Source organism: Salvelinus fontinalis, chromosome 29, assembly GCF_029448725.1.
Source record: "Salvelinus fontinalis isolate EN_2023a chromosome 29, ASM2944872v1, whole genome shotgun sequence".
Taxonomy (NCBI): Eukaryota; Metazoa; Chordata; class Actinopteri; order Salmoniformes; family Salmonidae; genus Salvelinus; species Salvelinus fontinalis.
In genome coordinates this window covers 42,911,621-43,054,367 of record NC_074693.1, presented here as the reverse complement: position 1 = coordinate 43,054,367, position 142,747 = coordinate 42,911,621, and the positions used below count along the sequence as shown (strand labels likewise).

General features: G+C 42.7%; 10 protein-coding genes and 1 non-coding gene across 18 annotated transcripts in view; 4 read left to right on the top strand and 7 right to left on the bottom strand.

Annotated features, from left to right (window-relative positions):
• Positions 1–21,105, bottom strand: part of LOC129828020 (septin-6) — a 25,901-nt gene extending 4,796 nt beyond the window's left edge. For 2 of the 4 annotated variants that reach the window (XM_055889420.1, XM_055889421.1), the window contains exons 1-10: positions 20,997–21,105; positions 18,652–18,766; positions 16,527–16,722; positions 14,931–15,117; positions 12,684–12,845; positions 10,800–10,896; positions 10,007–10,175; positions 5,275–5,407; positions 4,890–5,080; positions 1,821–1,869 (exon numbers count right to left, since the gene is read on the bottom strand). In XM_055889420.1, coding sequence (XP_055745395.1) covers positions 1,866–1,869; positions 4,890–5,080; positions 5,275–5,407; positions 10,007–10,175; positions 10,800–10,896; positions 12,684–12,845; positions 14,931–15,117; positions 16,527–16,722; positions 18,652–18,766; positions 20,997–21,026 — 1,284 coding nt within the window. In that variant the 5' untranslated portion in view covers positions 21,027–21,105 and the 3' untranslated portion in view covers positions 1,821–1,865. The remainder of the gene's footprint in view (positions 1–1,820; positions 1,870–4,889; positions 5,081–5,274; positions 5,408–10,006; positions 10,176–10,799; positions 10,897–12,683; positions 12,846–14,930; positions 15,118–16,526; positions 16,723–18,651; positions 18,767–20,996) is intronic. The other 2 variants (XM_055889419.1, XM_055889418.1) reach the window with 1 other exon arrangement.
• Positions 21,106–27,720: 6,615 nt separating this feature from the next.
• pttg1 (PTTG1 regulator of sister chromatid separation, securin) lies at positions 27,721–29,336 on the top strand. Its single transcript, XM_055888002.1, has 6 exons — positions 27,721–27,854; positions 28,228–28,315; positions 28,546–28,688; positions 28,773–28,854; positions 28,943–29,104; positions 29,178–29,336. The coding sequence occupies exons 2-6, from the start codon at positions 28,231–28,233 to the stop codon at positions 29,261–29,263; spliced, it is 558 nt and encodes a 185-aa protein (XP_055743977.1). The 5' UTR covers positions 27,721–27,854; positions 28,228–28,230; the 3' UTR covers positions 29,264–29,336.
• A 5,674-nt stretch (positions 29,337–35,010) lies between these two features.
• Positions 35,011–37,723, bottom strand: LOC129828019 (60S ribosomal protein L39). Its single transcript, XM_055889417.1, has 3 exons — positions 37,615–37,723; positions 37,134–37,237; positions 35,011–35,212 (listed from the first exon to the last, which is right to left on the bottom strand). Exons 1-3 carry the CDS (start codon positions 37,615–37,617, stop codon positions 35,164–35,166), a joined length of 156 nt encoding a protein of 51 aa, XP_055745392.1. The 5' UTR covers positions 37,618–37,723; the 3' UTR covers positions 35,011–35,163.
• LOC129828039 (small nucleolar RNA SNORA69) lies at positions 36,904–37,037 on the bottom strand. Its single transcript, XR_008755242.1, has one exon. It is a non-coding gene; the product is annotated as a small nucleolar RNA SNORA69 (small nucleolar RNA).
• Positions 37,724–37,889: 166 nt separating the features above from the next.
• On the bottom strand, positions 37,890–42,571 carry LOC129828017 (regulator of nonsense transcripts 3B-like). The gene is made up of 10 exons (XM_055889415.1): positions 42,239–42,571; positions 41,810–41,916; positions 41,620–41,726; positions 40,588–40,686; positions 40,379–40,489; positions 40,200–40,243; positions 39,916–40,110; positions 39,659–39,804; positions 39,235–39,565; positions 37,890–39,049 (listed from the first exon to the last, which is right to left on the bottom strand). The coding sequence occupies exons 1-10, from the start codon at positions 42,350–42,352 to the stop codon at positions 38,951–38,953; spliced, it is 1,353 nt and encodes a 450-aa protein (XP_055745390.1). The 5' UTR covers positions 42,353–42,571; the 3' UTR covers positions 37,890–38,950.
• A 1,596-nt stretch (positions 42,572–44,167) lies between these two features.
• On the top strand, positions 44,168–44,883 carry LOC129828018 (NADH dehydrogenase [ubiquinone] 1 alpha subcomplex subunit 1-like). Its single transcript, XM_055889416.1, has 3 exons — positions 44,168–44,422; positions 44,575–44,664; positions 44,782–44,883. Exons 1-3 carry the CDS (start codon positions 44,321–44,323, stop codon positions 44,800–44,802), a joined length of 213 nt encoding a protein of 70 aa, XP_055745391.1. The 5' UTR covers positions 44,168–44,320; the 3' UTR covers positions 44,803–44,883.
• Positions 44,884–58,262: 13,379 nt separating this feature from the next.
• On the bottom strand, positions 58,263–64,821 carry LOC129828015 (NF-kappa-B-activating protein-like). Its single transcript, XM_055889411.1, has 8 exons — positions 64,287–64,821; positions 61,893–61,973; positions 61,711–61,775; positions 61,414–61,506; positions 61,280–61,319; positions 59,323–59,511; positions 58,979–59,128; positions 58,263–58,870 (listed from the first exon to the last, which is right to left on the bottom strand). Exons 1-8 carry the CDS (start codon positions 64,649–64,651, stop codon positions 58,696–58,698), a joined length of 1,158 nt encoding a protein of 385 aa, XP_055745386.1. The 5' UTR covers positions 64,652–64,821; the 3' UTR covers positions 58,263–58,695.
• Positions 64,822–65,253: 432 nt separating this feature from the next.
• Positions 65,254–78,396, top strand: LOC129828013 (transcriptional regulator Kaiso-like). 2 transcript variants are annotated; one of them, XM_055889410.1, is made up of 2 exons: positions 65,254–65,340; positions 74,448–78,396. In XM_055889410.1, exon 2 carries the CDS (start codon positions 74,450–74,452, stop codon positions 76,367–76,369), a length of 1,920 nt encoding a protein of 639 aa, XP_055745385.1. In that variant the 5' UTR covers positions 65,254–65,340; positions 74,448–74,449; the 3' UTR covers positions 76,370–78,396. The 2 variants fall into 2 exon arrangements, with proteins under 2 accessions (XP_055745385.1, XP_055745384.1); XM_055889409.1 differs by lacking the exon at positions 65,254–65,340 and adding an exon at positions 69,758–69,854.
• Positions 78,397–78,659: 263 nt separating this feature from the next.
• On the bottom strand, positions 78,660–117,333 carry LOC129828016 (transmembrane protein 255A-like). 2 transcript variants are annotated; one of them, XM_055889412.1, is made up of 9 exons: positions 116,919–117,333; positions 100,844–100,986; positions 91,337–91,399; positions 89,653–89,742; positions 87,652–87,723; positions 87,392–87,480; positions 86,551–86,713; positions 86,180–86,329; positions 78,660–85,901 (listed from the first exon to the last, which is right to left on the bottom strand). In XM_055889412.1, the coding sequence occupies exons 1-9, from the start codon at positions 116,968–116,970 to the stop codon at positions 85,740–85,742; spliced, it is 984 nt and encodes a 327-aa protein (XP_055745387.1). In that variant the 5' UTR covers positions 116,971–117,333; the 3' UTR covers positions 78,660–85,739. The 2 variants fall into 2 exon arrangements, with proteins under 2 accessions (XP_055745387.1, XP_055745388.1); XM_055889413.1 differs by lacking the exon at positions 87,652–87,723.
• A 1,793-nt stretch (positions 117,334–119,126) lies between these two features.
• On the top strand, positions 119,127–126,241 carry LOC129828012 (protein ATP1B4-like). Its single transcript, XM_055889408.1, has 9 exons — positions 119,127–119,312; positions 119,522–119,591; positions 120,310–120,535; positions 122,390–122,518; positions 122,651–122,758; positions 123,258–123,457; positions 124,268–124,324; positions 124,475–124,567; positions 124,686–126,241. Exons 2-9 carry the CDS (start codon positions 119,526–119,528, stop codon positions 124,845–124,847), a joined length of 1,041 nt encoding a protein of 346 aa, XP_055745383.1. The 5' UTR covers positions 119,127–119,312; positions 119,522–119,525; the 3' UTR covers positions 124,848–126,241.
• A 6,860-nt stretch (positions 126,242–133,101) lies between these two features.
• LOC129828011 (lysosome-associated membrane glycoprotein 2-like) overlaps positions 133,102–142,747 on the bottom strand; it is a 12,278-nt gene continuing 2,632 nt past the window's right edge. The window contains exons 2-9 of one of the 3 annotated variants that reach the window (XM_055889406.1): positions 142,482–142,597; positions 141,785–141,995; positions 141,534–141,695; positions 139,962–140,170; positions 139,649–139,768; positions 139,444–139,498; positions 139,067–139,237; positions 133,102–134,786 (exon numbers count right to left, since the gene is read on the bottom strand). In XM_055889406.1, the coding sequence (XP_055745381.1) occupies positions 134,644–134,786; positions 139,067–139,237; positions 139,444–139,498; positions 139,649–139,768; positions 139,962–140,170; positions 141,534–141,695; positions 141,785–141,995; positions 142,482–142,597 (1,187 nt within the window). In that variant the 3' untranslated portion in view covers positions 133,102–134,643. Of the gene's footprint in view, positions 135,430–135,628; positions 138,718–139,066; positions 139,238–139,443; positions 139,499–139,648; positions 139,769–139,961; positions 140,171–141,533; positions 141,696–141,784; positions 141,996–142,481; positions 142,598–142,747 lie in introns of those variants that run through there. The other 2 variants (XM_055889405.1, XM_055889407.1) reach the window with 2 other exon arrangements.

Here is a 142,747-nt window from a genome sequence, read left to right as displayed (position 1 = left end):
CCTGCTCCTATTAACTATCCAGGCCTTGTGGAAGGCTACTTACTTAATGGACTAACACAGATGTAAATGTTAACCACGGTAAATCGTCTAGTGTACATAAATGAATATAAACGTTGCTTTCTAGCAACATTTCTGTTTCCGAGATTAACTAGGGAGGGATACATGATTATTACAAACTAGATCATTTATCCTGAATTGACTGTTATAAAGTTCACAGATCCGTTCTCAAGTTGCTCCTACAGGGCCTTAGAAAAATGCAGTCTCTCTCTATGGTTGATTTGTCTGTTCATTTCACACTGCTCATTTCCTGTGAACGTTGTCCAGAATGACACGGCAACGCTGAGACAGCAGACTGTTTCTCATCACATTTAACTGAAGTCTTGGAAGATGAGCCAGCCCAGGAGCAGCAGATTACAGATGTCTTCCTTTCCCACCCTCTATGGCTGAATCTGTACAAATAGTGTAGCTCTCTTTTTTTTATAAATAAATTGAATCATCAAAGAGCTAGGCGTCAAATAACTGAAGGATCAAGAACAAATGCTATAAAAAAAATCCTGGCTGAACGGCGCACTAGTGCGATCCTGCAGTTTCTGCTGGGCTCTGAATGCTCTTTGTGTAGTGGCTAGGCAGGGAAGGGCAGGGGTGAAACACAAAAGCAGATTGTTGTGTGGTTTCAGAGGGCAAATGGGGCAGCACATCAGACAGAGGCTAATAAACTTGCTCATTTAATTTTTAAATTATTTTAGAGGCTGGCACAGGCACAGCCAACCACAGGATATGATCCACTTCTGCAGCAGTGATGTCATCTTCAGCTAAGCCGTGGGTGGATACAGACATTAATAAAATGTACGAACACAAATGTCATAGGATTCGTTACAAAGGTTTGTTGTATTGAATTAGTATCAGACCTGATTTCAAATACTGTTTTAAATATCTCAAATACATTCGAAGTAATTATTCAGATATATTTTATTTGAAAAGACAAGTTGAATATTTGAATGTACACTACATGACCATAAGTATGTGGACACCTGCTCGTTGAACATCTCATTCCACAATCATGGGCATTAATATGGAGTTGGTCCAACCTTTACTGCTATAACCCCATCGATAACCCCATCGAACACATTTGGGATGAATTGTAACGGCTACTGCGAGCCAGGCCTAATCGCCCAACATCAGTGCCCGATCTCATTAATGCTCTTGTTGCTGAATGGAAGCAAGTCCCACCAGCAATGTTCCAACATCTAGTGAAAAGCCATCCCAGAAGAGTGGAGGCTGTTATAGCAGCAAAGGTTGGACTAACTATTAAGGCCCATGATTGTGGAATGAGATGTTCAACGAGCAGCTGTCCAAATACTTTTGGTCATGTAGTGCATTTGAAAATACTCTCAAAACTATTTGGTAGACTATTTTTATTATATATTTTTTTACAAATAATTCAAATACTGAAATAAAAGTACTTGTTTAGGGCTATGTATTTTAAAATACTCAAATACACAGACAAAAGTATTTTAAATACCAAATACACATGTATTTGAACCCAGGTCTGATTAGTATAAAATGTAAACTAATATGTTTTGAAAGTAGGCCTACTGTACAGATGTTGCCTGGATTTCTAACAGCTAATAGAAGTTAAAATACTGTTACTTAAATACATTTTTAAAAGTAATTCCATTTAAGGACTTCTGTGTCCTTCTCATTTAAATTCAAATATGTGTGTTTAACTGACATTTGATTTACATTTTTTTTTTTGTATTTAAATAGATGTGCTTTTTGTCATTGGTTACCAGGGGAACAGTTGAGTGAGCAAGCCTTACCAGGACAAGATGTCTCATGCAGCATGCAGCAAGTGGGGGGAGGAGTTAACTGTAAAACAGCATGGATGCAACATAGGTGACACATGGACTCATGGGAGACATATGGTGCATTCAAGACAACTCGGAACCTCCGAGTTAAAATGTACATATTTTTGGGCCGTAGAGCATCCTATTGGTTGATTCAGATGGAAAATATCTGGGAAAGTGTGGGAAACTCGGACCTTATCTTTCTACAACAAATTTCTTTCTACAACAAGTTTCCAAGTTGGACATTTCTGAGTTTCCGAGTTCCGAGTGGTCTTAAACACGGCAACACATACACATTCTCCATGTCACATCTACACCACTCATTAAAACATGCCATGCTTATGTCCTTTGGTGACTGAATAAAACATTGTTTTGTAGCCCAAGCTATCAACAGGATCATGTTTTGAACAAGATAAGGAAATAGAGAGGCCAAGTTTGGAATCCAAAGGTTTAGCAAATGAGGAAGTACTAACTAGCATTCATAGGGCCGGTTTCTCAGACAAGCCTAAGCTAGGCTTTTTAGTCCAGGTCAATGCTTAATCTGTGTCCGGGAAACTGGCCAATAATGTTTTGATCAGTAACCCAGAAACATTAAGTGAAAGGGAGGTGGAAAAACTACAGAGTTAAGAGATAGCAGAGAGAAATGACAGAAGAACTGTAAAGAAAATAATTCAGAATAAATAAAAAAATAACCTTTCTCAGTGCAAGTGGCAGGGCTCGCATCAATTTGAATAGACAACCAGGAGTGATTACCAACATGTAGGGACCCACGACAACAACCTCTCTAACTGTCAACGCGGCCCTACCACTGTAGCCCGGATACTACAGGTAAAACAAAACGTCACAATTACTGAACCAACATTCCTATGGGATATAGACCTATACCAGCAGTCTCACTAGCCTGGGGTCAATACAATCAGATTACTGTAATACCAAATCTAATCCAGATGAATCTGGTTAACGTTGAGGGCCAGAGAAGGGTTCCGGATATTACTAGCTACAGTACTCTGTATAATAAAGGTGGATAGAAAACAATGTAAAATCCTAGTGAAGTGACAGCGATCCTAATCTCTGGTGCATGTGTGTTCATTTTGGAGGAGAAAAATAGCAGGTCCACCTCTATACCATAGTTATGAAGGCATAAGAGCAAATGCTTGCTAAACTGCTAAACTAAGCCTTAGGGAGCATCTATTCATCTATTGCTCCTCCATTTCAATGTAATCAGAGCCAGCTACGTTGGTTATCGCTAATCCATTAGACTGTGGAGAGAAACCACTCCGTGCTTGGTGACATTAATGGGACAAGCCAAAGCGGTGGTCAGGAAAAGAGTTCCTAGAAATGCATCGACATAAGGCAAATGACAGCTTTGATTAATGACTTTGTCATTTGTTTACGTGTGGTGTGTGTCGGGGCCTCTTCATATCTGAGGTGCGGCTGATGCAACAGTGTACAGTGTCGTGCACCAGTAGTGGTCCACATGCATACAACATTTATATTTTAATTTGTCCATCTTCTGTATCACCAGACGTACAGTGGCAAGAAAAAGTATGTGAACCCTTTGGAATTATCTGGATCTCTGCATACATTGGTCATCAAATTTGATCTGATCTTCATCTAAGTCACAACAATAGACAAACAGTCTGCTTAAACTAATAACACAAATGATTGTATTTTTCTTGTCTATATTGAATACATCATTTAAACATTCACAGTGTAGGTTGGGGAAAGTATGTGAACCCCTAGCCTAATGACTTCTCCAAAATCTAATTGGAGTCAGGAGTCAGCTAACCTGGATTCCAATCAATGAGATGAGATTGGAGATGTTGGTTAGAGCTGCCCTGCCTTATAAAAAACACTCACAAAATTTGAGTTTGCTATTCACAAGAAGCATTGTCTGATGTGACCCATGCCTCGAACAGAAGACCTAAGATTAAAAACTGTTGACTTGCTAGAAAGGCTATCTGTAAGGCTATCTGTCCGCCAACTGAAGCTCAACAGAAGTTGGGTGATGCAACAGGACAACGACACAAAACACAGAAGTAAATCAACAGAATGGCTTCAACAGAAGAAAATACGTCTTCTGGAGTGGTGGCCCAGTCAAGAGTCCTGACCTCAACCCGATTGAGATGCTGTGGCATGACCCCAAGAGAGCGGTTCACACCAGATATCCCAAGAATATTGCTGAACTGAAACAGTTTTGTAAAGAGGAAAGGTCCAAAATTCCTCCCGACCGTTGTGCAGGTCTGATCCGCAACTACAGAAAACGTTTGGTTGAGGTTATTGCTGCCAAAGGAGGGTCAACCATTTATTAAATCCAAGGGTTCACATACTTTTCCCACCCTGGACTGTGAATGTTTACACGGATGTTCAATGAAGACATGAAAACGTATAATTGTTTGTGTGTTATTCGTTTAAGCAGACTGCGTTTCTCTATTGTTGTGACTTTGATAACATTTTATTACCAATTTATGCAGAAATCCAGGTATTTCCAAAGGGTTCACATACTTTTTCTTGCCACTGTGCATACATGGGATAGGCAGGGACAATAATACATTTACTCATTATTTTGAGAAAAAATAATTTAGATGGCATCTATTCTAAGTGGAATTAATGACCTAGTGTTTCCCGTATTGTTGTTTGGGCGGACACCTCTCATTTTGGTTAATGAGGCCCTAAATGTTGATTTGGGGGCCTTTGCGCCCTGCCTGGAAAACGATCTAGGGGAAACACTATAGTGACAATTTATCCAGGTGTTCTTTGATCCTCCTAGATCAGGTTGTAACATCCAGACAGCTCCGGTCCAGTATACCTAAGGAATCCTCAAGGATAGCTGGGTTGTGTTCATTAGGGCACGCAACAGAAAACGTGTTAAAACGTTTCGCAATGGAACATGAAAATTAGCGTTTCTCATTTGACAGGTCCAGGTAGTCTCTCCCTGTTTCGTGATGTTATCTTCTGTTTGGGTGCCTAATGAAAACGACCCTGAACACCTATGCCTGCTGTGTGAGGAGGAGGGAGTTGAACGTGGAAGGAGATACTTACTTTTTCCTCTCCTTGTCCCTCTTGAGTGTGGTTGAGCCCCCTGCCTGCTGGGCCTGGGACTGCAGGAGCTCGGCGGCCGTCTTTTTCTGCTTGAAGCCGTTGAGCTCGTCATCCAGGGATTTCTTCTTGTCCTCCAGCTTCTTCTTCTCATCCTGGTGCAGCTTCTTGAGCCGGTCAAACTTCTCGTGCAGCTGTGTGGCGAGGGAGAAAACTCACGTCTTAGATAGAAACTCATTTAGAAGGTGTGATATCTGTAGCTTTGAGTACAAATAGAGATGTGGCACATGTAACCCTAGTTCTTGTGAGGTTGGTAGGATTGGTGATGATGTGGCAGAATTAAAGCATTTAACTGGTAATGGAAAAACCTTCCTGTACACACACGCACCTCTTTCTCGGCCTCCTTCAGTTCGGCTTCCTTTTCCTTGACTCTTTGGACGAACATCTGCCTCATCTCCTCCTCCTTCTTCTGCAGGTCGCCCATGAACTCGTTCCTCTTGGCCTCGTACGTCTCCTGCAGACTGGGGTCCAGACAGGAAGAGGAAATTCAGAAATTAAGTCATACTAATGAGTCATCTACAGTGCGTTCGGAAAGTATTCAGACCCCTTGACTTTTTCCACATTTTGTTTGGTTACAGCCTTATTCTAAAACTGATTCAAATCGATTTTCCCCTCATCAATCCACACACAATATCCCATAATGACAAACAAAAAAACGTTTTTTTTTTAGAAATGTTTGCTAATTCATAAAAAAAAAATGAAATATCACGTGTGCATAAGTATTCAGACCATTTACTCAGTACTATGTTGAAGCACCTTTGGCAGCAATTACAGCCTCGAGTCTTCTTGGGTATGACGCTACAAGTTTGACATACCTGTAATTGGAGAGTTTCTTCCATTCTTCTCTGCAGATCCTCTCAAGCTCTGTCAGGTTGGATGGGGAGTGTTGCTGCACAGCTATTTTCAGGTCTCTTCAGAGATGTTCAATCGGGTTCAAGTCCCGTCTCTGGCTGGGCCACTCAAGGACTTTCAGAGACTTGTCCTGAAGCCACTCCTGCGTTGTCTTGGCTGTGTGCTTAGGGTCGTTGTCTTGTTGGAAGGAGAACGTTTGCCCCAGTCTGAGGTCCTGAGCGCTTTGGAGCAGGTTTTCATCAAGGATTTCTCTCGACCCTGACTAGTCTCCCAGTCACTTGTGCTGAAAAACATCCCCACGGCATGATGCTGCCACCACCATGCTTCACCTTCGGGATGGTGCCACATTTCCTTGGCATTCAGGCCAAAGAGTTCAATATTTGTTTCATCATACCAGAGAATCTTGTTTCTCATGGTCTGAGAGTCTTTAGGTGCGTTTTGGCAAACTCCAAGCGGGCTGTCATGTGCCTTTTACTGAGGAGTGGCTTCCGTCTGGCCACTCTACCATAAAGGCCTAATTGGTGTAATGATGCAGAGATGGTTGTCCTTCTGGAAGGTTCTCCCATCTCCACAGAGGAACTCTGGTCAGACTGACCATCCGGTTCTTGGTCAACTTCCTGACCAAAGCCCTTCTCCCCCGATTGCTCAGTTTGGCCGGGAGGCCAGCTCTAAGAAGAGTCTCGGTGCTTCCAAACTTCTTCCATTTAAGAATGATGGAAGCCACTGTGTTCTTGGGGGACCTTCAAAGCAGCAGAAATGTTTTGGTACCCTTCCCTAGATCTGTGCCTCAACACAATCCTGTCTCGGAGCTCTACGGACAATTCCTTCGATCTCACGGCTTCGTTTTTGCTCTGACATGCTCTGTCAACTGTGGGTCCGTATATAGACAGGTGTGTGCCTTTCCAAATCATGTCCAATCAATTGAATTTACCACTCCAATCAAGTTGTAGAAACATCTCAGGGATGATCCATGGAAACAAGATGCGCGCTCAATACTCAATACTTATGTAAATAAGGTATCTGTTTTCTGTTTTTAATATATTAGCTAAAATTGATAGAAACCTGTTTTGCTTTGCCATTATGGGGGTGTGTGTGTAGATTGCTGAATAAATTGTTTTATTTCATCAATTTTGGAATAAGGCTGTAACATAACAAAATGTGGAAAAAGTCAAGGGGTCTGAATACTTTCCGAAGGCACTGTATGTTAGTACTATGTCCCTACATTCACATTACAGTGAATTACATCAGACTGTAATTGAAATCAGAATGCAAAAAGTGGTTGTGATTAACTAAGGGGGTGGTAGGAAGTGGAAAGTAGTGATTCCAAAGTTTCAACCATTGTTAAAACCCCTTTCTCTCGTGGGAATTGGCCTATATGTACAGTGAGGGGGAAAAGTATTTGATCCTCTGCTGATTTTGTACGTTTTCCCACTGACAAAGAAATGATCAGTCTATAATTTTAATGGCAGGTTTATTTGAACAGTGAGAGACAGAATAACAACAAAAAATCCAGAAAAACACATGTCAAAAATGTTATGAATTGATTTGCATTTTATTGAGGGAAATAAGTATTTGACCCCCTCTCAATCAGAAGGATTTCTGGCTGCCAGGTGTCTTTTATACAGGTAACGAGCTGAGATTAGGAGCACACTCTTAAAGGGAGTGCTCCTAATCTCAGTTTGTTACCTGTATAAAAGACACCTGTCCACAGAAGCAATCAATCAATCAGATTCCAATCTCTCCACCATGGCCAAGACCAAAGAGCTCTCCAAGGATGTCAGGGACAAGATTGTAGACTTACACAAGGCTGGAATGGGCTACAAGACCATCGCCAAGCAGCTTGGTGAGAAGGTGACAAGAGTTGGTGCGATTATTTGCAAATGGAAGAAACACAAAAGAACTGTCAATCTCCCTCTGCCTGGGGCTCCATGCAAGATCTCACCTCGTGGAGTTGCAATGATCATGAGAACGGTGAGGAATCAGCCCAGAACTACATGGGAGGATCTTGTCAATGATCTCAAGGCAGCTGGGACCATAGTCACCAAGAAAACAATTGGTAACACTACACCGTGAAGGACTGAAATCCTGCAGCGCCCGCAAGGTCCCCCTGCTCAAGAAAGCACATATACATGCCCGTCTGAAGTTTGCCAATGAACATCTGAATGATTCAGATGACAACAGATGACAAAAGTGTTGTGGTCAGATGAGAAAAAAATGGAGCTCTTTGGCATCAACTCAACTCACCGTGTTTGGAGGAGGAGGAATGCTGCCTATGAATCCAAGAACACCATCCCCACCGTCAAACATGGAGGTGGAAACATTATGCTTTGGGGGTGTTTTTCTGCTAAGGGGACAGGACAACTTCACCGCATCAAAGGGACAATGGACGGGCCATGTACCGTCAAATCTTGGGTGAGAACCTCCTTCCCTCAGCCAGGGCATTGAAAATGGGTCGTGGATGGATATTCCAGCATGACAATGACCCAAAACACACGACCAAGGCAACAAAGGAGTGGCTCAAGAAGAAGCACATTAAGGTCCTGGAGTGGCCTAGCCAGTCTCCAGACCTTAATCCCATAGAAAATCTGTGGAGGGAGCTGAAGGTTCGACTTGTCAAACGTCAGCCTCGAAACCTTAATGACTTGGAGAAGATCTGCAAAGAGGAGTGGGACAAAATCCCTCCTGAGATGTGTGCAAACCTGGTGGCCAACTACAAGAAACATCTGACCTCTGATTGCCAACAAGGGTTTTGCCACCAGGTACTAAGTCATGTTTTGCAGAGGGGTCAAATACTTATTTCCCTCATTAAAATGCAAATCAATTTATAACATTTTTGACATGCGTTTTTCTGGTTTTCTTTGTTGTTATTCTGTCTCTCACTGTTCAAATAAACCTGCCATTAAAATTATAGACTGATCATTTCTTTGTCAGTGGGCAAACTTACAAAGTCAGCAGGGGATCAAATACTTTTTTCCCTCACTGTATAGGGCTAAATTGAAATGTTTCTTACAGAAGAAATATGGAACGCATATGCATAACCATGGTGGCAATTAAAAGGGAACAGTTTGGAAATCCTGGGGAAATTATTAGACAAAAAGTGAGGACACAACAATTCACCTGTTGATTTTATGTGCATTTAACATTTACTGTACTTTTTTGCCACATTTGTTGATAACAACATCTGCAAATACTCTGGATACATTCCGTAACATGATAAGAATATTATTTGAAAATTTGGGGTAGGTGCAACATAAGACAACAAAATGACACAGGTTAGAGTGAGAGATTTAACTGGTGTTTCCAAGTGGCCACACACCTCTCAAAGCATGCACAGTTCCTAAGTAATTTCAACAATGCACTTTTATGACTCAAAGAGGGTTTTTTTTTAGCTCTCCTAGCTGTGCCGCTGAGGAACTAGAGTAAGCACACTTGTAGTTGTTTTGTTTGGAACACAGCCCTGCCCCGCCTTTACACAATTACTGTTGTTGTTTACACAGTCCAAAAAATGGTCCATTATAAATCGCAATCTGTCCATTCTGAATACGATCTTACAGTGTTAGGCTTCACAAGGCAATTCAGAGAAGCAGATGGTCATTTTGGTGCGCATGGAATGGAGTCATGAGTGCATTCCGATGCTTGTAACTACATCAGAAATAGTGATTATAAACGTTGATCCTATATATTACACAGGTTTCATGATATGGAAATGTGGAGTGCACATTTGAACTCCCGGGTGTTTGGCTTGCTTGTATGACATCAAAGCAGTATTTATTATATTCCTCAATGTCTCATCTTTCAAAATACATTGAGTCCTCTTAATTTAAAGCTTTTCCCCTCACTCAGACAACAAAACATTAGCAAAAGTCACCCAATTATCAGGAGGGATGGGGGCAACTTCCTGTCGCGTGCGTTGCTCAAGTTCAGAAAGGCAGTTTTGTCAGTCAAAACCCATACAGATCTGTGAAGTGGAGACCCTGAGCTCTGACATCATGTATAGCATGATACGGTACATCCACTGCGTTCCAATTTAGGTGCTTAATCAGTATCCAAATCTGCCATTTTCAACCCGAATACGGGTACAAGTGTAAAGAGCTACATCCGTGACAGGAAGTGTGCAGGGTGGAGAATTGTGACGCGGTCCTGGAAGGGTGTAGGGAGGAAAGAGAAAACAGGATGTAAGGAGGAAATGTGAAGGGAAACAGCCGCACCTGAAGGGTTTGCAGTCGGGGTCCGTGTCCTTGAATCCCATCTCCTCCAGCTTGCAGCGGCGGTAGAGCTCATAGTGGCGCGTGTGTGTCTGCTCCCGCAGGTCCTCCATGTTTACCCGGATCAGCATCTCCCGCAACTTCACAAAGTCACAGTGGCTCTCATTCTCCACTGCCGACGACACACACACACACACGCACACACACAGACACACACGCCCCATAGAGTGAACAGAGTAGAGTGTGGAGCACAACGTCAGAGACAGCATCGCGCCAGCACTATTGTATTTGTGTTCCATGTGAGGACAGGGCTAGGTGTAGGTCATACTACCCCCCACGTATCCACACACAGCCTAAACCGACATACGTACGAGCACAACATAGGAAACCAAATAACGAGACATTTCACGTTTATATTCCTATGGTAAGTCAGTAACTTTCTCTGATAATCGTCACAGGTTTCACAATCGACCACTTTTCAAGCATTATCGACTTGTTTGAGATAAATCAATAAATCCATAGAATCGTCAAAAATTTCGGACATGGGATTCGGTTTTTCCCCATCTAAGTGACATGACTCAAGCAACAGCTGCTGTAGGTTATACATGTATGCAAGAGTGGAGCCATGTGGTGTTAAATAGACAAACATGAATGAGATTACATAAGCAGCAGTGATGGCTTCCCTCTTGACGGTATGAATGCAGTTGTTTAGGAAGTTAGGGCGGAATGAGTGGGAGGGAAATGGTGGCGGGAGGATCCCCCGACCATTTCCTCTGTGATACGTGACCTAGCTTACCCTGCACCGTTCCCCAGGGGTACTGCCGCGCTTTCACCATCTTGTTGCCGATCTTTACCTCCTCCGTGCTGCCCACAACGGCGAACGGCAAATGGCCCTGCAGAGCCGTAGTGGAGAAAGGATTCACTCTATTACATAACTCCATTATTTATTTGTTTAGATTCTGATCAATTGGAGCATATCTCTTGACAGGCGAACCAATTGCAGAGTGAACCAATTACAAACTGAATTACACGTGACATGTCATGTTAGGCCTAAAATTGCAAATTCATATACAGTGCTGCTTGAAAGTATGTGAACCCTTCAGGGCTGGTAATTATTTTGCTATAAAATATTAAAATAAACATAAACATAAAATCCTTATCTAAACCCCAATTGTTCTTGTGGCTCTTGGGGATATTTTGGAAGGGTGTCCACTTTTAGGCCGAGTTGCTGTCATGTTAAAGGCTCTCCATTTGTAAATGATTTGCCTCACAGTGGACTGATAGAGCTCAAATCTTTTTGAGATTATTTTATAGTCTTCCCCAGACAGATGTGCTCTCACTACCCTCGTCCTGATGTCCTCGGAGATCTCCTTTCCTCTCGGCATGGTGTGCTTTGCATTCACCTGGATTGGTAACACCAAACTGACCAGGTTTCTTATCTCTATTTATCAGAGTCCCAACCAAACTCTTTCCTAACGATCTCTCCTTTGATTGATTCATTTGGTACCCAATTATTTACCCACCTGATTCTACTTACCTACGTGATTTAACCAATGCAACTTGGGGTTCACTTAGTTTTGCACCTGCACTAATTCCTTTTTTAATTGTGTTTTTCTACGACACGCATGATTTCCTCTACATTCGTAAACATAAACCTGTCACGTAAGATCAAAAAGACTGGTTCTGATTAAATGAAGATTTCAAGCTAAAAACAAAAAAAATCTGTAATTGCACAAGGGGTTCACACATACTTTCAAGCAGCACTGTACGTTCCCTACATCCACTAAGAATAGCTCATTTTCATAGACAGGGAGTGCTTCTCACTGCAGTGGTCGGGTCGGTTACCTTTCTGCCAGTGTTAGCATCGTCGTAAGAATGGAGGGCGAGAGCCTCAAGAGCTAATTGTCAAACGCAAATCAGCTGGCTTCTGCTCAGTGCTCAGTCAGAAGCATTGGCATTCTCGATTCGCTTGTCACTCGTCATTGTCCGCTCATTTAGTCCTGGCCCTGTTGTCAGAGAGATAGCTGATTGTCCTACACTGTACTGGACTGTCCCCTCCCTGTGTGGACACAGATGGTGCTCGTATCCTGCTCTAGTTCTGCATGTTGTTTTAGTGTTCTGAGAATGAACTGAATAAATGACCCAGAATTCATAATGAAAGGATTCTCACATGAGGGGTACAGATACACAACCATATCTACTCCTGTAATGATTTTGTCCACTGTATTGTACGTATATTGTTTTCTAATTATTATTATAAAAAAATATTAAAAATTAACTAGGCAAATCAGTTAAGAACAAATTCTTATTTACAATGACAGCCTAGCCCAGCCAAACCCGGACGATGTTGGACCAATTGTGCGCCGCCCTATGGGACTCCCAATCACGGCCGGATGTGCTCCAGCCTGGATTCGAACCAGGGACTGCAGTGACTCCTCTTGCACCGAGGTGCCGTGCCTAAGACCGCTGCGCCACTCGGGAGCCCAAATGTGCCTGCCCTCACAAAAATATCTTCCATGAAAACAGACAATCGAGTATCGTATCATACGATATTTCTCCCTAATCAAACCGTGTCACTCGTACTTATACTTCTCAACTATAACGAGTAAGTCTGTATTGATAAAACTTGCTGAAATGCGACTGAACTAAAATGAGTGGCGTCGGAGAAGGGTTAGCTTACGTTCATGGTGGAGTTGATCTCTGCCACCGTCTCGTCGTCGGTGGGGAACTGGTAGATCTGAACGCCATTGCTGACCAGCTCGCTGGTGATCTTGATCTTGAACTTGGTCAGTTCGCTCTTGGAGATGGCGTCTGATTTGGCGATGATGGGGATGATGTTGACCTTTCGTTTGAGGAGATTCAATTAGATTCTAAGACGTTATTAGGGCTATCCGCTGATGAGGAAACGATGTGTGCTGCATGTATACAAAAGAATCCATCAGAACACATACAAATAACGCAGATCTTGTTATACCTTACCGACTTGCATCGAGATAAAAACATACTGAATCACAATTATTTGGAAGTCACAATGACAAGGTGCAAACAAATAATGCCTATACTGTGGGATATAGATAAATAAAAGATTGGCTTTGAGGCTCATGGCAAAAGCAATTTACAACACTATACTTCCACCAGGACAAAACAACAACTGAAACTAAATTGTTTAAATTGGGTCTACTTTCCAACAGAAGCCATGAATAATTATATTTCATACAAAAACCTGTCTCAGCTCTACACATTAATGGTTGGTTTCCCAGATAAAGATGAAGCCTAGTCCTGGACTAAAAAGCCCTTTGATGGAGCTTCTCCACGGAGAATTATTTTAAGTATAGGAATAAGACGAATCTATAATAAGCACATACAGTGCATTCAGAAAGTATTCAGACCCCTTCACTTTTTCCACATTTTGTTACGTTACAGCCTTATTCTAAAATGGATTAAATAGTCCCCCCCCCCCCCTCATTTATCTACACACAATATCCAATAATGACAAAGCAAAAACTGGTTTTTAGAAATGTTTTCTAATTTATATATTTTTTTTAATTTAAAAAACTGAAATCACATTTACATGCGAGCATCTCCTATGCAGCCAGGTCATCACAGCTAGCTAGCTAAACCTCCTGAGACAAGTGGGGAACATCTGGCCAAGACAGGATATGAATAGAGCCTGAGATATGGCTCTTCCCTCCCTTCCTAATGTTTCTCTGGATGCCTAGCCGGATACGAAAACAAAAAAAAATGTAGCTTGTCTTTTTATATCTGTACACCTCTAGTCTCTACTAGCTTCAGGGATGTTTGTGCATTTTCGATTCGGGCTTATCTATGTGCATTTCTGACATAATCAGAGCTTGGAACGAAGTAGAGATATTTGGCAGTGCAGAGCAGTAAGAGCATTTACCAGAGAGAGTAGTACTAGTGAACCTCCAACGCATGCTCCATCTCGTGAAGAGCTCGCCAAACACATTGTTAATGATGAGAGCCTACTGATCCAGCTAGCTCAGAAGAAACACTTCCTCCAGCCCCCATGTTTGGTGCAAACAGAAGCAGAGCATGAAGAGAGAGGGAGGGAAGAGATACAGTATATCCAAATATCCGCTTTAATGGAGCCCACAGGACTGAAGAAGCACAAGGAGGCAGAGGGGTCTTTGTCAAACATCCACCCACCACCACTTGTTGCCCATAAACTCAAGAGACACTGCACTTCCTCCTGCACAACCAACTTTCTTTTCACTCACTTTGGCCAGACTCAAACGCCATCCAGTAGCACTAGCCCTGGGGGGAAGGCTTCACAGTCGCTAGTAGCAATGATGCTTGGCTGACGCTAAGGGCCGTGTGATGTATACACAGGGAGGCTTCTGCTCTGGATCAAAGATCACACTGTTGTGAGAGGCTGAGAGGTGGGTAGGGTACAGCTGCTCTGGCAAACACCGAGGAGCCCCTTTCTCCGAAATCCAGGAAGTCTCTATGCAAATAGGGCTTCTTGGGGTGGCATTAGGAAAACAGAGTGAGCAGTCACCGTGACGACCAAGGGCCTGCATTTCACGGCTGACCTACACCGACGCTGTCACAGGACAGGAGCGCATCTGTGAGCGTGCAAAGTGTGTGGAAGAGTTTATGAGCCACCATCATCTTGAGGCTAGGGAGCTTTCTCTTTTCCCCCCCTGCATTTTATAAAAAACTATGACAAAAATATGACTCTTCAACCGAGGTTACCATCATATTAGGGAGACTGCTTTTCACGTGACACTTCAAATCGGCAGAGTGGTAATTGAGCAGATATCTTGAGCCAACGCGACGTACAGAAAAGCCAACATTGACAGTGACACATATAGACCAACTTAGTATACTATATCTGGCCCGTGCAGGAATTGAACCCATTGATCCATTGGAATCATAGTGTAATTAGCTAGCTTTTGCAGCTCACCTTGCTGTCCAGTTTCTTCATAGTGACCAGGTCCAGGGACTTGAGGGAGTGTCCGGTGGGCGCGATGAAGTACAGGCAGGCATGGATGCGCGTGTCGTGGTAGCTGTGTAGCGTGCGCTTGATTTTCAGCTCCTCCTGCAGATAGGCCTCGAACTGGGTGTCGATAAACTCCACAATAGACTTGTAGCTGAGGAGAGAAAAACACAAGTGTCCTTAATGTGTTATAAACGCACGATAAACAGGTAATAAGGAAACTAGGTTAATGACAGCGGCGCACCATAAAGAGAAAGTCACTTACCATTGTCTGTGAAGGATTCAAGGGTAGCTGTACATTTGCCTTTTTAAAAATGTCTCACTCAAAAATGAAGACAGTTCCACCACCTTATAATATCAGAAGGTGCTGTAAAGCATCTCTTAAGTGAGAGATTCAAACCAGTTTGTTCTTTAAATCCCAGAGCGTTGTCAGTGGGAGGTAGCTAGCTCGCTAAGTGAGTACAGCTCAGCTCCCTATAAAGAACCTGCTGATCCGTCATTCAGCAGAGCTGGGTCTCATTAGCTGTGAGTCATCAGGCAGAACTTGGTGGTGGAAGATATTTGGGAGCTCACGGATCAGGGAGCAGAGGAGAGGCATCAAAAGGCATACCACCGCCAACGAAGGGGAAGATGCACCGCGGTACGAAGGAGAGATGGAACCTCTGATTAAACACAGGTATAACCCCCGCCCTCCGACACACCTCCCTCCCACCTCCACTCCCCCTCATAAGAAGCTAGCCGAATGGCCGCTCATTTAACTGGCCTTATCTTTGTGATGGATGCCGCTAACTGCTAGCCCTTAGCTCACATTCATCCATCCACCATTTGATACTGATGTGAAGCAGTGTGAACCTGGAGCACTAACCTACAAGAGGGTTCCTGTAACTAGCACAGCCTCTCCCTCGGTTCCCTAACAAGAGCAGATAGAGAGGCCTGGGACAGACTGAGGTTAGAGAGAGCTGCCTGGCCTGGCGTTCACATGACATCATCCATCCTTTCTCTCTGTGATCTCTCATGACGAGGAATGAGGATCACATGACGGGAGAGAGAGCGGAGACAATTAGATCCCATGTTGACTAGAATGTTTCCATCAGGGGAGAAAGTGAGAGTAGTTCTCCCTTTCCCACAGACAAAACACTGTATGATTTAGACCTGTAGACTCCTGGCTCAAGTCTCAGACTATTGACACTTATATTGTGTTTTCAGAAGGTATGGGAGAGGGATAATACAAGTGGAATAAGAGTGGTACCTAATGTTCTACCAGACTCCAGAGGGGGTGACCTCAAGTCCCCACTTCATAGGGGGCGTCTCAAGCATGCACAATTAATGAGTGACATTCACAAACTGCCACTGCCGTGAAAGATAACATATTCTTGGTAGTGGTATATCAACACCAGGGTCGTATTCATTCGTTTTCTTCTGTTTTGTGCCTAATGAATGGGAATCTAAACATCTAAACATCTCTTAGACACATAAAGAGGAACCTGGGGCTCTCTTACCAAAGTCGCTACACACACACACACACGTGATATATTCATGTTGATCTACGTCATCGTCTCTCACCTGTCCTCTTTGTTGATCTGGTCTCCGAAGCCCACAGTGTTGACCACGGTCAGCTTGAGGCGCACGTTGCTCTCCTGGAGCTCGTATGTATTGGACTTGAGCTGCACGCCCGGCTGGTTGTGCTGGGTGGGCTCGCCCTCGAACTTGGTGTTGAACAGGGTGTCCATAAGAGTGGACTTGCCCAGGCCCGTTTCCCCTAAAACACACACCTTCAGTTAATTCACCATCGTGTCCCTTTTTTTGTGGACTCTGTATTTTGTGTTTGTGTGAGACAGTTGTACTAAACTCATTGGGTATTTATACGCTATATTCTTCGATAATCAATGGGTATAGGCTACAGTATAGCATTATTGGAAATGACCATTAAACAGCAGGGAGCATCCCAGATTGGGGCCATTGTCAGAATAAACGTGGGCTTAAAAAGGCACATTACATACTGTGCATGAATACTGTCCGTGACAGTATTTAGTACTGTACATCCCCGTTGAAAATACTGCAGTTCTACAATCTGGACTCGGGCTGCAGAGCAGATCTCTCTATGCCACCAGAATGTTAATTATATGGACACTTCCCATTTTTTCACATCTTCATACATTTTCCGTGTGAACCCCTCTGGCTTCTCCGCTGCTTTTGGCAGGAGAGGAGCTTTTCAATTAAATCAAAAAAGATACGCCGTAGAGCAGCGCATCAACAAGCTAATCTTATGTTCACCATGGTTGATATCTGGAGCAGACCACTGTAAAAAATTAAAGAAAAAAGGGCAGCACGGATCTGAGTCACGGATATCCTGATGCGTTCCGACAAACTCATACTGTTCAAAGCTATCAGTCAAGTGAGTCAGCCGCCCTTCCTCTCCCAGTGCCAGAAAATCGTTTGGGTCAAAGGTAGTAGTAGTGCGCTATATAGGGAATAGGGTGCCATTTGGGATGCAGGCCTATTTCTGTTCATCTGACACCACATATACACATGGAGCAAGCAGAGCACTGCCAACGGTAGTAGTCTTCTATTCGCATCGCATCAGGGTTTCACTCAGTGCACACTAAATAGTAGAAGGGGGGTAGAATGGAGCAGCACAGTGCCTGTGTCTGAGAGAGAGCGTCCACCTCAGGTCTCTGTCGAGAGGTTTCCGCTGTCTCTCATCTTCCTTATAGAAACTTCTCAGGGCTGAACTAAGCTATGAGCATCTCACTTGGTCGGGGGCCCATGCTGAACCCCGTGCTAAAAGATGGGGCCCTGACATCCAAAGGTTCACATTTGAATGTGCCGGCATCTTAAAAATCTAACTTTCGTGAAGAAAAACGGCGGTCGGTATGAATCCAAATGGGGCTTTTGTTGCTCTCGATTCAGTTCTTGACGTTTTCTTTAGACCACAACCACAAGCCTCCGGATCACATTTCTGGGGCTGTAAGCTGTAGGCCTGTGCAGTTTACAACTGTTTTGCTTTCTCTGACTTTAGAGTAGGCTGTAATAATAGAGGTCCGTTCGGCTTCTAGCATTGCTTTGGAATGTTTTGATTGCCACTGATACCTTTCAAGTAATTCAGAGTGTGTAAAATGGAGAGGGAATTGTATTCTCTGTTTCCTACTTTCTACAAAATTGACCATTTGGTTTAAACATATGAATCAAAATAAGGCTAAAAGACGACAGGCCATTTCACCATAATAGATCTATATGACAACTCTATCTGTCAATGATGCCCAAATACCATTCAGCTAAGTTGTATACAACCTCAAAATGAGGCCTAGGGCATGCAAATGTAATTCTGAGATACTGTAACAGACAGACACTAATATAGGGAGTGAAATAAACATGAATGTCTGTTGTCTATTGCTTTGAAATTACTGGGGCGAAATGCGGAATTACACTTGACTGGAATCCTTTTAGGGGCTTCATTTCTACTCCCAGTCCCAGACGATAGCTTGACTGACTGAAGATGAATTAGCTACGGTAATCAGAGTCGACTGCTGACCAGTGAGAAAGCAACCAAAGTGGGTCAAAGACAGAATGAATTGGGTTCACATCTACAGTGGAAACGCCTGACATAGGCCTACATTGCGGCGGTGAAGGGCTCCCATTTTGCCTTGAGGAGAAGAAAAAAGGGAGGTTTTACGCATGACACACTCACCGACACAGAGGATGTTGAAGCAGAAGCCGTGGTTGACAGACTTGTTGACCAGCTGGTCGGGCATGCTATCAAAGCCGACATGGCCGGCTAGAGGGACGGCACGAGCACCTTCTCCCTAAAGACAAAAGAATGATTTTGAAATTAGAAACACTGAGTAAAGATGTGTAATTAATCATTAACAGCTGGGTATAATCGCAGATGCATATGAAACAGGGGTGGTATAGATAAGGCTATCGTAACTTAGGTAAACATTAGGCTGACCATAATATTATTATTTCACTTCAGTTTACACATTTCATGCAAGACCAGACTACACAGAAATATGACATTTCAAACATTCACTTCCACAACTACTGGTAGTGCAGTTTTTAAGGCACAAACAGAAGTGTTAACCATAGCTACAATCTTCTATGGTTTAAGCTACAATTTACCTTTTTTTGCCAGACACATTCCATTGTATTCTATGAAGATAACTCCTCAGCTAATTTCTCTGGTGCTCTAGCTGTGATACACTTCCTGTTTCCTGCTAACATATTTGCATACAGCACAGTCTAGACCGTTGAAACCACAATGTCCATATATGGAAAGTAAAACATCACATTGTAAGAGTTACAGACTGCACAGGTGTTGAAAACAAACCATGCACAGTAGAACGATGGCATGTTTGTGAGAGTAACAATTCTATGTTATAAATGTATCATAACAAATGACCCAACTTGATACAGGAGGACATGGATCCTCCTGTTGTAGGCCTGACCTTAAATTCATAAGGGTCTAATATGGATATGAATATGTGTGTGTGTGTATATGTGTCTGTTTTTGGTTTTACTATCCTTGTAGGGACCAGAAGTTCGCACAAGGATCGTAAAACAAGGACAATTCAGACAAGTAGGGACATTTCACCGGTCCCCACAAGGAAGAAGGTTGTATGCTTAAGGGTTAGGGTTACAATTAGGGTTTGGGTTAGAATTAAGGTTAGGGGTTAGGTTTAGGGGTTTGGTCCCCACAAGGACAGTAAAACAAATGTGTGTGTGCATGAAGGAAGTTCCATCATCACACATTCTCTGCTTCTAGAACTGCACAGGATGGTTATGTGAGCAGGAACGCAAGGAATTTAGATTATATGGAACTGCCAAGCGTGTCCTCAATAGTGACTTAACTGAAGCCACCCCACCACTAAAAGGCCTAAATGTTTTGAAAATACATTGTGGCATTGAGGCAGACTGCAAAATCCGCTCAGTTAAAATGGGAGAGGTTGAAAATAGTTCCGCAGACAGGGGTAAACAGTTGTCAATTGTATAGTTCGAATTGTGTTTAAACAGCTGAAAGGCTATTAGTTAAACAGATGGTTTTTCTTGAGTAAACAAACACTCCTCAGCTGTCCTACATGTGCAGCATTCCCAAACCCAAGGCCTACTTGGGATCAAAGACACATCTGCCTTGCACAATGACATAATGCTTGTTGTTCTCGTCCATTCATTGATACATTTCGGTTGAATTAACTGCACACAAAACGGAAAGACGATTTACGTTAGCCTACCAATCTAGCCCAAAGGCCGGCAGATGGCGATATTGATGGGCTAAACGACTCAACATCGCCATCTGCCGGCCTTCGGGCAACTACCAATCCTTCTCCCAGTGACTTTTCAAGCCTACTGACTCTCACATTCTGAAATTAATTAAACCACTTTTGATGAATCCACATTACCTTCGTTATTATTTAGGTCTATATTATATACAAATATTAATAATTCCCACTCAGTTGTACCCTATATGATTCGTTATGCACGTCAGACAACGCCCAGCAAACAAAGTAACGGGGCTGACAGGACCAGAAACAACGCGATAGGCTAACTTACTAACAGAATCGAACCCACGATAGACGGCGGATATGCATGAAATTTGAAATGTCCAGAATAAAAATATATAGTCATAATATCCTTAAATAGCATATCAATGTGAAGTATAACAGATTTAATAGCGAAATTATGAGGATATTGGATCGCAACGATAACCATAAAAGCGAACGCATGCGTGCAAATGAAGACTATCGAATGTTCCCAATAATTTGTATTTTAATAAATCATCCGGTTACGTAATGAGCGATATTTATCTAGATGCATTGTATCATTACGATAATAACATTGTAATAGAGGTAATTTGATATCGAGTTAGCCTATAAAAAACGGTGCAACAACCATGGCGAGTGGGGCTTTCCACCGACAACTATCCATGCCGTTTGAGGTAAATTCACCCAATACTTATCAAAATTAATAATTTTAGCAAGCTACAACGGTGCCCTAGCCAAAAAAAACTAGAAAATCATCCTTAATTATAGTACTCACCGCTTGCCTAGCTATTTCTGTGGCCGCCATGGTTATTTTTTTATGAAAACCCTATGTAGGAAGCTGCACTACTATTCTGCTAGCAACACTAACAATGACGTCACTTTCCTATGGTAATGATGAAACGTTCAAAATAAAAGCCCGCATTTCAAAACATTGCAAGGTGGATAACTCATTCAAAATAGATAACATTTTAATCAATGTCGATTTTTATTGTGTTTATAAGCAAATGCAAGAAGAAATGTATGGGGGGGAACGTATGTTCAGACTGAATTGTAGACAATATGGGTTTCAAGTGAGAGAAAAAAATAACTATTCTTTATGCTGATGTGAAAGTGGGGTTGGGAGTACCGAGTAGGGTCTGTAGAATCTATATATGGTGTAATTTCATGGGACACTGAACAATACGGAGTGTTGATGGCCTTTTACTACACCATTCCATATGCCACAACGCAAATCACTGTATATGAACTACATATTGGCTTATAGTGAAAAAACTTGTTTTTCACCTAAACGCATTTTTTTTAAGGGGTTGGGCAAAGGCTGTAATTGGGGTTGAGATGTACCTTTAAAAAATATATGTATATGGATAATTTGACATACTTTTATTTAAAATATTGTATTATTTATAACAGCATTTGTTAAGAAAGTTTACACCAATACTGGTATGTTGAACGCAATAGTGTAGGCTATATGTAAAGAAATACACTTTTAATAAACTAGGTCTATATCAATAAAACATCACAATAAAGTGCATAGCGTTCGATGTGCCTATTGGGGGGCCAGGAAACCAGAGATTCTTACGTGGCCCATTATATTAGGCTATTACTGGGCTATACCAACCAATAAACGAGACATAGTTTGAAGCAGTGGTGTAAAAATACTTTAAAGTACTACTTAAGTAGTGTTTTTGGGTATCTGTACTTTACTTAACTATTTATATTTTTGACAACTTTTACTTTTAATCCACTACATTCCTAAAGAAAAGGTACTTTTACTCCATACATTTTCCCTGACACTCAAAAGTACTCTTTGCATTTTGAATGCTTAGCAGGACAGGAAAATGGTCAGATTCACGCACTTACCAAGAGAACATCCCTGGTCATCCCTACTGCCTCTGATCTGGCTGACTCACTAAACATACATCCTGCATTTGTAAAGGATGTCTGAGTGTTAGAGTTTGCCCCCTGGCTATCCGTAAATTTAAAAAACAAGAAAATCGTTCCGTCTGGTTTGCTTAATATGGGAAGGAAGGAATTTGAAATTATTTATTATTCTATTTTTGATACTTAAGTATATTTAAAACCAAATACTTTTAGACTTTAACTCATGTAATATTATACTGGGTGACTTTTACTTTTACAGCCACCTCCACCTCTGTTCCTCATAACCTTGGAAGAGAAGAGCCAGCCCAGGTTAGCTTAGAATCCTACCCTCGCCGCAGGTTTTCTGTCCAAAAACATTCATTTAAAAAGCAACTGGTTCATAGGAAGGAAGTGGTTGGAATACTCTGTTACTGCAGATGCTATAATGGTTTTCTTGGTAGCCTATTGGTTTTCATACCTTATTCTATCGCTAGAGGACTCCTGATATTTCAGGAGTGATAAGTAGAATTTTTGTCTTCATCTTGTTGTTGCCTAGTACAAGTCTTTTTGCTAGCTAGGGCCATCAGAGGCTGTATTGAAGCGGGAGTGGTTCCTCCTCTCCAAGACAATCAACATTTAGTACCGGGAGGTGTGTTCTTCACCTTTGCATGGCAATTAAATTAGTATTAGTACTTCAGTCCCCCCTATTTTCTCAGTGGCAGCTGTGAGCGGCGGTCTTGTCAAAAAACTAAGACCGTCGCTGAAACAAAGAAGTTTCTGAGGGCAGTTGTTCTGCGGAGTTCTTCGACGAAAGGAAGGAGAGGAAGGCTCCATATCACTCTCTCACTTGAGTATTTTAGCTAGTTATTTTCTGATTATTTCATTTTGCTCTTTTTTTAAAATCCTTTTTCTCCCCAATTGGTAGTAGTTACTGTCTTGTCTCATCGCTGCAACTCACGTACGGACTCGGGAGAGGCGAAGGTCGAGAGCCATGCGTCCTCCGAAACGCAACCCAACCAAGCCGCACTGCTTCTTGACACAATGCACATCCAACCCGGAAGCCAGCCGCACCAATGTGTCGGAGGAAACACCGTACACCTAGCGACCAGCATGCACTGCGCCCGTCCCGCCACAGGAGTCGCTAGTGCACGATGAGACAAGGATATCCCTGCCGGCCAAACCCTCCCTAACCCGGACGGCGCTGGGCCAATTGTGCAACGCCCCATGGGCCTCCTGGTCGTGGCCGGCTGAAACAGATCCTGGGCTCGAATCCAGAATCTCTGGTGGCACAGCTAGCACTGCGATGCAGTGCCTTAGACCACTGTGCCACCCGGGAGGCCCTCATTTTGCTCTTTTGTAGCTTTGGCAACTACGTCGCGGTGGTGGCACAGGCGGAATCATTTCTCCTAAGTAGAGATTTTCTCTTTCTCCCTCTCTCACCTGTCAATCTCCTCATTTGAATTCCATGCTGTCACTGTCACTTGGCCACTCAAGCTTAACAATGTTGTCATCAATCGTCCACCAGGTGTCCTTAGAGAGTTCCACAATGAGCTTGACCCCTTGATTAGCTCATTTCCTGATGATGGTTCACCGCTCTTCATACTTGCCGACTTCAACCTCCCGACGCCTGCCTTCGATTCCTTTCTTTCCAACTCTATCTTTCCCCTCCTTGCCTCTTTTCACCTCACCCTTTACCAGTCCCCTCCCACTCACAAGGCAGGCAATACGCTTGACCTCACCTTTACTAGAGGCTGTTTGCCTACTAATCTCACTGCAACCCCCCTTCAGGTCTCTGATCACTACTTTGTTTCCTTTTCTGTGTCGCTTTCCTCCAACCCTAGCCACTCAGCCCCCATGCACCGTTGCAATCTTTGCTCTTTATCTCCCACTACTCTCTCCTCTTATATCCTATCATCTCTCCCTTCTCTCCCTAAATCCTTTTCCTTCCTGTCTTCTGATTCTGCCTCTTCGACCCAACTCTCCTACCTTTATGTATCCTATGACTTGCACTGTCCCCTTTCTTCCCGGGCCGGCTCAGCCCTCCCCTTCGGTTCTGTGGCTGAGGGACTCATTGTGAGTTTACAGAACAGGGCTGCGGGCAGTTGAGTGAAAATGGAGGAAAACTAAACTTCCGGAGAACCTATCATCCTTTCACTCCTTCCTCTCTACCTTATCTTCCTCTGTATCCACTGCTAAAGCCACTTTCTATCACTCTAACCCTAGGAAACTATTTTCCACCTTCTCCTCCCTCCTCCCTCCACCTTCAACCCCTCCTCCGTTTATGCGGATGACTTTATCTACGACTTTGAAAAGAAGGTTGACAATATCCTCATTCACTCAGCCTACTGAGTCCACTTGTCCCACTCACACGGAACTCCCTGACGCCTTGACCTCTCTCCAGATTAAATCTTGCGACTAGTGACATCCGGCCGCCCGACAATCTGCCCGCTCGACCCCATTGCCTCCTCCCTTCTCCAGATCATCTCTGGAGACCTTGTCCCGTTCCTCACTTCCCTCATTAACTCGTCCTTGACCACTGGCGTCCCCTCTGACTTCAAAATTATCCGATTCACTCCCCTCCTCAAGAAACCAACTCGATTCCTCTGACGTCAGAAACTACAGACCGGTAACCCTTCTTTCTTTTCTTTTCAAAACCCTTGAGCGTGCTGTCTCTGATCAACTCTTTTGCTATATTTCTCAGAACGATTTTCTTGACCCTAACCAGTCAGGCTTCAAGTCAGGTCACTCAACCGAGCCTGCTCTTCTCTGTGTCACGGAGGCTATCCGCGCGGCCAAAGCTAACTCTCTCTCCTCTGTTCTCATCCTCCTAGATGTATCCGCTGCCTTCAACACTGTGAACCATCAGATCCTCCTCTCCACCCTCTCATGGCTGTACACTTGGATTGCATCCTACTTGGCAGGCCGCTCCTACGAGATGACGTGGAGAGGATCTGTGTCTGCACCACGTACTGTCACTACTGCTGTCCCTGAGGGCTCGTTCCAAGCCCTCTCCTCTCTAAGCCCTCTCCAAGTCACTCTGCTCCGGTATATCCTCACATGATCTCTTCTATCATTGCGATGCGGATGACACTCAACTACTTTTCTTCTTCCCCCGTTCTGACACCCAGGTGGCGACACACATCTCTACGCGCCTGGCAGATATCTCAGCTTGAGTGTCGGCCCACCACCTCAAGCTCAACCTCGACAAGATGGAGCTCCTCTTCCTCCTTGGGAAGGCTTGCCCACTCCAAGACCTCTCCATCACGGTTGACAACTCCATGGCACCCCCCTCCCATAGTTCAAAGAACCTTGGCGTGACCCTGGACAACACCCTGCTGTTATCTGCAAACATCAAAGCAGTAACTCGCTCTTGCAAGTTCATTCTCTTCAACATCCATAGAGTACGACCCTACCATACACAGGAAGCGGCGCAGGTCCTAATCCAGGCACTTGTCATCCAGAACGCCACAGCCTGCCTGGTGTTCCACCTTTCCAAGTTCTCCCATGTCACCCCGCTCCGCCGCACACTGGCTTCCAGTGAAAGCTCGCAAGACCATGGTACTTGCCTAAGGAGCAACAAGAGGTACTGCCTCTCCCTACCTTCAGGCTTTGCTCCAACTCTAAACCCCAACCAGAGCACTCCGTTCTAACACCTCTGGTATCTTGGCCCTCCCAACCCTACCCCCGAAAAATCATAATCCTGAACACTCGCACCTGACCCCCCCCCCCCCTTACTTGCTCTGACTTTACTGATCGCTACTTTATTGAGGAAAAATGTACCACTGTGACTGAGATATGTGGTTGTCCCACTTAGTTACCTTAACTTGAAACAGTGTGAATAATGCGACAAAGATGTGCTTTTAATACAATACGTTGGCTAACACATACAAAGCAGAAATATGACTGTTTACAAATAATCTGCGGGACAACAAAAACAATTTTCATCCCAAAATGGAATTTCTGACCGCCCGCTCCCAACCGCAGCATGAAATATTCCGAATGCGCTGCAATGATCTCTGTCGGGACCCGCATTCTCTCTACTATGAGGCAACTGTTTTAGCTGATCAGTATGTCTGTGCCACCAATCAGTCATAGCGGTTAAGAAAAAATACGAGTTGACATCACCACCACTGTCATCTATTTCTTGTTACGATGGATGTAGCTATGATTATAAACGATAATCCTCATAGCCTACATGTTTCATTTCTTCGTAAAAGCACATAGATGTGTATGAAACCGCAAGCAAAAACGTTGAAACTGGTCATGTGCCTGCCTTATTGCCTTTCGAATTTTGTGTAACATCAGTCAGTAGTCTAGTCAAGGAAGCATCATGCAGATTATATTGGTACACTCCAAAGACCAATACCATCGCCAAATACCTTGAGTTGGTACCACCCAGCATATCTAGAAGGAAGTGTAGGTATTTCATACCGAACCCCTCCTTTTAGATGATGTCGAGGCTCTCTCTACATCACGATTTCAATGGTAGAGTTGAACCGCTAGGGGCAAAAAGAGGTCGATTTATTTAGTACTATAAAACCAACATACAATCACTTTTACAACGAACTGTCAAAATTAAGACTAGAATTGACGTGTTTCACTATAACTAAGCCTAAAACATCTGTTTTTCGAATATTTTTCTTCTTCTTCGTGAAAGTTACTATTTAAAGGTGGTTTCAATGCTGTGAAAAACACTTGTACTGCACTAGAGTACAAACATCGATATTCCCAAAATGTAGCATGTATTTATTTATAGTAGGACTCTTATTTTTAGAAAAAATCATCCGGGATCGTGCTGCCAGCATAATATCCCGCTGCCAAGAGAACGGTAATGGAAACTGCATAGTACAACAGACATACACGAGAGAATGTTCCTACTTGTCCTCCGATATTTTTTTTGTAAGATAATTAATTGAAATATAAACTTTTAAAAAGGGTGGGGCATATCAGTATAAACTATGTTAAACTGATGAATTAATGTTTGCTTAACTCAAAAATGCCATACATCCTAATAGGATCTCTCCCCTATTTTCCTTCATTTGAACCTTCTGGGTAGGCTGGAGCGGCTGGACCAGTAAAATGCCACAAAATACTTGTAATTTTTCTAAAATTGGTGGCATTTTCATAAAAGCCAGTAGCCATTCCACCGAATGCTAAACTTTATACTAGGAGGATTATGACATATCAAGGGGGAAACAGATGAAAAAATAGTCAAAATATTTTATATCAGTGAAAAAATTGTTATAGGCACACAGAAAAAATGTAATAGATTGTAGTAGAGGTGAATGCAAATCTACTATTGTAGTGCCCTGATCATTGTCATGAAATTGTTATATTACCAGTCTTGTTGAAACGTTTTTGAAAATGTCTGACTGTAGCCAAACCATTTTGATTGATACCCTTCGCCTGTTGTGATTGAGTTTATACCGTTATGATCATAGGCCTAAACTATAATATAGCTTCTGATCCCAATTGCTGCTATTTCTTCAGATCAAGCGTGACATAAATATTGGTCACACGTATGTATGTTTGTCTGTTTCTGTTTTCATTTGGGAGGTAACTGTTACACAAAAGCCTTATTATTATCTCAAGCAGAGAGAAGAGGCATCGCATTATTCCACTTTTACAGCTCCCCTGTGCGACTGGCTCCCCCGTGCGCACGTAAACCAATGGGATGACGAGAGGCGCAGTTTAAAAAGGAAGCCGCGAAGACGTTTCCGCTTATCCAAAACAAAACAAACGGGCAAGCCTAACGATACCGGACAAGAGAACGGTAAGCTGCACTCATATGACCACTAGCCAGCAAACGTTGAGTAATTGACACTAAGTTTGCACATTATTAGCAATGTAAATATCTTGCTATTGCTTTTGAATGACAAAAGCCATCCCTGCTAGCTAGCAGCGGGATAACGTTACAGGCCTCCCTGGAGTAAAAAGGCTGCTAACTAGTCATGCCTTCCACCAACCAAACCGAAGATGAAAGAACTTTGACGCTGTCCTCACTAACGTTACACTCGGGTTGTCATAAGCCTCAAGCGTATTTTGATTCCCTGATAGTTGATAATGACTAGCCTAGGTAGCAAATTGACTGAAATGTCTGATTAGCTAGCTAACACGATTTTACTAATTACCACTTGCCCAAACAGGAAATGGCTTCCATCATCTTCACTGAGAGAAATGCAACCCTCCATACACCTGCTCTGAAGATGCGCCAGCGGTTGCAATCTGTTCCAGGTACTCTGCCCTACTTACAATTGTCAATTATTTACCTTCGTTTACGTCTGCTTTGATAGAACTGTCTGTATGCTTCATAACCAAGGCTACATTGGGTGTTTTAACCACCATGAGAACAAATGCACTTCTGTTACCATCTGAGACAGTAAAATGTAAACGATTGTCCATGATTGTTATCAAGAGTGTATACTTTGCTCAACCTATTTACCACTTAAAATATATGCTTACAGAGAACCTCTTGAAGACCCCTGTGACTGGAAAGAACTTTCATGCTCCTTTACAGTCTGGTCGCAAGGCTTTGGGAGCAGTGAACAAGATCACATCAATACCAGCTGTAAATGGACAAGAGAAGAACAAACTCCTTGAGACACAGGTCATAAACTCACAATTTGACAAATTGTTTTTGCCAGGTGGTGTGCCTAGATCTGTATAGTAATCATGATTTTTCTCTCTTCAGGAAACAAAAGTTAAAACCCTCCCTCAGACCAAAGTAGAAGAATACCCAGATATTGAGAGGTTTATCCCCTATGACCCACTTGGTAAGTAAACTCTGGTGTTTTACCCTTTGATATCCTGCCACCTTTCTGATAACCACCCACTAACTTTTTTAATTATTTGTGGTTCTAGAGTTTGAGAACTCTGTCATCCCAGAGGATGTGGTTTGCCTGAGTCATCTTGTGCTGCCTGGACTGGTACGTCTCCCAGAAATGCAATATCTGCCTGAAGAGGACTTTGAAGTGCTTGAGACATACACATGTTTTTCTCCGTTGAAGAACCTACCTCGCTCAGGTTAGTTTCAGGATTTGGGGTTCAATTAAATAAATTGTCAGTTTGTCATTTCAGTTTCTTTTATTTTCCTCAGACAATTGTGCTACAGAATTGGATGCATTCCTTCAAACTATCAACAAGCTGACCATTGACCTGCCCCCAGAGATGGATGAATGCTGAGTCTATAGCTTTGTACCGCTTTTCACCTGTTCATCTTTTTTTTATCAATAAAGTTTGTTTATGAAATCCTGAATAGTGTTACTGATTTTTAATTTCATGTGTTGCATTGGCTGCTGCAAATCTGACACTTGCAAGATCATGCGGAAGTCTGACAAGTATTTTGGTCAACATTGCCTACCTATTCAAGGCATATCATTTAGGATATGTGTGAGCAGTACTGTCAGGAATTCTTTACCTGGTCCAAGACTTGTCTGTGCTGCTGTTTTGCTAACTATGGTCATTGATGCCCCAATGACAATGAGTTGGCAAGACTGCAGGAACAGAACTGGGGCCAGCCTAAGGGATTTCATGTAGACTACACTATTAACAGGAGTTACTGTTAGGTGTGGACTATACCAAGTACAGGATCTAGCATAACAATCTATGTAAAGCGTTGTACAAGATCTTCAGTTTCTTGGCAATTTGTCTCATGGAATAGTCTTAATTTCTCAGAACAATAATACTAATGCATTTAGAAGAAAGGTCTTCGTTTCTGGCCATGTTGAGCCTGTAATCAAACCCACAAATGCTGACGCTCCAGACACACAACTAAAGGCCAGTTTAATTGCTTTAATCAGCACAAGGTTTCAGCTGTGCAACGTAATTGCAAAAGGGTTCTCTAATGATCAATTAGCCTTTTAAAATGATAAACTTGGATTAATTAACACAATGTGCCATTGGAACACAGGTGATGGTTGTTGATAATGGGCCTCAGTACAACATCTAGATAATCCATTTAAAATCAGCTGTTTCCAGCAACAATAGTAATTTCCTACACTGTCTTTCTGCTCAATTATGTATTTCTATAAACAAATGTGCTTTTTCAAAACCAAGAATTTAAGAGACCACAAACTTTTGAATGGTAGTGTATATTGTGCATATACATGGTACTTTAATATAAAGCAGTCACAACAATACATAACCAAACACAAGCTATTTAATCCTAACCCTCAGCCCATCCCTATCACCATAGACCATCTTTTGGTTTCCATGTGCTATGTATTTTTCAATTGTGCTGTGATATACCATTTTTTAACCTTACAATCATATAGTATCCCCAGATTGTAAACTAAAGATAAACCTTTCCTATGAGTTTGTTGACCGACTATGGCTTTCCAAATCGCCCAACACTGCTATTTGTAACCTTTATTTCAATCCTGAACCTGTGACCAGAAACAAGCTACATAGGGGCAATACCAGAATAAATGATCTATTGATTGTCTCTGCAGCAAAATCTACAGAGATGAGATTGTTGTATGCCCCATATATACAGTTGAAGTCAGAAGTTTACATACACCTTAGCCAAATACATTTAAACTCAGTTTTTCACAATTCCTGACATTTAATCCTAGTAAAAATTCCCTGTCTTAGGTCAGTTAGGATCACCACTTTATTTTAAGAATGTGAAATGTCAGAATAATAGAGAGAATGATTTATTTCAGCTTTGATTTCTTTCATCACATTCCCAGTGGATCAGAAGTTTACATACACTCAATTAGTATTTGGTAGCATTGCCTTTAAATTGTTTAAATTGGGTCAAGCGTTTCAGGTAGCCTTCTACAAGCTTCCCACAATAAGTTGGGTGAATTTTGGCCCATTCCTCCTGACAGAGCTGGTGTAACTGAATCAGGTTTGTAGGCCTCTTTACTCGCACACGCTTTTTCAGTTCTGCCCACAAATTTTATATGGGATTGAGGTCAGGGGTTTGTGATGGCCACTCCAATACATGGACTTCGTTGTCCATAAGCCATTTTGCCACATCTTTGGAAGTATGCTTGGGGTCATTGTCCATTTGGAAGACCCATTTGCAACCAAGCTTTAACTTCCTGACTGATGTCTTGAGATGTTGCTTAAATATAACCACATCATTTTCCTTCCTCATGATGCCATCTATTTTGTGAAGTGCACCCGTCTCTCCTGCAGCAAAGCACCACCACAACATGATGCTGCCACCCCCGTGCTTCACGGTTGGGATGGTGTTCTTTGGCTTGCAAGCCTCCCCCTTTTTCCTCCAAACATAACGATGGTCATTATGGCCGAACAGTTCTATTTTTGTTTCATCAGACCAGAGGACATTTCTCCAAAAGGTATGATCTTTGTCCCCATGTACAGTTGCAAACTGTAGTCTGGCTTTTTTTATGGCCATTTTGGAGCAGTGTTTTCTTCCTTGCTGAGTGGCTTTTCAGGTTATGTCGATATAGGACTCGTTTTACTGTGGATATAGATACTTTTGTACCTGTTTCCAATAGCATCTTCACAATGTCCTTTGCTGTTGTTCTGGAATTGATTTGCACTTTTCGCACCAAAGACCATTCATCTCTAGGAGACAGAACGTGTCTCCTTCCTGAGCGGTATGACGGCTGCGTGGTCCCATGGTGTTTATACTTGCGACCTATTGTTTGTACAGATGAACGTGGTACCTTCAGGCATTTGGAAATTGCTCCCAGGTATGGACCAGACTTGTGGAGGTCTACAATAATTTTTCTGAGATCTTGGCAGATTTTTTTTTATTTTCCCATGATGTCAAGCAAAGGGGCACTGCGTTTGAAGGTAGGCCTTGAAATACATCCACAGGTACACCTCCAATTGACTCAAATGATGTAAATTAGCCTATCAGAAACTTTTAAAGCCATGACATAATTTTCGGGGATTTTCCACGTTGTTTAAAGGCACAGTCAATTTAGTGTATGTACACTTCTGACCCACTGGAATTGTGATACAATGAATTATAAGTGAAATCATCTATAAACAATTGTTGGAAAAATGACTTGTGTCATGCACAAAGTAGATGTCCTAACCGACTTGCCAAAACTATAGTTTGTTAACAAGAAATTTGTGGAGTGGTTGAAAAACGAGTTATAATGACTCCAACCTAAGTTTATGTAAACTTCCTACTTCAACTGTAAGTCAAGCAACGTGTATAACAGTACCATCAGTAAGACGACAGCATACAACTCTGCGACACATTTCCAACCATTACAGGGTGGATGTGCATTAGAGTTTGGATCTGAACCAACTAATAATAATGGATAAGAGACCTACCTGTACGGCTAACTATGCTTCGGCAGGAAGATCAAGGTAGCAGAGCCAGCCAGAGGTGTGTGAGACCAGCAGTAACGCATCGCAGAGGCTGTACGTGGAGCACTCGAGAGAGACTCGCTCGCCATGCGTAACACTTGAAAGACTTACTATTGAACAACTCGTCCGGTGGATTTATTGTTGTCAAGATGTTCCAATGCGTATTTAAGGGAAGTTGATGGGATGTTTGGGCTCTGGACCCCATGCAGCACGCACGGATGGTGTCTGTTGTAGATGGAAACTATGAAATAATTTGAAGGGCAACGCCGCAGAGGAGATGAAGCTTCTTAGCACTTGGGACGATGCGCACGGTAGGGTGCGTCTGCAAAATCCAAATAACAACATTGCGTGCAGTGCCACGCTAGTACCCAAGTCAGAATTAAGTGATGAGAGACGATCCAGTCTACTTTGATCGGACTCTGAGGAATGGCAGATGGCGCGGGTCATCTAAAAAGTAATTTCCCCCCATTCTTGTCTTTTGTGAACAAAAGTTAAAGGTCAGATGGCCACACAAAGGTATTTTTCCCACTCAAAATCAAGTGTCTTTATGACGAGTCACATTGATTATAGCTTGTAGACTCACGCATTTGCGCTTTTACGCACAGTATGCTAAGCCACTTAAGCAATAAGGCTGAGGGGTGTGGTATATGGCAAATATACCATGGCTAAGGGCTTTTCTTACGCAGGATGCGACACCGAGTACTAGGACACAGCCCTTAGCCGTGGTATATTGGCCATATAGCACAAACCCCCAATGCGCCTTACTGCTATTATAAACTGGTTACCAATGTAATTAGACCAGTAAAACTAAATGTCATATCCATGATATATGGTCTGATAAACCACGGTCTGCAGCTTTCAGGGCTCGAACCACCCAGTTTATAATTGGTGAATAACCAATCTGATTATGGGCAGCACAGCAGTGGAACCGTTTCTAGCACACAATTGTTTTGTTTGTTTTAGACTTGATTGTATTAAACAAATGTTATTTCATTAAATAAAACTTTTATTGAAGGCATGCACAAGTGTGCTCCTTGATCAACAGGGTTTCTACACCAAAAATGAGTTATGCAGATTTTGTATAAGCTTTCGCGAAACCCTAATTTTGACACTTTCTGCAGGTCGTGTAAGGAAATGCTACAGAACTATAGAGACGTTAGATAAGGCCCGAGGCGGTGTGGTATATGTCCAATATATTATGGCTAAGGGCTGTTGTAAATCAGGACACAAAGAGGAGCGCCTGGATACAGCCCTTAGCCATAGTATATTGTCAATACACTGGATACCATAAAATCCAGAGCTCTATTTCTACTATAAACTGGTTACCAATGTAATTAGACAACTAGTCATTAAAAAAATATGTTCTGATATACCACAGCTTTCAGGCTCGAACTAACCAGTTTGTAATTAAAAGACACAGTCATGAAAAAGGCACAATGCCTCTTCCCCCAGGAGGCGGAAAAGATTTGGAATGGGCCCTCAAAGTTCTACAGCTGCACCACTGAGAGCATCCTGACTATCGCCAATTGATATGGCACCTCCTTGGCATCCGACCGCAAGGCACTCAAGTGTAGCGCATGCGGCCCAGTACATTACTGGGGCCAAGCTGTCACAGGCAGTGTCAGAGGAAGGACCTAAAAATAGTCAGACCTCACCTACCCATGTCAGACTTTTCTCTCTACCGCACAGAAAGCAGTACTGATGCACCAAATCTGGACCCAAACTTCTACTCAAGCCACAAGACCGCTAAATAGCTACCAGAACCACCTGCACAAACTTTTGACAAATCATACACTGCTCATCTATTCTGTTTAGTCACTTTACACCCACCTAAAATGTACACAGCTACCTCAATTACCCTGTATTCCCGCAAATCGACTCAGTACCCTGAGTATCCAGCGAAGGTATCATTACTCATTGTGTATTTATTCCTTGCGTTATTTCTCTGCATTGTTAGGAAGGGCCCATAAATATTTCACCATTAGTCTTTATCGGCTTACAGATCATGCAACAAATGACATTTGATAATGCATACAAAATTAACAATTGCTCTAAAGGTGGTATGGTCATTTGATAAGATTATAAAAAAACAGACCACCAATCTTCACTTCTATCACACTTTGGTTCCTTTGGATTGAACATTAACACGTCGGCCCATTCCCAATTGGACTTTAGATTGGGCTTCCAATATAATTTCCAGGAAGTCTGAGTCACTGATCAACGCATCATTTGTCTCACTAGTGCAGAAAAGTATTGCACCATTTCCTCCCCCTCCACTCCCACTGGTGGAGCAGGGTAAGGGGACCATTCAACCCTCTCACAAGGTCATACACATCTTTTACCAGCTTACATTTAGGCTTATGCCAAGTAAAAATACTAAAGTAAATCTGAATCCTCAACTAATTACACTGACAGGGTGACTAGTTAGTAATTTTGTCAATTCCCAGTGACCCTTACTTGAGTGGGATGCCTTCCCGTAATCAAATGTAGAATGTTGCGCTGTCAACCCTGTCATTAAGTAGGCAACACCAGTATGATACATGGCTGGCAAACTTTGGGGATAAGAGACACTTACTTGCACTGGAAGCATTTCCAGAGTAAAGGACAAATTCAGTTTAGACAAACCCAACCACATCTCGCAAATCTTTTATTGTTAAACACGCGCATAACCAGAGTATTTGTACAAAAAGACTGCCGTTCAAGAAAGCGTGGCTTCCTCTCCAGGTTCTAGCAGGTGGTGGCCTTGGCAGGTGAAGATGCTGGAGATCTGAAGACCTGTATATTTACAAGCCCAGCTTTGTCCTCCTCCAGTGTCTCCTCTTGGAGTTGTACCTGGAACACAGTGAAACCAGGAATAACTTAGACTGATAATACAACACAAGCAATCTCCGTGGTGGCATTAGATTGAAATCCATTCAAGGGCCTTAGTACACCGTTTGTATTTAGGCTTGTTTAGTTGTAAACACCATATTGTTTCTTTACAATTTGTCTGAGCAGATGCATAAATCCAATTAAAGTCAATTCACAAGACCAGAGAATACTGACAAATTGCATTTGACTGGTAAAACATATCAACCAAATGCTGTTAATTCCATATGCTCAAAAGCAAAGAAATGAGGCACAGCAGGAATAAGCCCCAAAATGGCAAAAAGACATTCAAACATACTATTTGATAGGAACATCATTACCTCAGTCAGTGCGCTAGATTAACTTTTCCCACTGGCTGCACTGTTGCTACCAACTTTCAGTTGATGACACCAGCACGTGATTTGGGCACACCAATTTTGGGGCAATAAAGACTTGACCAGTGTCCCATAATGTACCTGCATTCCATGGAACCAGGCTAATAATGACTAGACATCTTTTAAAAGTAACCTTCCTTTGCAGGGCTTGACATTAAAAGGTACATTTGCCAGTGGCAACACCGGGCCAGTACCAACTGAAAGCTACTGGCGCCAAATGAAAAGAACACTGGCCTGGGAAAGCGGCCGATAATTAAAAATTCTCTTTATACTTGCGGGCAGAGCAAGTAACGTATAACAACCTACCCTCCATACACATTCTAACAATCTCTAAAAAGGGTGTTATTGCTAGTGATTTTGAACAGCCAATCTAGTTGTAAGGCCCTATTAATATATAAAAATGTATTCAGGTTTTATATTTTGGTAAATTCTGTTTATGTTCCTTTTCAAAAGTTGCAAAACTACAAAAATGTGATGCTCAAAGTCCACAACGCTTAAACCACATCAGAAGAGCACTTTTGAGGTCTGAACAAAATATTAAAGGAGAGTAGTTGCCCTCTCCAACTACCTACCTCTTGCCCATATTGTTTTTAGTAACTTTTTTGCACATCTATCACTCCAGTGTTAATTTCCTAAATTGTAATTACTTCACTACTATGGTCCATTTATTGCCTTAACTCCTTACTCCATTTGCACACACTGTATACAGATTTTCTATCGTGTTATTGACTGTTCGTTTGTTTATCCCATGTGTAACTCTGTTGTTGCACTGTTTTGCTTTATCTTGGCCAGGTCGCAGTTGTAAATGATAACGTGTTCTCAGCTGGCCCACCTGGTTAAATAAAGGTGAGATAAAAATTGTGAGCCTAGCAAGAGATCGTTGTGTTTGGCTAGTAGTGTTTTTGTACTGTACAATGTCAGCTACATGTGATGGCAGAGTTAGCGAAACAATTGTCCAGCGATTGAAACAAATCATGATATCATTCTGACAGGTAGGCTTACTTTGCAGTCAATTTAAATTGGTTAGTTTTTTGGTGGGGGGGGCTATAGAAATGTATTCAAACAGCAAGTGACTGAATTGCAGTTTACAAATAATCAACCAAGACTTTGAACCAAACTTTGTATACCTGGCCTGCATACATTGTTGCATACCCACTGCTGTTTGAATAATATATTTTAAATTGCAAATTGTGAACAAAAGTTGGAGTCGAACTGTAACTCAAGTCAAACGGTCGCAGCTTTGAGCCCTGTCAGGCAACTATGATGCTGTAGTCTTAATTGCACTGTCAATACTAAAGAGAATCCCCATCACAGGTGATGTGACAAAGTGTGAACTCCAAAGCAGAATGTTACTCTCAGCAGGATTAATGACAGCACACCCACTGATTGGAGTACTGTAATTGCAGACCTGCTTTAGATGGTCAGAGTATCCATTCAACACTAGTTAACGTTAGACCATTTTATGCGTTGTACAGGATAGCGGGATGCTAGGAATGTAGCTACACACATACCTGATCTTGTTACCAGTCTTCATTCTGATCCACTGTGGGATGGGCCTGTTCTGCTTCTGTTTCTTGGCGAGAAAGCGCTTGATCCTGAAAGTCTTGTGGGACGACTGAAATTAAGAGGATGGGGCTGTGTTAGTTAACTAGGGTAACATACATCACATGCAAACCTACATTCCCTTCATGGCATACTACACTTACGTTAGGTAAACCTGCCAACTAACTCGGTGCACTTCAGTTACAGCTAGATTACTATAGGTAATTACTAAGTCTGTTGAAGGCAGGAAGTATACTTCTGGAAGTCAAGTAAATTTGATCGACAACCCAGCCACACGCTACTAAAACGTTACTTTTTAGGAATTCAATACTGGTATTGAAGACAATATAACGGCTTTCGGTGTTGCCGTTAAAAACACTTTCTGCAAATGTAATGAACAATAAAGCATTTCACTCATGTAGACAAGGATGTTATAAGATTTTAACTTACCATTTTGTCCGCAGTCCTTACACCACAATGGCGGAGGCCGAAGAGAAAGAAGGAGGGAACGCGTTGGTGATGTAGGCAACCCCAACCAATCAAAGTGTAGCAAAGTCATGCGCTACACGCACACAGCGTCATCGAGTGGACCACTCCAGCATTGCATCAACATGACGCTTCTGTACCACTTGTAAAAAGTATTAGTGATTGGTTCTCTCAAATTATATTTACAGTAGTTTGTCATAAAAACCAATCTGGAGTGTTGAATAAATACCATACACAACTTAAAACAATATTTTCTTTATTGCGCTCATTTGTAACTCTTGTTTAGCAAGTCTACATCAATCATGAAAAATGAAGGTATATATGCTTATTCCAATTAGAATGTTGTTACCATACTGTAGCATTGTTTATGTATGAAGATGTATATGAATACGACGGAGAAGGCCACAACTTAATAGCCACCGATTAGGGGTTGCGTGCATTCTCAAGTCAAGGCATAGCTCACAGTTATGTATTCATAAATTAAATTACTTTTTAATTCCCCTGAATTGTTGAATGGATGAAATAACATAGCTTAGTATTGTTTGTTACCTTTACAGAGTATTGAGGACTTGTTGGGGAAATAGAAAACAAACTTATAAATGTAACTATAAACGTAAAATAAGTCTAATTTTTGAAAGAAGCAACAGGATATAGTCTCCTACACTGTTTCTAAATTAAATAACATATTGCATGTGATATTTTTTTTAACGTATGAACAACTAATGAGGGTGAAAGCCTATTCAATATAAGAACTGTGCTGCGCAACTGTAGCAGACTGTACCAAAACTGTAGTAAGGTCACTTTAAATTCATGTGGTCCTAGAGCGTTGGCTTTTTCTCATTTTGCCCTATTTTATCTTACCTTCATTTAACTAGGCAAGTCAGTTAAGAACAAATTCTTATTTTCAATGACGGCCAGTTAACAGTGGGTTAACTGCCTTGTTCAGGGGCAGAACGACAGATTTTTATCTTGTCAGCTCGGGGATTCGATCTTGCAACCTTTCGGTTAAAAGGCCAACGCTCTGACCACTAGGCTACCTGCCACCCCATAGCCAAACTCCTGCAAACATTAAAGCGCCGACTTTCCCTTGCTTTTCTCCATAAACAAAACTAAAAGTGGGGCACCTTCAGGCCCTGAGGGGAGACACCATCGTCACATCCCTTCCTCTGGTTGGGAGTGGGAGGACGGGATGTGGCTCTGCAGAAGCACTACTGCAGCAGCCTCTCTGGCACCAGTTTGCTTGGCTCAGAGCAGATTCCTCTCAATCGTTTAATCATTCTTTATTTGTGGTCATTTTTTTTTATCCTTCAACTCCCTTCTCTTGGTCTCGCGCCTCAGCATGAGTTTCTCCTCCTCGGTTCCTGGCACCTGGCTGGTATAGCTGAATGGCAGGCCGATCCTGATGCACAAGGGAACGAAATAAAAAAATACACAACAAAACTATTAAGGAATGCGATCAGATCAACATAGGAAATCAGGAGAAAAGGGAACAAATGTAATAGAATATCCCGATTAACTCAAGGAATTGATTGATTAGGAAAAATGCATATTTGACTATATACTAAGAAAGACTGAAGTTACTACCTTGTTTCTTAAACAATCTCTTTTAGCTTTCTCCTCCCTCAGGGTTTCTTCTGACTTTTTAGGCTTATCAGTATGGCTTGCAGAATCCCCGGCATTCTCGCCCCTTCTCTTTTCCCAGACACGATCTCTTTTCTCCCTTTTCTCTTCTTCCTCTCGCTTTCTGTAGGAGTTCTCTCCATCGTGCCTTTCCCTCCTCCTTCGTCGATCCTCGTCTAGTCGTCTGATGCGCTCCTTCTCTTTCTGCCGCCGCTCCCTCTCCTTGTCTCGTTCGCGGTTTCTGTCCCTTTCTAAGTCACGCTCTCTGAAGTCTTTGTGTCCATTTCCATCAGCTCTGAAAGACAAGAACATGTTCATGAATACAATGTAAGCCTTTATGTTAAAGAACTGTAACATCTCTAAGAGATGAATGGTGATGACCACTCACTTCCGTGATACCCTGTCCTCCCTGGTTTCGAAGTTTCGGCGTTTCGTCATATCAGGACACCCTGGAGCTCTGTCGTCTTTCATCTTGTCCTTCTCAGGTTTCTTTAACTTCTCCACATCATCTCCTCTGTCTGGTTTTCTCAAGAGCTGAACGGAGACAGAAAACAGATAAACATGAAAAGAGCAGTCTGTTATTCTTCGGGATCACCTGTATCATACAGTCAAGTAGTTTAACAGAATTTCTTCTCCTTTCCATACCTTGATTTTTGGCATCTCCTTCGCTTGGTCTTTATCATTCTCTTTACAGTCTTTATTGTCTCCTTTCTTGAACTTCTCTGCTTCTTTGCGCTTTCTCCTGTCCTCCTCCCTCCACTTCCGACGTTCCTCGTCCCTCAGGCGCTTACGTTCGAGTTCTCGTCTCCTCCTTTCCTCTTTCTTTTCCTCACGGATTCTCTGACCATCAGCAGACAAAAGCCATATGAATAGTCTATCCAGCCTCATATATCATGCAAGATATATTATTTCCTACAGAAAACACATACCTGTTTGTTCTTTAAGAAGTCCAAAAGGGGAGTCATTTTCTTAGCTGGGGGGGTAAAATCATGCCTCATCCATTACTGAAATATCTCTTTCACAGGGAACACTACTTGATTTCACATTGACACGTGTTTCAACTGGCTTTGATGTCAACCAAATGTTACCAGAAAATATGTTTACATACCTACTAGTTCCTTTGTTTTAGCCTCTATTTCCTCCAGTAGAGTCTCAGGGGTGGATGTAAACTTTTCATCGTCGCCATTATAAATCTCCAGGAATTTCTTGTAGTCAGCATCTAAAAGAACAAAGTGTCTCAGTGGGACGTTCGAGCTAGAGGATCTAAATGGTGTGCAAATGCAACCAACCATAAAATACCTCATGTAACATTTTCACCTTCATCTATTGTTCCACTTTTAGCATCCTTTTTCTTACTCCTTCTTTTGGCAATCTTTTGAAAAGGAGCAAATTCAACAATGGCTGGATACTCCTGCCCTGTTAAACAAAATAAGCCACAGCATTAACACACAAGGCAATCAGAAGCTGCTGCCTAGGCTAATATTGCGTGGTTGTTATTATTTCTAAGCTATTAGTGCTTTGAGGTCAGTTCGGTTCAATTGTTTTAAAGAATAACGATTTTCCATTTTGATAAACATTTTAAGACATTAAATGCATTTTAAAATCAATTATTTTAAATTGAAGTTCCAAAGACAAAAACAATGAACATTAAATTGTCAAAACATTGAAAATATTCCATTGTCTGTCAGGTCCACATTTGGTAGACATCAATAGAAAAGTAGGAAATAATCAAATATTTAGGTTGTGTATATTATTTAGTTTTTATTTTATGACTATTATTGTTAATTCCTTAGTCATCATCTCATCTCTGCTCAAGCAGAAGCAGCCAGCCAATCCTATTTAGCTAGGCTAGCCTGTAAGTAAGCTGCAGAGCTGTCTGACGAAATAATTTTACAAGTGCTTTAAAGTAGATTAGACGTGCATTCACAAACTGTCCGTCTCCCTCGTCGTTGTGTACATTTCTCTCTCATGCGGTCTGTGTTTATCTAACCTAACGTAGCAGGTGTAAGGATATCTGTCATTGTCTGAACCGGGGGGAAAACAGGCGCAATGGATTATGGTCATTGTATTAAATTACCGCATTTCTGCGCTGAGCTAGGTTGAATATTTGCTTGATGAAAACTACAACTCCCTTCCGCCCAGTGTCCCAAATAGTTTGACAATTTATCTCATGAATTATTTGACTTCTCTAGAGAAACGCTACGGAGGGCTCACAAAAAAAACGGAATTAAAGTAATTTAACAGGCGTCAGTCAATTAGATGTTTAATAACCATGGAAAAATTCAATGTTGGTTAATCGCTCAGCACTTATTAGATGTCAATAGTTTATTGAAATTAAACGTATCACACCTCCATTATCAACGAACACATATCCATCAAACCGGTCTCTGAAAAGTACAATATCTTCCGGAATCTTGAAGTTGATGTATGCTCTGGCGAAGACATGGGGGTACATGCTGTATAGAAGAAAAACTAAGTAAGTAACCAGGGTACCAAATATGTGATTCTGACTGACAATCGTTCATCAGACGATACGCACCTGCTGTCATTGGAGAAAAATTCTAAGTAATCCATTTCTGGAAGTGGCTGCAATTGTTCCTCCAGTTCCTCCTTGGTTATGCTTGGAGGCAGACGTCGGATAATGATCTGTGGCGCTCAAATGTTAATTTACCAAGATAATATCCAAGCCAGATAGTTAAAATAGTAAATTCAGCCTCTAAGCGTTGGTTAACGGAAACTAACGTTAGCTAGTTTAGCTGGCTATAACAGGTTCATTAACTTTAACGTTAACAGATATCTCTTCAATAGGCAACATTCAAAAGATAACTAGACAACTAAATTCAAATACAGGCTAATTGCACCTGATCTACTAGCTAGCCAGCAATACAGGAGTAGCTTGCCAGATTAAATCCGTGTAGCTAGCCATTTTGGTTTAGCTAGCCAACTACAAATGCTGTCGTAACGTTACCTTCGTCATTACTTCTTTCTTCTCCTGCTTTGGCTTCTCCGTTTTTTCAATGTTTTCGCATTTTATCTCCATCCTTTTCTCCCTCTGACGAGTATTTTCCTTGCCGTCTTTCATATGTATGCCATAAATTTTAAGCAATCTGCAGACCTGTATAAACTTTTTTTAATTGCTTGATTGCTAACTTGCTGCTAGCTAGTTCTTTCTATCGGTCAACAACAAAAACTGCTTGTTGATTGGCTGCTAGGAGACTCGGGGAGAGACGTTCTGCGACACTTGAAAGTGTGTTGCGTCAGTGATGGTGTTGGGTGGTGTCCACTAGTTACCACAGCCACAAAGTCAAAATTGGCTATACCGTAAAAATGTATGAAAAATAAGCTAATTTTAGTTGTCTTAACCTTATGCCTAACCTTAAATTATCATTGTTGTTAAAGTTAGGTTTAAAATCTAAATTTAAGAAGAGAGGTCGATAGGCAACACTGTGGTTTACTTTGGCCACAAATATTTACATATAATGTAAGACAGTGGATGCAAAGTACCAAGTAAATAACAGCAGTGTAGGTGCAAGTACACTGAACAATAATATGAACGCAACATGCAACAGTTTCATATAAAAAAAAATCAGTCAATTGAAATAAATTAATGTAGCCCTACTCTATGGATTTCACATGACTGGGAATACAGATATGCATATGTTGGTCACAGATACCTTAAAAAAGAAAAGGATGTGGATCAGAAAACCAGTCAGTATATGGTGTGACCACTATTTGCAACTATACACATTTCCTTCGCATAGAGTTGATCAGGCTGTTGGTTGAGGCCTGTAGCATGTTGTCCCACTCCTCTTCAATGGCTGTGCAAAGTTGCTGGATATTAACAGTAACAAACTGGTACATGTCGATCCAACCATCCCAAACATGCTTAATGGGTAACATGTCTGGTGAGTATGCAGGCCAAGGAAGAACTGGGACATTTTCAGATTCCAGGAATTGTGTACAGATCCTTGTGACATGGGGCCATGCATTATCATGCTGAAGCACGAGGTGATGGAGGCGGATGAATGGCATGACAATGGGCCTCAGGATCTCCTCACGATATCTCTGTGTATTCAAATTGCCGGCGATAAAATGCAATTGTGTTTGTTATCCGTAGTTTATGCCTGCCCATACCATAACCCCACCGCCACCATGGGGCACTCTGTTCACAACGTTGAAATCAACAAACCGCTCGCCCACACAACGCCATCTCCCCAGTACAGTTGAAACTGGGATTCATCCATGAAGAGCACCCTTCTCCAGCGTGCCAATGATCATCGAAGCTGAGCATTTGCCCACTGAAGTCAATTGTGACGCCGAACTGCAGTCAGGTCAAGACCCTGGTGAGGGCAATGAGCACGCAGATAAGCTTCCCTGAGGCGGCTTCTGGCAGTTTGCGCAGAAATTCTTCATTGTGCAAAACCACAGTCTCATCAGCTGTCCGGGTGGCTGATCTCAGACAATCCCGCAGGTGAAAAAGCTGGATGTGGAGATCCTAGGCTGGCATGGTTACACATGGTCTGCTGTTGTGAAGCCTGTTGGACGTACTGTCAAATTCTCAAAAACGATGTTGGAGGTGGCTTATGGTAGAGAAATGAACATTATATTCTGGCAACAGCTCTGGTGGACATTCCTGCCAATTCTACGCTCCCTCAAAACGTGACACATCTGTGGCATTGTGTTGTGTGACAAAACTGCACATTTTAGAGTAGCCTTTTATTGCCCAATAACCTTTTTGTGCATATGGAAAACCAACATTTTATATGTTGGGTTTACATTTTTGTTCAATATATGTGACTAGCTATGTAATTTATTGGAAAAGTATTATATTCTGTATGTACTGCACTGACACTTCAATGCCGTAGGATGGCGCTGTGATATAAAATCAAAAAACAGCTTCAAGTTCCGGAAATGAACGAATGACCGTGAACATTTTGGTAGCCTTTCTTAGCAGTTAGCAAAATAAACGGGCGTATTTGGCCTCCAGACACTCACGTAAAACTGTTTGACAAATAAACGTACTTGTCACTTGCTTCACCACATTGCAATTATGTGGTACGAAATTCTTCCCGGTCTTGGCGTCATGACTGCTTGTCTCATCCTTCCTGGGGTTTTCACTGCACAGATCCACAAATTGACCAACGGGGGGAAGGTGAGAGAATGTTGCTTACCCATGTTATGAATGAATGCAGTAGCTAGCTAAATATTCATTTTTAAACTGGTTGAAGTTATACCATTAACTAGTTTTGTATATTAGTAGTAAATTAGCTGCGTTAACACTTATTATCCTTAACCTTTGCTTAGGAAAAGAGAATCGCCAGGGTTCCATACCAGTGGTATCTGATGGAGAGAGACAGACGAGTGTCAGGAGTGGATTTGTATTACAAATCGAAGGTAAATAGCTAAGCGATTAATTCAAACGTCAATGCAGTAATTTAGTACTGTAACATTATTACAATTGACCAGCAGTCAGCCATTGCTTAGGCCTAACTAACTATTTCTTCTTTACAGGGACTGGAGAACATCCACTAATTCCAGATCTCACCTATGAATGGAATTCGAATCTGTCCTAATTTGTTGTACAGTAATAAAGTTCTGTATTGTCTGAATTAATCATTTTCTTTGTCTAGTTACTACTCATTATGTTGAAAACCTGACGAAAAAACAAATTGGGTTTACAGTTCAGTGTATTCAATAGGCAATTGTAACTTATCTATTACTCCTAAGGAATTACTCCTATTCACTGATATTTATAACATGTTATGTCTGTCTGAACCAATGATGTGTATATACAGTACCAGTCAAAAGTTTGGACACCTACTCATTGGACACCTACTCATCCTACTCAAGGGTTTTTATTTTTCCTATTTTCTACATTGTAAAGTGTTAAACAAATCTAAATATATTTAAGTAAGTAGCCACCCTTGATGACAGCTTCGCCTTGATGACAGCTTCGCACACTTTTGGGATTGTCATGAGGTAGTCAGCTGGAATGCTTTTCCATCAGTCTTGAAGGAGTTCCCATATATGCTGAGCACTTGTTGGCTGCTTTTCCTTCACTCTGCGGTCCAACCCATGCCATAAGGTGAATATGGAGGCCAGGTCATCTGATGCAGCACTCCATCACTCTCCTTCTTGGTCAAATAGCCCTTACACAGCCTGGAAGTGTGTTTTGGGTAATTGAAAAACAAATGACAGGCCCACTAAGTGCAAACCAGATGGGATGGCGTATCGCTGCAGAATGCTGTGGTAGCCATGCTGGTTAAGTGTGCCTTGGAATTCTAAATAAATCACTGACAGTGTCACCATCACAGAAACATCACACCTCCTCCATGCTTCACGGTGGGAACTACACATGCTGAGATCATCCGTTCAACTGCTCGGCGTCTCACAAAGACACAGCGATTGGAACCAAACATCTCAAATTTGGACTCATCAGACCAAATTACAGATTTCCACCGGTCTAATGTCCATTGCTCGTGTTTCTTGGCCCAAGCAAGTCACTTCTTATTGGTGTCTTTTAGAAGTGGTTTCTTTGCAGCAATTCGACCATGAAGTCCTGATTCACGCAGTCTCCTGATTCACGCAGTCTCCAACAGTTGATGTTGAGATTTGTCTGTTACTTGAACTCTGTGAAGCATTTATTTGGGCTGCAACCTGAGGTGCAGTTAATTGCCGATTTCTGAGGCTGGTAACTCTTATGAACTTATCCTCTGCAGCAGACTCTGGGTCTTCCTTTCCTGTGGCAGTCCTCATGAGAGCCAGTTTCATCATAGCGCTTGATGGTTTTTACGACTGCACATTTTTTACATTTTCTGGATTGACTGACCTTCATGTCTTGAAGTAATGATGGACTGTCATTTCTCTTTGCTTATTTGAGATGTTCTTGCCATAATATGGACTTGGTCTTTTACCAAATAGGGCTATATTCTGTATACTAACCCTACCTTGTCACAACACAACTGATTAGCTCAAACAGAATAAGAAGGAAAGAAATTCCACAAATGAACTTTTAAGAAGGGACACCTGTTAATTGAAATGCATTCCAGGTGACTAGCTCATGAAACTCATTGAGAGAATGCCAAGAGTGTGCAAAGCTGTCATCAAGGCAAAGGGTGGCTACTTTGAAGAATCTCAAATTTACAATATATTTAGATTTGTTTAACACTTTTTTGGTTACTACATTATTGAGACGCATCCCATTCAAAAATTATGATATCTCAAGCAGACAAATTTTGATGGGGAATTTTTTTATTATGCTAGGTAAGTAGTCATACTACCTTTTTATAAGCACAATATATTTACAGCATAAAATGTTTTTTGTCTTTTAAACATGAAAACACTCATCAATTTTGAGTTGATAAATGTATCTGCACTCAAGATGGGAAACTTTTGTGCGATGTCCAAATGTAACCTACATGTGGAGAAATTAGTAGTTTTTGGATTAGTACCCCGGGAATGATCTAACAGCGGACATAAGGAGATACCAAACGTTGGGTTACAGATGTAACCGTAGTTCTCTGCGTAGAGTAACGGATCGCTAAACGACCTATGGGAACTCGTTTTCCTTCACACAATGTGATTTGACATGCTTAATATCAAAGATGTTTACTGTCTATTACTAAACTCGAACCCTGTGGAAGTGGAGGAAAAATATGAAAGCTTGGCAACCATTACTCTACTCAGAGAACCAAGGTTACATCCATAACCCAAATTTCTCTTTTGTTTCGTAATGGTTTGCCAAACAACCTATGGGAGAGGCTGTACCAAAGGGGTTGTTCGGACAACAGAGTGGATAACTCACCATTTAACTTAATCCAGCTGACCCCCTGGGACCGCCTTGTATCCAAAAATGATAAGAGTCTGTCTGCGCTATTTTAAGGTCCTTACTACTGATTAGTGTCTGTTTCAGGTACATAGGAGTCAAATTAAGAATACTGGAAGAGATGGAGACTGGCACACTGACGAAAAAAATGTATAAACCCAAAACTGAGGCTTGAATGCAAAATAAAGATGTTTATTAAAACGTAGTGCATAAATGGCACACACCCCTGGCTTCTAGTTAATTGCATATGTCAGATGATCAAGCATGAACACGTCAGAAAATTATTGAATCAGTACATACAGTATATACAGAAGCGGACAGAGAAATATCATCAATTATTGCTTTTACATTTACCATGTGAACATTTCCTCAGGATAAATAACGCAGGATTGTAAGAGTAGTGAGCTAGAGATACTAGATGGGTGTATCTTACACCAATAAAAGGCAATATACTAGTTACAGAAAACACTTCAATACCAATTCTTCATTCATCCCTGATGGGTGGAGAGTTTTTAAACAGAACATCCACCTACATTCTGTCAGAAGAAAACGAAGTTCAAGATTACCACACCTACGTGAATTTTGTATCTGCTCTATAACACAGAAGGACATGGAGGAGATGGGGTGACCGACATCTGAGAAATTACGTGCAATAGGGGATTTAGGGTCATTTCTCCTAACAGCACTCTTGTGTATATGACGTAGGTATATGACGTTAGAAGAGCTGCATGTGAGGAACTGTTTGATAGTGTAATGCCAGTGGCAGAGCTGTTGAATACGCTCACTTTTTTTACAGGAATCCCTACACGCCACACAACTACGGCAGCAGGGTTAGAAGCCCGTCACAACATCCAGTCTTCCATCATTTCTTCCCAGAGAGACATTTAGTGTCAGTCCGAACAATGAAGTCCCTGACATTCCTGGCCCTGTCGTGTGAAAAGAGAGGAGGGTCAGAGAAAATATTTTGGCGAGAAGGATCAGCCATGAGCACATTCCAATGTTTCTAAATCTCTCCCTTGAGGTCATCACTCAAATGAGAATATGTAGTGGTACAGACACATGAATGGGTTTTCTTACTTTTATTCCTTCCGGTTGAGGTCTAATCAATGGTACACTTTCTTGCAATATGATTTTTTAATAAACAACTTTATTTTGCATTCATGCCTCAGTTTTGGATTTATTCCTTTTTTCGACAGTGCGGGTCTCCATCTCTTCCAACCTCTTTGTATCCACCACAGGATGCAACATAATATAATTAGCCAACAGGGTAGCACAGAATTTAAACTGTGTTATACTACCGTATTCACAAGCAAGCTGAAAGCTAGAAGTTACAACATGAGGCTTCAATTGGGTTCAACAGCACCAAGAGTGGAAGGCCTCTGTAAAAATTGTTGTGTAACACCAATTTGTTGGCCGTTGACCTTTTCCAGCTGGAAAAGTGGTGCTCAAGGAAATGGTGTTGCTTTAGAGAGTCGGTCCCATTAGGGTCGAGTCTCTGTGTGCTGGCGTGTAGAGGGGATGCGGCCTGCATATGGTGTGCCTCTGCCTCTTGGGCAATGCTGCACTCCACCTGTTCCAGTAGGGTTGAGAGTGTCTGTTCCTCCACTCCTGAGCAGGTGCAGCGTGAGCCTGGTTTCTTGGCATCCCAGTTGGGGCCCTGGGACAAAAGTAATGGTTTGCTGGCTGATGCAATGAGGCGCTGAAGCTCCATCTGTGTTTCTCTGTCCTCATTAGACACTTGGAGGACGTGGGCCGCTGCTGGGCCCAATGTCTGACTAGGTGATATGGGTACACCTAGGAGTGGAAACTTCTCTTTGTCAGGGAGCTTGGACTGCGCTAACCATAGGTGGCGCTGTGCAAAACAGTGTTTCCAAAGATTTCGCAACCATCTAAGCATTGCCCAGAAGTCATTGGATGAGCGGGTCTGTAACTGCAGACAGTTATTTAATGGTCTCAGCATCATCATTTGCGTAGAGGTGTTCCTGCAGCTCTTTGTGATAGAAGGCCAGAATCACTGCTGAATTGCTAAGCCTAGTGGCTGAAGCAGTGCTGCAATGTGTACTGCGCAGGAAGCAATCTGCATCCTTTGTTAGGCAACTCTTGGTCTGAACTTTGATGGAGAGAAGAATGGAAGCAAATTATTAGTCCATACGGGGGAAATGGCCAAAACCATTCTCATCTGCACCATGAACTGTATCTGACCGAGAGCATATGCTTGGCATGGCAGGAGTTCTGTCATTTGACGTGCTCCAAGTGTCTTTGAACAATGGGGTGGATGTTTCAGTCTTTTAAGAACTGAATTAATGAAACTGATGCCATGGCAATAGGTGCATGTTCCACGTTGAGGTTCCTGCATTCCCTCTCAAAGATTTCAGACAAAAATATTTTCTGGTTGACCGTCACTGCCGGGCCAGTAGTCTGTGATACCATAGCATCATCATCATCAGAGTGCTCATAGACCGTGTCATAAGAGTGGGAGGCTCTTGTGGACAGTACGTCAGTGTCATCCAATTCAACAACCACGCTCCGTTCAGAGGTAGGAGTTGGGTTTGGTACCGGCGGGGGAAGCCTGGCCAGGATGTGCTCGAGGGAAGACTCAATGGATGCCATACGACTGTCCAGTGACTTAATCGCCTTGTGCATCTCAGTGTGTCGAGATTTGTGCCCAGGCGAGAATGAGCGATGGCGTTCATTGGGCAGTGAATCACAAGGGAAGTGAGACCCGTCATTAGACCTGGACATTTGGCAGACTAATCTGACGAGAATCCGGAGGCTCCAACCCCAAAGCACACAAGTCGATATTTCAATGCTCTTGTTCTGAATTTCTGACAGTGAGTGCAAGAGCTGCTACCCTGTGCAGCCACTTGAGCATGTTCAGCTCCCAAGCAAAGAACGAAAAGTGTGTGTTCATCTGAGGTCGGGAGTTGTTTTTCACACTGTTGATATGGGTGGAATGACATCTTGTGAACAGCACTGAATTAGTGTGCAAATAACAATTTTACGTAAGAGAAGTGTGTTCTAAGAAAAAGGTACCAAAAAATTGCTTTATGTTTTGGTGTGTCTCGTGAATGCCTGGATTGCCTCGCTATCGGCTTCGGATGGTTTGAGAGAAAGGGTTGTTGTCCTGTTGGAAGGTGAACCTTCGCCCCCAGTCTGAGTCCTGACCGCTCTGGAGCAGATTTTCATCAAGGATCTCTCTATACTTCGCTCCGTTCATCTTTCCCTCGATCCTAACAAGTCTCCTAGTCCCTGGCCCTGAAAAACATCCCCACAGCATGATGCTGCCACCACCACGCTTCACCGTAGGGATGATGCCAGGTTTCTTCCTGATGTGACGCTTGGCATTCAGGCCAAAGAGTTCAATCTTGGTTTCATCATACTAGAGAATCTTGTTTCTCATGGTCTGAGAGTCCTTTAAGTGCCTGTTGGCAAACTCCAAGCGGGCTGTCATGTGCCGTTTACTGAGGAGAAGCTTCCATCTGGCCACTCTACCATAAAGGCCTAATTGGTGGAGTGCTGCAGAGATGGTTGTCCTTCTGGAAGGTTCTCCCATCTCCACAGAGGAACTCTGGAGCTCTTTCAGAGTGACCATCGGGTTCTTGGTCACCTCCCTTCTTCCATTTATGAGTGATGGAGGCCACTGTGTTATTGGGGACCTTCAATGCTGCAGACATTGTGTGTAGATTGATGAGCATTTGTTTTATTTATTCCATTTTAGAATAAGGCTGTAACGTAACAAATTGTGGAAAAAGTGAAGGAGTCTGAATACTTTCCAAATGCACTGCACTGTATGTTAGCACATTTTGTGAACAAAAATACAGTTTAAAAGTCGCACACAATGTATAAACCTACTACACCTGCAGCAGGCCAAGCCTGGGTGGGTGCAGCAGGCTGCTGGGTGTGCAGGCTTCTGTTCCTGCCCAGCACTAACACACATGATTCAATGTGTCAAACCTAATGAGTTTATTATCAAGAGTGCTATTGCTGGGATGTTACAGTCTACAGTCTGATGGCATTTGCAATGCACCCCTTGACATTGTGCAACTGAATCAGAGAATAGCTTAACTCACACGTTGTTTACATATTGTTTAGCTATATGTTCTTAATTTAAAAACGACACCAGTAGACCACAAGAGGTTGGTGGCACCTTAATTGGGAAGGACGGGGGAGGACGGGCTGGAGCTCAATCAGTGGAATGGTATCAAATACATCAAACACATGGTTTGATGCCCTTCCATTCGCTCCATTCCAGACATTATTATGAGCCGTCTTCCCCTCAGCAGCCTCCACTGCAATAGACAATGTACAGTATATACTGGATTTTGTACATGCCTTGTGATGACATAATTGTTTAGAGCAAATCCAACACTTGTAATGTAGGTAAAATGTATGGAAGCAGGTGATGGGATCCTTAGCTTAAAACATACAGAAGTTCTGAGTGGCACTTGGAGGTGCTACTGTAATAATGAACATGGTTTGCCTAAGACTACCACAACAATTACATTGTCTATGCTAAAGGTGTTTAAATTGTCAAAGAAAGAAAAGTTAGGCTATAAGAAAAAAAAAATATTCAATGGGGCTAGGCAAAGCAGAGATACTTTCCATTTCACCCATACAATTATATAGCCTATTATTAAAGTACAATATGTTTACAATATCAAACAATAGTATTTTATACGTTCCAAATTACATTTTATATATTCAAACGGTTTAAGGTGGCACTTTTGTCATGATGACAAGGTGAAGGTGCTCTCTACTCAAATGGCACAACAGAATCATTCAGATTGTCCAAACTGAGGGAAGTGTCCTTTCATATCTGGAAAATAACAAAGTAGAAGTACAAACTGATGCTGCTGCAGCATTGCTCATCTTCACAGGGGTAATCCAGTGTCTTGATATAGGTCAGCTGGTGAACCTATAGTAGTACATAAACAAATTAAAAGCACTCCTGATGTTAGAATATCACTTATTCAGGTCACCTATACCACCAGGGCACTTAAATGTTTGGTTGTGTTTAAATAATTCAGGTGTTTTAGTGTCATATAAAAATTACATCGATTGTTGGGCTGGAACAACCAATAGTCAACACAGCAGGTTGTCCATCCCATTGAGGCCTTTGGCCTATGTCCATACATTTTCCCTCCTCTTATGAATACATTTCTCAACAAATTATCATTGGGTTATTATATGAATACATGATAACCACTGGAGTTTTTTGGACAATAATGTCCTCTAGGTGGGAAACAGGAGACAAAGGGCTGTGAGACATGGGTTTGATCCTAAACACTTGAAAAGTGGGATGTATACGGAGCAACAGAAGATGAACAGCAGAGAGGCTAATGATCTTGAGGATTTGGAAAGGGCCGATAAACTGGGGGGAAAGTTCTCGGGTGGACAGCCATACCCTCTGCCCGAGACGATACCGGGGTGCCGGGGTCTGCTGGAGGTCCACTTGTCATTGACACCTGGAGGTGGTCTTGCGAAGAGCCGCCCGGGCTCTCTTCCAGGTACGACGACAGTGGCGGACAAACATCTGGTCCAAGGGTATGCCGACCTCTTCCTCTTGCTCCGGGAATAGCGGGGGCTGATAACCCAGGGAACACTCAAAGGGCGAGAGACCTGTGGCAGAGTAAGGAAGGGTGTTGCGGGAATATTCAACCAACACTAGATGCTGGCTCCAGGTGGCGGGGTTTGGCGGAGACCAGGCAGCAAAGAGTCGTCTCCAGGTCTTGGTTGGCTCACTCCGACTGTCCGTTGGACTGGGGGTGGAACCCGGAGGACAGACTGACTGACGACCCAATGAGTGTGCAGAACACCTTCCAGAACCAAGACGAGAACTAAGGACCCTGGTCGGAGACCATGTTCACTGGGAGTCCATGGATCCGGAAGACCTGCTGCACCATGAGCTGGGCCGTCTCGTTGGCAAAGGGTAGCTTGGGGAAAGGAATGAAGTGGGTGGCTTTGAAAAACCGGTCCACTACTGTCAGGATGGCGGTGTTGCCATCAGACGGGGGGAGACCTGTGAGAAAGTCCAGGGATATGTGAGACCAGGAACGGTGAGGAACAGGTAGAGGTTGAAGGAGACCAGCCGGAGCTTGCCGGGGAGTCTTGTTCTGCCCACAGATTGTGCATGCGGCGACGAATGCGAAGACGTCAGGAACCATGGTAGGCCACCAAAAGCGTTGTCGCACAAAGGCCAGGGTCCGACGGGAGCCCGGGTGGCAGGCACGCTTGGAGGAGTGGGCACACTCCAGAACCTAGGAGTGAACAGCGTCAGGAACAAACCCCCGGGGGTTTGGCTGGGAACACTGCACCTCACAAACCTGCTTCCCTATTCCCCAGCTGAGTGCCGTCGCCCGGCACGAGGTGGGAAGGATGGTCTCAGGTTTCAGGGGTGTAGCCACGAGGCTATAGCGGCGTGACAGTCCATCCGGCTTGACATTCTTGGATCCCGGTCGGTATGAGATGGAGAAGTTGAACCGTGTGAAAAGCAGGGCCCACCTAGCTTGTCTGGAGTTGAGACACTTGGCGGTGCTGAGATATTCCAGGTTCCACACAATGAACGGATGTTCCGCCCCCTCCAGCCAGTGCCTCCACTCCTCCAACTCCATCTTCACCGCGAGAAGCTTACAATTCCCCACATCGTAGTTCCTCTCTGTGGCGTTGAGGTGATGGGAGAAGAAGGCGCAGGGATGTAACTTGAGGTCCAGGACAAAACGCTGGAACAGGACAGCCCTCACTCCGACATCCGAAGCATCGGCCTCCACCACGAACTGGTGGGACGGGTCAGGATGAACTAAGATGGGAGCTGTGGTGAAATAGTGGTGAGGTTCCGGAACGCCCGCTCAGCAGCTGGGGACCACGTGAACGGAACGTAGAGAGAGGTGAGTGCAGACAGGGGGGAAGCCAGGGTGCTGTAACCCCGGATAAAGCGGTGATAGAAGTTGGCGAATCCCAGGAAACGTTGCAGTTGCACTCTGGACATAGGCTGGGGCCAATCCACCACCGCCCTCACCTTCCCGGGACCCATCTGTACACTCCCTGCAGCGATGATGTAACCCAGGAAGAGGACGGTGGAGCGATGGAATTCGCACTTCTCTGCTTTCACAAAAAGCCGGTTCTCCAGGAGGCGTTGGAGAACCTGTCGGACGTGGAGAACGTGTTCTTGGGCGGAGCGGGAGAAGACGAGAAGGTCGTCGAGGTAGACGAAGACAAACTGGTTCAACATGTCGCGTAGAACATCATTCACTAGAGCCTGGAACATAGCAGCGGCGTTCGTAAGGCCAAATGGCATGACCAGATACTCGTAGTGACCTCTGGCCGTGTTGAAGGCAGTCTTCCACTCGTCCCCTTCCCGTATCCGCACCAGGTGGTAGGCGTTCCGTAGGTCCACAAAGAAGAATGCTGCGCCGGCGGGGGAGGCAGAAGGACGGATGAATCCTGCAGATAGGGAGTCCTCAATGTAGGTCAACTTAGCCTTGGTCTCCGGACCTGACAGAGAGTACAGTCATCACCGGGGCGGAGTGGTGCCTGGGAGAAGGTCGATCCCGCAGTCATTGGGTCAGTGTGGCAGAAGCGATGTGGCCCGAGCCTTACTGAACACCTTCCAGAGGTCCTGGTACTCCGTGGGAATTGCGGAGAGATCCGGGACAACTTCCGAGCTCCCAGGAAGACGTCCCGGGGCAGGCTGCGCTGACTTCCGGCAATGAGCGTGGCAGAATGGGCTCCAGCTCATGATGGCACCAGCAGACCAGTCAATGAGGGGATTGTGTTGCTGGAGCCAAGAGAATCCCAATACCACTGGAACGTGAGGAGACTTAATAATCAGGAATTGGATCGTCTCGCTGTGATTCCCTGACACACTTATGTTGATGGGGTGGTATTGTGGGTGACCAGGCTTATAGAGCGCCCGTCCAGCACTCTAAAGTCCATGGGAATGGAGAGGGGCTGAGTAGGGATGCCCAGCTCGGATGCCAGGGTAGTGTCCAAAAAACTCATCAGCCCCAGAGTTGATGAGTACCCGGAGAGATTTCGACTGGTTCCCCCAGAGCAGGATGGCATGGAAAGGGGTGCAAGTAAGGGGAGAGTAAAAGTTCTCCGTATGGCCCACCAGCGTACACACCCCTTCTTGATGAGCCTGGGTTTTTAATGGGCAGGTAGCTACGAAATGTCCCGTAGCTCCACTATATAGGCAGCTCTAGGTGTGGAATCGGCATAAGCACTCAGCCGGAGTCAATCTAGCCCTGCCCAGGTGCATAGGATTCCGTAGGAGGCGAGTCGGCAGCCCTCTGTGATTCCCGAGAGAACTCGGGTTCACTCGCACATGTAGACTTCAGGGGTCTCCGGGATTCTTCGGAGGCGAGGTGGGAATCAAGGACGAGCAAGGGAAACTGAGCACAGATTCCCTCCTATGTTCTCGAAGCCACCCATCGATCCGGATGGTCAAGGCTATGAGGGAGTCAAGGTCCAGGGGCAGCTCCCGGGCTGCGAGCTCATCTTTGATCACCTCCGATAATCCGTGAAGGGACATGTTGAACAATGCTTCCGGGTTCCAGGCACTCTCAGCTATCCTCGAGCGGTCCGAGGGGAATGAAGAAGGCTGTAGCTCAAAAATGAGGGAGTACTGGGAGAGAAAAGCCCGGCAGGTTTCGGAATCTCCAGCGTAGTGCTCCGGAGGTGCTAAGGGGGGTTCTTGGGACACTGGGGTAGGCTGGGAGATTACGGGTGTGACCCGCTGCCTTTGGGGAATACAAAAAATTGCTCCAGCAATGTATCGAATGGCGTTCATCCAGGGTGTGGAGTCCCTCAATAAGACATTGCAGTAACTCCTCGTGTCTTCAAATGGTGGCTCCTTGCAGGGAGACAGCATTGTGGAGCTGGTCTGAGTCTGCTGGGTCAGTCATGGCCAGTTCGTACCATCAGAACTCAGGATAAGACTCAAACATTTAGAGTCACATATGTTTATTGACCCAAACAGGGGGCAGGCAAAAGACAGGTCAAAGGCAGGCAGAGGTCCGTAATCCAGGGCAGAGTCAAAAAGGTACAGAACAGCAGGCAGGCTCGGGGTCAGGACAGGCAGAGGTTCGTAAACGGGTCAGAGACAGGCAAGTACAGAACGGCAGGCAGGCTGGGGGTCAGGGCAGGTAGAATGGTCAGAACCGGGGAAACAAGGAAACAGAATTTGAGAAAGCAGGGAGACAGGAAAACACACTGGTAAGACCTGACAAGACAAGACAAGACAAACTAACAACAAACAAACAGAGAACAAAGATATAAATACACTGGGGATAATGAGGAAGATGGGCGACACCTGGAGGGGGTTGGAGACAAGCACAAAGACAGGTGAAACAGATCAGAATGTGACACGTGCTTATTAATAGTCTACTCATCACATTAGGAATAGTAGGCTTACATTAGTTTGCAAATGTGATGATGGAGGCATGCAATCCTTTGTTATAAAGGCAGTGGTGTGAAGTACTTAAGTAAAAAATACTTTAAAGAACTACTTAAGTAGTTTTTTTGAGTATCTGTACTTTACTATTTATATTTTTGACAACTTTTACTTTTACTTCACAACATTCACATGATAAGACTACAAACTACTGTACAGTTGAAGTCGGAAGTTTACATACACTTAGGTTGGAGTCATTAAAACTCATTTTTCAACCACTCCACAAATTTATTGTTAACAAACTATAGTTTTAGCACGTCGGTTAGGACATCTACTTTGTGCATGGAAAAATTACTTGTGTCAACAATTGTTTACAGACATATTATTTCACTTAACTCACTGTATCACAATTCCACTTTTTTGACCTAAAATGAGTATCGCATGCAGGTGAAATTAAGTATATGTTGTTCTCTAGAGCGCATAAAAATAACTCTGATGATTTAGGAATATGTACTTTGGATTGTGTCTATATTGATTGTGTCCCTGCTTACAAATATCTGGGCATCTGGATTGAGGAAAAGCTGTCTTTTAAAAAGCATATTCATGAGTTAAGATAATAAAAATGGGCTACTTCAATAGAAATAGGTCATGCCTCTCGCTAAATAGTAGAAAGATGATAATTCAGTCGACGTTCCTATCTGTCCTAGACTATGGCTGCCACTTCATCATAGTCAGTTTTAGTACCCATCACTGCATGCTCTACCATAAAGTTGGTTGTCCCTCTTTGAAGTCACATAGGTTGATACATCACTATGTTTTCATTCATAAAGCCCTTTTACAAAAAGTCCCGCTGTACCTATCGTTACTAAACTTTAGACATGAGTTACCACACCCGGTCTCAGGGATGGCTCACTCTGGAAATTCCTTTGGTATCGGAGTTAGGTAAATCAGCTTTTAGTTATTGCACCTTATTTGTGGAACAATGTTCAAAATGTCCTTAAATCTGATGTTATGGTGCGTCTCTAGGGCAATTCAGAGAGCTGATTGAGGACCTTACTGATGAATTTGCTTGTTTTTTATGGCAATGTTTTTCTTTCTGCTTACATTTTGTATTTATATTTTGATGTGTGTATTTTCTGTAATTCAAGGCTCATCTGTAAAAGAGACCATGGTCTCACTATGACTTCCAGAACAAATTGTTTTAAAAATTAAACATCCAATTGTTAGAGATGCCTTATGGTTTCCTTGAAATGCCATACCAACAGTGTCTTATGTACAGAAATGCACTTCTGTAGAAATATAGCAAAACAAATTTGTTTAATAGGGTAAAACAATGAACTGGTCTCCTACCACCAGACATTTGAATTTTGTTGACAAGATGAATGGCTTGGTTTGGTTTTCAGTGCTAGGCCTTTGCCAGCAGTTGGGCTGCAGCTAACGAAACAGTAGGATACTTAGACAAGAGAGGGTTGGAAGCTTGCATTTAAACAAACCCTCATTGCTATATTGACCCCAATTTCCTTCCGCTTCCTAAAGCACATCGTGCCAAAGAATTACAGTTCTTCCAGTATAGAGACTTTCTATTGACTGAAGCCAGTGCCAGTTAAATAAATGCACATCTCCCTGACATCAGCTTCTTGGCATCAAGGTTTAGAATAATAAAAGGTGAACGATATTAAGTCAAGGTAGAATAACCAATATCTAAAATGCATTTCCCAGAGACAATCAAACCAAATTTTAAACAACTAAAAATAAATAAAAAGCATAAAACCCCACTATTTTTTTATCATTTATTAATCCTGAACACGTAACTTGTGATTTTACAGGCACTTTTCCAACATTAAAAGTTACATCAATAGGTAGAAGGTTCAGGGATGGATTGGATTTATGTTGGGATGCACAATATTGTAATAGTGTACAGAGACATTTTGTATTAGGCTAAGTATAGCTTCCTGGTCCATTCTTGTGTTTGCTTTGTGACCCCAGGAAAACAAGCCCTTTCCAATATTCATTTACTGACAACTTTCTACATAAACAAAATAATCCACTGTGTCAGATGCTTAAAATATAGGCCTAATTCACAATACAAAGAAGGAAAAAAATTACATTATCAAATCATGAAACGATGGGAAACTAAACAACGAAAGATAATGTTGATAAAAAATGGTCTCCAAAGCTGAAAGTTCTGAAAGGAGAAAAACAAAGTGGTTCATTTCTCCTCTTTGCCTTTAGTTTTCCTGTACACCATTTCTCTGAAGCTGGAGAGGATTTTGCTTTCCCTCTTTCTCCTTTCCTCCTGGTTGAAAGATGCCAGGGCTCTCTTTTCATCAGCGCTGTAGATCTGGTTTTCCTTTCTCAGACGCACAGCCTCCATACGACGATGTCTGGGGGTTACAATATTGCAATGAGCGTTACAAAGCCGCCAACCAAATGTGTAAAATACGATGAAATATTTGAAATGTCAAAATGTAAACAGAAGAGTACTAATGTACCTGCTACCGCTCATCACAAAGCCAGACATCTCAAAGGTTGCGATTTCATTGCTGGTCAACCCAATTTCACCTCTTCTTGGGATACGCTTGCCTGCTTTCACGTACTCTGCCATAGCGGCACCCTCACCTGGCAGCAGTGCATGACCAAAACTAGTGGGAAAAGGTATGTAAATCATTTGGCGATTCATTGATAATAAAAATAAAGCTGCATTTTAAAAGCTGAATATAGTGTGGTAATATCCTGACAAAATGTGGAAGCAAGTTGTATTTACCAAGCGACAGGCTAAAACGGGTCAAATTCTTGAATGTAAGAAAGATCCTTCTATGTAAAAAGAGATACTCACTCGAGAGGCTTGTCGTCCTGGGACAGGTGAGTGAGTGGGGCCTCAGGGCCCACCATGTGTTCGTCGATGCAGGTCCTTTCCACCCACAGATCCCCGTTGGCGTCCTCCTCCTCCGACCCGTCGCTGCTGGAGTCGCTCGCTGACTGCTTGCGGTTCTTCTTCGCCTTCCTCTTCTTGGACTTCTTTGACCTGTGAGGAGAAGCCAAAAAACAGTTGAGGAAAACACTGCTGTGTATAGGTATGTCATGTATTCGTTATGGACGGTTGACTACAATCGTGGCCAAAAGTTTTGAGAATGACAAATATTAATTTCCACAGTTTGCTGCTTCAGTGTGTTTAGATATTTTTGTCAGATGTTACTATGCAATACTGAAGTATAATTACAAGCATTTCATAAGTGTCAAAGGCTTTTATTGACCATTACATGAAGTTGACGCAAAGAGTCAATATTTGCAGTGTTGACCCTTTTTTTTCAAGACCTCTGCAATCTACCCTGGCATGCTGTCAATTAACTTCTGGGCCACAGCCTGACTGATGGCAGCCCATTCTTGCATAATCAATGCTTGGAGTTTGTCAGAATGTGTGGGTTTTTGTTTGTCCACCCGCCTCTTGAGGATTGACCACAAGTTCTCATTGGGATTAAGGTCTGGGGAGTTTCCTGGCCATGGACCCAAAATATCGATGTTTTGTTCCCCGAGCCACTTAGTTATCACTTTTGCCTTATGGCAAGGTGCTCCATCATGCTGGAAAATGCATTGTTCGTCACCAAACTGTTCCTGGATGGTTGGGAGAAGTTGCTCTCGGAGGATGTGTTGGTACCATTCTTTATTCATGGCTGTGTTCTTAGGCAAAATTGTGAATGAGCCCAGCCCCTTGGCTGACAAGCAAAGGATGCTTTACTGTTGGCATGACACAGGACTGATGGTAGCGCTCACCTTGTCTTCTCCGGACAAGATTTTTTCCGGATGCCCCAAACAATTGGAAAGGTATTCATCAGAGAAAATGACTTTACCCCAGTCCTCAGCAGTCCAATCCCTGTACATTTTGCAGAATATCAGTCTGTCCCTGATGTTTCTTACATTCAGGCCCTACACCCAAACAAGGGCACTGCGTTCATCCACCTCTGGCCTGCTCGCCTCCCTACCTCTGAGGAAGTACAGTTCCCGCTCAGCCCAGTCAAAACTGTTCGCTGCTCTGGCACCCCAATGGTGGAACAAACTCCCTCACGACACCAGGTCAGCGGAGTCAATCACCACCTTCCGAAGACACCTGAAACCCCACCTCTTTAAGGAATACCTAGGATAGGATAAAGTAATTCTTCTAACCTCCCCCCCCCCCTTAAGAGTTAGATGCACTATTGTAAAGTGGTTGTTCCACTGGATATCATAAGGTGAATGCACCAATTTGTAAGTCGCTCTGGATAAGAGCGTCTGCTAAATGACTTAAATGTAAATGTAATGTTTTTGCTGGAGAGATGTGGCTTCTTTGCTGCACTTCTTGACACCAGGCCATCCTCCAAAAGTCTTCACCTCACCTCACAGGTAACCATGGTTGACAGAGGAAGAACAATGATTCCAAGCACCACCTTCCTTTTGAAGCTTCCAGTCTGTTATTCAAACTCAAAATCAGCATGACAGAGTGATCTCCAGCCTTGTCCTCGTCAACACTCACACCGGTGTTAACGAGAGAATCACTGACATGATGTCAGCTGGTCCTTTTGTGGCAGGGCTGAAATGCAGTGGAAATGTTTTTGGGGGATTCAGTTCATTTGAATGGCAAAGAGGGACTTTGCAATTAATTGCAATTCTTCTGATCACTCTTCATAACATTCTGGAGTATATGCAAATTGCCATCATACAAACTGAGGCAGCAGACTTCGTGAAAACTTATATTTGTGTCATTCTCAAAACTTTTGGCCACGACTATAGAGGTAGAATGTAGATATGAGTGAACTTACTTTTTGCTCTTCTTCTTTTTCTTCTTTTTCACTTCCTCGTCTGAAAGACAACTAAATTAGAGGGTGAAATAAACTTAGCTGGACAAGCAGCCTTTGTACTAGATTTTTTTTTTTTAAGGTGAAACATTCCTCACCACCAGAGTCCGACTCTGACTCGCTGTCATTGGAGTGTTTCTTGTTCTTCTTCTTTTTGGATTTCTTCTTCTTCTTTTTCTTCTTCTTATCATCTATGAATTATAGTGCACTTGTCTTGATCTCACACCAATTCAAGTGTGTAATCAGAACACACATTTGACTTACTATGTAATATAGTATGCCCAGGTTACACTTTGTTCTTGACTAGTCAATGCATGTCATTCAGTCAGATGTAGGCTAACTGAGAACAGACTTTTATAGAAGGATTATTATAAAAGCTAATTCAGCATACTCACCGGATGAGCTTGAATCTGAACTGCTGTTTTTCACATCCTCTTCAACTGGGGTATGTTCATCAGAGCTTATTGAAAAAGGACACAAAATTATCTAAATGTAGATAATTTGGTAGTTGGTGTGTATAGCCCAACCCTTTGAACTCTTGTACTTGATTAGTCAGATCAGATGCATAATTACTTACTCTGGTGCCATTACCCTTGGTGAATAGCCCCAGACTTCAGGTGATCCAAGTTCACCAATTCTCTCCCTCTCTTGTAGCCGCCTGAAATAAAATTCATATCATTAGAAATATACAAGAAATACATTAAACCTTGTGACCAATTGACTGATGACCAATTGTAGTCCTAGGCAGAGGAAGAGGTGAACCGAGAAAATGTTTCTCTGTCCACAAAAACAAGTCCACGAAGTGAGGAAATTTTGTATGGAGGCCAAATTTGGTCAACAAAAAATGTAATTGCTCATTTTCTGTGTGAGGCTTATTTAATAGAAGGTTGGTAATGGTTAGGTTGTTACGAATGTACTGATATAAGTGGACTCATGTGGCACTTCGCAACTTAACCAAAAACAACTTTATATTGGAGTTCTGCCAGTTGTCAAAGAGATAGATAGGATTCATCATGGATATAACCTGCTTTAGCATGGACATTGCCATTGAGGGCTTCCACCATTTAAAGTAGTCAACTGGGTGGGGATTGCTATGAGTTGGGTGCAATCAGCTAATGAAGAAGAAATTGCACTGCAAAGATGATTCCTCTCTCTGTATAGCCTGTTGTTCACACCATCTGCCCTCTCATTGGCTAGAACGGTCCCACCTGATCTCGCCTCCTGGGACTACGGTTCCGGATCAGGAAAAAGATGGCGGAAGTGGAGGTTGAGTTTGAGTCGAGCAAAGTTGGTAAAGACTAATATTCTGAATGGACAAATGTAGTAGCGAAAACTGGAACAAAAAGGAAATTGTTTAAAATTGGAGTGGAGGATACGTGTATGAATGATAATGAATTGCTTGTTGTTGGGATGCGTTTGTTGAGTAAGGATGCATGTGGGAAACCCGTTTGAGGTGTTAAATGGTGAAGTATGCGCTGGGAAAAGTGGAGTCTGTCAGAGTGACCAGGAGTGGTCTTATTCTGATTAATTGCAGATTGCAGTGAGCCTCAAAAGAATCAGAACAACAGAAGTTGTGTTTTGAACTTCGTAGTAGAGCACCCGTCAAAGGAGTCATCTCAAGGGTGACGACAGATGTTCAGGTTGAATACCTGAAGAGAATTCCTGGTGTGGTTGGTGCCCGGCATCTGACCCGCTGGGTGAATGGAGAAAAAGAAGAAAGTCTGTCGCTCCTGTTGTTTTTTGATAAAGAACAAATACCTACGCATGTGAAGCTTGGTTATGTAAGAGCTTTCGTCCCCAAACCATTGCAGTGTAAGAATTGTAAAGGATTTGGCCATGTTTCAAGTGTGTGCAGATGAACAGAGTATACTGAAGAAAGGTGTGTAGAATGACGACAGTGTTGCAATTGTGGTGGGGGGGGGGGGGGGGGGGGATCATGATCCCGAGTTCCCTGAAAGGGTGAAGGAGATTGAGGTGGCAAAAGTTTGAGCAGTCAATCGAATCTCGTATGCGGAGGTGCTTAAAAGTACTGCGAAAACAAGTGATGCTAGTGAAGATATGGTAGTGGACGCAACACAGCCTATGGTAAATGTTTGCTGCCAGTCAAAAGATACCCTGTGTGTTAAAAATAAAAAGAGGCGGATTTTGTAGTGTTCATTGCCACAGTTATAAACTGTACAGCACAAGTCTCAAAGAAGTCTAAGAAACTGGACATTATTGTGGCTGCTGCAGAGGTTTTGGGGATTTAAGGATTTTACATCTTCTGACTTGCAAGGGGGTACTGACTCCGGAAGACGCACCCTCCCAGGTTCCTCTTGAGCCTGTGTAGGTATCAGATCTGTTAATTTTTTTTATCAGAAAAGTTGGATTTAGTTTATTGGTTGTTTTTGTGGTTCCATTTTTTGGAATCCGGTTTCCATCCCGCACAGTAGGTGGCGGGATGCACATTAAATTGTGTGATCGCCAATATACCATAGAAAAAGATCTCGCCTACTCCCATCATTGTTAGAGCGGTCGCTCGAATAGCTTAAGCATTTCACTGTACCCAGCAATTACATCTGCGACCCTGTGCATGTGACTAATACACTCATCTAATCGAATATTTTATCAATATATTAGACAATCTTTGTCCCAGGCTAGATGCACGGGGATGTGCAAGTTCCGATAGTGGAGTCCAGGCTTAGTCCAGAGTTAACACACCTGAATCAAATGATCAAGGCTGTGATTAGTTGAGTCAGGTGTATTGGCATCTTGGGCTGGAACAAAAGCCAACAATCTGCGGCACAGGAGGTAATCTCTGATTTGGCTCATTTTAAACAGGACTTCACAAGCCCTTTAAACAATTTGCCGTTTGCTAGCTAGTGTGGGTCAAGCGTTGCATTTGCACGGATACTAGTTAGCTGTGCATACATTTCTAAACAGCTGAGACCAGGTTGTAACTAATTAACCTGTGAGCGTTAACTCAATTTACCTGGAGATGAAGGCGTCTTGTCTCTGGCGTTGAGCATCATCCCGTTCGTAGTAATCATTCCTGCCACCACCACCTCCGTATCTACCAGCGCCGCCACCGCGCTGATCGGACCAGCTGTGGTTACTGTACCTCTCTCGAGATCTAGAACGACTGCGGGGGTTTTCCGTACGAAACCTTTTGGCATTTCTCTCTCTCATTTCTCTTTCTCTCTCGGACATTCGGGGAGGTTTAAGGTCTTCTTCATATCTGGGGGTCTTGGGCATGGGCCCAAAGACTGGACTGGAGTCGCGAGATCGACTGCCGCTGCCAGATCGGCTCCGTCGTCGTCTTCTGGGGCCTCTCTGTTCTTGATCGGACAGAGGCATAGCTTTCGTTTTATGTCCACTAATACGAACAGCCTAAATTCGATATGTAGGTGAATAATAAACAAGACTAGCTACCTAATCTACTGTTTAGGCCACACAGCGTTGTTTCTGCGTGAGTTAAGAAACGGGAAATGATTGGGTCAGTGGGACTGTAAACAGGTCCCCCTTGAAACATGCAGCACAATGCTCTTTAGTTCCGCGTAGTCAGCAGACGCTCTAGCAGCTGTTGCTGTCTTAAAACATTTGAATTCCGGGCTGTATTGATTATATCAAATAATGCCGTTGAACATATCTAGTTTGAAACGTTTTGAACTGAGGCAAATGTGTAAATATCACACCAGATGCAACTGTTTTGACACAAATGTTACGACTCCTGTTGGCAATGCATGATCTAGCAGCAGGTTGTTTGTCACGAATTTGGACAGCAGCTGACATGGGACACACCCATAGCCTCCGGTCTCCCAAGATAATTCATTGTATGGGGTGTGCTCACGAAGCAGTCGTTAGAAGGATAGTTGCCACAAGGGGGACATATTACTGTTTGTAAAGCACCACAGATAAAGTTGTTTATACTGACTCTACACACCCACTCACATGCAAGCTGCTGCTACTCTGTATCTTATATCCTGTTGCCTAGTCCCCTTAGCTCTATACAAATCTACCTCCAACACTCCAGTATCCCTGCACATGTAAGTATGTTATTGGAAGGGACTTAAAAAATATTTCTTGTATATAGTATGCTTACATAATTGTGTATTTCTTATGTTTTTTTTCTAGTAATACATTGTTATTGACTATTGCATTGTTGGGTTTTGAGTTTACAAGAAAGGCATTTAACTGTACTTGTGCATGTGGCATTAACTTAAGTTTCCATTATGCACAGATTGTTTGCAAGGTGTTCGCATAGGCTACGCAGCAGAATGTTGTAGCGAATTTCGGAGGGCCCATTTGAGATTCATGTGTAAAATCACTTGGGAAGCCAGAAAAAAAGCCATATTAAAACCTAAGCGTTTTGATAATTGCGTTGTTTGCTTCATAACCTCTTATACCGCGGTCGCAAGGCATATGAATTATAGGCCTAAAGGCCGAGACAACAATTCAAACACACCTTTGTTTTATCACAAAACCGGATAGCAACATCATCAAATCACCTCTGCTTAGTCTAATACAGTGACAACTAAAAGATACCAAAAACGATTTAGTCCAATCAACGTAAGCAAATATGTTGTGGCTGTCCATCATTCTGATTTCTGAATTTGTGTGTGCAAGTAGAAAAACATGAGAGACAGTGAACAGTTTAAAACTGTAATATTTTATGTTTCACTGAGTCGTGGATGAACGACGACATGAATAACATACAGCTGGTGGGGTTTATACCGAATCGGCAGGATAGAACAGCCGTCTCTGGTAAGACAAGGGGTGGCAGTCTGTGTATATTTGTAAACAACAGCTGGTGCACGAAATCTAATAGTAAGGAAGTCTCGAGGTTTTGCTCGACTAAGGTAGAGTATCTCATGATAAGCTGTACACCACACTATTTACCAAGAGAGTTTTCATCTATATTCTTCGTAGGTGTCTATTTACCACTACAAACCAATGCTGGCACTAAGACCTCACTCAATGAGCTGTATATGGCCATAAGCAAACAGGAAAACGCTCATCCAGAGGTGGTGCTCCCAGTTGGCGGGATATTTTAATGCAGGGAAACTTAAATCAGTTTCACCTCATTTCTACCAGCATGTTAAATGTGCAACCAGAGGAAAAAAAACTCTAGACCACCTTTACTCCACACACAGAGACGTGTACATAGCTCTCCCTCATCCTCCATTTGGCAAATCTGACCATAATTCTATCCTCCTGATTCCTGCTTACAAGCAAAAACTAAAGCAGGAAGCACCAGTGACTTGGTCAATAAAGAAGTTGTCCATTGACGCAGATGCTAAGCTACAGGACTGTGTTGCTAGCACAGACTGGAACACGTTCCGTGATTCTTCCGATGGCATTGAGGAGTACACCACATCAATCATTGGCTTCATCAATAAGTGCATCGATGACGTCATCCCCACAGTGACTGTACATACATACCCCAACCAGAAGCCATGGATTACAGGCAACATCCGCACTGAGCTAAAGGGTAGAGCTGACACTTTCAAGGAGCGGGACTCTAACCCGGAAGCTTTTAAGAAATTGTGCTATGCCCTCCGATGAACCATCAAACAGGCAAAGCATCAATACAGGACTAAGATTGAATCGTACTACACCGTCTCCGATGCTCATCGGATGTGGCAGGGCTGCAAAACTATTACAAACTACAAAGGGAAGCACAGCCGCCAAGCTGCCCAGTGACACAAGCCTACCAGACGAGCTAAATTACTTCTATGCTCGCTTCGAAGCAAGCAACACTGAAGCATGCATGAGAGCATCAGCTGTTCTGGATGACTATGTGATCACGCTCTCCGTAGCCGATGTGAGCCTGACCTTTAAACAGGTCAACATTCACAAGGCCGCAGGGCCACACGGATTACCAGGACGTATACTCTGAGCATGCACTGACCAACTGGCAAGTGTCTTCACTGACATTTTCAACCTCTCCCTGACCGAATCTGTAATACCAACATATTTCAAGCAAACCAACATAGTTCCTATGCCCAAGAACACTAAGGTAACATGCCTAAATGACTACCGACCCGTAGCACTCACATCTGTATTTGTGAAGTGTTTGAAAGGCTGGTCATGTCTCACATCAACACCATTATCCCAGAAACCCAAGACCCACTCCAATTTGCATACCACCCAAAAATATCCACAAATGATGCAATCTCTACTGCACTCCACACTGCCATTTCCCACCTGGACAAAAGGAACACCTATGTGAGAATGCTATTTATTGACTACAGCTCAGTGTTGAACACCATAGTGCTCTCAAAGCTCATCACTAAGCTAAGGACCTTGGGATTAAACACCTCCCTCCGCAATTAGATCCTGGAGTTTCTGATAAGGGTAGGTAACTGCCACGCTCATCCTTAACACGGGGGGCCATCAGCGGTGCGTGCTCAGTCACCTCCTGTACCCCCTGTTCACTCATGACTGCATGGCCAGGCACGACTCCAACGCCATTAAGTTTGCAGACGACACAACAGTGGTAGGCCTGATCACCGACAACGATGAGACAGCCTATAGGGAGGAGGTCAGAGACCTGGCCATATGGTGCCAGGAGAGCAACCTCTCCGTCAACGTGATCAAGACAAAGGAGATGATTGTGGACAACAGGAAAAGGAGAACCAAGCATGTCCCCATTCTCATCGACAGGGCTGTAGTGCAGCAGGTTGAGAGCTTCAAGTTCCTTGGTGTCCACATCACCAACAAACTATCATGATCCAAACAGACCAAGACAGTTGTGAAGAGGGCACGACAAAGCCTATTCCCCTCAGGAGACTGAAAAGATTTGGCATGGGTCCTCAGATCCTCAAAAGGTTCTACAGCTGCAACATCGAGAGCATCCTGACTGGTTGCATCACTGCCTGGTATGGCAACTGCTCAGCCTCTGACCGCAAGGCACTACAGAGGGTAGTGTGTGTGGCCCAGTACGTCACTGGGGCCAAGCTTCCTGCCATCCAGGACCTCTATACCAGGTGGTGTCAGAGGAAGACCCTAAAAATTGTCAAAGACTCCAGCCACCCTAGTCATAGACTGTTCTCTCTGCTACCGCACGGCAAGCGGTACCCAACTATGGTTCCTCCTGAAAATATTCGGTGGCACAACTTTATCCAGGTCCTAATACTTATAATAATATGGTTATTATGTGCTAAAATAGCAAGGATTTCCTTCTCACTAAAGCCAATTCTAAAGTATAATTTCAAGTATAGTAATCTAAAAGGCTCTACATGGTCAATCCGACATGCATGGCCTCTGCAGAAGTCAGGATATTAAAAGCCAATTTATCCTGGATCTGAAGATTTGGACAGGGGCTTCAAGGCACTGCATGGTCAATCTGGCGTATGCATTGACTGTGCAGCATTTACTTAAGGCATCTGCAGAAGTCAGGCCATTCATACTTCTTGTGCTTCGTGGAACAGCACCGAGCTGTTGTGAAGGAAGTTGTCAAGGAAGTGAGTTTGTGTTTACACAGGACCTCCCGCCCTCAACTACCATCAACCAATCATGTCAATGTGGAGCTAGACTGAGCCCTACACATTGTTACATTTGAGAGAGGTGATGAGGTACAGAGCTCAATTTGGCTTCTGCATTGCCTCTGGAGGCTCTGCAATTGCGTCACACCATCTATATGGCGCCTCCGACCACATTTTTGGGATAAAACATAAATTGGTTCAGGCATTTCAACAGTGGCATGCACAGCAACTGGGAGCCAGGGAGACATGCACTTAACCAAATCCCCCACGTTAATCTTGAAATAAAGCTCTATTCTCAAAATGTAGACTTTATTCTCTAAATTCAGTGTTGAGTTTATTCTTGAAATATTGCTACTTTTTTTAAGTACTATTGTGCAAAAAATAAGAATCCAAGTACCACCACCCTTTGCTGTTTATTTTCTTTCTCTTCACTTGGCCCTAATACTCTTCCATACATCTAGACATGACCTCTGAGACGAGTGGAAGGAAGATGGCGGAAACAGATGTATTATTTGAAACTGTTGGCGAGTTAGTTGAAGATGAGAGCACGGAGAGTAAGAATGAATGGGTTACACCGGCGAAAAGGAAAGTCAAAGTTGTGGTGGAAATTAGGAAACCCCTAGACTCTCTTTTTTTCAGAGTGAGGGTTTTGGACCAACGTAACCTGGACGATCCTTTGGAAGTTTCGTTAAATGTCATGGGTGTGTTGGTTGAAGTGGCATCAGTGAGGGTAACAAGAAGTGGGCTTATTTTGAGTTTACAGCTGAGGCATTGCAATAAATCCTGTCAAAGGATGTTCCGTCCTCACAGGCCCCTAAGCCTGTATAGGGATGTGACTTGAATTGGAATGTGACTGAAGGAGTGGGATGTTTTTTTTATGTGCCACAATTTTTACATTTTTGATGATGTTGGTTTATCCCCTTCCTACAATGGATTTTTTTCTATAGTTTACCACCCGTGCTGTAGGTGGCGGCAGGCACCTCTAAGGACTGTTTGGGGACCGCAATAATACCATAAAAGAAGAAAATACTTCGTTTGGAAAGAACAATCAATCTTAAGGCTTGGCGCTGCAGGTAAATAACAAGTGTTACTTATAGAAGCCAACCTCGTATATTGGCCTCATCCAATAATTTTGTCATGATGGATCAGCGTTTACCAAAAACGCTGCAACCTGCCGCGAACCAGGAAGCTAACATCCCTCCCCTGCTAATATGTAGCCAACTAACGTTAAGCTAAAGCTACTGTAGATCCTTTTCATATAAGTTATCTACAATAATCAATCAATACTAAGTTCTATCTCCCCTAATATGCATGTGAGCGAATAGATTGTATAGATACTAGGCTGCCTTAAATCACATGTATGTGATTGGCATGTAAGACTCAATTGTGTAGACCGGCCTTGTGTTAGTGAATGGTGTTAGGCTAACGTTAACTAGCCAGTAAGCTACAAACAATGCAGATTCTCTTTCGCTCATTCCTACAGTAGTGCAGTGATGAGAAGTTCGGCTCATTACTGACTCTGATCGTTTTGACTCGTTAAGTTAAAAAAAACGAAACGAATCTTTCGACTCATTTCGCTAATTTGAGTCAGTAATGCCCAGAGCACGCAGGACCCCCTACAGACAAACGAACTGAAAACTCGGAAGAGTACATTCTACATGCCTCTCGTTCACTATAGGGGCCTTATTGGAGTGGTCATTTGTGACTGAGACTTATTATCATTTGTTGATTGCTAGGCATACAAATAACATGATTTCATGATAGGCCTACATTTTAAATCAAATTAATTTATAAAACCATTTTCACGCCAGCAGATGTCTCAAAGGGCTTTTACAGAAACCCAGCCTAAAACCCCAAATATATTTATATTGATATTTTCAAATACATGTAACTTAAAAGTTTTTAATATCAATACATTTTTATTTGAAAATCTTTTGGACATGTGAGCAACTTGAGGGAACCCTATTTGAGTCAGAAAATGATATTTGTATGATAGGTAAGATATACACAGTGGTGTAAAGTACTTAAGTAAAAATACTTGAAAGTACTGCTTTAGGTTTGGGGGTATTTGTACTTTACTATTTATATTTCGGTCAACTTTTACTTCTACATTCCTGAAGAAAATGATGTACTTTTTACTCCATACATTTTCCCTGACACCCAATTTTCCCTAGTACTCGTTACATTTGGACTTATTTTATTCATCTAGGCAAGTCAGTTAAGAACAAATTCTTATTTTCAATGACGGCCAAACCCGGACGATGCTGGGCCAATTGTGCGCCGCCCTATGGGACTCCCAATCACAGCCGGATGTGAATCAGCCTGCATTTGAACCAGGTACTGACGGCTCTTTCACTGAGATGCAGTGCCTTAGACCGCTGCGCCACTCGGGAGCCTAGCATGCTTGAATGCTTAGCAGGACAGGAAAATGGTTTGAATCACACACTTATCAAGAGAACAACCCTGGTCATCCCTACTGTCTCTGATCTGGCGGACTCACTGAACACATGCTTCGTTTGTAAATTATGTCTGAGTGTTGGAGTGTACCCCTGGCTATCCATAAATTTACATTTACTTTACATTTAAGTCATTTAGCAGACGCTCTTGTCCAGAGCGACTTACAAATTGGTGACATCACCTTATGACATCCAGTGGAACAGCCACTTTACAATAGTGCATCTAAATCTTTTAAGGGGGGGGGGGGTCAGAAGGATTGCTTAATCCTATCCTAGGTATTCCTTAAAGAGGTGGGGTTTCAGGTGTCTCCGGAAGGTGGTGATTGACTCCGCTGTCCTGGCGTCGTGAGGGAGTTTGTTCCACCATTGGGGTGCCAGAGCAGCGAACAGTTTTGACTGGGCTGAGCGGGAATAAAATAAAAAATAAAATGGTGCCGTCTGGTTTGCTTAATATAAGCAATTTGAAATGATTTGTACTTTTAGCAATTCCATTTACTTTTTATACTATAGTATATTTAAAACCAAATACTTGTAGACTTTTACTCAAGTAGTTTTTTACTCGGTGACTCACTTTTACTTGAGTCATTTTCTATTAAGGTACCTTTACTTTTACTCAAGTATGACAATTGGGTACTTTTTCCACCACTGGATATACAAAACCTTGCAGAGAGCCTACACTACCGTTCAAACGTTTGGGGTCACTAATAGGCTGACCACACCACGCGCGCGAGCGTTGCAAAATAAGTTTAGAAATCTATGTTATTCAATTATTGCACCCACACTGCTCGCGAGCGTCTGCGATGCCAAGGGCTAAAATAGAACTCCTTTCTATTTCAGACGCAGATCGAACTGCAAGTCCTGCCTCTCCCATCCTCATTGGTTATACCCACGTGGGTGATTGAAAGACGAACTGTGTTGCCGGTCAGTGTAGTAATACTATGAAAGTTTAGATGCCAATCACCATATAAATTCAAAGATGAAAAAGCCTGGAAGGAGGAGAGATGACTAGAAACGATTCTGTTGACCGTTTTAGCTAGCAGTGTAGTTTGCCAATTATTTTATTCACCACTCTAGCATATTGAACAGCTAGTATAATAGGTAGCTGACTCATACCTGCTTTTAAAGAGTGACTGCCCCTAAAAAGCAACTTCTCATTTTGAAAATGGCATATGTGCCATCGATATGAGTCAAACATTTATTCTAGCGTCAAAATTGACTACAAAGTGTAAATAGGAGCATTTTTGGTCATAAAGTCAGTCTCGTCCAAAACTGAGATTTGCGAGATTTTTTGAAATATTGTCACGGAATGAAGGTTACCATAACAGTTTTCCGTGGGATAGGTTTATTTTAATCCTGTCCACAGCTGGCAGCACCTAAGTAATCATACATTTGGAGCGCAGCTTCATGCAACCTGTAATGCCAATTTTGTTTGACATTCGATATCCCTATGGGGTTAGATAGGGACCATCAGTAAATTACACAATGTACATGGGACAATATTTTAAAAGGTCAGTAGCTCCAAATTTTAATGACCTAAAAACTTCCAACTATAAAATTAAATAATTCATATACAAATATTGAAAGCATTTGAGACAACTAAAATATGTGCAACATGAAAATATCGTCAGATTTCCATTTTATAATTAATTGACGGTCCCTATAATTCATTGACGGTCCCTAACTAGCCCCAGAGAAAGGCTATCCAAAGTCAAACTAACTTTGCCACGGCAAGCCAGTTGAAGCTAATTGGCTAAATAATTTGGCTAACTCTTCCCACCTGTAAACACTCAAGAGACATCCACATCAAACCACACCCCGAAACCAACTCACATTTGAATTCAGTCAAGGCCGCTAGCCTTTATTATTATTATTTAAATCAAAACCCAGATGTTTTAAGCGTAGTTATAGTGAAACACGGAAATTCTGGTCTTAATTTTGACAGTTCGTTGCAAAAGTGATATAATTCGGTATTTTAGTTGTAAATCTAGCTCTTTTTGCCGCTAGCGGTTCAACTCCGCCAATGAAATCATGATGTAGGTACGTCATCTCAAGGGAGGGTTCTGTTTGGGATGTACTGGGTGGTACCACCTCAAGGCTTACTATAAAATCAGGTGACAGGGCGCCTTATTTGGCAATGGTCTTGATAAGTGGAGTGTGCCAATATATTTTGCATCATGCTTCCTTGACAAGACAACTGACGTTACACAAAAATGTCCGTAAATCCCATTTCTGCTCATGACCAAATTCAACGTTTTTGCTTACCGTTTCATCTGTGCTTTTACAAAGAAAAAAAAATATGTCGGCTATGAGGATTATATGTTTATATTCGTACCTACATCCAAAGTAACAATAAATAGATGACAATGGTGGTCAGGTCAACTGTGTATATTTTCTCTAACGCTGTGACTGGGGGGCGCAGTCCGCTAAAACAATTGGCTTATAGTTCAATGGTTGTGAGTTCTAATTCCACATGGGGCAGATATCTTTATCCTCTCCAAATCCTTTACAGTATTCATCCAATGCCCACACACTTCTAAGTCAAAAGAGTGAAAGCTGCAATGCGAGTTGGGTTGAATTGAGCCCCTAATCTTCATTTTCAAGGTGATGATTACACTTTTCTTTCAAATGTTTTTTGTGCCCCATGGGGGCTTGCCCCACATCCCCCCAAAGTTAATATTTATGAGCAATTCCCCTCGCCCACAACTTCTCACCTGAATGCATTTTTCTTTTACATTTGAAAGGGTTGGGCAAAGGCTAAATTGGGGTTGAGAGTTACCCTTTAATGAAACAATTCTAAAATGAGGCCAAATAAGGAAGTGTAGTCGCCCATTAAAACAATGAGCTACTGCAGAGATCATTAAATGATGACGAGATGCTAATGTCTCCACCCTAACAATAGGAGTCGTTGTCCCAAAGGCAGGAAGGCGTGCGACAACCTTAGGTCCAAAATAAGCCCATAGAAACGCATTGTGCTTATTTTGGACAGATTTTGGCGAGCGTGAATCCCCTCGCTTCGCCTCTTCCTCTCTGGCTACTATGAATGCATGATTAGGTTACCCAACAAGAAGTGAAAGGCGATTTTAAATTTACTGGTAGCAGTGCAGTCAAGCAACTGTAAGACCTACTGGGGTGGAGGAAATGTTTTATATTGATACAAAGACTGTCAAGTGAATGCATTTGTTATTCATTGCTTTTGTCTTCACTCCACAGGGATGTCGGGCCTAAAGCTGATCTCTGCAAGTGACACCCGGTATTCAGGAACGGTGCTAAAGTCGATGAATAGACAGCGAAATAATGGATTGTTCTGTGATGTCACCATAATTATACAGGACCGTAAATTTAGAGCACACAAAAACATCTTGTCCGCATCAAGTACTTATTTCCACCAACTCTTCTCAGTGGCTGGACAGGTGATCGAGTTGAATTTCATCAAGGCGGAAATCTTTGAGGAAATCCTGAATTACATTTACAGTTCCAAGATTGTCCGCGTTCGCTCCGACATGCTCAATGAGCTCATCAATGCTGGGCAGGTGTTGGGCGTGAAGTTCATTGCGAATCTAGGCGTACCGCTCTCACAAGTGAAGGGTCTACCTGGCCTGTCCAAAGACACAGAAAACAATGAAGTAAGCTCCGTGGAGAAAAGCAGTACAGACTCAATGGGGATGATGATGCCCATTGTCACCGAGTCCTTTTCACTGTCTGCAGAGGAGTTCAGTCAAACTGACAAAAGTGCAAACAAGGCTCAGGACTCGGACGATGACGACATTATGTTTGTATCCAAAACGGACGCCACCAAGAAATGCAAGCCCTGCGAAATCATCGATTTGGATGGACCCAATACAGAGGAAGACTCTGTGGCAAAGCAACCGGGAGAGGTCAGACCCGCTTTGACAAAGGACCAAGAGAAAACAGTCAAAGCAGCCCCGCACCTCAACAGCTCCTCGCAGACCTTGCGAGGCCAAAGTTCTCTGATCAGACCCATGGTGTCCCCTGACACAAGCTCAAATATTCCGTCTTCACCCACTGGATTCTCCTCTTGCAGCACACCCACTACACCGGCTAGAATTGGCACTTTCGCCCCCAAACCCATCAGCACCTCCTTGCCCTCAGAAAACCACAAGATAATAGGAATCCACAAGAAGCAGGTTACACTAGCTCGACAGAGTGACTTAAAAATCAAGCTCTCGGCCGTTAAGTCCCCTGGCGGATTCATCAACGAGGCAGGCCTCAACATTCCCCAAATATCCGCAACCACAAAAAAGACGATAACACTAGATAAAGCCTCAGAGATCGACTCATTTTCTCCAGGCTGCAAGGTGTATGCCAATATTGGGGAGAACACATATGACATTGTTCCCATGAAGGACGACCCCGGGGAGGGAGATTCTAAAAACAGTAGAGGGGGAAAGAGGTCTCTGATGGCTACCCCTCTTCAGCCTTTCAACACCTCTCAACTGCCACAGGGTGCCACGATCAAGAAGACCAAAACAGAGCAGCAAGATCACTACGAGCTCATCATGGACGGGAAGACTTTCTTTGTGTGCATGGTCTGCAAGCGTCCCTACGTGTGCTTGACGAGCCTCCGGCGCCACTTCAACACCCACTCCTGGGAGAAGAAGTACCCATGCCACTACTGTGACAAGGTGTTTGCCCTGGCTGAGTATCGGACCAAACACGAGATCCACCACACAGGCGAGCGGAGGTACCAGTGCCTGCTGTGCAACGAGATGTTAATCAACTACCAGCTACTGTCGACTCACTGCAAACAAGCCCACAACCAGGACCCATCCGGGAGGAAACAAAAGGACGACACCGACAACAACTTGTACCGCCTGCTCCCTTGCAAAACAGTGCAGTTCAAGACCTACTCATATGAGACAGACGATTCAGATTCACGAGGGGTCCCTATTATCCAAGAGGATGGGAGCGTCCAGCACATTAACCCTGGAAGGGGGCACCTGGCCAACCCACTACAGTTACAGTCCACCCAGGGCAAGATGTTGAACTGGGATGACATCTTTGTGGAGCCTGAAGCACAGCCTGGATCAGGTGCCCACCGGCCAGGGAGCCACCCTATCCAACCTCCCCCAGGCTCTTCTGAGTTTGAGTTTGTCATACCAGAGACGTACTGAGCAGGGTGGCTCACCGCTCTATGATCTATGCCTTGTCAGTGGGTCCCCCTATTTGAATTTGGTGTCCTGGGTCCACGTCAAATGTTGTCTTTTTCAAATGTTCAACAGTTGTTTTAGCTAAACTGTACTGAACAAAAATATAAACATACAAAAATGTCAAATATTGTGCTGAGTTACAGTTCATATAAGGAAATCAATCAATTGAAATAAATTCATTAGGCTCTAATCTATGGATTTCACATGACTGGGCAGGGTCAGCCATGGGTGGGCCTGGGAGAACATAGGCCCACCCACTGGGGAGCCAGGACCACCAACTGGGAAGCCAGGACCAGCCAATCAGAATAAGTTTTTATTACAAACAGAAATACTCCTCAGCACCCTGTGACCACCCCCACCTCGCCCCCATTCAGATGATCTGGCAGGTGAAGAAGCTGGATGTGGAGGTCCTGGGCTGGCGTGGTTACACGTGGTCTGCAGTTGTGAGGCCGGTTGGACGTACTGCCAAATTTTGTAAAACAACATTGGTGGCGGCTTATGGTGGAAAAATGAACATTAAATTCTCTGGCAACAGCTCTGGTGGACATTTCTGCAGTCAGCATGCCAATTGCACGTTCCCTCAACTTGAGACATCTGTGGTATTGTGTTGTGACAACTTTTAAAGTGGCCTTTTATTGTCCCCAGCACAAGGTGCACCTGTGTAATGATCATGCTATTTAATCAACTTCTTGGTATGCCACACCGGTCAGGTGGATGGATTATCTTGGCAAAGGAGAAATGCTCAATAACAGGGATGTAAACAAATTTGTGCACAACATTGTAGAGAAATACGCTTTTGGTGCTTATAGACAATATCTGAGATTTTTTTATTTCATCTCATGAAACACAGGACCAACACTTTACATCTTGTGTTCATATTTTTGTTAAGTGTAGTTGTTTTTAGGAAATTCCTATGTGCTCTAGCTAGCCCATCCGGAGTGGAATGTGACTTTTGTTCTTATCAAGCTCTTGTCATTGAACTATGTATTGGCACTCATTGTATTTCTACTTACCCTTTTTAATGGTAAACATTTGTGAGTACTCTGTCTGGAGTGCTCATGCAGTTCAACAGAAGGACCCTAAATCTAGGCATACACATTTATTTATTGTTAGATCTTAATTTTTTTAATGAAATCTATTTTTTTATCGGGAGTCAAATTACCTTATGCCTTTGGGAAGATAAAATGTACAGTGGTGCTGAATGGTAACAGTTGATGTTTGTTGTTTGAACAGAGATTGGATCAGGATGCTGGATATTGATGGAATTAATGGATGTCAATCATCCCTTTGTTTTCTGAAATCCACACTTTTTAATAAAAGTTTAATTATAGACAACCACCGACTGTTTCCTCATTGCTGTTGCTATAAGATGAATCTCAACAAGGAAACAGTCAGTGGTTGTATTTGATTAACCTTTTATTAAAAAGTATGGATTTCAGAAAACAAAGGCACACAACTACAGAGGACAAACATAGGTATAAGGTAAGTATTTCATAATTTATATTGTTTTTAAAGTATTGATTCACAAAGCCTGGTCTCTGCTTTACTCCGTTGGTGGTTCATCAGAAACTTCCTTCACCATGGAGTTGAGTTTAGTCAGCTACCTCCTACTCTGTATGTATACAGTTTGCCTACATAGTGTATCATAGGAATCATGTAACTCGAAAACCATTTCTTTCTGTTATGAAATAGCACCTAGTGCAGGATTGTCCTGCAGATCATTGTTTTTTTAATGTTTCTTTTTCTTCCTTTCCCCTTGTCAGTATGTATTTGAATTGAGTTGGACTGTGGAGAGCGAACTTGACATTTTATACTGCTTCATTATGTCCTTCCCTGCCAACTTTTATGGCTAAAAGAAACCTTACACAATTAACAGTGGTGTATCTTGTACATAATTGTGACCTTTTTCATTTGAAAATGTTTCTGTTTTAAAAACGTATTTATTAGGTATAGTGCTAAACAAATGTTAATAAAGTTTTTTTTTTTTTTAAGTGTGCCTCATTTTGGCAGAATGGAAGAAACCTGTTGAATGAGACGACTACACAGCCTTTTAGTTTGAAAGAGTTTAAATCTGATAGTTTTCCTAAATCCCATAGTAATGAAGGCCCCTCCATTGGCATTTTCTCCCTGGTGGATGGTTATTCTCAAAAATGGAAAATAAAATGCACCTTGTGAGGTAGGTATTTCATTAAGGATGATGCATGTTGACTATTTAACCTATATGTTGTCTATGGAAAAGAACACCGTACAAGCATTTTACACAATTGCTTTTAATGGCGAGACAATCAATCCACTTGAGTCAGCAGAAGTCCATCTTCAGCGGTTGAGAAAGTGCTGCTCAAAACTGACTACTTTAATCGATCATCTCAAGAGGCTGCACTTTACTTTGAGGTCAATGCATTTTGTGATTAAGACAACACAAAGGGGTGTTCTTTTGGTGTACTAAAGTGTACGTGTGTAATAACCTATTATATTACACCCATAAAGAGACAGGAGAGTTCAGTGTTTAGTCCCTTTACAAAAATAAATAACATTAGGAGTGATCATTTCTTTTTCAGATTCCTATGGAGCCAGATACCTGCCAAAAGTTTGAATATACATATTGTTAGGATCGTAACAAAAGCCAAGTGTGAAACAAACGTAAACGTGACATTTTATCTGTGAACATACAAACACCATGTTACGACTACGGACTAACAGTTTAGGCTTGAACAAATCTTGGGTTGCAATTCTGACGTACAATAATACCTTAAAGAGTTTTGACAGTTTAATCTCGCCGACAAAAGAAACGTACACCAAATGGCCTGTGAGGAGTGCTATCCAAACAAGTATAACAGTATAAAAAAACAGATGTCAGGGAAACCGGGAAGAGGTATCCTGCACGTTTTCAAGTTAAAAGTCTCTATTACTCCTCAGTTGAGTTTACTTCACATTTAGGTAGCTAATGTAATGGATTTGTTTGCCAGCGCAAGTCTAGATGGCATTATGCCTCTCTTTTATTATTAATGTATCTACAGTACCAGTCAAAAGTTTGGACACTTACATTCAAGGGTTTTTGTTTATTTTTTACTTTTTTACATTGTAGAATAATAGTGAAGACATCAAAACTATGAAATAACACATATGGAATCATATAGTAACCAAAAAAGTGTTAAACAAATCAAAACATATTTTAGATTTGTCAAAGTAGGCACCCTTTGCCTTTGACAGCTTTGCACACTCTTGGCATTCTTTCAACCAGCTTCACCTGGAATGCTTTTCCAACAGTCTTGAAGGAGTTCCCACATATGGTGAGCACTTGTTGGCTGCTTTTCCTTCACTCTGCAGTCCAACCCATCTCAAACCATCTCAATTGGTTTGAGGTCGGGTGATTGTGGAGGCCAGGTCATCTGATGCAGCACTCCATCACTCTCCTTCTTGGTCAAATAGCCCTTACACAGCCTGGAGGTGTGTGTTGGGTCATTGTCCTATTGAAAAACAAATGATAGCCCCACTTAGCACTAACCAGTTGGGATGGCATATCACTGCAGAATGCTGTGATAGCCATGCTTGTTAAATGTGCCTTGAATTCTAAATAAATCAGTGTCACCAGCAAAGCACCATCACACCACCACCTCCAAGCTTCACGGTGGGAACCACACATGCGGAGATCACCCACTCTGAATCTCACAAAGACACTTCAACCATGAAGGCCTGATTCACAGTCTCCTCTGAAAAGTTGATGTTGAGATGTGTCTGTTCCTTGAACTCTGTGAAGCATTTATTTGGACTACAATTTCTGAGGCTGGTAACTAATGAATTTATCCTCTGCAGCAGAGGCAACCCTGGGTCTTCCTTTCCTGTGACAGTACTCATGAGAGCCAGTTTCATCATAACGCTTAATGGTTTTTGCGACTGCACTTGGAAGAAACTTTCAAAGTTCTTGAAATTTTACAGATTGACTGACCTTCACGTCTTTGAGCTGTTCTTGCCATAATATGAACTTGGTCTTTTACCTAACAGGGCTATCTTCTGTATACCACCCCTACCTTGTCACAACACACCTGATTGGCTCAAACGCATTAAGAAGGAAATACATTTCACAAGTTAAGTTAAGGCACACCTGTTAATTGAAATGCATTCCAGGTGACTGCCTCATGAAGCTGGTTGAGAGAATGCCAAGAGTGTGCAAAGCTGTCATCAAGGCAAAGGGTGGCTACTTTTTGAAAAATCGCAAATATAAGATATTTTGATTGGTTTAACACCTTTTTGGTTACTATATGATTCCTTGTGTTATTTCATAGTTTGTCTTCTATTCTACAATGTAGAAAATAGTAAAAATAAACAAAAATCCTTGAATGAGTAGGTGTGTCCAAACTTTTGACTGGTAATGTACTTTGAAATGAACAAGGGAGAGGTTAAATGTAGGCTAAGTCTGGTATAAGCTTATTCCCACACTTCACAATAACTGCAGCGGTCTTAGGTAGTCTCCATATAGGCTACTCCCTCCATCACAACACTGCTGCCCAGTTGAAGAGCTTGTGATCTCCATGCAGCACCACAGGCCTTCAGAAAAGCAACCCTCAGCCTCAGAAGATGCCCTTCTGGAGGCATGCAGTCAGAGTCATTATACCCCAATAAAGTGCAGAGCGTGCATGATGCGTGCAACTTGTCATTCCAACATATTTTAACATTTAATGCATCCTTCAGTTCAGTCAGTATGTCACCCATTCAGTCATTTGTCTGAGTTGCAACAAATCCATTTGTTTATTTTAATCCATGTGTATTCAAACTTATTTGGCCTATCACAATAATATGTTTAATTTAGGCCTATCCAAATTAAAAAAATAGGCTTTCAACTTGTAGGCGTTGTAATTTAGGCTGTCATTTTGGGTACTGGTGTCTTGCGGAATAATTCTAGAACTCTGTGTTTTATAACTGTTTTTATTATAGGGCTCTCCTTAAAAAGAGACCCTAGGTCACAGGCCTCTAAATATAGCCTCCAAATACATTTTTTACAAAATAGTTAAAGCACGTGCAGTGGCCGATAGGAAAGATTTCACTCAGGACAGGTTATAACCAAGAAGTAATCAATATTTAGTTTTTTCTTGTTTTGGATATGGATATATCCTCTGCGTGATGGGATTGTGCATCGCAAATGACTTTAACAAGCCTACATACCGAGTCGGATTCACTAACACAACAGTCAAAATGCCTAATATAAGGCCTACAGTCCGTGCTCCAAATACTAGAAAAAGTGTGATTCATTAGTTTACATGATCACCACAATAGCCCCACACGGCTATAAAATTAAATTATGCCATTATACACTGCTCAAAAAAATAAAGGGAACACTAAAATAACACATCCTAGATCTGAATGAATGAAACATTCTTATTAAATACTTTTTTCTTTACATAGTTGAATGTGCTGACAACAAAATCACAAAAAAATGATCAATGGAAATCAAATTTATCAACCCATGGAGGTCTGGATTTGGAGTCACACTCAAAATTAAAGTGGAAAACCACACTACAGGCTGATCCAACTTTGATGTAATGTCCTGAGGGATCTCCTCCCATACCTGGACTAAAGCATCCGCCAACTCCTGGACAGTCTGTGGTGCAACGTGGCGTTGGTGGATGGAGCGAGACATGATGTCCCAGATGTGCTCAATTGGATTCAGGTCTGGGGAACGGGCGGGCCAGTCCATAGCATCAATGCCTTCCTCTTGCAGGAACTGCTGACACACTCCAGCCACATGAGGTCTAGCATTGTCTTGCATTAGAAAGAACCCAGGGCCAACCCGCACCAGCATATGGTCTCACAAGGGGTCTGAGGATCTCATCTCGGTACCTAATGGCAGTCAGGCTACCTCTGGCGAGCACATGGAGGGCTGTGCGGCCCCCCAAAGAGATGCCACCCCACACCATGACTGACCCACCGCCAAACCGGTCATGCTGGAGGATGTTGCAGGCAGCTAAACGTTCTCCACGGCATCTCCAGACTCTGTCACGTCTGTCACATGTGGTCAGTGTGAACCTGCTTTCATCTGTGAAGAGCACAGGGCGCCAGTGGCGAATTTGCCAATCTTGGTGTTCTCTGGCAAATGCCAAACGTCCTGCACGGTGTTGGGCTGTAAGCACAATGAGCAAAGTACTAAAAAAGATCTGTAACCGAGTAAAGGGATATGTAAAGTAAAAATTTAACGTGTAAATGTTAATTCATAGTCGCAACACAAGGTTTGTACATTGGACAGATCTATTTTAACGTTTAAGTTTCATGTTTCACGCATGGTTTTTCTTACGATCCAAACAATTTACATATGGATTTTCTTACGATCCTAATGATACGCATGTTCAACCTTTTGGCAGGTATCTGGATCCATAGATTGCCCCCCAATCCACCCCACAACAAAGGCTTATTTTGTCATTATTGGCTCTGCTATAACCCTGCTCACAATCTGCGAACAACAACGTGAGATAAACCGTAATAGGGTGAACTGTGATCTATGCTTCAATACCTTCAGTTTACATTACACTACGAGATACAGTTGTGTACCTTTACATATGTCCAAGCAACGTTACAGATTCCATTTTCAAATGATGTACAGTAAATTACAGGCTATACGCTTTTAGTCCTAATGGAAATACACAAAAAGTTGAGCTTGAAAGCAATCTAACAGTGTTAATACTGGTTCAATGTGACCAAGGCGTATCAATCAGACAAACCATTCCCAAACCACGACACCAGTGTCATGCCACTTAAAGGCAATGCAAAAAATAAGGAGCAATCACGGTGCCACTTTTGACAGGAAGCCTTCATAGTATACTAAAGCAGAGCGAGAGAGAGACACACTGACTGAGGTGCGAGTCAGAGGGAGGAGACCACATTGTCCAAGGTGGCGAGCTTCTAACCTGGTCAGGATAACTGGTGCTCTGAGAGTCGACAGATATTACATTTACATTACATTTAAGTCATTTAGCAGACGCTCTTATCCAGAGCGACTTACAAATTGGTGCATTCACCTTATGATATCCAGTGGAACAACCACTTTACAATAGTGCATCTAACTCTTTTAAGGGGGGGGGGGGGGGTTAGAAGGATTACTTTATCCTATCCTAGGTATTCCTTAAAGAGGTGGGGTTTCAGGTATGGATAAGGCACATCTGTACAGTCGTGGCCAAAAGTTTTGAGAATGACACAAATATTAATTTTCACAAAGTCTGCTGCCTCAGTTTGTAGGATGGCAATTTGTATATACTCCAGAATGTTATGAAGAGTGATCAGATGAATTGCAATTAATTGCAAAGTCCCTCTTTGCCATGCAAATGAACTGAATCCCCAAAAAACATTTCCACTGCATTTCAGCCCTGTCACAAAAGGACCAGCTGACATCATGTCAGTGATTCTCTCGTTAACACAGGTGTGAGTGTTGACAAGGACAAGGCTGGAGATCACTGTCATGCTGATTGAGTTCGAATAACAGACTGGAAGCTTCAAAAGGAGGGTGGTGCTTGGAATCATTGTTCTTCCTCTGTCAGCTATGGTTACCTGCAAGGAAACACGTGCCGTCATCATTGCTTTGCACAAAAAGGGCTTCACAGGCAAGGATATTGCTGCCAGTAAGATTGCACCGAAATCAACCATTTATTGGATCATCAAGAACTTCAAGGAGAGAGGTTCAATTGTTGTGAAGAAGGCTTCAGGACGCCCAAGAAAGTCCAGCAAGCGCCAGGACTGTCTCCTAAAGTTGATTCAGCTGCGGGATCGGGGAACCACCAGTACAGAGCTTGCTCAGGAATGGCAGCAGGCAGGTGTGAGTGCATCTGCACGCACAGTGAGGGGAAGACATTTGGAGGATGGCCTGGTGTCAAGAAGGGCAGCAAAGAAGCCACTTCTCTCCAGGAAAAACATCAGGGACAGACTGATATTCTGTAAAAGGTACAGGGATTAGACTGCTGAGGACTGGGGTAAAGTAATTTTCTCTGATGAATCCCCTTTCCGATTGTTTGGGGCATCCGGAAAAAAGCTTGTCCAGAGAAGACAAGGTGAGCGCTACCATCAGTCCTGTGTCATGCCAACGGTAAAGCATCTTGAGACCATTCATGTGTGGGGTTGCTTCTCAGCCAAGGGAGTGGGCTCACTCACAATTTTGCCTAAGAACACAGCCATGAATAAAGAATGGTACCAACACATCCTCCGAGAGCAACTTCTCCCAACCATCCAGGAACAGTTTGGTGACGAACAATGCCTTTTCCAGCATGATGGAGCACCTTGCCATAAGGCAAAAGTGATAACTAAGTGGCTCGGGGAACAAAACATCAATATTTTGGGTCCATGGTCAGGAAACTCCCCCAGACCTTAATCCCATTGAGAACTTGTGGTCAATCCTCAAGAGGCGGATGGACAAACAAAAACCCACAAATTCTGACAAACTCCCAGCATTGATTATGCAAGAATGGGCTGCCATCAGTCAGGATGTGGCTCAGAAGTTTATTGACAGCATGCCAGGGCGGATTGCAGAGGTCTTGCAAAAAAGGGTCAACACTGCAAATATTGACTCTTTGCATCAACTTCATGTAATTGCCAATAAAAGCCTTTGACACTTATGAAATGCTTGTAATTATACTTCAGTATTCCATAGTAACATCTGACAAAAATATCTAAAGACACCGAAGCAGCAAACTTTGTGGAAATTAATATTTGTGTCATTCTCAAAACATTTGGCCATGACTGTAGACAGTCCTGGTATCTTGAGCGAGGTAAGCTTGTTTTCAATACACGTACAGCCGATCCCAATTTGCACCTTGGCTCTAACTCTTCGATGTTTGCAGAACTTTAAGGTGTCAACGATAGGATGTTTACATCCCCCACTACACTGTTTATACCTATCCAGACCCCTGCAAACATAGAATAGTTAGGGCCAAGGGAAAGATGTGGGGAGCGAACTGGCATCGATAGAGAGTCTGCTGAGAAAAGTGTGTAGGGCAAGCAGCATCTTGTTATATCCCCCGCTCCACCCAGGTTGGGCTGAAATGAATCCTAACAGGCTATACTTATTGGGGAATGAATGAACCTTGCAGCCCTCCTATGACAAATGGCACTGGCTTCTAGTCACATTAGTGACGCATGCTATTTTTTTCTTCCAGTAACTCCTTGTCTCTGTATACACAACAAAGCCCAGGCAGGCTTGGCTGCTTTAGAACGGTATGGAGCACCAGATGTAGCAGTAGCTCTCTTTCAAACAGGTTAATATTCAAGGCCCACCAACACCCATCAATGCAGATTGTTGTTAATGTTGTTGCCCCCCCCCTGTTCCTTCCCAGAATCAGCTACTCTCCTAGCTACTCTCCTAGGGGCTGTATGGTGGGGGCTTCTCATCGGAGGGGGAGTAAGGGGGAGAGTAGCTTGGGGGGACCAGGGTGGGCCACATGCGGCTGGCCCCTATGCGACTAGCCCCTGACTGGGAGTCATCAGACAGGCCAGAAGAGTTAGGGAACATCATGCTGGAGCCCTGAGGAGAAGGGAGGGAGAAGATGAGCCGGAGTTAAAACAGACTTGAGTTTGTACAGTACTCATCCTATGATCAGGCAGTAAGGACAGAATCTTAACTTGAAATCCACCAGTGTAACTTGAATTTGTGCATATTTACCATTGACATAAATGCGTGATCTCCTCAAAAGTTTGACTTACCCACACATTGTTCAAGTTAGTCTTCAGTCCTAATGCATTATTCCTGTTAGTTGTGGCTATGTGAGGGATAATGTATGATGGGTATTAGTAGTATATTACCTGCAGGTCGTAGGCAGTGTAGGGTGGCAGGTAGGGGGCAGTGTTGTAGTAGGAGTTGAACGAGGGGGTGCTGGAAACTGGAAACTCTAAGGGGAAAGAGGCTGCAGGAAGGGGCTCTGATTCACACGAGTCAGGGGTCAACATGGGCGTCTGTCCAAAACACAAAATATAATGAGCCATACTGATACCTGTGGTTCATGGTGTGTGCACATCACAAAGGGCAACACTAAGGGCCACATATACTGAGAATTTGCATCCGGGGGGGAATACCTGGACCTGTCTAATAATAACCACTTTTTTCTGTTGAAAAACGCTTTAAAACGTTATGCTAGGATGTGCCCTAATAAATACAACCCTGCTGCTCATCTCACCAAGTCCTTGAAACCTCCCAGCACGGCGGCGGTAATGATACCCAGGAAGAGAGCGACAATGTTGAGAATGATGACGGACCACAGCAGGTGGTAGAGGTGCACCACATCCTCGCAGCTCCCCACCTCCGTGTACTCATGGTAGCCCCCCATAAGCTCTATACGGCTGGGCCAGTGTGTGGGAGAGGTGGGTGGACGAGGTCAGGAAGGGGAAAGAGTAAAGAAATACAGAAGTAAGAACCACCTTATTGAGATGCAAGGCTAAAGAGAAATGTGTAATGCCTACGACATTCATTGTGTACTCTTGACAGGAAAATGACAGGCAAGCATAAATCAACATAGAAATGAACAGAAGTGCACCTTTGGTTGTAAAACGGATGACAGTTTCAAATCAAGTTGGAAAGGGGGAACTACTGTAGCTACAGCTACTAGAGAGAGAGAGTTGGGAAACCGGTATGAGGATTGGTCTTCATGTAGGAGTGAGGGCAGGGCATCCAATCATTGTGTATTCCAAGCAGGAAGACTTATACACAGCTACTCTTAAAATCAACCACACCAACAATAATGTTTCACAAGGGGCTAAAAGAAAGGGACCTATTTCCAAATCATGGATGTTTTCCTAAACTTTTTCAAAACATCTTTATTCGCATGTCCCAAAAGAGGGTGTTCCTGAAACATAAGCAGTGCTGACCTTAAAGCAACTAAAAAGACACTAAAACAACAAGTGTATACATTTGAGGCAAACAAGTAAATAATCAAACAAAATAGAGCTGAGTTTAGCTGCCTCTCAGGCAGAAAAATAATCCTCTGATAGGAATTTGTGAAGGAGGCTTAGCAAACTCACTTGCCACAGTTGTAGAGGTCACAGCAGTAACAGGTATTGGATTTCACACGTAAGTTACAGGTAGCCCGGGATGCTGTCTGGCAGTGAACCTAGATTTATATCAGATAGTCACTGTTATGACATGGTAACGCATATGGGTCATGCTCTATATTATGTGAAACTGATGGATTTTCAACTCTAAGGCAACATTTAAACAACTTTAAGGCAACCTTTCAACAAAATGGTGATATGAGCTCAACAGGAATTAAGTGTGCACTCACATCTTCATAATCAACAGAGGGTTTTGAATTTGCGTGGAAATCACAGCGACCGGCGTAGTAGGGTCTAAGGTCCTGGGGCGCAACACAAAGTCATCATATCCACATTTTATCCTACTGATTAGGTTTTACACATCAGTAAAGAAACAACAGCAGTAGAACCAAGACCCACTCCAATTTGCATACCGCCCAAACAGATCCACATATGATGCAATCTCTATTGCACTCCACACTGCCCTTTCCCACCTGGACAAAAGGAACACTTATGTGAGAATGCTATTCATTGACTACAGCTCAGCGTTCAACACCATAGTACCCTCAAAGCTCATCACTAAGCTAAGGATCCTGGGACTAAACACCTCCCTCTGCAACTGGATCCTGGACTTCCTGACGGGCTGCCCCCAGGTGGTGAGGGTAGGTAGCAACACATCTGCCACGCTGATATTCAACACTGGAGCTCCACAGGGGTGCGTGCTCAGTCCCCTCCTGTACTCCCTGTTCACCCACAACTGCATGGCCAGGCACGACTCCAACACCATCATTAAGTTTGCAGACGACACAACAGTGGTAGGCCTGATCACCGACAACGACGAGACAGCCTATAGGGAGGAGGTCAGAGACCTGGCCGGGTGGTGCCAGAATAACAACCTATCCCTCAACGTAACCAAGACTAAGGAGATGATTGTGGACTACAGGAAAAGGAGGACTGAGCACGCCCCAATTCTCATCGACGGGGCTGTAGTGGAGCAGGTTGAGAGCTTCAAGTTCCTCAGTGTCCACATCAACAACAAACTAGAATAGTCCAAACACACCAAGACAGTCGTGAAGAGGACACGACAAAGCCTATTCCCCCTTAGGACCCAGATTTGGCATGGGTCCTGAGATCCTCAAAAGGTTCTACAGCTGCAACATCGAGAGCATCCTGACTGGTTGCATCACTGCCTGATACGGCAATTGCTCGGCCTCTGACCGCAAGGCACTAGAGGGTAGTGCGTACATCACTGGGGCTAAGCTGCCTGCCATCCAGGACCTCTACACCAGGCGGTGTCAGAGGAAGGCCCTAAAAATTGTCAAAGACCTCAGCCACCCCAGTCATAGACTGTTCTCTCTACTACCGCATGGCAAGCGGTACCGGAGTGCCAATTCTAGGACAAAAAGGCTTCTCAACAGTTTTTACCCCCAAGCAATAAGATTCCTGAACAGGTAATCAAATGGCTACTCGGACTATTTGCATTGTGTGCCCCCCCAACCCCTCTTTTTACGCTGCCACTACTCTCTGTTTATCATATATGCATAGTCACTTTAACTATACATTCATGTAAATACTACCTCAATTGGGCCGACCAACCAGTGCTCCCGCACATTGGCTAACCGGGCAATCTGCATTGTCTCCCGCCACCTACCAACCCCTCTTTTACGCTACTGCTACCCTCTGTTCATCATATATGCATAGTCACTTTAACCATATCTACATGTACATACTACCTCAATCAGCCTGACTAACCGGTGTCTGTATGTAGCCTCGCTACTGTATATAGCCTGTCTTTTTACTGTTGTTTTATTTCTTTACTTACCTATTGTTCACTGAACACCTTTTTTGCACTATTGGTTAGAGCCTGTAAGTAAGCATGTCACTGTAAGGTCTACACCGGTTGTATTCGGCGCACGTGACAAATAGACTTGGATTTGAACAGCATCAACCACACCAGCAGAATACACTCCAACAACACAAGATACAAAGGAACTCGTATCATAATCTATACGTAAGTAACCTGTATGTAAATAATAATTTCTCATGGAAAATTGAAAAGGTACAAAACAATGATGTAATCAAGTGGCAATGGTCAGATTATATATTAATTCAATCAGTTATTGGTGGGGTTACTACGTAATAACACAAACTGTGACATTACATATGACATCATGGTATCTGTGCATCTGTCTTCTGTATGTTTTTGCTGCTTAGAACTTGGCTTACTCGCGGTGTTTGTTACCGGTACTCACAATGTGTCTTGCTGCAAACACCCCATCCACAATGGCACAGCAGAAGGCAGCCACCACTCCGAAACTGATGAACATAATGGACGCCACCAGCTGGAAGACACACAAAGAGTGACAAGAGAAACAAAGTGTTATCCACTCAGACCTTTGTCTTATTATCTTCCATAGCGAAGTCAAATCAGGGGAAATATTCTCATTCCATGAATAAATCATTGTGTTTGTTGTTCTGCATCTAATTTTTATTTTTATTTTTTATTTTACCGTTATTTTACCAGGTAAGTTGACTGAGAACACGTTCTCATTTGCAGCAACGACCTGGGGAATAGTTACAGGGGAGAGGAGGGGGATGAATGAGCCAATTGTAAATGCTAATGCTGTACATTTATTTTATATGATGTATTACCTACGACATTATGTATTGAAGTTGTAATAGGATTAATTTAATGTGGCATTGTCGCTTTTGCAGGTGCCCTATGATAGTGTGTGCATGACTACATGAGGTGAGTGTGTATATGAGTACACATGATGTAAGCCAGGTCACTGAGAATGTAGCCTGCGTGAGTATGAATGTTCCCGGCGAGGGGAGGTAGAGGGCAACAATGATAGAGTGCTCTGGCTGTCACCTTGGTGCCTGCACCACATCTGGCAAGGTACCCAGCTCTTTTCAGTCCCTTCCACTCCTCAGAGAAAGACAGCACGTATTCAATTACACACCAATTTCTACATTTTAGTCATTTAGCAGATGGTCTTATCCAGAGCGACTTACAGGAGCAGTTAGGGTTAACTGCATAGCTCGACGGCACATCGACAGATTTTGACCCGAGTAGGCTCAGGGATTTGAACCAGTGACCTTTCGGGTTACTGGCCCAATGCTCTTAACCGCTAGGCTACCTGCCACCCTGCAGCCCTCCCTGGAAAAAGAGGATAGGAGGGAAGCAGTAGCCAGTGACACAACACATTCAACAGCTACCAGCAAATGCAGGGACTTGTGTCTGAGCCAATATTCCTTCCATGGCAATATATTCCATCTATGCTTACTAAATATATTGATGTATACGTGGCAACATCAACAAAAATATTTCTAAATGTTGACATCTAAAATCATGCATACATGGTGTGGATGTGGATGGTGCAAAATAAAACATTAGTATGGTGTTGGTTTTTTGCAACAGCTCCACTGTATGAAGTAAGAGGAATGCACTAGGGTGCGTTGGATGTGTGTTGTTTACTGTTGGCTATTTGCTCCTGGTCCAGTTTTTGTGTGTTAAGGCTGACACGCTACACACTCATTCTTCATTTCGGGAGCCAGGGGGAGTAGCTACGCCCCTGGCAACACGCCACGGCTCTCATCTGCAGTTCCGTCCATACATTCCTGCGTGGACATCTGTCCCCCTCCTCTTACACGTGTTTATTCCTGGCTGCATCTCGCGAGAAGCCCTAAGATACACGTTCTGACTGCCATACTAAAAATCCCTGTGAGCCAACTGTGACATTCTGCTAGAGAAGGTAGCAGTGTTTCTGTGCCCATGCCACACGAAGACCACAATTTGGGCGTAGTCTATCAATGTCAAGTGGTTGTAGCTTGACGCATTGAATTGGGTTATTGGCGGTGTTTGTCTGCAGAGAGCTATAGAGGTGTGGCATAGAAACTAATATGGAAGCGCAGGCGTAATATAAATACACTTACCATCTGCCTCTTATTTTCTATCAAATGGGCTCCGATGATTCCGAGAAAGGAGCCTAAGCCCAGCTGAAAAAAGAGCACAATGTTGTTAGGTCACCAGTCGAACCGGACTAAATGGGAAATTCATTTGAAAGGTAATAAAGACCAACAGCTAATAGAACACAACACTTCACTTCTGTTGACTCATTCAGGATCAGGAAATGGTCCTTCTATTTAGTTCACCCAAATGACTTTTCCCCGGAAATAAATAATAATCAATCCCAATTATTGTGATAGAAAATGACCAAGTTCAAATTCTGTAGAAATGTTTCCTTGACCTAAGTGTAGCACATGTTAAATGTGGATGTGAAACTTACTCCTCAGCCTGAAGTGTCCCCGCTTGCGCCATTGAATAGCTAGATATTTGCGCGGCACTGACTGGTAAGACACTTCAGGAGGGCAGTCATGTGTACTAGCAAGGCAGAGGTCCTGAGTTCGTGCCAGGTATGGGCTGAATTGGGAGGAAGTAGTACTCGCTAAAGGCCTTTGCAGACTGTACGATTTTAGCCTAATTTATGCCATGATTTTGACTTCTCAGACCACGTTGTGGGGAAATTCTTAGGTCGTAAACAATCGTTGTACGTCTTGGCTTGTTCAGTGTGACAGGGTCTAGGTCTGATTAAGTACCAAAAAAGTTCTAGTAGCATCTGACTTTTTTGCCTTTATCGTGTAGTGTGGCTGGTGTTACGATCCCGGTGACTAACCAATAGTGTCACGACCATAGCTTGCTTTGTATGTTTCTATGTTTTGTTTGGTCAGGGTGTGATGTGGGTGGGTATTCTATGTTGTATGTCTAGGTTGTCTATTTCTGTGTTTGGCCTGGTATGGTTCCCAATCAGAGGCAGGTGTCAGTCATTGTCTCTGATTGGGAGCCATATTTAGGTAGCCTGTTTTCCTTTGGGTTTTGTGGGTGGTTGTTTCCTGTGTCTGGATTTCATTTTCGTTTTGTATTTCACGGTGTTATTTTGTATTTCTTAGTGTTCAGTTAATAAATCGAATATGGACACTTACCACGCTGCGTATTGGTCCGACATCTCTTCTCATTCCAACGACGAGCATTACAAATAGGAACAAGGCCGACACTGAGTATAGTCAGATTAATATAATAGTTCGATTTAAACTTTTCAAGAAAAAATATTTCCCTAATAATCCTGTTTACATGACATCTGAAATAGGCTACCTGATGGGATTCTGATAAATGCACAAAATGTCCAATCAAAATAAACGTTTTACCACAGCGACTATGTTATTTTGGGAAAGCCTATTTGATTCTGAGTTCAAACATATAAAGTTTGTATGTGAAAAGTATTTCTAAGATGCATTCTTTTAGTTTTTCCGAACTCACTTCACTCACGCATAAGCATAGAGTGAGACTTGCGCTGCTGGCACATGTGCAGATCAAATACACTGCTGCAGTTGACGTAGCCTACGTTGGCTGACGTAGCCTCACAAGCAAATCGCAGAATGTGTCGACAGAACACATTTGAAGCAAATCTTACAATCTGACCAGGTTGAGATCAAGATTTTCATTTGGTAACGTCGCAGTGTGACGTAGTTAATCGTAAAAGACTGAATACCGCGTAGTCTGCAAAGGCCTTAAGCAAGCAGCATGGCTTCCTTTACAGTGGTGCCGTGACCCAGATCTACAGTTGCACTCAGCTCAACACTGGGGTCGCTGTTGAGTATGTTTGAGCGGTGGATGTAGCACATGGGGATGTGAAACTTACTCCTCGGCCTAAAATGTCCCCACTTGAGCCAGCGAATAGCTAGCGTTTCACAAGGTGTGGACTGGTAAGTCGCTTCAGGAGGAGCCTCCCGGGTGGCGCAGTGGTCTAGGGCACTGCATCGCAGTGCTAACTGCGCCACCAGAGTCTCTGGGTTCGCGCCCAGGCTCTGTCGCAGCCGGCCGCGACCGGGAGGTCCGTGGGGCGACGCACAATTGGCATAGCGTCGTCCGGGGTAGGGAGGGTTTGGCCGGTAGGGATATCCTTGTCTCATCGCGCTCCAGCGACTCCTGTGGCGGGCCGGGCGCAGTGCGCGCCAGCCAAGGGGGCCAGGTACACGGTGTTTCCTCCGACACATTGGTGCGGCTGGCTTCCGGGTTGGAGGCGCGCTGTGTTAAGAAGCAGTACGGCTGGTTGGGTTGTGCTTCGGAGGACGCATGGCTTTCGACCTTTGTCTCTCCCGAGCCCGTACGGGAGTTGTAGCGATGAGACAAGGTAGTAATTACTAGCGATTGGATACCACGAAAATTGGGGAGAAAATGGGATAAAATTTAATTAAAAAATTTAAAAAAAAAGACGCTTCAGGAGGGCGGTGACATGTGCTAGCAAGGCAGAAGTCACAGTTTGCGCCAGGTATGGGCCGAATCGGGAGGAAGTGGTACTCGCTAAGCAAGCATTGTGACGTAATTTACATATGCATAGATCTATAAATGATAGCATTGGTGTCCAAGATCACCACCCTATTACTCTCATCAATCCAACTAGGGTTGCAAAGGGTCGGAAACTTTCCGCTAAAATTCCGGAATTTTCCCGGACATTTTCCATGGGTAGTTAAGCCCGGGGAATTTGGGGAATTTTGCTTAAATTCATCAAAGAAGTTAGCTTACAACAGTGAACCGTCGTTGTGGGATACACATAAGGCAATTCTAGCTCTTGTGGCATATTTTGGTTAAACTGTCCCCAATTCAAGGGAATTGCAACCCTCTCCATGCGCAGTGCACTATTCCATCACATGTACAGCTGATTCTCAAGATCTTGCACACTAATGAGATGCTATTGAGCCCACACTACTACACTGTCTGTCCCAAGGACTACATGCTTTCTGGTAAGTTTTGATTTCAATACTGGGTGGGGTGAATATATTTTATATGACATACATGATTTCTTGTGAATTAATAAATAGTAGCCTACAGCAAAGTGTGTTTAAATAATTTCTAACTTGTTAACAATTTTTGCTAGTTAGTTTTTGCTATCATGTGGGTTTTAGCTTGCTTAAATCTGCTAATCTGCTAACTGAGTGTTAATTCACCCGTTTCCATGTTTCATTTTAAAACATTTATCTTACAAAGGACTTGTTTAATCTAACTGCTTAACTATTTATCTGTACATGGAAATGTACTTGGGTTATTTTTACTATTTTTTTCCTAATCTGTACAGGAAAATGCCATGGGCACTATCTGATGTGTGGAGACATTTCACTGCAGCTAATGTAGAAGGAAAAGCTGTGTACATTTGCAAATGCTGTGCCAAATCATATGTGAAGAATGCAACAAAGATGCAGAATCATCTGGCCAAGTGCATAAAGTTCCCTCAGTGCTCACAACAAGCAACCTCTGACAAAAGTCCCTCTACGTATATTTGAGGTGAAAATGATGAATCAGATACCTTATTGATAGCAACAGCTCACAGTCCTCCTGGATTCTTTTTTGACTCAATGGAGGAACGTAGTCAGAGAAATGCTGATGAAGGTCTTGCTCGAGCTGTGTATGCAACTGGTTCACCTCTGATGCTCACAGGCAATGTGTATTGGAAGATATTTCTGAATGCTCTTCTCCCAGCATACACCCCTCCAACCAGACATGCTTTATCTACTCATTTGCTGGATGCAGAGTTCAACAGAGTTCAAGTGAAGGTCAAGCAAATCATAGAGAAAGCAGACTGTATTGCATTCATCTCTGATGGGTGGTCGAATGTTTGTGGGCAAGGAATAATTAACTACATCTCCACCCCTCAACCAGTATTCTACAAGAGCACAGACACAAGGGACAACAGTGACACCGGTCTCTACATGCAGATGAGCTGAAGGCAGTCATCAACGACCTTGGACCACAGAAAGTATTTGCACTGGTGACAGACAATGCTGTGAACATGAAGGCTGCTTGGTATAAAGTGGAGGAGTCCTACCTCACATCACACCCATTGGCTGTGCTGCTAATGCATTGAATTTGCTCGTCAAGGACATCATGGCACTGAAAACAATGGATACACTCTACAAGGAAACGGTTAGGTATGTGAAGAGTCATCATGTTATAGCAGCAATCTACCTCACCAAGCAAAGTGAGAAGAATAAGAGTGCCACATTGAAGCTGCCCAGCAACATCCGTTGGGATGGTGCTATCATCATGTTTGATAGTCTCCTGGAGGGGAAGTATTCTCTCCAAGAAATGGCCATATCACAGTCTGCCGATATGGACAGCCCCATCAAGAGGATCCTCCTGGATCCTGGGAGAAAGTGGTAAGCACCTTGAAACCTATAGCAGTAGCCATTGATGGATTGAGGGAGACAATACCATCCTGTCTGATGTTCAGACTCTGCTTTCAGATGTAAGAGAAGAAATCCGTACTGCCCTGCCCACTTCACTGTTGCTCCAAGCAGATGAAACTGCAGTTCTGAAATACATCAAAAAGCGTGAAGACTTCTGCCTGAAGCCCATACACGCTGCACCGTACATGCTGGACCTCAAGTATGCTGGCAAGAGCATCCTGTCTGGTGCAGAGAACAACAAGGCCTATGGTGTCATTACTACCGTGTCTCGCCACCTTGGCCTGGATGAGGGCAATGTTCTTGGCAGTCTGGCGAATTACACTTCCAAGCAAGGGCTTTGGGATGGAGATGCCAACATATCTGATCAGCCACCTGGTGGAAGGGACTTTGTGGATCTGAGGCTCTTTCCCCTGTTACCGCCATCATCCTCCAAATCCCACCAACATCAGCCGCCTCAGAGCGCAACTGGTCCTTGTTTGGGAACACACACGCCAAAGCACGCAACAGGCTGACCAATACAAGGGTTGAAAAGTTGGGGCCATCCGGGCAAATCTGAGGCTTTTTGAGCCTGACAACGAGCCATCCTCAACAAGGTTGGAAAGTGACAGTGAAGATGAAGCCTCAGAGTCTGATGTTCCTGAGGTGGACATTGAGGAGGTCCAGGGAGAAGACATGGAAGCCTGAGAGGAAGACAACGAAAGCTTTAGTTTCTAGACTATAATTTTACAGATGTATGTTGAAAAGATTTTTGGGAGATGCAATGGATCACTGGGGATCATTCAAAATTCCCTTTTGTTGTTCAGTGAAATCATCCCATGTGCAGAGTCAACTCATTTAAATAAAGTTCAATTCGTATAATTTTTATTTTATATATATCTATTGGAAGGATTTAATAATTTGTAATTATGTCTACTTATGAGGTAAAAGGTTTATGTTTCTGTCTCCATATGATATGGTAAGTATATCCAATGCAACCATGAAACCATTTACATTTTTGTAAGGGGCGCGTACTGGCGGCAGAGAAGTCAGACGCAGGAGAGCAAAAACTGTGTTTCCAACGGCGCAGTTTATTAATAAAAACCCACCGGAAAACAGAACAATCAATAAATGGGTACAGAACCCGACGCACACCAGAACTAACGTGCACAAGCACTTACAATAAACAATACCGGACAAGGACATGGGGGGAACAGAGGGTTAAATACACAACATGTAATTGATGGAATGAAACCAGGTGTGTGGAAGACAAGACAAATGGAAAATGAAAGGTGGATCGGCGATGGCTAGAAGACCGGTGACGTCGACCGCCGAACGTCGCCCGAACAAGGAAAGGCACCGACTTCGGAGGAAGTCGTAATAATTTTAAAATGTATTCATATTAATTTGCATATATTTCCGTTAATTCCCATATATTCCCACAGAAAGTTTCCACCTCTGAATATTCCCCAAAATGTGTAACCCTAAATCCAACCAATTCAGATCTGTGATTACTTCAAGGAAAGAAAGGACTTCGGGAAACAGCAAAGGGAGCACCCCCCTATCCACATCGACGTGACAGTAGTGGAGAAGGTGGAAAGTTTTAAGTTCCTCGGCGTACACATCACGGACAAACTGAAATGGTCCACCCACACAGACAGCGTAGTGAAAAAGGCGCAATAGCGCCTCTTCAACCTCAGGAGGCTGAAGAAATTTGGCTTGTCACCAAAAACAGTCAAACTTTTACAGATGCACAATCGAGAGCATCCTGTCGGGCTGTATCACCGCCTGGTAGGCAACTGCTCCGCACACAACCGCAAGGCTCTCCAGAGGGTAGTGAGGTCTGCACAACGCATCACCGGGGGCAAACTACATGCCCTCCAAGACACCTACACCAGCCGATGTCATAGGAAGGCCAAAAAGATCATCAAGGACAACAACCACCCGAGCCACTGCCTGTTCACCCCGCTATCATCCAGAAGGCGAGGTCAGTACAGATGCATCAAAGCTGGGACCGAGAGACTGAAAAACAGCTTCTATCTCAAGGCCATCAGACTGTTAAACAGCCATGACTAACATTGAGTGGCTGCTGCCAACACACTGACTCAAATCTCTAGCCACTTTATTAATGGGATGTAATAAATGTATCACTAGTCACTTAAACAATGCCACTTTATATAATGTTTACATACCCTACATTACTCATCTCATATGTATATACTGTACTCTATACCATCTACTGCATCTTGCCTATGCCGTTCAGCCATCGCTCATCCATATATTTATATGTAAATATTCTTATTCATTCCTTTACACATGTGTGTATAAGGTAGTTTTTGTGAAATTGTTAGATATTACTGCATGGTCGGGAACTAGAAGCACAAGCATTTCGCTACACTCACATTAACATCTGCTAACCATGTGTATGTGACCAATAAAATTTGATTTTGATGCATTTCTGAAGTATTTAAAACTTCTTATGGCTGCAATCCCGCTACCAGGAGCGATATGACAACAGCCAGTGAAAGTGCAGGGCGCCAAATTCAAACAACAGAAATCTCATAATTAAAATTCCTCAAACATACATGTATCTTATATCATTTTAAAGGTAATCTTGTTGTTAATCCCACCAAAGTGTCCGATTTCAAATAGGCTTTACAGCGAAATCACCACAAACGATTGTTAGGTCACCGCAAAATCACAGACAAACACAGTCATTTTTCCAGCCAAAGACAGGAGTCAGAAATAGAGATAAAATTAATCACTAAACTTTGATGATCTTCATCAGATGACACTCATAGGACTTCATGTTACACAATACATATATGTTTTGTTCGATAAAGTTCATATTTATATCCAAAAACCTCAGTTTACATTGGCGCCATGTTCAGAAATGCCTCCAAAATATCCGGAGAAATTGCAGAGAGCCACGTCAAATAACATAAATACTCATCATAAACTTTGATGAAAGATACATGTTTTACATAGAATTAAAGATACACTTGTTCTTAATGCAACCGCTGTGTCAGATTTCAAAAGCTTTACGGCAAAAGCACAATATTCAATAATCTGAGAACAGCGTTCAGCCATAAAAGGAAGCCATACAGTTACCCGCCAAATTGTGCAGTCAACAAAACTCATAAAAAGCATTATAAATCTTCACTTACCTTTGCTGATCTTCGTCGGAATGCACTCCCAGGACTCCCACAAGAAATGTTTGTTTTGTTCGGTAATGTCCATCATTTATGTCCAAATAGATATTTTTGTTAGCGTGTTTGGTAAACAAATCCAACGTCAGGAAGCGCGTTCACTAAAAGCAGACGAAATGTCAAAAAACAGTCAGTAGAAACATGTCAAACGATGTATTGAATCAATCTTTAGAATGTTTTTAACATAAATCTTCAGTAACGTTCCAACCGGAGAATTACATTGACTTCAGATGTGCGATGGAACAGAGCTCCCTCATGGTCAGAGCATGGTCAGGTTATGATAGACCTGACTAATTCCTGTCTCCTTCGGCCCCACCTCACAGTAGAGGCATCAGACAAGGTTCTACAGACTGTTGATATCTAGTGGAAGCCGTAGGAAGTGCAAACTCATCCATATCCCACTGAGCATTCAATAGGGTCTTGGTTGAAAATCGACCAACCTCAGAATTCCCACTTCCTGTTTGGATTTTTTCTCAGGTGTTTGCCTGCCATATGAGTTCTGTTATACTCACAGACATCATTCAAACAGTTTTAGAAACTTCAGAGTGTTTTCTATCCAATACGAATAATAATATGCACATATTAGCAACTGGGATTGAGGAGCAGGCAGTTTACTATGGGCACCTCTGTGCACCTTTCATCCAAGCTACTCAATACTGCCCCTGCAGCCATAAGAAGGGCCCACAGGGCCCATATCTATGATCATGTCACGTTGTTCGTAATAATGAATGTCGGACCAAGGCGCAGTGAATGTAGAGTTCCACATCATTTATTATAAATAAAGTGAAACTTAAGCAAAGACAAAACAAATAAAGAATAAACGAACTGTGACGACAATGCAGTGCTAACAGGCAAGTAAACATAAACAATATCCCATAACCCACAGGTGGAAAAAATGCTACTTAAGTATGATCCCAAATTAGAGATAATGATAACCAGCTGCCTCTAATTGGGAATCATACAAATCACCAACATAGAAAATAAACCTAGACCCCACATAGAAATTATAAACTAGAACAATCCCCTAGTCACGCCCTGACCTACTCTACCATAGAAAATAAAAGCGTTCTATGGTCAGGACGGGACAGATCGTGGCATTGATCTCCCAGTAAGAATGATGTAATGAAAGTACAACCAGTCTCAGCTCTATTCATACAAGTCTCACAATAACCTTTTTCTTGATCTATACTCGTTAAGATTGTTCTTCAATACCTGCCCTATTCTTGTGTCTGAAATGTGATCCACTGGTCTTTCTTCAGATGAATAACCACATATGATTTATTCTTAGAGGCAACCTAGTCATCATGCACACTGAATATAATAGAGGAACTTTATTTTTTCCCGTTATGGAGCTTCTTCTTGATAGAATATCATGTCTATAGGATCAACCCAGTTGCTCCCTCCTGAGGCAGAAGGCTGAGGGTCATATAGATGGGGTCTCTGAAGCCACTTTATAGGTGATCACATATATTTTAGCCTCTAATGACAACAATGCTAAATAATGAATATGGGGGAAAATCCTCCCTCTGGGAAACCATCATTAATTAGCACTCAAAATGAGGTCAAATACAGCCTACATCAGCCAGAGCATATTACCCTTGATTGTATGGAATACCCTTTCGGTAGCACTTTACCTAAAGTCTGCAGGTATAACAAGCTTTAGAGTAGAATAGAATACTAAATAATAACTTTATTTTTCATGTGAAGAAATGTCTTGTTTATAACTTGTTATTATAATAATATATAAGCATGTATGAATGTATAAGCATGTATGAATCCTGATAATGTCTTATAATAATCAAACTTATAATAAGTTATGTCTCTCTACGCATCAACAGACTCAAAATGGCTGGTATCTGGTCAGGATCGAGGTGATAAGACATTACAAGATGGTCATTTACTCATGACAAGTCTTGCGATCCATTATAACTGCATCATAATGCATTCGTCGTGTTACCCTCTTTTCGTTAAGGTATGACATGTCTCTAAGACAGTAAGATGTTAGACTGCTACTTACAAGGACTCCTGGGTAGTAGCCACCGACGGTGATGTTCTGTGTCCTGGTGGTGGCTGCCAGTCCGAAGACAAGGATGAGCACAGACACAATGAGCAACATCACAGTGACCACGATGGACTTCTGTTTCCTCTGTTTGAATGATCCTGGAAGACATACACAGCGTTAGACAATATACTTGTATATCCATTCAATATACAGGTAATTCAACAGATCATCAGATCAGTTTTTGCTACTGAAAGTGTTCCTGAAAACTTAACTCCTGCCATGGAACATTTTGGTTGGATTGTACGAACAGTAGACCAATGAACAAAGTACTAAAATATGTTTTAACTGTGGTATCCCTGTGTTAGTCATTACGCACTCCTCTTCAATGGATAGGGTAATATCAACAGGAGTGTGTTTTGGTTAGCTGGGTCGTACCACCAATTAAGTGCCTTTTGATTAGTGTTACTTAAAAAAAAAATCAGAAATATTTTTGTCCCGTGTGCCTCAGTTGGTAGAGCATGGCACTTGCAACACCAGGGTTGTGGGTTGGATTCCAATGGGGGACCAGTATGGAAGAACAAAAAAAGGTTGAAGATGTATACACTCACTACTCTTAAGTCGCTCTGGATAAGTGTCTGCTAAATGACTCAAATGTAAACGTTAAATAAAACAATGACTAAATTAAGTGCCAAATAAAGTAACAGGCTTGACAACTTCATATTAAATCATCCAGAAATCAAACCAAAACCTGTGAAAAAACACGTGGTACACACATATGTTTTATTTTCATGAGTCAGACAAACATTTTTACATGTGTTTTTTCCCCCTCATGTCCCCAAAAATGTTCCCCATATTTTCACCACTTCCAACTACATCTGATCTCCCATCCAGGGAACGACACTGTTTAGCTTCAGAGGCAAACCAGCAGTGGGATGCAGGGTGCTATGTTGCTGGAATGAATATGACAAAACCTGCAACTGGAAAAAAAGGCAGCAAAAGCAAAGGCCATGGTAACATAACCAAAGACAGGGGAAATTACAGGAAAGAGGGAGGTGTTTTATATACTGAAAATAAATGCAACATGTAAAGTGTTGGTCCCATGTTTCATGAGCTGAAATATAAGATCCCAGAATTTTTCCATATCCACAAAAAGCTTATCTCTCTAAAATGTTGCACAAATTTGTTAACATCCCTATTAGGGAATATTTCTCCTTCGCCAAGATAATCCAGCCACCTGACAGGTGTGGCATATCAAGAAACGTAAAAAAAAAAAAGGCCACTAAAATAGATTAGGGCCTAATGCATTCATTTCAATTGGTTGTTTCCATATATGAACTGTAACTCAGTAAAATCGTTGAAATTTTTGCATTTATGTCTTTGTTCAGTATAAACGCATTATAATTATATATTTTTTTATCACTGAAAACAATTGTTTTTGCATCCATTTTACAATTAATTTGTTCTCGCATTTTGAAATTATTTCCTTGCAATATTTTTTGGGGGTATCAACACTTTTGGATTTATGTTTCTCAATATAAAAGTTTGTTTGTTTGCAATACCAGGAATTTTGTAGTCGACTTCAGAAGTTTTGCTTGTTATTAATGACACAACATTAACTCTCTCACTAGAGGATTGCACAATATAATAACACTACTAAAAGTGTTATCCCTGCCACAGTTTCAGTAACAAGCTGAGGGATGGGGCTGGACAAATGCAACCACTCAAATCCATAGAATACGCTATGAATGCAAGGACTGATCATCTATGGCAGTGGTTCCCAAACGTTTTATAGTCCCGTACCACTTCAAACATTCAACCTCCAGCTGCGTACCCCCTTCTAGCACTAGTGTCAGCGCACTTTCAAATGTATTTTTTTTGCCATCATTGTAAGCCTGCCACACACACACACACACTATACGATACATTTATTAAACATAAGAATGAGTATGAGTTTGTGTCACAACCCGGCTCGTGGAAAGTAACAGAGTGCTTATAGGACCTGGGCACAAATAATAATATAATAATAATCAATAATCTTGCTCTTTATTTAGCCATCTTACAAATAAAACCTTATTTGTTCATCAAAAATTGTGAATAACTCACCACAGGTTAATGAGAAGGGTGTGCTTGAAAGGATGCACATAACTCTGCAATGTTGGGTTGTATTGGAGAGAGTCTCAGTCTTAAATCATTTTCCACACACAGTCTTTTTATGCTAGTGAGGGCCGAGAATCCACTCTCACATAGGTATGTGGTTGCAAAGGGCATCGGTGTCTTAACAGCACGATTTGCCAAGGCAGGATACTCTGAGCGCAGCCCAATCCAGAAATCTGGCAGTGGCTTCTGATTAAATTCAGTTTTCACAGAATCGCTTTTTGCAATTTCGATGAGGCTCTCTTGTTCAGATATTGGAAAGTGGACTGGCAGCAGGGCTTGAAAGGGATAACAAATCCAGTTTTTTGTGTCATCCTTTTCAGGAGAGTACCTGTGTAATTGCACCCCCAACTCACTCAGGTGCTTCGCTATATAAACAAACAAACAAAAAAGTCCCTTTTTCAGGACGCTGTCTTTCAAAGATAATTTGTAAAAATCCAAATATCTTCACAGATCTTCATTGTAAAGGGTTTAAACACTGTTTCCCATGCTTGTTCAATGAACCATAAACCATTAATGAACATGCACCTGTGAAACAGTCGTTAAGACACTAATAGCTTACAGACGGTAGGCAATTAAGGTCACAGTTATGAAAACTTGGGACACTAAAGAGGCCTTTCTACTGACTCTGAAAAACACAAAAATAAAGATGCACAGGGTCCCTGCTCATCTGCGTGAGCGTGCCTTAGGCATGCTGCAAGGAGGCATGAGGACTGCAGATGTGGCCAGGACAATAAATTGCAATGTCCGTACTGTGAGACGCCTAAGACAGCGCTACGGGAGACAGGACGGACAGCTGATCGTCCTCGCAGTGGCAGACCACGTGTAACAACACCTGCACAGGATCGGTACATCCGAACATCACACCTGCGGGACAGGTACAGGATGTCAACAACAACTGCCCGAGTTACACCAGGAACGCACAATCCCTCCATTAGTGCCCAGACTGTCCGTAAAAGGCTGAGAGAGGCTGGACTGAGGACTTGTAGGCCATTACACCGAGGCCTGTACTCTGTAACGGGATCGATTTGGAGGTGGAAGGTCCGTCATGGTCTGGGGCGCTGTGTCACAGCATCATCGGACTGATATTGTTGTCATTGCAGGCAATCTCAGCACTGTGCGTTACAGGGAAGACATCCTCCTCCCTCATGTGGTACCCTTCCTGCAGGCTCATCCTGACATGACCCTCCACCATGACAATGCCACCAGCCATACTGCTCGTTCTGTGCGTGATTTCCTGCAAGACAGAAATGTCAGTGTTCTGCCATGGCCAGCGAAGAGCCCGGATCTCAATCCCATTGCATTCCCCCCAGAAATGTCCGGGAACTCTGTTGTCATGGTTTACAGAAGAGGATGTCTTCCTTAATTGACCCCCCATAAACGTAACGGACAGGTCCGCCACATCTGTTGACTCATCCAGCTGTAACGCAAAGAATTCACTGGCTTGTATGCGAAGCAGTTGCAACTCTTCAGACACTGGACAGAGGAACTCTGCCTGAAGGCCAGCGTCCCAGAGTTGCCTCCACTGTTGACGTTGAGACCGGTGTTTTGCAGGTACTATTTAATGAAGCTGCCATTTGAGAACTTGTGAGGCGTCTGTTTCTCAATCTAGACACTCTAATGTACTTGTCCTCTTGCTCAGTTGTGAACCGGGGCCTCCCACTCTTTCTATTCTGGTTAGAGCCAGTTTGCGCTGTTCTGTGAAGGGAGTAGTACACAGCGTTGTACGAGATCTTCAGTTTCTTGGCAATTTCTCGCATGGAATAGCCTTCATTTCTCAGAATAAGAATAGAACCCACAAATGCTGATGCTCCAGATACTCAACTAGTCTAAAAAAGGCCAGTTTATTGCTTCTTTAATCAACACAACAGTTTTCAGCTATGCTCACATAATTGCAAAAGGGTTTTGAAAAGGGTGACCGCAAACTTTTGTACAGTAGTGTATACACACAGTGGCAAGAAAAAGTATGTGAACCCTTTGGAATTACCTGGATTTCTGCCTAAATTAGTCAGATCTTCATCTATGTCACAATAATAGACAAACGCCGTGTGCTTAAACTAATAACACACAAATTATTGTATTTTTCTTGTCTATATTGAATACATCATTTAAACATTCAGTGTAGGTTGGAAAAAGTATGTGAACCCCTAGGCTAATGACTTTTCCAAAAGCTAATTGGAGTAAGGAGTCAGCTAGCCTGGAGTCCAATCAATGAGATTTTGGTTCGAGCTGCCTTGTCCTATGAAAAAAACTCACACAATTATTGTTTGCTATTCCCAAGAAGCATTGCCTGATGTGAACAATGCCTCGAACAAAAAGAGATCTCAGAAGAACTAAGATTAAGAATGGTTGACTTGCATAAAGCTGGAAAGGGTTAAAAAGTATCTATAAAAGCCTTGATGTTCATCAGTCCACAGTAAGACAAACTGTCTATAAATGGAGAAAGTTCAGCACTGTTGCTACTCTCCCTAGGAGTGGGCGTCCTGCAAAGATGACCGCAAGAGCACAGTGCAGAATGCTCAATGAGGTTAAGAAGAATCCTAGAGTGTCAGCTAAAGACTTACAGAAATCTCTGGAACATGCTAACATCTCTGTTGACGAGTCTACGATACGTAAAACTCTAAACAAGAATGGTGTTCATGGGAGGACAACACTGAAGAAGCCACTGCTGTCCAAAAAAAACATTGCTGCACGTCTGAAGTTCGCAAAAGAGCACCTGGATGTTCCACAGCGCTTCTGGCAAAATATTCTGTGGACAGATAAAACTAAATTTGAGTTGTTTGGAAGGAACACACAACACTATGTGTGGAGAAAAAAAGGCACAGCACACCAACATCAAAACCTCATCCAAACTGTAAAGTATGTTGGTGGGAGCATCATGGTTTGGGGCTGCTTTGCTGCCTCGGGGCCTGAACAGCTTGCTATCATTGCCGGAAAAATGAATTCCCAGGTTTATCAAGACATTTTGCATGAGAATGTAAGGCTGTCTGTCTGTCAATTAAAGCTCAACAGAAGTTGGTTGATGCAACAGGACAACGACCCAAAACACAGAAGTAAATCAACAACGGAATGGCTTCAACAGAAGAAAATACGCCTTCTGGGTTGGCCCAGTCAAGACCTCGAGAGTGGTTCACACCAGACATCCTAAAAATATTGTTGAACTGAAACAGTTTTGTAAAGTTGTATGGTCCAGAATTCCTCCTGACCGTTGTGAAGGTCTGATCCGCAACTACAGAAAACATTTGGTTGAGTTTATTGCTGCCAAAGGAGGGTCAACCAGTTATTAAATCCAAGGGTTCACATATTTTTTCCACCCTACACTGTGAATGTTTACATGGTGTGTTAAATAAAGACATGAAAACATAATTATTTGTGTGTTATTAGTTTAAGCAGACTGTGTTTGTCTATTGTTGTGGCTTAGATTAAGATCAAATCAAATTTTATGTCCAATTTATACAGAAATGCAGGTAATTCCAAAGGGTTCACATACTTTTTCTTGTCACTGTATATCTGTATCTATATATAATCTATAATTTTGATACCATAGATCAGGTGTTCCCAAACTGGGGTACGCGCAGTGCCGCCGTGGGTACGCCAAATGTGATGAATCACATTTTTATTTGGCGTACCCCCGACGGCACTGCGCGTACCCCAGTTTGGGAACACCTGATCTATTGTATCAAAATTATAGATTTAAACTAGGTTGTTTACATTTACTTTGTTTACCAACATTGGAGTAAAACAAGCTTATATTTTGAGTTCTGATGGGGTACAACAGTTGACCTACGCTCATGAGGCAAAATACATGACATTTTTTAAGAATCAAGTACAAAAATGGATGTAACAACTAAGGACCGCCCCTTTAACAGGCAGTGACCTTCATATAGCAGAACTACTGTAGATGTGGTCACCCCAATTCCACCGGTGGAAACTTTGCAGATGCTAACACCATCTTTTCACATGTGAGGAGAATAATATTATTTTAACCCCACATGTGAACTTGCAAGTGAGATTTTCACATAAGGAGTTCTTACATGTGAAACTGCAAATTTGATTTTAACTTTCACACGTGGAATGTCAAGTTCACAATCGGATGTAAAAAATCTAATTTGCAGTTTCATATGTGAAAAAATGTCACGTGAAAAACAATCACGTGGAAGTTTTTCACATATGAAACTGCAAATGTGATTTTCACGTGATTGAATTTCACATGAACTTCCAATTTCACATGTTTACACTTCCACGTGATTGTGTTTAAGTGCGATTTTCACATGTGAATGTTTTCACATGTGAAACCGCATATCTGATTTTCACTGCAATTCACATGAAGTGAAAACATGTTATTCTCCTCACATGTAAAAAGTTCATGTTAACATGTGAACTCTAAATGTAGCCCTTTCCTGCAGTCAAATGACCAAATCACCCTCTAGTGGCCTCATGGATGGAATGTTATTAATAGTTTTCAGAATTTCCTAATTAACATTTATTTTTTTTAAACGACGAAAATCCTGTGTTTCTATGTCAAACAATTTTGTTATATTTCAGTCTTCTGTGATGTATATAAAGTGTAATTGTCACGCCCTGACCTTAGAGATCATTTTATGTCTCTATTTTGGTTGGTCAGGGCATGAGTTGGGGTGGGCATTCTATGTTTTGTTCTATGTTGTCTATTTCTATGTGTTTGGCCGGGTGTGGTTCTCAATCAGAGGCAGCTGTCTATCGTTGTCTCTGATTGAGAACCATACTTAGGTATCCTTTTTCCCACCTGTGTTTTGTGGGTAGTTGTTTTCTGTTTTTGTGTCTGCACCAGACAGAACTGTTTCGCTTTCGTTCTCCTGTTTGTTGTTTTTGTTAGATTTGGTTTTTGGATTAAATTATGAACACTTTAAACGCTGCACCTTGGTCCACTCTTCCTTCAGCCCACGAGAATCGTTACAGTAATATTGGGATGCAAACTCAAAATTAAATACATTTCAACTGACATGGTACAGGTGTCTTTTTTGATACCTTAAAATGAATCATTAATTACATGAATTAAATAATAATCTTCAGAAATGACTATGTCAAAGCATCAAAATAACTAGGGCTTTACAACGATGGTGAACATTTGAATTAAATGTTGGGTTTAAGTGGGTAAAAAAAAGAACAATTGTTCATTTTAAAAATCTGATTGAAAATTAATTCAATGTTGTCTATATTAATGGGCACTTCATTTAATATAACAGGCTTTTGCAATTAAATATTTGTGCACAAGTTCTACTTAAAATAACAAAGGCACTCATTTCATGGAAGGACCCAGCTGTGTATAAACCAAGGAATCTAAAGCTATGATTAAACTAACCATGTTGTTCCCCTCATCCCATTCACAATGCATGTATAGCTCAAATCTAGTATCATCTTGACATTGATCATTTGTTTCTCATTACTAACATGCTATACACCTTCCTAATATTGATTTGCACCCCCTTTTGCCCTCAGAACAGCCTCAATTCATCAGGGCATGGACTACAAGGTGTCGAAAGCGTTCCACAGGGATGCTGGCCCATGTTGACTCCAATACAAAGTTGGCTGGATGTCCTTTCGGTGGTGGACCATTGTTGATACACACAGGAAACTGTTGAGCATGAAAACCCCAGCACGTTGCAGTTCTTGACACAATCAAACCGGTGTGCCAGGCACCTACTACCATACCTTGTTCAAAGGCACTTACATATTTTTTCTTGCCCATTCACCCTCTGAATGGCATACATACACAATCAATTTCTTAAGTCTTAAAAATATTTATTTAACCTGTCTCCTCCCCTTCATCTATACTGATTGAAGTGGATTTAACAGGTGACATCAATAAGGGAGCATAGCTTTCACCTGGATTCACCTTGGCCAGTCTATCATTATACAAAATCCAAGATGGCGTAGCAGTCAGGCGTCTTTGTCTTCGTCTTGTCGTGTCCCGTGTATACATATTTTTTCTTCGCATTATTTCATATATATATATTTTTTTTTTACCTCAACTCCAACATACTCTCCTGCAACCAGCCTCACCCAATGTGGTATGGATCTGCTATTTTCTTTACTTTAGAACCGGAACCCCCAAAAGAAGCTAGCCAGCTAACTAGCTACTAGCTAGTAGTCAGCTAGCCACTGCTAGCGGTCATTAGCTAACCTTCAGCCCGGACAACTCCTGCCAGTCTGCACAGCACGATTCAACCAAGAGCATATCAGACTTCTTTTCTCCACATCTCCGGATTCCTACCACAAGCCCTGAACCTTTTCACCTGGATCATCGCAGCTAGCTAGCTGCTATCCGAGTGGCTACTCCTGGCTAATGTCTCTGTCCTGAAGCAAGCACCAATTAGCATGGAGCTAGCCTATGCTAGGCCCATCTTCCGGCTAGCCTGGACCCCTTTTACTGCCAATACGGAGCCCCGCCGATCCATCACGACTGGACTACCGACGTAATCTGCCCAAGGGGGTTTTCAACAGGCTCCTCCGTCGTGACGTCCCCTGAATGCCCATCTGCTAGCCTGCTAGCCGCGGCCTGCTAGCTGTCTAGAGCATATCGGACTGTTAGCTGAAGAGGTCCATCAGCGAATTTCTTGGGCTACAATACCTATTTTGCCAATTGGCCTGGACCCTTTAACTACACAGAGCCCTGCCGATCCATCACAACTGGTCTGCTGACGTAATCTGCCCGAGGGGGCTGCAACAGACTCTTCCGTCGCGACATCGACCTAAGGCCCTTCTGCTAGCCTGCTAGCCCCGGCCTGCTAGCTGTCTGAATTGCCGTGTCTCCAGCCCGCCTAGCTACTCACTAGACCCCATGATCACTCGGCTACGCATGCCTCTCCCTAACGTCAATATGCCTTGTCCATTGCTGTTTTGGTTAGTGATTGTCTTATTTCACTGAGGAGCCTCCAGCCCTGCTCTATATGCCTTAGCTAACCCTTTTGCTCCACCTCCCACACATGCGGTTACCTCACCTGGTTTAAAGGGTGTCTCTAGAGACAATACATCTCTCATCATCACTCAATGCCTAGGTTTACCTCCACCTTATTCACATCCTACCATACCTTTGTCTGTACATTATGCCTTGAATCTATTCTACCGCGCCCAGAAACCTGCTCCTTTTACTCTCTGTTCCGAACGTACTAGATGACCAGTTCTTATAGCCTTTAGCCGTACCCTTATCCTACTCCTCCTCTGTTCCTCTGGTGATGTAGAGGTTAATCCAGGCCCTGCAGTGCCTAGCTCCACTCCCATTCCGCAGGCGCTCTCATTTGTTGACTTCTGTAACCGTAAAAGCCTTGGTTTCACGCATGTTAACATTAGAAGCCTCCTCCCTATGTTTGTTTTATTCACTGCTTTAGCACACTCTGCCAACCCGGATGTCCTAGCCGTGTCTGAATCCTGGCTTAGGAAGAACACCAAAACCCCTGCAATTTCCATCCCTAACTATAACATTTTCCGAAAGATAGAACTGCCAAAGGGGGCGGAGTTGCAATCTACCGCAGAGTTCTGTCTTACTATCCAGGTATGTGCTCAAACAATTTGAGCTTCTACTTTTAATAATCCACCTTTCCAGAAACAAGTCTCTCACCGTTGCCACTTGCTATAGACCACCTTCAGCCCCCAGCTGTGCCCTGGACACCATATGTGAATTGATTGCCCCCCATCTATCTTCAGAGCTCGTACTGTTAGGTGACCTAAACTGGGACATGCTTAACACCCCGGCCGTCCTACAATCTAAGCTAGATACCCTCAATCTCACACAAATGATCAATGAATCTACCAGGTACAACCCCAAATCTGTAAACACGGGCACTCATAGATATCATCCTACCTAACCTGCCCTCCAAATACACCTCTGCTGTCTTCAACCAGGATCTCAGCGATCACTGCCTCATTGCCTGCGTCCGTAATGGGTCTGCGGTCAAACGACCACCCCTCATCACTGTCAAACGCTCCCTAAAACACTTCACGAGCAGGCCTTTCTAATCGACCTGGCCCGGGTATCCTGGAAGGATATTGACCTCATTTCGTCAGTAGAGGATACCTGGTTATTCTTTAAAAGAGCTTTCCTCACCATCTTTAATATGAATTCAAAAAATGTAGAACCAGGAACAGAAAGAGCCCTTGGTTCACTCCAGACCTGACTGCCCTTGACCGGCACAAAGATATCCTGTGGCGTACTGCATTAGCATCGAATAGCCCCTGCGATTTGCAACTTTTCAGGGAAATTAGGAACCAATATACACAGGCAGTTAGGAAAGCAAAGGCTAGCTTCTTCAAACAGAAATTTGCATCCTGTAGCACAAACTCCAAAAAGTTCTGGGACACTGTATAGTCCATGGAGAATAAGAGCACCTCCTCCCAGCTGCCCACTGCACTGAGGCTAGGAAACACTGTCACCACCGATAAATCCACGATAATTGAGAATTTCAATAAGCATTTTTCTACAGCTGGCCATGCTTTCCACCTGGCTACCCGTACCCCGGTCAACAGCCCTGCACCCCCCACAGCAACTTGCCCAAGCCTGCCCCATTTCTCCTTCACCCAAATTCCAGATAGCTGATATTCTGAAAGAGCTGCAAAATCTGGACCCCTACAAATCAGCCGTGCTGGACAATCTGGACCCTCTTTTTCAAAAATTATCAGCCGCAATTGTTGCAACCCCTATTACTAGCCTGTTCAACCTCTCTTTCGTATCGTCTGGGATCCCCAAAGAATGTAAAGCTGCCGCAGTTATCCCCCTCTTCAAAGGGGGAGACACTCTAGACCCAAACTGTTACAGGCCTATATCTATCCTACCCTGCCTTTCTAAGGTCTTCGAAAGCCAAGTTAACAAACAGATCACCGACCATTTCGAATCCCACCGTATCTTCTCCGCTATGCAATCTGGTTTCCGAGCTGGTCATGGGTGCACCTCAGCCATGCTTAAGGTCCTAAATGATATTATAACCACCATCGATAAGAGACAATACTGTGCAGCTGTATTCATCGACCTGGCAAAGGTTTTCCACTCTGTCAATCACCACATTCTTATCGGCAGACTCAACAGCCTTGTTTCAAATCAAATCAAACTTTATTGGTCACATACACATGGTTAGCAGATGTTTATGTGAGTGTAGCTAAATGCTTGTGCTACTTGTTCCGACCGTGCAGTAATATCTGACAAGTCAGCTAACAATTTCACAACAACTACCTTATACACACAAGTGTGAAGGAATGAATAAGAATATGTACATATAAATACATGGATGAACGATGGCCGAACGGCATAGGCAAGATGCAGTAGACGGTATAGAGTACAGTATATACATGAGATGAGTAATGTAGGGTATGTAAACATTATATAAAGTGGCATTGTTTAAGTGACTAGTGATACATTTATAACATCCAATTATTAAAGTGGCTAGAGATTGAGTCTGTATGTTGGCAGCAGCCACTCAATGTTAGTGATGGCTGCTTAACAGTCTGATGGCCTTGAGATAGAAGCTGTTTTTCAGTCTCTCGGTCCCAGCTTTAATGCACCTGTACTGACCTCGCCTTCTGGATGATAGCGGGGTGAACAGGCAGTGGCTCGAGTGGTTGTTGTCCTTGATGATCTTTTTGGCCCTCCTGTGACATTGGGTGGTGTAGGTGTCCTGGAGGGCAGGTAGGTTGCCCCCGGTGATGCGTTGTGCAGACCTCACTACGCTCGGGAGAGCCTTACGGATGTGGGTGGAGCAGTTGCCATACCAGGCGGTGATACAGCCCGACAGGATGCTCTTGATTGTGCTTCTGTAAAATCAATCAAGTTTATTTATATAGCCCTTCGTACATCAGCTAATATCTCGAAGTGCTGTACAGAAACCCAGCCTAAAACCCCAAACATCTAGTAATGCAGGTGTAGAAGCACGTAAAAGTTTGTGAGTGTTTTTGGTGACAAACCACATTTCTTCAGCCTCCTGAGGTTGAAGAGGCGCTATTGCGCCTTTTTCACTACGCTTTCTGTGTGGGTGGACCATTTCAGTTTGTCTGTGATGTGTTTGCCGAGGAACTTAAAACGTTCCACCTTCTCCACTACTGCCACACGATGTGGACAGGGGAGTGCTCCCTCTGCTGTTTCCTGAAGTCCACGATCATCTCCTTTGTTTTGTTGACGTTGAGTGTGAGGTTATTTTCTGACAAACTCCGAGGGCCCTCACCTCCTCCCTGTAGGCGGTCTCGTCGCTGTTGGTAATCAAGCTTACCACTGTAGTGTTGTCTGCAAACTTGATGATTGAGTTGGATGCGTGCATGGCCACGCAGTCATGGGTGAACAGGGAGTACAGGAGAGGGCTGAGAACGCACCCTTGTGGGGCCCCAGTGTTGAGGATCAGCGGGGTAGAGATGTCGTTTCCTACCCTCACCACCTGGGGGCAGCCCGCCAGAAAGTCCAGGACCCAGTTGCACAGGGCGGGGTCGAGACCCAGGGTCTCGAGCTTAATGACGAGTTTGGAGGGTACTATGGTGTTGAATGCTGAGCTGTAATCGATTAACAGCATTCTTACATAGGTATTCCTCTTGTCCAGATGGGTTAGGGCAGTGTGCAGTGTGATTGCGATTGCGTCGTCTGTGGACCTATTGGGGCGGTAAGCAAATTGGAGTGGGTCTAGGGTGTCAGGTAGAGTGGAGATGATATGATCCTTGACTAGTCTCTCAAAGCACTTCATGATGACGGAAGTGAGTGCTACAGGGCGAAAGTCGTTTAGCTCAGTTACCTTAGCTTTCTTGGGAACAGGAAGCAAGCCTCTTGAAGCATGTAGGAACAGCAGACTGGGATAGGGATTGATTGAATATGTCCGTAAACACACCAGCCAGATGGTCTGCGCATGCTCTGAGGACACGGCTAGGGATGCCGTCTGAGCCGGCAGCCTTGCGAGGGTTAACACGTTTAAATGTTTTACTCACGTTGGCTGCGGTGAAGGAGAGCCCGCAGGTTTTGGTAGCGGGCCGTGTCAGTGGCACTGTATTGTCCTCAAAGCGAGCAAAGAAGTTGTTTAGTTGGTCTGGGAGCAAGACTTCGGTGTCCGCGACGGGGCTGGTTTTCTTTTTGTAGTCCGATTGGCTGTAGACCCTGCCACATACCTTTCGTGTCTGAGCCGTTGAATTGCGACTCTACTTTGTCTCTATACTGACGCTTAGCTTGTTTGATTGCCTTGCGGAGGGAATAGCTACACTGTTTGTATTCGGTCATGTTTCCGGTCGCCTTGCCATGATTAAAAGCAGTGGTTCAAGCTTTCAGTTTTGCGTGAATGCTGCCATCAATCCATGGTTTCTGGTTGGGGAAGGTTTTAATTTTTAATACCCATTCACCGTGGGTACCACATCACCGATGCACTTGCTAATAAACTCGCTCACCGAATCAGTGTATACATCAATATTATTGTCCGACGCTATCCGGAACATATCCCAGTCCACGTGATCGAAGCCATCTTGAAGCGTGGAATCAGATTGGTCGGACCAGCGTTGAACAGACCTGAGCACGGGCGTTTCCTGTTTTAGTTTCTGAGCTGGTCATAGGTGCACCTCAGCCATGTTCAAGTTCCTAAACGATATCATAACCGAATGACTGCCTCTGCTGGTTCACCAACTACTTCTCAGACAGAGTTCAGTGTGTCAAGTCGGAGGACCTGTTGTCCGGACCTCTGGCAGTCTCTATGGGGGTGCCATCGGGTTCAATTCTCGGGCCGACTCTTTTCTCTGTATACATCAATGATGTCGCTCTTGCTACTGGTGATTCTCTGATCCACTTCTACGCAGACGACACCATTCTGTATACTTCTGGCCCTTCTTTGGACTGTGTTAACTAACCTCCAGACAAGCTTCAATGCCATACAGCACTCCCTCCGTGGCCTCCAACTGCTCTTAAATGCAAGTAAAACTAAATGCATGCTCTTCAAATCGATTGCTGCCCGCACCTGCCTGCCTGTCCAGCATCACTACTCTGGACGGTTCTGACTTAGAATATGTGGACAACTACAAATACCTAGGTGTCTGGTTAGACTGTAAACTCTCCTTCCAGAATCACATTAAGCATCTCCAATCCAAGAATCGGCTTCCTATTTTGCAACAAAGCATCCTTCACTCATGCTGCCAAACATACCCTCGTAAAACTGACTATCCTACCGATCCTTGACTTCGGCGATGTCACTTACAAAATAGCCTCCAACACTCTACTCAGCAAATGTCATCCGTTTTGTCACCAAAGCCCCATATACTACACACCACTGCAACCTGTCTGCTCTCGTGTGCTGGCCTTCACTTCACATTCGTCGCCAAACCCACTGGCTCCAGGTCATCTATAAGTCTTTGCTTGGTAAAGCCCCGCCTTATCTCAGCTCACTGGTCACCATAGCAGCACCCACCCGTAGCACGCACTCCAGCAGGTATATTTCACTGGTCACCCCCAAAGCCAATTCCTCATTTGGGCACCTTTCCTTCCAGTTCTCTGCTGCCAATGACCGGAACGAATTGCAAAAATCATTAAAGCTGGAGACTCAAATCTCCCTCTCTAACTTTAAGCACCAGCTGTCAGAGCAGCTCACATATCACTGCACCTGTACATAGCACATCTGTAAATAGCCCATCCAAATACCCCATCCCCATACTGTTTTTTCCCCCCTCCTTTGCACCGCAGTATCTCTACTTGCACATTCATCTATCACTCCAGTGTTTAATTGCTAAATTGTAATTATTTTGCCACTATGGCCTATTTATTGCCTTACCTCCCTTATCTTTCCTCATTTGCACACACTGTATATAGACTTTTCTATTGTGTTATTGACTGTATGTTTGTTTATTCCATGTGTAACTCTGTGTTGTTGCTTGTGTCGCACCACTTTGCTTTATCTTCGCCAGGTCGCAGTTGTAAATGAGAACTTGTTCTCAAGTGGCCTACCTGGTTAAATAAAGGTGCATTATTTTATTTTTTAATCATGGAAAGAGCAAGTGTTTGTAATGTTTTGTACACAGTATAGCTTCCGTCCCTCTCCTCGCCCCTACCTGGGCTCGAACCAGGGACCCTCTACACACATCGACAACTGACACCTACGAAGCATCGTTTACCCATCGCGCCACAAAAGCCGCGGACCTTGCAGAGCAAAGGGAACAACTACTTCAAGGGCTCAGAGAGAGTGACTTTACCAACTGAAACGCTGTTAGCGCGCACCACCGCTAACTAGCTAGCCATTTTACATCGGTTACATCAGCGCATGTGATGAGACTTGCTAGTCTACCTTTTGAAAATACCCGTCTTTGTTAGATTCAAATGAAGAATCTATAGGTCTATTGGTGATTTTGATGATTTCAATAATTATCTGATGTAGAATCAGGTGTTATTAGGCCTACAATGTAATTAATTAATGATTATAACATCTCATGGAACTACTTTGTAAGGAATATAAATACAATGTAACCGTAACGTGTGTGAATGTTGTAAGAAAAGTAGTAAAAACAGAATCACAAACGAACACTTATTGGCTACATTATATTGTAACGGCCCTGGGTTTATAACGTTGCTGGTTGCGAGCAAGAAGCACATCATTTACTTAGCTGTAGTAAACTAGCGCTTTTCCAATATTTGAATAATGTACCGCTCTACTCGTGTCAAACACATTTTATTCCCACGTCAAACACATTTTATTCCCACATAGTCAGTATTACATCCTATCTAAATAATTTATCCTGTCAATATGACCACGTCGTCAAATTGTACCTTCCTTTAGAATGTTGACAACACCACACAAAGAGAAACAGTCTGACAGTTCAATGTAGTTTACAGCAGTCAAAAGGCTACAGACAAAAATATGTTGCTGTCGCCCGCCCAGATAATCGCACAACATGTGCTTCGATGTTACCAAGTCGCCTATATTGTTTTTGCTGCAACCACGCAGTTGATCTTGCACACACATACCCATTGCCGTTTCTGTCAGAATTCCGGGTTGTTGATTCTGTACGAGAGGCATTTTCTAATCAAACGAAGGAGCTGGATATATACCCAGAATTATGATTCAAGGTGAAACCTTGCTTGTTAGATACCTAACAAGCAGAACAATTAGGCCAACTTGTTCACTGCTATGAACTAATGCAGGCGTGATATTCGATTACAGTAGCATTCTCTAAAGCAGACGTCCCCGCGCCGTTACGGTTGTCGTCGCTTTTACGTCAACATATATTTACATATCCACTCTCTTCATCTGTCGTGAACAGCGGAGCATCAATAAGTGCACAGTTTTGAGCATGAGTCACGCTCCAGTTACCGGGCTCGTCCTCTGCCCAGGCGTTGCCGACACATGTCAGATCTTACAACGCCTGGATAAGGTTTTTAAGCATCAGCATCATGTGTTATACCAATGTGTCAGTCGATGACATCATCGATAACGTCGCACGATACCATTGGTTGAAGCGTGCAACGTCTGAGCGGGGAACGCGACCACATTCACACCAGACAGTCCAACTCAAGACAAAAGTACATTTAAATCAGTCCTAAAATCATCATAGGAACATTTTCATATAGACTAAATCTGAAAAAGCCAAACACTCGTTTTACGCCTAGTTTTTTAAATCCAAAATAACTCGACACATTTTGTTTCTGCTTTTTTAATTCGTTGTTATTATTGTTATAATACAGTAGCCTAGTTGTAACAGTTATTTTGATCATACAGGACGACATATTAGCTGACAAGAGGCTCATTTTACGCAAGAGTGGACTAAAATAGAGAATTTGAGATGTTCGAGCGCCACCCCATGTCAAAACTGAAAATAGTTGCCATCAACTCCTATAAACTGCAGGGTTTTACATAGTAATCTATTAGCCTATTTATTTCAGCTGCCCTCAAAGTGTTCAATTTCATTGTGATCTGCGCTAATAGGCCTACTACCTATGCGTCATGATTAATTACAAACCTAATCATACGATGTTGCGTGGCGTGTGGCACAGAGGCAGACATTATGAGGTATCTGATTGGACATTCAAGGTGGACGCAATTGATTTATTTAAAAACATATATTATTATATTTTACAATGATTTTAATTCAATTAGCCTATGGTTGGTTTAGTGCATCTACCTGGCCTTTCACCTGACCATCTCACATAAAAAGGCTAAGCCGAGATAATGTAACTAGGCTAATTGACAATACCAGGGTACATAATAGATACATGATAAAAGATAAGTAAAGCAAAAATGATATAGGCTAACGTTATAATGTGTAACAAGATCTAGGCCTATAACACACATATCACCCTTCAGTAAGCCTAACAAGTAAACAATTTGATTAATAAGCAGTATTAAAATAACTATCTACAAATGAATAATAAGAAAAGTGTTAAAATAACTATATAGGCCTATAACAAATATATCACCCTTGAGTGGGCCTAACAAGCAAACCATTTGATTAAGAAGCAGTGTTAAAATAACTATCTACATTTGATTTATAAGCAAAGTGTTAAAATAACTATTTTGGTGCGTGCGAGAAAATTTCCCTTCACAAATTAAGGAAAAAAATGGCACAATGGTAAATAAAATATGTTTTTCCATGACGACATGTCTCCTTTCATGTAGAACAATATCAAAAACGGAACAAAAAAAACAGCAAGTCCATGGGCTAGCAGATCGGGACGTGACTGGCGTGCAGATAGATAGCCCTTGATGATGAGATATATTTGAACTTCGCAGAACGACGTTTATGGTGATCAGTCGATGATAGGCGGTTGCACACATTGGGTCTGTACTTTCAGAGTGAGATGCAGAGACTTAATGCACGATCATCAATACACTGTTGAAATGTACCAGTTGCATGCCATTTTGCCTAGCCTTCAGCAAACAATGGCCATTTAAAAAAGCACAAACATAGATTCAAAATGAGTGATAAAACCCCCGTTAATCCAGATTTGTGCACGACGGTGACTGACGTTAGGTAGCATGTTGGGAATGACATGAATATTATTTTTGGTGTGCTGCGGCTTTGCCTGAGTCTCAGCTCAGTTCAACAGACAATGGTGCCCTGGTGTGCGTGTGCAGAATACCGTACATCGGCCCATGCACTGTTGCCAAAAGTTCTCCGATTTAAAAAAAAAAAGCCCTTGCCCCCCCCCCCACACCAGTTTTCCTCTTTTCAATGTGCACTCATTCATTCTATGATGCTCGCCTAGTTGAGAGGAGATTATCTGTGCCCGGCTCCCGTTGTTTGCGTTAAACTTTCTAATGAAATCAAAAATAACTTTTTGACCAATTTAGAATTCGTTCTACTTAGGGTCAATAGGGATTCAAGACACTCACAGAACTTTCCCTGCAAAAGACAACTTCAGGTATGTCAAGATAAGTTTTTAATATTTTTGGGAAATCAGACCCAGGAGTTGAGCCCCAAAAATGTTTTTCAATGTTGTTTGGTCCTCAAACTTAAAAAACTGCAATGGATTTCCATAACTTTCTAAGGCTGTTAGGATGTGTCCCTTTAATTCCTTGGGGACGGTAGTAGATGTGATTGGTTTAACAAGTACCTTTCTCCGCTGTGAAGAATTATGGAGCCCAATTGTACTGCGGGAGGGGCTGAGGAAGAGCACCATGGAAACTACTCACCAAATCCAGTAAGTCCGCTTTAGAATACAGAGGATGACATGAAAACAAATTGATATCTGGGACTTATTCTACTGTCAGCAAGTGCATGTCACAAGAGGTTTGGGGTACCATTCCTCATGAATTTAATTAATAATGAATTAAATTCCCATTTCTGTCTGAATATAATATAATAGGATACAATAGAATAGAGAATTCTTAAAAACAAAACTCCACTTCATTAAGGAAGTGACATTCTAAAAACGCCAGGGGGTTCCACTGACCGCTGGGGATCTTTCTGGGGCCTCTCGATGCTGAGAATCAGTGTATAACATCTGGCTGTCGCCGTGACCCTCCAGCTTGGCTGCAGCTGTTGCTCCAAGCAGGAAGGTCAGCCTTGAGGAGGAGAGATCTCCCAAAGAGGGCCACTGGGGTCACGGCGAATGTCAATTTAGCAGAACATGGTGGGACATGATGGAACATGATGGGACAGGACCATCGCAGAGTAGTGTTGCTATAGCGGATGTCATACAGTTAAAAAAAACGTAAATACAAAGGGAGTAATAGCATTTATCTCAAAAATAAACATGGCGGTTAACCTAAAAAACATGGCTGATTATAATAATCAAATATGTCTATTCTGTAATTAGTTGGAACAAATAGATAGTGATTGTTAACATCGTGGCAAGGCAAAGTCAGACTGGGAAGATTCTTACCTGCCTTTTCCTGTCTAATTTTTCCTTGTGCCAGTCTGCCGAGGTGGCGCCTGGCAAGCACGCGGTGGCAGAGGCCTTGGAAGAGGTGCAGGAGGAGTTGATAGAACATCAACCTCTGGAGCAGGAAGACCTGAACTTCGAGAAGTGGAAGCCGAAGCCAAAACCCAAGAGGACGCTCCACGAGAAAGCGTTCGATGTGAAGACGTATCTATGGAACGCTGAGACCAGAGAGTTCATGGGCCGCACTGGGCATAGCTGGTGTAAGTAGAAGTGCTCAGTTTACAGAAGTGCTCAGTAGTAGCGGTAGTAACTGCGTGTTGCCCATGCAAATCATATCATACAAAATATATCACCCACAAGAAAACTAATTCTGTGTTCAAAGCTGCAACAAGCCTGATGACACATTGGTTCTTAATTTCTATTTAAATCCATTAACTTCTCTCTCATTTGTAATCATTACAATTTTAATCGCCAATAGTTGAAGGCAAAAGTGCTGGTTTCGTGGCTTATTGTTTTTGGATGATGGTTGGGGCAGTGGGTGGGCGTGGGTGGGGGGGGTGGGGGACGGGGAAGGAACGTGTCTCCCCTGTCCCCCGGCCCTGCTCACTGTACTGCGTGTGTGTGTGTGTCCAAGCTCAATGTTTACATAGGTGCACAGACAACTCTGTCCCGATGCGGACAAAAACAAGGCTGCCTGGGGACGGCTTCCCGGTGGGAGTGCGCTGTTCTGAGTCACACGCTGGCCTAGAATCACATTCCTCATACCCCTCACCCAGCTTTCCACTGCCTTTTTCATAAAGCCCCCGTGACCTCCGCATTTGACCCTAGTGTGCTCGTGGCCCCACGGTCGGAGGCGAACACGTAAAGAGTAGACAAGCAAGGTTTTTTTTCCGCAGACAGAAAAAGTAGTCAAATTTCATTGCCTGTTTGGCGCAGTCCGCCAGACAAACTTTAATGGCAGAGGCTGTTACCTAGAGTTTGTTGAGTCAGTGATGATGGAGCAGGGCTCTTGATCCGACAGCCTGGTTGCTATGCGATCTGACACCCTCATTGCTATGTGACTCGTTTGGGTTTGAACTCCCTCAAGCCTAACCAATGCACTACCATACGAGAGCACTAACATACGAGACCTGTCCAACGGGCCAAGCTTTGAGAAAATGACGCAAGCAAGAGCATGTTCCTCCTCCCTTGTCTGAAAATTAGAGTTTTTTCCCCCTCATCATGCCCAGTACTGAAGAAGACAAGAGGCCAGGCTCAAGACAGGAAGCGATTGCTTAAGAAAGCAATGTGTGCACACTTGTGAAGGAATGGGGCCCCATGTGCCTCCTGGCAAGAAAGGAGGGGGGACTGAGTTTGAAGTCGGTGATGTGTGTCCTGTGTGAGAGGAGTGTGAGAGGGGGACACAATACCAGAGTGGGGTGATCGGGGCTCCTTGGAGCTGGCCGCGGCTCTATGGCTGCAAAAGACCGTCACTATGATGGCAACCGGAGGTTCACTGTGTTCCTGAGTGAAAGGACAGCTGGGAGAATTCTCACTGAGCTCAAACAGAAAGGCCTTTGTGGGCTCAGGGGACGCAAAGCTGGCTGCAACCAGTCTCCTGTGAAATTGCCTGCGCAGCAAAAGCCATTTAAATTTCGGGAACATTTGGGTTTGATTAGTTGCTAATGGACTGTTAATTGTAATTTGGGGAGAACAATGGTAGTTCTCAAGGTTTCCCTTTTCACACAGTTCAGGTCATTTGAATGAGTTTGTTAACAAATAAGTTTCGTAACAAAGTACAAACTGATTGGAGTGATTTCCATTTACAGACATGGCGAGGCAACACTTAATTATTGGTTAAACACATTGGTGAGCATCCTGAACGAAGACAGTAGATGTGTCTAGACAGCTCAGACAGTTCCAAATTTCAACATAATAACTGGAGATTCTTTATACTTCATTATTTTCCCAAACTCAAATCAAAGAATTTCCATTCTGATGCACACTGATAGCCATAGCCATAACCACAACTATTACCCTTGCCCATTCTTCTAATGATCTCCATTAAACAGAGTTATAGTGACTGTGAATGTAATTCATTCTCTATATCTGACCTCCATGTTGCCTCCTTCTAGTTCTGATCATCCTCTTTTACACTGCACTGTATGCCTTCCTGGCGGCCATGTTTGGTGCCTGTATGTGGTGCCTCATGCTGTCCATCAGCCCCTACCATCCAACCCACAACGACAGGGTGATGCCACCAGGTAAATATGAATTCTAACCCCCCACTCCCTATTTCTCTCTCATTCTATCCCTCTATCCATCCTCCATCCCTCTATCTGTCCATTCTATCTGAACGTAAGCACAGTTGACTGTCTATCGGTTTCCTTTGGCAGGTATGACGATGTCCCCACAACTGGATGGGCACTATGAAATTGCCTTCAACGCCTCCGACCGCAAGTCTTGGAAGAAGTATGCAAAGCTAATGGAGGAACAACTAAGATGTGAGTCAGATACCAAACATGGTGGAATAGTTGGCATTATGCCAAACTTGAATAGTAACTTGCAGGAGTGTGGTCTGAAAGTTAGCTGAAGATAATGTTTATTTTTGCTGGGTTCGATGGGATTCAAATGTTGGGGACATGTTGGGGGTATGACATTGAAGCAGAGCAGGCACAGTTAGTTAATCCTCTCCCCCTTACCTTCCCTACCTTTGTCCCCTGTCCCAACTGCCACTGGGAGAACTGCATGCTGGGAAGGGAAAGCCTCTTTGTGGGCAGAGCGTATCCATTGAGTTCTGCTGCTTTTTTTCCCGTTCTTCAGCGGTCCGCTTTTGTCAGACTGCCTGAATCAGAGGCCTGGCGGAGCAATCGGTTTATTTATGGGACCCCCCCCCCCCCTCATGTCCCTCGTTTTTTAACATTCTCCATTTCCGTTTTTCAGTACTAACCACTAACCCCCCATGAAAAAACTAAAACGAATTGTTTCATGTCTCTCTTTCAGCGTACAATGATGCCCTGCAAGAGCAGAGGAACATCCAATGTCCACAGGATGCGTACTTCATGCAGGATGACCAGGAGGAGAGCGCAGAGAGGAAGTCGTGCCAGTTCAAGAGGTCCTGGCTGGGCGAGTGCTCAGGGCTCCAGGACCCCCACTTTGGCTTCTCCCAGGGGAAACCCTGCATTCTCCTCCGAATGAACCGGGTAAGACACAGCTCAGATCAGATTTCATGAGATCTCCTCCATGGAGGGCCCCTCTGTTAGCCTGGTTCTAGATCTATTTGTGCTGAGAGAACACCTCCTGTGGTCATTGTCATGCCAAACATGGTTGGCACAATCATAGGAGTTAGGAAAGACAGTCCAAACAGATCTGAGCTCAGGCTATCACTCTATAGCATTAGTCAAGTAACATGAACTTCATCCTATAGCTGCATATATAATCAGCGATTGCTAAGAGGTAGTGTTATTTGTTATAGTCGTAAAGTGTAGTTCTTCGATGAAATGGAGGAAGATGCCATTGAGGTAATCTGAGATAGATACAGACATTTCAGTGACATCTTGTGGCCATTGTGAGGAGCAGATAAAAACGTTATTGTAATGTGATTACAGCAATTATGTGACTCTCGTCAATGTTGTTGTTACCATTATATACTGTAGCCTAAAGTTGTATTGTCCCCATTTGGAAAATTCTAGAGTGAAACCTGGTGGGGATATCAAAAATGTAGCTTATTGCTAGGTAGATGATTAGACACATTTTTTAAATTAAATGTTAAATCCTGGCTTGGTAAAGTTGAACAAGACACCATATACAGCTGGTCTCAGCTGGAGGTTAGAACAGAAACATTCAACCCAAAATTATGTGGATGAGACTTTATGTCATGATCGGTGAAAAGCCTCTGAAGAAAACTGAAGACAGCCACTGGGAATGATAAATATGCATATATTTACAACATTGTTCCTCAACAAAATGATGACATAACAATACAAGGGTCCTTTTATTGCTCTCGCCTGTAGATTCTTGGCTATTTACCTGGTCAAGGCACTCCAGTAAATGTGACCTGTGGAGTCAAGGTACAGTAACAGACAGCATTCTTCCCTTCCCAACATCTCAACCATAACCTGGCTGTAAAAGATCTCTTCGTGACTGAATACCATAACTGCTTATGGAACACGGTGTTAGGAGACAAAAACATGACTCACTGTGACCTTTCACTCTTTCAGAAAGGAGTGCCAGAAAGCTTGGGAGAACTTCAGTTCTTCCCCAAAAGCATTTTCAACCTGATGTACTACCCGTACTATGGGAAGCTGAGACACGTAAGTGAGGATTTTCAGCAGCATGATTTCCACTGCTGCTCTCATGATCTAGATTATATGCACGGTCATAGTGACGATAGCCACTCAAGTTGCTTTTGTCCCATATCCCCTCTCCCAGGTGAACTACACAGCCCCGGTGGTGGCCGTGCGTTTCAATGGGCTGCAGTACGACACCCACATCGTTGTCAAATGCAAACTCAATGGCAAGGGCATCATCAATGATTCGCCTACCGATCGCTTCCTAGGCAGTGTGTCCTTCTCCTTTGATGTGGGCGCATAGTAGTATTCCCCATCCTACTGTTGGTGTGATGTCCTCATGACAACCAGGAGACAGGAGAATATAGGGGAAAAAATCTCATTATGTTGAATCCTTGTTTTTCATAAAATAGTTGACCAGCTTCTCTCTTCTCCCTCCTGTACCCTTGTGCCTTTTGCTGAAAATAGCTAAATATTTTTGAATGTTAATGGATCATAAGCACAGACACCACACAGACACCTCACCAATAGTCTTGAGCACAAGTTAAGTAGACAAACTGAATATTACCATCGAATACTTAGCAAGATTAATACCACTAGCTAGGTTTATGAAATGCAAGGTTCATCTCACAGGTATATTATTATACAGTACAAGCTGCCCTATAGTTAGTCTCTGTAGCTATGCAATTCCATTTATAATTTAAGACATTATTAGACCATTTTTAATAGACAGAAATACCTACTGTACAATAAGAATATAATCGGAACATGTTTAAGCACATTTTGATTTGAAATCAAATTCCGTACTAATTTCTTTTGAATTTGTATCTTTCAACATCATATGTATTGTGTTTTGTAGACTCCAAAGGCTACCATATGAACAGTGGCAGGACACTTTTACTTACACAGTAAAAAAAGAAACAGTAAATGACTAGGTTACATTTCAGGTTTTGTTGTTTGATAGCTCCTTATTCCACATGTATTGATCATATATAAGCCCTATGCTGCCATTTTGTTTCCTTTTCTTTTGTATGAACACAACAAGACTGCTACTGAGAATGTAATACCGCAGGCTGACATTGATCACTATATTAGCTGATGGAAACTAAGATCTACTCTGTAAACAGACAGAGTTCACACCGTTGATAAACTTGTATACCAGTCTTGCACGCTCTTAACGAAATAACAGGCTATTTTGATATAGGCCTATACTTAATCCTTGTTACTGTATTTTTGCCATGATTCTACTAAACCTGGTATCCATGTTGTATTTATTCTGATGTATACTATAATAAATACAATGTTGATAAGAACAATGTTTTTCCATAGGAATGTATTACCTAATTGTGTAGCAGGCCAAAATATATTGTTTTAAGTAGTGATATATTTTTACATGAAACTCTTTTCTTATGTTGGTTGTCAAGCAGACGACATTAAACATAACCTATTACACACGCACAAACAAGATAGGTCTACTTTGCCCAGAGATGTTAAAAGGCATTGCAGAATTATTTATTAATTTTATTCCATAATGTTGACATGGTGCAATCAATTATCAAAACTGCCTAAAGAATTGGAGATTCGAGCTAAGAAATATTCAAATAGTGAGCGCTATGCCAATTCATATTGTTTAATAAAACCATAACACTGTAGCAAATGTAAACAATAAACTTGAAACTGAATTGACTAATTTAACAATGTGTATCTGTCATTGTGTACTGTTAATAAATCCTGAAAAAATGACATGATTTGACACTTGTCAAGTATCAAACCACAACATATCAAGTCAAATCAAATGACCTTGTTTATTTGAGAGGCTTACTGATGCGTAAAACAACAAACACTAAGGTTTAGGGAGTCATTCGAATGGTTTAGGTTTGGGATAAGGATACGGTTAAACTTAAGTTCATGCATTCATTCTGAGTGGTTAAATTAAGGGTTAAGGTTTGGAAAGACTTAAAACCAAAAAAAACACGAGTGTCTAGCACTGGGATTGAACACTCAACCCTCAGAGCCTGACGCCTCGATCACGCCGACAGCATCATTGCATTTTGGTACACCAGAAGTACATTCATTTCCAATGGAACGCTGTGTTTGCCTTATAGCATTGCGTTGCAGAGGCAGTTGCAGTGCATTCTGTGTGTGGCATACGTTGGATTTATCGAACGTATGCGTCAAACTTTGCATAGAAGGCTTGACAGAAATGGTAGCAGAAGGTGAATGTTGCACACATATGTAGACGGCTATAGAGAAATGGTAGCAGAAGGTGAATGTTGCACACATATGTAGACGGCTATAGAGAAATGGTAGCAGAAGGTGAATGTTGCACAGATTTTGTTGCACACCATCCAGATGATGCTGCGTACCATTTTGCGTAATGACTCTGTCGGTGTGATCAAGGCATGAGTCTGCAGTTTAAACACAACAGATTAAACGCAAACCTACTAGATGGAAATAGGTGCTCACGTTGACCCTAGAGGACAGTTTAGCGTCCACATTTTGTCAATTCTGGAACCTGCAGAACCGGCCCCTTTAGGTGTATTCCATAAGAGAATGGGCTGACCAATCCATAAGAGAGATAAACTGTACATCTATCCATTGTTCTCTATAATATGTTGAGGTCTATAGGGACAGGCTCATGTGACCTTAAACGGAGAATGAACTTGGGCCGCTACCAACACACCAGTGATGACTGCACCCGTCACACAGCACTGGGACGGTTTCCCAAATGACACCCTATTCCCTTTATAGTGCACTACTTTTGAACAGAGAATATATGGGTGATTTTACTCTGGCCACTTTTGGCATTTCTTATTTTCCACAAATTAAGTTTGTTGAGAAATACATTTTTATCAACAGAAATACTTTTCTAACTTTGTATTGGCTTTGACCATTCTATTCGACAATACATGGATTTCACTAAATTTTTCCCAAAATATTTAGGGATTTAACTGCCAGGTCATGTTTACTTGGTTAATATGATCAGCTGTCATAAATTCCAACCACAACATAATGAGATGTATTCTTTCAAATAGAGGACAATCTAGATGAGTGCCAGCACTTGCAGTAATAACTAAGAATACAAATACTCTTATCTTGACATATTCAAAGTTATATCATACACTCTCTCCATGTCATATCCTTGTTCTCCACTGTCACTTCCCAGTTCGTGTGACTTGACTTGTAAACATTTTGAACAATATATTGAGGACTCCTTTTCTAACCAGCTGCATAAAAAATACACTGCAGGTTCTAACGGACAACAAATGCGTAACATATACATAGGCGGAAATCCCAGGGGGGACGGGGGGGACACGACCCCCCCATCTTGGGAAAAATATGATTTGTCCCCCCCAATATATCACTGTAAACATAACTATGTAATTTCAATAATATTAATAATACGCAATGAAAGCACTTGTGCTGATTATAGACACTTAATAGCGCATTTAAATTTCAAAAGATTGCGACCCCCCCCGCCCTTTGCCTCACAATGGTTTGATCCACTGCCAGTTCTTTAGCTGGCAAGGTAATAGAGGGTTCGTATCTACTGTCCAAAAGGGACATGTACGTAACTGACGTGAGGTTAATCCAGTCAATCCATAGCACGTCCATAGCAATGTTATTTATTTATTTTTATGTTGGCAGGGTTCACACACTAGTTGAATTTGCAGAGCTAGCGCGCAAACTAGAGCAAACATTAACTATCAAGCTAGCTAGTACCTATTCCATTTATGTGGCGTCGTCAAAGATGGAATCTTTGCTATCGTCAGTTTATTCCAAGATCAGCATGCAGCTGTAGTGCTTCGACGTCCCTGTGATAAGGTTAGCAATAAACTGAAGTCCAAACTGAACAGAACAGAACTACACTCTCTTCTACCATTGTCTTAAATATATATAATGGTCTCGTTGCAAAAGATAAATTGTCGCTAGTGAACTTTTTTTATTTTATTTTATTTCACCTTTATTTAACCAGGTAGCAAAGATTATAGCAAACACACAGAAACGGAATTGGTGCTCGCTAGCTTTACAAATTCAGCTATTGTTGGAAGCCAGCCAATATGAAACAAACTATTTAAATTACAAAAGGTTGCAGCATGTGTTGTGTAAATGTGTGTGTGTGCAGCTAGGCCAGCCAGCCAGGTAGAAAAATGGCAGAAAAAAGTAAGAAGAAGGACATCAGAGTATTTGTCAGTACACCAAAACGCATAGTAAGAACTCTAGTATCCTAATATCTCAAAGACTAGTTGATAAAATGTTCATAAGAAAGAAGTGAAATGCTAATGGTAATGTTTCACAATGATGTCATTAGGCAGAGCAGGCAACAGATGGCACACAGACAGCAGAGCTGGGGACAGATATGCAGGGACAGACTGGCAGAGACAGGGAGTCTCAGGTAAGTTTGTTGAGTCTTTGTTTGGCAACATTATGAAAGGTTCTCAATTTTTTTGACTTGTAAAATAGGGACATAATTGGAAAATGCCATGGATACCCCCACTCTCAACTTAAACTGGTGACTAAACTAAGATTTGTTTACGGCAATGGTATTGCTGTTGTGATTAATTGTGTAGTTTTGGGTACCGGTAGTTAGGAGTACAGCAAACACCTTATTTATTTTCTAGGAGACAGGCTGAGTCAGTTAGGGGGGTGAAAGGGAAAGAGCCAGGAAGAGATACTTCAGAGGACAGTGTCACAGCCACGGCAGGACCAAGTGTCACCCTTGTTGCCAGCAGCACCAGTATAGGGGACAGTGGCACAGCATTGTCCAGTTACCACAGTGATGGCACAAAACCATATCAGCCACACCCACAATTTATAGAACCGCAAACTCTTGCCAACAGAGTGTTGACGTTTCAAGAGAGATGGTTTCGCGATTTCCCCTGGCTACATTATAATCCATCAATAAAAGGAGTGTTGTGTTTTCACTGTAGCCAAGGGTTTTCAAGCCAGCCATCTTTTGGCCAAAGAGCTGATGCTGCCTTCATTAGTGCAGGATTTAGGAACTGGAGAAAAGGCATTGAAAAATTCACAGCACATCAAAATTGCCAAACCCACCGCCACTTTGTAATTGTAACAGCACACCAGCTAAATCCAATCAGTGTCCAGTTATGTCCAGCGCGTGGGTTAAACAGCTGGATGACGCAAGGCATTGCTTGATGAAAATTGTTAGTTCGGTGCGGCATGTAGTAAGACAGGGACAAGCCTTTAGAGGCCACACGGATGACAGTGGGAATTTATACCAGATTTTGAAACTTAGGGCAGAAGAGGATGATCCCATTTTACTGAAGTGGTTAACAGAGCGTACCACAATGTACACAGGCCCCAAAGCACAGAATGAAATTCTGAACATCATGGCCAATAGTCATTCGAGGCATTGCAGCTGAGATTAGGTCTCTTCCGATTGTACAATTTTCATTAATTGTTGATGGTACTCAAGATGTCTCTGGTGCTGAACAGGAGAATGTCTGTCTGCGTTATGTTGACCATGACCATGTCCCTCACAAGGAGTTTATTGGGCTGTACAGGGTGTCGGAGACAACAGGCGAGGGCATTGCGAAAGTGCCAACGGATGTGTTGTTGAGGAAACCCGCAAACATATGCTCGGTTATTTTGTTCAGTAGTGTGTATAGCAGTGGATCTCAACCTTTTTGGGGTACTGGAACCCCTGCATATTTTGAGGCAAGGCAGGCAAGGTTTTGAGCAGTCCTCAGGGACCTCCACCCCCTCTATATTATATGTAAACTTACTGGAAACCTTGTGGTACTGACTACATTCATTACACTTTTTTATTTCACGGACCCCTTGCAATTAGTCCATGGACCCCTGTTTGAGAACCCCTGGTGTAATTGATATTTGTTCTTTTGTTTAGTAGTTTTCAGGACACTTACAAATGATTTATTTCATGTTATTTTATTTAAAATGGCCTACTTTGTGCGACATACTTGTCCATAGCTGCTGTTTGAAGAGTTGAGACACTGACTGAGTTGAGACACTGACTGAGTTGAGACACTGACTGAGTTGAGACACTGGCTGAGTTGAGACACTGGCTGAGTTGAGACACTGGCTGAGTTGAGACACTGGCTGAGTTGAGACACTGGCTGAGTTGAGACACTGGCTGAGTTGAGACACTGGCTGAGTTGAGACACTGAAGGATATTTTGTTTGATTTATTTGGGTTTTTCATTGAAGTAGTTATTTTGCTTTTAGAACTACTTATTTTAAGCTTTTTGTTCTTGCAAAGATATTGTAGACTCAGGCCAGGTGGACATATTTAATGACTATATAAATGTATCAGAAAAAGTCCAATTAAAAGGTCAATTCAATACGGAGACCAACTTTGTGATGGTTCTCAATGGAGATTCTTTTAGATGTGATCACACCATGTTCATTGTATTTATGAAAACTACGCCCATACAGTGTACAGTACCATTGTCACCTACTGACCTTTCTTGATATTGCTGGTTGTAAGTACGAATACCTGCATACATACTGGACTGGTAAGGAGCACTGCTATAACTATTATTAGTAGTAGAATTATAATGATTTAAACATTTGAACAAGTTGGGAAAACCCTTCAGTTAACTACCGTACCTATCAATTATCCAGTTGTAGGAATTATGGTTCCTCAATATACATTTAACAACGTATGCTATGTGTTACAGCACTACTTTTGGTGTCCCCCTCAGGAATTGCTCTTGAGAAAATTTAATGTAATTGTCCCCTCCAAAGTTGATCTCAGATTTTCGCCCCTGAACATATAGCTAGTACGAATTAGACTCATAACATATCCCTAAACATCCCCCCCCCCCCACAATTTGATGACGTAGTACACTCAAAAAATACATAGAATATCAAAAGTCAGGGTGTGGGACCATTGGCTTCTCAATGGAAAATAGTAAAATCCACAAAAACATTTTGTGAAAAATATAAAAGAAAATATATATATTTTTAAACTTTGCAAAATCGCCCATACAGTGCATTCGGAAAGTATTCAGACCCCTGACTTTTTGTTACATTACAGTCTTTTTCTAAAATTAAATAGTTATTTTCCCCTCAATCTACATAGAATACCCCATTACAACAAAGCAAAAACAGGATTACAAAAAATGAAATATCACATTTACGTAAGTTTTCGGACCCTTTACTCAGTACTTTGTTGATGCACCTTTGACAGTGATTACAGCCTTGAATCTTCTTGGGTATGACGCTACAAGGTTGGCACACCTGTATTTTGGGAGTTTCTGCCATTGTTCTCTGCAGATCCTCTCAAGCTCTGTCAGGTAGGATGGGGAATGTCGCTGCACAGCTATTTTCAGGTCTCTCCAGAGATGTTCGATCGGGTTCAAGTCCGGGCTCTGGCTGGGCCACTCAAGAACATTCAGAAACTTCTCCCGAAACCACTCCTGCGTTGTCTTGGCTGTGTGCTATGGTCGTTGTCCTGTTGGAAGGTGAACCTTCACTCTAGTCTGAGGTCCTGAGAGCCCTGGAGGTTTTCATCAAGGATCTCTCGGTACTTTGCTCCGTTCATCTTCCCCTCGATCCTGCCTACTCTCCCAGTCCCTGCCGCTGAAAAACATACCCACAACATGATGCTGCCACCACCATGGTTCATCGTAGGGATGGTGCCAGGTTTCCTCCAGACGTGACGCTTGGCATTCAGGCCAAAGAGTTCAATCTAGGTTTCATCAGACCAGAGAATGTTGTTTCTCATGGTCGGAGTCCTTTAGGTGCCTTTGGCAAACTCCAAGCAGGCTGTGCCTTTTACTGAGTGACGGCTTCCATCTGGCCACTCTACCATAAAGGCCTGATTGGTGTAGTGCTGCAGAGATGGTTGTCCTTCTGGAAGGTTCTCCCATCTCTTGGTACCATTCCCCAGATCTGTGCCTTGACACAATCCTGTCTCGGAGCTCCGCAGACAATTCCTTCGACCTCATGGCTTGATTTTTGCTCTGACATGCACTGTCAACTGTGCGACCTTATATAGACAGGTGTGTCTTTCCACATCATGTCCAATCAATTGAATTTAACACAGGTGGACTCCAATCTCAAGATTGATCAATGGATGAACAGGATGCACCAGAACTCAATTTCAAGTCTCATAGCAAAGGGGCTGAATAGTTATGTAAATAAGGTATTTGTTTATTTGTAATACATTTGCAAAACTTTCTAATAACCTGTTTCTGCTTTGTCATTATGGGGTATTGTGTGTAGATTGTCATTTTTATTTAATCCATTTTAGAATAAGGCTATAATGTAACAAAATACAGAAAAAGTCAAGGGGTCTGAATACTTTCTGAATGCACAGGGAGTCATTGAAGAGGTAACATTCATGCCACCATGTATGGCTATTCGAGATTATACAGTCATGATCCTGACCAAAGTCTCATCTTTGGGCCTGAACATTGCAGTTTTTTTTTGCCTAACACTGCCAGGGCTAGTTTAACAACTCTATACACACGCACAGAGATAATGCCAGTCACGAGTGATGTCCTTGTTTAACAAGCGCAATAAAAGGAAAGGAGAACACCAACGGTGGTTAATGAAATAAGAGTCAGCAAATTGCTATAAAACAGGAAAGCAACTTTATTTAAACGTTTCCCTCAAGTTTAGTTCAACGAGCTTACATCATTTCACATTCGTCATCAGATAGACAGACTTGGTTATGAGGGGAATAGTAGTGCAACAAAAAGGCACAAAACCATATCTTAGAGGCAAAATTAACCAGGATCAGTATAATCATAAGTATTGGTACAAAACAGAAGTTCACACCGAATAATGAGCATGATACAAGAACCGTAAGGAAATATCATCCTTGGTCAAAACACACTGAATTAATTATACTGTTTTACAACAACAAAAAATGTGGCTGTTAATTTACCTGCTCTGAGATGGGGAGGTTCAGAAAGGAGTTTCCTTCCTGTCCACGCTTTGGTCATAAAATAATTTGTCAAAAACATCTATTCTTATACTTCTTATGAGGCCTGGGTCGTGTTCAGAAGGATACGCGGTAGCAAAAAGGTTGGCAACAGAAACATTTTATTGTTCAGGCAGTACCTCATGGATCATAGTTTCAAAACATTCTCCCTACTGAACATGACCCAGTTCTTGTTGTAGATTTCTTAACTGGGCTATTTCTGATACCAGACCCAAGACTATGCCACCATCCTCTTTTCCCTGAGGGGACTTTTTAACATTAGTGAAAATACAAACATCAAAAATAACATTTATGCAACTGCTCCAAATGCTGGTCAGTAGCTATGTGTCTTTGTAAAGTTAGTGTCCCTTTCATTGGGTCATGGCTAGAAAGGAATACAATTTCCTAACCTTAACCCAATTCTCCTAACCTGCGGTGTAAGTTCTCCTAACCTGCCATGAAAAGTCAAATCTGAGAAAAGCTGTATCCATTCTAGTCAACCCTTTTATTGTACTACGACTAAGAGAAGATAAGTGCAGGAGGTACAATCACAATTAAGAATCTGCTAATTTATTTTGAGGGAATTCACAAAAATAATGGCATTTTCTAATTCTGCAAAGATTTACCACTGGATACTTAGATATAACATTGGCTCTAAATTTCAATGCGCTTGCAATATTTTCTCAGTATAATTTGACATCTCTATTCATCAAAAATGAACATTCATTCTATACAAGAGAGCAATTAAAATGTACACAAATATAATACAGGATATCAACAGAACAGTGAGAGAAAACAGCCTCATTCATATGAACCTCTGGGAATAAATAACTGATGCCCTGTTATTAAGAGGAGCCATGCAATTTACATCCAAACACACTTGGTGTAATACCACTGACCATTTTTGACAGGTTTTGTTGCTTGATGATTCCAGTCATATGAAAAGGACAGTCAACTTTCAAAAGTACTGTTGGGTGGGTTGAGAATTAGGGTAGGAGTGTGAATAGGGAATTTGCTGGGGGGGGGGGGGGGGGGTAACATTAAGGAAAGACCCATCGGAAATGGAAAGAAACATTTGGATGCCATAGAAGCTTTGGGGATGGGGAGGCAACAGGGGAAATGTTGTGGGGGGGGCTTGGAGGATGTGAGGGAATGGGTAGAGGCAAAAGCAGCTGTGATTGGTTGGATTATACAGACTGGTAGCCAGTGCGACTCTTCCTCCGGCCAATCAGGTAAGAGATAAGCACAAGGATGATTAGGAAGCTGAGAGCCACGCCCACAGCAATGGGCACCAGAAAGCTCAAATCAGAATCCATGAAGCACTCCACGGCTGCCACAGAGAAGAGACAGAGAAGAAGGGTTAGCAATGATAGCATGCTAGTGATTAGTCAGCATAAAAAGACAAGCGTTAAGAGGAGAGAAGAAACAGGATTTGGTTAAGTCCTTCACAGACATGAAGAAATTAGAATATTTTAAAAGCAGCAAGTTCAGAACCAAGACATATTCATCGGGGTCCGTCAGAGCATGTGCATTGGTTGCCATTTGGAAAACATTTGGTCACCAGCCATCTATAGTCAACCATGTGATGAGGAATATAAGATGTGTCAATCAAAATCAATCAATTCTAATTACACACAGCTGTTACATGCCAAATGTTAACGAGAAAAGCTATCATTTACACAGCCTCTTCTCCAAGTCAGTGTTTCATGAGAAAGAGCTTTCCATCCGGTGAATTTCACCATTAAGTTAACTCTGCACAGTATATTAGTCAAATTAAATCAATAATTATCCCGATGACCGAAGTTAAAGCCTCAGAGTGAGGATAATTTAGAAGTGCTCATAGCCAGTGCCCTGGTTTCGCTTTCTTCCAATGAAATAGGCGACCAACACAATGAGGACCAGTAAAGTCATGGCAACCCCGACCGCTATAGGAACAAGCCAGCTCTCTGTCGTATCGTCTTGGCAATCCTCCGCTGGGTGATAGTAAAGAAAGTGGGCATGGGGGGGGGGGGTTGCAGGGTGGAAGAAAGGTAAAACATCAAAATGGTGAATGCATGGTCATTCATACAGAGACGCTTCTCAGTCAAGAATAGTTGGAAAACAAAAGGAGGGATTTACTAAAATGTCCGGGGGACCAATATCATTGTAAAATATTAAAATGGTCCACGCCAGTTTATGCACAACTTCCATTCCCATTTATTGCAGCTAAAAGCATATTGAAAAGGAATTCAAAAATGAACATTGTTCAGCGCCACACAGAAGAAAAGATAATGTACTACTGAGTTAAAACATTATGAACATCTTGCTTTTCCATGACAGACTGACCAGGTGAATTCAGATTAAAAGTATGATCCTTATTGATGTCACTTGTTAAATCCACCTCAATCAATCAGTGTAGATGAAATGAGACAGGTTAAATAAGTATTTAAGCCTTGAGACATCGATTGTGTATGTGTGCCATTCAGAGGGTGAATGGGAATGACGAAATATTTAAGTGCCTTTGAACAGGGTATGGTAGTAGGTGCCAGGCGCACCGGATTGTGTCAAGAACTGCAACACTGCTGGGTTTTTAACAAACAGTTTCCCGTGTGTATCAAGAACGGTCCACCACCCAAAGGACATCCAGCCAACTTGACACAACTGTGGGACGCATTGGAGGCAACATGGGCCAGCATCCCTGTTGAATGCTTTCGACACCTTGTTGAGTCAGTCCATGCCCTGACGAATTGAGGCTGTTCTAAGGTAAAAAAATATTAGGAAGGTGTTCAGTGTATCTTAATTTGAAGAATGGGATTGGGATTTCCCCATTTCTTAACATGCTGAAAAAAAAGGAGCCAAATAATCCTATTCATTAATGTAATCAAACCTGATTGAATCTCAAAATGGAGATGCTTCTGTGAGCAAGGCACAAAATTGTCAAACATAACATTTGATCATGTCAAGTGAATGAAAAATTGGGTATAGTAAATGTTTTCAAAATTGTGTTTTAGAATTGATTGTATACACGGTCAATAAAAAAATACAATTTTAAAACCAAAGTAACAAACAGAATTTGTACAAAAGCAGTCCAAGACGCAGTCCAAGACAACACACTGGAATGTAAAGCAATAATCAATAAGAATATATTTGAAAAGGAAAAAAAAGCAAATCATTCACATATACAGCATCTTAAAAAATGTTTTGGGGTTGACTGATTGATCAATGGAAATTAAAGGCGGCAATCAAATTTCTCCATGTCTCATGCAGACCACCTCACTACGACAAAGCGATAATACACAGCAACTACACATTTTCACCTGTCCTTCTAACAGTACAACAATATACACATGTACTGCATTGTGCTGCACTGATTGTGGACAATCATCCTTTCTCCTATTCTATCGATTGGTGCAACTTATAAGCAGTCAACTGGGCAGGGCTAGAGTCAATTCCATTTAAGTCAATTTAGGAATTAAGCTGAAATTATAATTCCAATTTTCCTCATGAAAAAGCTGCGAGGCAAATTGGAATTAGAATTTCTTAATTGGCTTAATTGAAATGGAATAGATCCCAGCCCTGTTCACAAGTTCCCCCTTACTAACTGGCAGCTTTCAGGAGCAACACCGCAGCAACGGCTATAATATACACAGGTGTAACATTGCAGCACACATTTTCAATTTATGCCAAACTTACTTACAATTTAGTGCATTTAAATGAAGAAAAAAGGAAAAATAATCACCATCTGCGAAAAATAGGTTTGAATGACAGCAAATAACCAGCTATCCCTTTTTTTTTTAAACTAATGCCAACATGTAATGACAGGAGGGGTCTTGTGTTACCTTTCTTTTCAGGTTTGTCTTTTACATCCTTAAACTAGGCATGGACTTTTCAAAGTTAATTAAACACTTGGTAGATTTCACACTACACAATGTGAGCCAGTCAGTCAAAGACAGACTGACATTGGTGGCAACCATATGTCAAGTACTGCTGTGCGTGGATATAAACGACAGATGCCTCGTTTTGTCAAATCAACTTAGACGGAACTATATGCCAGTAATACCACCTTTTCTTTTTCCCCGAGTTGCGGCCACAGTCAAAAAGTCCCATTTCCAAATTCAAACTACTGACTGACTAGTGGATGATCAGTAACGAGCTGAAAGAGCACAAAGCAGCAGACCTTGATCCTGGTTAGTTGGTAGAGTTCCTGAGCCAAATCAACAAAGCTACTCAATGATGTCTCATTGAGCAGCGAGGCAAATGTGAAATGTTCAAGTCAGTCAAAATGTTGCGCTGCTACGATGAATTGTGAGGATGAAAAAAAACACAAAAGGCTGAACTAAAATGTACACAAATTCAATAAGAACATAAAGAAACAAAAAAGGAATCCCAAAGGGAGGTAGGGAGCAAGTGCATGAATCATAGTGAAAAGGGCACAGCCCCCAATTGTCACAGCTCCTCGTGTAAATGTGCAAACTGTAGCACAAGGACTTTAAACTGGTGTTTCTATGAAATGTGCTACTTCATAAAAAGCGCCCCTATCCTGAATGAGAATCCTCCGGCAAGTAATACAAGGCATGTCAGATGCAATCACTTTGAGAATTTTCCATAAATAAAGGCCTTCACTGGTTCCAAAGGGTTTGCACTGGCTAACACAGAGGGCAAATAATCCTGCACTTGCTCCTTTACAATGGAGAAAAAAAATGAAAATATTAAGCAAATCAAACAAAACAGAAATCACAAACAACAGTATGATAGTCGAACCTGGTCCTGGAGAGCATTTTGAATCTTCAGGTTTACCTGAATAAAGCTACTCAAGTCTACACCTAAGCAAAGCTAGACTAAGCTCAAGTCTACACCTAAGCAAAGCTAGACTAAGCTCAAGTCTACACCTAAGCAAAGCTAGACTAAGCTCAAGTCTACACCTAAGCAAAGCTAGACTAAGCTCAAGTCTAAGAGCAGCTCTTAAGAGTGGCTGAAGTAAGGAGGTGATAGTCTGACTATTCCAGTTGTACAAGTCAGTCGTCAATTGAAAGACTGCACTGAGATAGCCATCCAGGGCCAGGCTTTGGGACCGCCACCCCACACAAGGATCAACCTATGTTCTTGATTAATTATCACAGATTCATGATCACAGATTGCTTTTTAGAGGGTCTGATATCCCACATAGGTCTTCCTACGACCAATCACGTAAGCAATCACTACAATGAGAATCAAGCCGGCCAGGGCGGCACCAACAATGATTGGGATTAAGATGCTGGTGTCATCCAGTGAACATTCATGGGCTGCAGACGAGAGAGAGAATCAATGAGCACAACTTGGAACATCTTCTCATGATCATTTGGTTGTTAATCAGTTTAAAAGGGGCGGAAGCATGGCATGACCTCAAATACTTACCCGTTTCATCAAACTGGACATGTAACCTATTCTACTGAAGCCCATAATGGTTATTACAGTCTATGTCTCAGTTTCAAGCATGTTAGCTGCATTTGGCTCTAGTAACCCTTAAATTAAATCTATGTGTGTTGCAAACAATATTCTAACAAGAATTTACAAAAAAAAGAAGTATACGTTGTAATAAGCTGCCGTTGTAAGGGTCATGACGCAAATCCACCATCTCAGAAAGTCACCTACCTGTAGCGAATTCGCCTTTGTTGACTTCGAAGGGCTGGACGCGGAGCTCGAACGTGTAGAGAGTGAGCGTGTCGGTGACATTTAAGGTCTGCTCCTTGTTGCACATGTAGGAGCTGCCTACTGCCGCCGCCCAAATGGACATGTTGGTATTGGCTGCAACGACGGTGGCCCCTGGACATAACACACAGTGAGCAAAGCTCTAATATGCATTGCATGTACTGTGCAGGTGTTGAGTGTGTAATGTATACTGTTTATTTATTATAAAGCTGCACTGTTTCCAAGAAAAATGGCACCTCGGGGAGAATAAAGTTGATCCTATCCTAACATCCAATTAGGGACTTTGTTTCTGAAGGGGTTTGTAGTGCATTGTTGCTTACCCGTGGCTGGTATCACTGTGACGTTCAGAGCGTGCAGGTGGAACTTCTTGCCGTCCTGTAATGTGCAAAGAAACACTTATCAGCTTGACTGAAACAGACCTTACTCTGTATCTGTCCAACTGTCTACATGCTAAATGCAGACGACCAGGATAATACAGGCCTTGGTTTCAGATTTTTTTTTACATGTCTGGCTTCGTCGCCTTACATTGCTGAACGTGAACGTGATGTTGATTGTATCCGATGTCAATTTGAGATCGCTGCTGTTGGCCCTACAGGCTCCGCCCACTTCAGTCATATTGGGCACCAGGTTGATGGTCTCCTCTTTCTAGTAAAGGGGAAAACACAGGTCGGTAAACAACACTAACATACTAGCAGCAAAGACCTATCTTCATAGACAAGAAAATCATGTTCTCTGACAAACATATCTGAAACTTTTCCATTGAACAGACTATTGCATGCTAAAATAAGAAACATCAAAAGGGCCTACTTTACAATCGCTATCCTACTTGTATACATACGTCTCCTTGCTTGTAGCCGATCCGTAGGCCAAAGGTGGCTATCAGGCAGGCTGTGCTGTTGACGTCAGGTGTGATGCTGTACTTTCCAGTAGTGGGCGTGGGCAGTGTAGGGGTAGAAGTGGGGGCAGCTGTGGTGGTAACGGTCGTGGTGGGCGCCACAGTGGTGGGCGCCACAGTGGTGGAGGTCATGTCAGCGGAGCATACGGTGTCTGTGTAGGGAAAACAGAGAACCTATTAAGTTCAGAGAACCAACAGGGTTGGGATCAATTCCATTTCAGAAAGTAAACTGAATTACAGTTCACTTCCTGAATTGACCCTTTTAAATTGGAATTGACCTCAACCCTGGAGAAAACACACAGTAAAATAGTTTGACATACAGTGCAATCGGAAAGTATTCAGACCCCTTGACTTTTCCCACATTTTGTTACGTTACAGCCTTATTCAAAAATGAAAAAAATGTTTTAGACAATTTTGCAAATATCACATAAGTATTCAGACCCTTACTCAGTACTTTGTTGAAGCACCTTTGGCAGCAATTACAGCCTTCGAGTCTTCTTGGGTATGACACTACAAACTTGGCACACATGTATTTGGGGAGTTTACCCCACTGTTCTCTGCAGATCCTCTCAAGCTCTGTCCGGTTGGATGGGGAGCGCCGCTGCACAGCTATTTTCAGGCTGGGCCAATCAAGGACATTCAGAGACTTGTCCCGAAGCCATCAAACCAGATTTCCTCCAGACGTGACGCTTGGCATTCAGACCAGATAATCTTGTTTCTCATGTTCTGAGATTCCTTTAGGTGCATCTTGGCAAACTCCAAGCGGGCTGTCATGTGCCTTTTACTAAGGAGTGGCTTCCGTCTGGCCACTCTACCATAAAGGCCTGATTGGTGGAGTGCTGCAGAGATGGTTGTCCTTCTTGAAGGTTCTCCCATCTCCACAGAAGAACTCTTGATCATCTCCCTGACCAATGCCCTTCTCCCCCGATTGCTCAGAGCTGGCTGCCTAGAGTAGGAAGTCTTGGTGGTTCCAATCTTCTTTCATTTAAGAATGATGAGGCCACTGTGTTCTTGGGGACCTTCAATGCTGCAGACATTTTTTTGTATCCTTCCCCAGATCTGTGCTTCGACACAATCCTGTCTCGGACATCTACGGACAATTCCTTCGACCTCATGGCTTGGTTTTCGTTTTGACATGCACTGTCAACTGTGGGACCTTATATAGACAGGTGTGTGCCTTTCCAAATCATGTCCAATCAATTGAATTTACCACAGGTGGACTCCAATCAAGTTGTGATCAATGGAAACAGGATGCACCTGATCTCAATTTCGAGTCTCATAGCAAAGGGTCTGAATACTTAGGTAAATAAGGTAGCTGTATTTTATTTTTAATACATTTCCAAAAATCTGTTTTCGCTTTGTCGTTATTTTGTTTGACTGCGGGGAAAAAATTGCTCAATCTATTTTAGAATTAACAAAATGTGGAGAAAGTCGAGGGGACTGAATATTTTCCGAATGCACTGTATGATTGTGGCACATTTGATCTTACAATGGCCTGATGCTCGTACTACCTACCTTTGTCACTTTTGCTGCCGTTAATCACAAACGCCTGTAGAGCAACATCATACAGTGTCTGAATAACAGACTCTATTGTCAGGACATCTTCACTCTTGCAGGAGTAGTAGGTGTCCACACTCACGTTGGTGATAACTGACTTTCCTGTCACAGACATGGTTTCTAATAGCAAGAAAAATGGTCAAATATCAGCATGTACCATGTGAATAAACAGTATCACGACATCATGGCCATGTAGTCTAGTTAGTTACCGTTTGATGTAGAGTTGGGGAAGACGCTTGAGTCATTGAGATTGTAGGAGAAGACAATGGTATCTACTTGGTAGGTTTTGTTCTTTATAGCGAATTCCACTGTCCAACTGTGCCCGTATCCAAAACTGAGTTTCAATGTCGATGTTGTGTTATCACAGGTGCTCCCTTCGGTTGTCACATTTTCAGGCAGTACAAAAAGAACAGTTTCATTCTGAAAGGGGACGAATATATTGGACAGTCATTAAAATATTGATTCCCTTTTATCATTTCCCGCCAAATTCCTCAAGAACAGTGCCATTTCGCATCATGAAAAAATAGTACAGCAGACATAACATAAGTGTGTCCATTATAAATGATGGATTAGCAGGGGGAGAAAACTAAATATTTCATATTCTGGTACAACGGGTGGGTCTAATCCTGATTGGTTAAAACCACCTTCCATCTGGTGTCTATTCCACAAGTTACCACTGGCTAAATCTATGAAGGTAAAATGTCTATTTACTCTGTTCCATCTGACTGCGTAAACCAATGTCTCATCAGCCCAGACAAGCAATTTATAGACTTGATCTCTACTATAAAAAAGCATAGACGTAATCTAACATTTCTTTTAAGCAGACGGACACAAATCATTTCAAGAGTTATTTATAGGCCTAAGTATATTAACATGCAGAAAAACATTTAAAGAGTAAATACACACCTTATTTACACCAACTTCATATGTGACTGAGAAGTTGACCATCAAATTGGCATAGAGGCATAATTTGTTCTCCGTGTTGTTGACTGACACTTCAGTCCCATGTGATAGATGGAGTTCTGAAATAAAAATTAACAGCCATTTTCTTGATATGTAATGAGGCTGGGAGACTCCTGAAAACCCCATTTCAATAAATTCACAGTAAACACAAATCTTACCAGCATAGGTAACCTAACATGAGTGTTGGTTATTTTCTACTTGCCTTTTAC

Coding starts and splice junctions, on each gene's coding strand:
- pttg1 (XM_055888002.1), top strand. CDS start 28,231: ATGGCTTCCATCATCTTCACTGAGAGAAATGCAACCCTCCATACACCT. Junction 28,316..28,545: donor GCGGTTGCAATCTGTTCCAG/GTACTCTGCCCT, acceptor ATATGCTTACAG/AGAACCTCTTGAAGACCCCT. Junction 28,689..28,772: donor ACAAACTCCTTGAGACACAG/GTCATAAACTCA, acceptor TTCTCTCTTCAG/GAAACAAAAGTTAAAACCCT.
- LOC129828017 (XM_055889415.1), bottom strand. CDS start 42,352: ATGAAAGACGGCAAGGAAAATACTCGTCAGAGGGAGAAAAGGATGGAG. Junction 39,566..39,658: donor GAGGACAGGGTATCACGGAA/GTGAGTGGTCAT, acceptor CTTGTCTTTCAG/AGCTGATGGAAATGGACACA. Junction 39,050..39,234: donor GAGATTGTTTAAGAAACAAG/GTAGTAACTTCA, acceptor CTTGTGCATCAG/GATCGGCCTGCCATTCAGCT.
- LOC129828016 (XM_055889412.1), bottom strand. CDS start 116,970: ATGCCTCTCGTACAGAATCAACAACCCGGAATTCTGACAGAAACGGCA. Junction 86,714..87,391: donor GACCTCTACAACTGTGGCAA/GTGAGTTTGCTA, acceptor ACACTGGCCCAG/CCGTATAGAGCTTATGGGGG. Junction 85,902..86,179: donor ACACTGCCTACGACCTGCAG/GTAATATACTAC, acceptor CCTTCTCCTCAG/GGCTCCAGCATGATGTTCCC.
- LOC129828012 (XM_055889408.1), top strand. CDS start 119,526: ATGGAGCCCAATTGTACTGCGGGAGGGGCTGAGGAAGAGCACCATGGA. Junction 122,519..122,650: donor CGACAGGGTGATGCCACCAG/GTAAATATGAAT, acceptor TTCCTTTGGCAG/GTATGACGATGTCCCCACAA. Junction 123,458..124,267: donor TTCTCCTCCGAATGAACCGG/GTAAGACACAGC, acceptor TCTCGCCTGTAG/ATTCTTGGCTATTTACCTGG.
- LOC129828018 (XM_055889416.1), top strand. CDS start 44,321: ATGTGGTACGAAATTCTTCCCGGTCTTGGCGTCATGACTGCTTGTCTC. Junction 44,423..44,574: donor AATTGACCAACGGGGGGAAG/GTGAGAGAATGT, acceptor ACCTTTGCTTAG/GAAAAGAGAATCGCCAGGGT. Junction 44,665..44,781: donor ATTTGTATTACAAATCGAAG/GTAAATAGCTAA, acceptor TCTTCTTTACAG/GGACTGGAGAACATCCACTA.
- LOC129828019 (XM_055889417.1), bottom strand. Junction 35,213..37,133: donor AAGACTGGTAACAAGATCAG/GTATGTGTGTAG, acceptor ACTGTGTTCCAG/GTACAACTCCAAGAGGAGAC.
- LOC129828015 (XM_055889411.1), bottom strand. CDS start 64,651: ATGCCTCTGTCCGATCAAGAACAGAGAGGCCCCAGAAGACGACGACGG. Junction 61,776..61,892: donor CCAAGGGTAATGGCACCAGA/GTAAGTAATTAT, acceptor TTTTTCAATAAG/CTCTGATGAACATACCCCAG. Junction 61,320..61,413: donor GTCAGAGTCGGACTCTGGTG/GTGAGGAATGTT, acceptor GTTGTCTTTCAG/ACGAGGAAGTGAAAAAGAAG.
- LOC129828013 (XM_055889410.1), top strand. CDS start 74,450: ATGTCGGGCCTAAAGCTGATCTCTGCAAGTGACACCCGGTATTCAGGA.